The following is a 130330-nucleotide window of genomic DNA, read 5'->3' as shown; positions in this document are numbered from 1 at the left end:
AAGGCGGACAGATTTAAGGAGAGGAGAAAGAAGAACAGAAGTTTTGTTCTTTTCTTATATGGAGGGGTCCAAAGCTACCAACCGGCAAAAAAAAGAGCCCAGTGGCCTGAGAAATAGGGCCACTCATCTGTGCTCAAGTGCTTAAATCCTCAGCCTTTCTCAAGAGGAGATTAGGTGTTAAATAATGGAAATCATATAGAGCACAAAAACAGGTCGGAAGAGAATGTTATACAGCAGAAGCACAACTACCTCTTATAGATTTATGTGTATCTATTTTATCTATGGTTGGGATAAAGGGGAATTTACAGTGTTGAAGATTTAAGCATGAAAATGTATTATGATATTCAAAGTATGAAATTTTGATTTATGGAATGGGCCTCATCGTAAGTGACTGGAATAAGAGTGGACCTTGCCAGGATGGGTAAGGACACCGATCAATGACGCGCGTCTAATGATGGGGATGTTAAAGTGGCCACACAGAGACTTCATCAGCCAAGATACTCCATCAAAAGGCTGGCCACAGTGAAGCTGGAAGGCCAACGTCCATGGAGAGATGCCTTATTGAATTAGCAACTCATTAGCATCCAGGCCCAGCCTCCGTCAGCAACATGTTCGTCCAAGAAAAGAGGCAGCAGGGAGTATCTAATAGTGAACACGCCTAGAGCGGGATGAAATGAATGCCCGACACGTGGGGGGAAAATCAAAAAAAGATGGAGGGATTTATTCAGACTCCAAATGTGAAAGGCATGTTGTTGTGGGAGTGAGAGGAAGTTAAAAAAAAATGTTTAAAAGAGAATAAAAACTATGCCAGACAATATCTGACAGGCTCAAGAGACCAGAGGGGGGGGAGGAGAGGGACAGCGAGGGGCATGGCGGCGATAAAGCCACTGAGGGAGGGCGAGCGAGGACGGGTATCAATGAAAGCAGTAGGAGAGAGGGAAAGTGACAGAGATGGAGGTGGGGAGTTAGAGGAAGACATAAAAAATGAGAGAGGGAGCAATGGAGAGAGGAACGGAGGGGGAGACAGATTAAGGTGGAGGACTGCGTTGGTCTGTGTCTGAACTTTAGATGACTAAATATGGTGCGGCCCGTGTGCAGCCGGGCCTGCTGGGAGAATCTTCCAGGCTCTGGTGCTGTCAGGCGCGTCTGGCAGACGAGCGCGTAGGTTAAACAGAGAGAGACCAGCAACACGGCTGTTTAATTCCACTCTATACACCCCTCCGGAACAGACGCTAGCCTCGCAGCAAGTGTTAGAATTTCCCCCGAGACAGTCTGAGGACACGAAGCTCCAGTAAAAGACGCCGGCATTTATTAAAAACATTATTTTTCTGTATGACTGTAAAAGCAGCAGCAACATCCCTCTGAAGCGAGGATGTCAAACACGATGTTGCACCCAGTTGACGCTGAAATGCAAAGAATCGGTTTCAGTGGGAAAATACTCCCCTCAGGATCAATAGTGTGTTTAACAAGCTGATCTCGGATCTTTGGAATTCTCATCACTGCAAGAGAAAACGTGAATGAATAGACAGGCAAAAATCTGACCAATCAGAAGTGTGCCGCTTCCGCCCTTACCGGAAAAGTGAGTTTTGCGAATAACTACTGAACTAATAATTATATCAACGTGAATCCAATTTCTAAATGCATCTTTTTATGGTTAAGAAATCTAAAAATGTAGATCCACTAAATATAGGACTATTATTTTTTTATGTAAATCACGATATGGGGGGGGGGGGGACTGAGCGGCTTGGCTGAGGTCTCTGCTCCCAGAATGCTTTTCTATTGAATAACTGCAACATTCCCCTCTAGATTAATGGCGAGGAAAACACCAGTTTGCTGCAGCCCCGTGACTAAAATACTATCGCCGTTTATTTGCCCGTTAGTATCATGGCCACACTCTTTGTGGTCTTCTGATTGGAGGTCACCGCATAAAGAGTTGTGCGTCACCTTAAAGCGAAGTCAGATCATTCGTTTTTCAGAACACAGTCAATACTCTTAATCAAAGAGTTGCAGCCCAACAGGAGAGGGTGGACGATGGGAGATATATGGAAGGGATAGATTAAAAAGAGGCGGGTGAAGAATACAGAGCATGATAGAGAGACAAAGAATGCAGACTGAGAGAGAGAAAGAGACAAAGACAGGAAGAGGAAGATGACAGGGTGGTCTGGTGGTTTCACCAACGTTTTTTCAGCTCCTGCCTGTCACCAGGAGATCATCCCATGTTGAGTAGTCTCTCTTTCAAGCGTGGGCGCCTCTGTCAGAGTTCACAGATTAGGAAAACAGAAGTCGCTGAGAGGCTTTATTTGGATTGGGCGGAGAGGAGGGTGCTGCAGGAGGCGAAGATAGGAGAGGCGCAGCTGAGCCACTTTGTATCCCAAGTGGGAGCTTTTCACACGGCTCTCCGGCGTTGGCGTGGCGGCCAAATTAAGACTGGAGAGTGAATGAAGGATCTGCAGGGCTGCTTCTCTCAAGTGACAGTAATCTGGGGCCCAAACCGGTGCCCTGCTGTCCCTCCAGCCGGCTGTACAGTAATCCCTGGTGGGCTTATTAGTGGCTGCCCAGAACCATGAAGGAATTTTTAATTGGGTGACAACAGGGCCATTCTCATTCTCATTATGAGGAGACCCGCGCCACACATGTTTTGGGGCTGAAGTTGACACTCTCCATCTAACTAGCCTGAGCTACTTTCATTCCTAATTAATCTGGTGATATTTTTTGTAACAAGCTGCCTGGAGAAACGTCCGCCACAGCTTCCGTGATGTCGAGGCGACGGCTTTATAATTACAGCCTTACGCCTGATGATGGTGGATATTTATGACATTTATAATGGAGCGCAGGAAAATGTGACGTCTCCAGATTTGAGAAAAAAAATGAAGAAGAAGAAAACAAACAATTAAGTAATCAGAGTTTGTACTCGTGAGAGACGTCTGGAGTGTCACGCAAATGAATTTCGGGATGGACACACACACACACACACATTCATTGAATAGATAAATAAACCTGTCCAGATGAATCAACATGACTGACAGGTCTCAGGTAGCAGCAGTGAGATATTAGTGGCCTAAATTCCACCTGATGATTGACGTCTCTTCAGTGATGATGAGATGATGCTGTCGGAGTGTGTGTGTGTGTGTGTGTGTGTGTGTGTGGGGTGCATGGAGTTCCTCACTGGCATTCATTAGGGAACGAGGGGGAGGGGAGGAGGGGCAGGGAGGGCCGGGGCAGGAGGGGGTCAACGCTCACAGCTGAGGGCGTCATTAGGAGGAGGATCACTGACAAATTTTTAAAGCCCGCTTGAATCTGCTCAGGGGCTTTTGTCTGCGTCTCCCCAGGAGGCTTAATCTGAAATGTTTTTTTTTTGCTTTTTGCTTTCAAACTGTCAAACAATTTTATTAACACACAACAAAACTCCTGCACCTGAAATAGCCAACATACCTGAGCTGCTTCTATCTGCTACTGGGATAACATCAGACGATACATCTCAGGGTCTCCAGTGCTTTTCAGGCCGAGTACAAATCATGACTTTCAAAAGGGGATCATAAAACAAGTGAAATAATCTCGACATCTGGCAGAAAGAGACACGGCAAGGAGAAAGCCAGAACGCCCAGAAGAGGAATGCAGCAGCTTCTGTGGCCCAGCCCACAGGGCTGGACCCGAGTCCGACGGCGGTTCTTTAAATCAACAGAACCTGATCCAGAACCAGGAGGTGGAAAGCGCAAGGTGGAAGATCAGGTCAGGCTCGTTCTCACAGACTCACGGGGAGGATGGCGAGCTAAGCTCCTGCTCTGGAATTGTGCACCCATGCACTTTAATGTGAGCAGGAGAAAAATGCTGATGGCACAAGTTCTGGTGTGTTTTTCTACCAATGAAGTCAGAACTTTTGGTGAGGAAAACAGGAGGGGGAGGCTCATGAGGTGACTCACCAAACTTTATTTTGTGAGAAACACGACATGAAATCATCATACAGATATTTAGACTAGGGTGGGTGTGTGTGTGTGTGTGTGTGTGTGGGGGGGGGGGGGTCATTTGCTTTGTTTTATGCTCCAACACTTAAACATTGTTCTATTTCCAATGCAACATCTAACATTTAACTGCAGCTCTGCTGACTTGTTTGTTTCAGCAATAAAATGTGAGACAAAGTGCGACTGTGACGCTGAACACGAGCCAAGCTAATCCATAACAGTTCAGCAAAGAGGCTATTGAACTTCAAATGGAATTTTAAATCGGATTTACACATGCTCTCTCTGGGTTTTAACAGAAACAAGTTTAGAATGCCAGCAAAAAAAAAAAAAAACAACGTTTGAAGCGGGGGGGGGAAGCTTTGCACTCCATGTTGGAGTTTTAACGTATAGAGCTTTTAGGATTTGGGAGTGAAGAGTTCAGAAAATTTATAGCCTCCCATGTCAAACAGTAATCCACTTTCAAATGCAAGAAATATTTTTTCCTGTACACGTGCGCTCAAGATGCGCACGAGAGATAACATCCTCCATCCTGCGATGGCAGCGCCACGGAGTCTCAAAATTTGTCACTGGATGAAGTCCAGGAAGCTGGTTGACAGAAGCGATAGAGACATCCGAAATGCCGAGGAGGTTAAAGTTCCCACTGTCCCGTTCTTTGTGTGTGTGTGTGGGGGGGGGGGGGGGGGGGGGACATTTCACATGAACACGAGTGCAACCCTGCCCACAGCTCAGCAGCGGTGTGGTTGGATGGCGGCACTAAGGTGAGGCGTTCCCGGCTGTGAGCGGAAGCGTCTCGTTTTGAGGGATGGAGGGCTTTAAGGGAAGGAGAGGTGAGCCCTCCTCCTAACCCCTTTGAAGCGATGGCTGCGGTAGGCAGAGCTTCTTCCCCCCCCCCCCCCCCCCCCCAAAAAAAAACAACACTAACAGGAAAACAGCCTCTTTTTTTCCATTGCACAAGAGCAACCTCTACCCCACAGCCGGAAGCAAAGACCCGCTTTAAACTCACCGGGGGGGGGGGGCTCACAAATCATTTTATTAAGTGCTTGAAATACTCAAACGGTTGCGTACATCACACTTAAACACACACATTGTTCACACACACATGCAGTAGTTTGGATCGCAGCTATGTGCCCACACACACACTCACTGTAAAGGAAGCCAGAGCTTGTGACTCATCAGGCAACTCCCCCTTTGCCCTCATCCGTCATTCCGCTTTCTCTGTCTGTACCTCTGCTCTGTCTTCCTCAACAGCAATGTGAGAACCCACCGGGTGTCCTTTGTCCAAAGGTCAGATGTCAGAGGTCTCCCAGCGAAAAGAGGACAGGACCTAATTGTCTGTATTAATGCTTGACTGATGATAAAACAACTTCCCAGTGACAAATAGATCATTTATTAATGTGTATGTGACCAGAATTAACAATCTTTGATTTAATATGTAGGGATGACGCATGTATTATAGCACAGATTAGGGGAGGGGGGGGGGCACAACATTCAGTGCCAGGATGTGTGAAACCTATTGTGAGGTCATTCAAAAGGGAAGTTCCCACTGGGACCATTTTCAGGGCTCCATTCGAGAAACGTCCAAAAATTATGCCTTCAATTAGAACTGCCATGTTTAATGTTTAATTTAATTTTGTTGAACGAAAGAAAATGTATTGACTATTCTTAATAGTTTGTAATTTTGGTCAGCTCTTGAGCAAAATGTATCAAACATACTGGTTCCATCTCGGTTCCATCTTCTCAAGTTGAACATAAGCTCCTTTTCTTTCTGACATTTCTGTGAGCAAATGAGGAGCCTGTGGGTTTTGGACCGTTTGGACAAATTAGCACTCTGGGAAATGTGATGAGCTTTTTTTCCCACATCTTCTTTGACATTTAACAGCTCAAATGAAGACGAAATTGAGAACATAATCCGCAGATTAATCAACACTAACAATATTTTCCTGGCGGTATTGCTAGCCCGGGTTAAAATAAGTGCTTTATAAGGTTAAGGAAATATTGTGGTTTGACTCCTGGAGCGACTGATGATGCTTAAAAAACACAGACTGTTGGATTGAAACAGGAACAGTGGTCTCCAGTGTTTCGTCAGTCCACACCGACCCACTCCCAGCATTGATGAGCTTTACTGCAGCAACGCCAGCTCCGTTCCTCCTCTGTAGCATTTTGAGGCATGTGCTAAAACGACTGATGTTGTCGTTCTCCTTGAAGGGAACAAGATATGCATGTTCACAACAACAGGAGGGCCAAACACACATTTTGACCTTTGATAATTGAGTAAATTAATGTAATTCCATGGGTTAAAATAAAACCATCATGTCTAATTACATATATATATATATATATATATACACACACCTTTATTTAAATATCTGCTATGATACAGAATACATCTACTGAGTTTATCCAAATGATATACTGACTGAGTGGGCACACACCTACACACACACACACACACACACACACACACACACACGTTCACACACTCGCACACCTCAGCATCAGGAGAAAATGTGCAACTAACACACCAAGCAGGGAGGACTGGGATGAAGTGAAGCATTTGGATCATTGGCCCTCGTGAGAGACGTCCTGATTGTCACGTGAATTAATTATTAATTTCAGGATGAATGACACACACATGCACACAAGCACTTACACACACACACACACACACAGTCCCATGAGTATGTGAACACAATCTGCATGTTGCATTGGATTAGCCTCCACATCATGCGCCTGCCGCAGCTCCCAGCTCGACCTCCCTCACACTGCCATTAATGAAAGCCTGCAGCGATGCAATTAAACGATGACGGTTAATTTACAATAATGAGGGAAGATGAGCAGCTCCTCACTTTGCCAGACAAACACGTCCACACGTCCACCGCCCTCTCTCTCTCTCTCTCTCTCTCTCTCTTAACAGTGCCAGCATGGGGATTCATTCCAGTCACTTGTTCGAGTGCGAAGTGGGTCAAGTGTCTGACACCATCGGTAAGCAATCTGTAAGGACTCTCACTTTGCCTTCAGAGTTTGTATCTATCTGTCAGGCAGAGGGGGGGGGGGGGGGGGGGGGGGGGGCAGATGAGCTTACAAAGGGGTGGAGTCCAAGGTGATTGTTTCCCATGTCACATATTTCCCAAAATGGGTTTCAATGTCAGACAGAGCATTATTTTCAATGACTGAATCAGAGACGTCACGATTCTCTCCCTATTTAAATCCGAGCAGCTGTTCACAGATGCCTTTCCGCGTGCACGTGGCGGCAGCGTCGAAACCAAAAGGGAAAATATTGAAAGTGACAAACGCATTGGGGAGACTTGGCGAGGGCAGCGCCGAGGAAGACGGGAACCGAGAAGCGCGCTGCTTGCTTTGGCATCCGCGCTTGGCTCCGACTCCAAGTCGCTATTAAATCTCAGTGCGCACAGCCAACCTCTTGTACCTCGCATTAAATCCTCTGCTACGGGCCGGTGGCAAACAGCAGAGGCTGACACCTGTCTGCGGTGGCCGCCGCTCACATCCAGCGCGCCCCGCTCATCCAGCGACCCAAACGCCCACTAAAGCAATGTTACATCCATTTAAAACAAACGACAGGTAAAGAAGAGGCCGAGAGAGTCACTCGTTGCATTTCTAAGTGGTGCGTAAAATGTAAATACGCCAAGTGTAGCATAAACAAGTTCTGGACTCACCACAGCGTCAAACGGCGCGCGTTGCTGCTTTGGAATTAAAAACGACGTCCCCCTGATGTCGGTCAGACTTTAGATGCGTCGCGGTTCCGAATGTGTCCTCTCCAAACGCGCGACTCCTTTATGTCTCACACTCGCCTCGTTTAATTGTGACAGGACAAAAGAGAAACGCGCACCATAGTCAGAAGACGGGACACCGAGAGGAGGTGCGCGCTGCGCTGCGTCACGCATCCGCTACCAGGGGCTCACACCAAATGAAAGCTGTCCGGCACTTCCATAGGTTTTACGCGAGGGTTACTCCCCGTTACAATCAAACCCAGACTTCCCAGAGAGGGAGTGAGAGAGAGAGAGCGAGAGAGAGAGATTCCATAAACCCATCAGGTCAATGTTTTGTTAACTTAAGTTTCATTTTACTCGGCGAGGCGTGTAATTTAGCTCTGGAGCCAAAATAACAAACAGACTAAAATAAACAAGTCGCCAAATCGCCACTTAATTCAAGAAAAACACAACAGGTTTGACTTTTACAACAAATACCTCCGCGCCGCTTCGCGGACCCGGACTCGGTCTCGGTCTCAGCGCGCTGCGCATGCAGCCAGTTCTGAACGCGTTCACGGGAAGCCATGTGGAGATCGGAATAAGAGCAAAACGCAGCGGACCTTGCGGGGCCATAACAGCAGCGCATGAACTCGTCCGCATTGGAGCGGCTTCACGTCGCTCTCCGACCGTGTAGGTGAAAGAATGACAGCTGAACGTGCTCGACATGATGAGTGCCAGCAATAACACGGGCCCTGTCAGTGCGCGTAAAAGCGCACCGGAGACGTCGCCAGTTCACTCAATTACAGCAGCAATTTCATCTGTGCTCAATGGCAATGGAGGAAATTGCATTATTCTTAAAGTCAAGCTGCACAATGAGTTAAATGGCATTACAAAGTTACTTCTGCTTCACTCCCATTGTTTTGTTTTTTTTCGTTGCAACTTTCCGTAGAATAACATTTTACATTTTGGCTGGAAAAATCTCAAATAGAGCCGCGAGGAAGGTGAAACCGCGTTATAATTCCCCTTAACTCAGGGGCAACACCCGGTGTGTTGCGTGTTATTGCAGGTGCAGCCTCTGCACCATTGGGTCAAAATCTGAACATCGCAGCCGATCAAATCACGCGCATTTCCCAGCTCCGCTGCAAAACGATCAACATTCCTCTCTGAAGCATCCTCTATAGGGGGAAAGCCCGGTCCGGCTCGGCTCGGTCCGGCTCGGCCTGGCCCGGGATCGAGCTGTGCATGCAATCCAGTGCTTCACCCCCAAATGCGCACCGAGTTTATCATTTAGCATAATAAACTCATTAAACCCAATCCTCCAATTGTGTGTGTGTGCGCGCACGCGTATATGTTCGTGCGTTGCCGACACCAGTACGCATCTGTAACCGAAACAAATTAAGAATGCCAATGATGGGGCAGAATTTTTTTTTAATAAGAAGCAGGGAATTAATGGGCTTAAATACCAGGGGGATGCAGAAATAGGTTAAATCACATCAGTAAGTCGAGCAAAGATAAACGAAGAGCTGTGGAGCAGAATATAAAGAATTACAGCAGATTTGCTCTTTAAAAAGTGTCACATTTCCTCCCGGAAAACTTGTAGCATGTATTTATTGTTTTACTCCCTTTGCTCCTCCGACCTCCTGTCCTAATATTTTATTTGTCTAAACTTTATTTGAAATTCTCCTCTGCTTCTTGACGCTTTTCTCCAAAGATGCCTTTTTTTTTTTTATTGGCTTAACCAAAGTCTAAATTGTTTTTATATCAATATTCAATATTCTGCTCTTTTTGTTCAGTGTTTTTTTATTTTATTGAAATTCTGCTCTTTACTTTGAACCCTCTGAAACTGAAATTGAATTCTTGGGGGTGAAGGGACATGAAACAATATATACAAGGCACTAAATATGGAGAGACTACAACAATCACTGTCCAAATGTTTAAGATTAAAACATCTGTTTCTTACACAGACGTGCAGTCAATCAGATTCGCCCAGTTTTCCATTACAGGGCGCATTTTGGCGCATCTGTGTGAATTAATGGAGCCCCCCCCCCCCCATTCTGAGACTAATCTTGGTAGATTATCCGTCCAATTACAAGTGGAAGAGATTGGACTGCGTTAAACACATGATGAAGGAAAGTAACACCAACAACAGGCATCCGACTCACTTGCTAGATGGAATTTAAGCCGGGGCTCTTCTCGGTCCTGTTGCGCTTGGATAAGGCTGCTGCAGTTTGTCCGCACAACAAGGCTCAGCGGTGCGTCTGTTTAAAGCCCTTGGCTCTCAGCGCCGGGTTCCCTGCGGCGGACACCCGGAAAAAAAATGTCAGCTTCTGTCTGTTTCACAGACTCGTTTATTAAGGCACCCTTATGTTTGAGCGCCCCTGCTGTTAGGCGCAAGGAGAGGCGCGCTTTACTTGACAGGGGGAGCTCCTACCGCGGTTATGGGTGATGACTGAGCGCCCTCTTGTGGCCGATAACTGTGTGACTGTACCTGTACTCTAGCATTCAATCTAATAAATATATTCATCATCATCATCAGCAACAAAACTGTCTTAACTATTTTTCTGTAAATCGCCGGACTTCTGTTAGTATTCATGTTTAAACTTGTAAACTTCGGCATGAATGACGCGCTCAAGTCCTATTCTGACAAACATGTATGGAATGCAGCCACCATTAATGTTATTGGTTGCGTCCCGGCAACCATGAAATCTCTGGACCTGGGTTAGGGTGTGATGGAGTTGAATGTACTTCTGCAGGAAGGTGATATATATTAGCACAAATGCTAACTTTTTCCAAAAGGAAAATGGTAAAATCCTCTCGTTAAAAAAAAAGAACTACAGGAAGGATCAATTTAGATGATTTTGTCAGTTTAAGGGAACATAAATTGTCCGAATTATTCTTGAATTGTTATAGAAACAATGGAAGCCTGGCATGCTTTAATATCTGTCTGCATGGCTGAAATCACCTTTTCTTGGGCCATTGTTCAATTCTCCAGCAGATTCTTTTTGGCGTCCTTCCTTCATCAGTCTCTCTCCAGGATGCTTTGGCAGCTTAATATCTTTCACAGGGGCAACATGGTAATAGAATAGAAATGGCATGACTTGATGCAAAATGGCATTAAATTTATAAAGTTATTGCATTAGCAACAAGACTGATCTATTACCAACAATGCCACTTCAGGACTTTCACCTAAGATCCATTTATTTGATTTCCAAACTGGTGTTCTAATCTAGAGGGTTCCCCAAAGCACCTGTGCACACGGCAGCTCACATTGAATACAAGCACGGCATCAACATGTAACAGACTTTATTTAATCAAACATAAAATATTTGTTTCATAAAAATGCATTTCATTTTAAACATTTCATAATCTTTATAGTCAACATTTATCCACACACAAATCAACACTTTAGTTTAAATGAAGTTACAGGTATGGCGGAGGCCACTGCCAAATAAAGAGAAAGAACCAAAAGGGTATATAAACAAAACACTCAACTTAGGTTACAACAAAACTAGTCAAAGAAAACATGCAAACAAGGCAGTTCTCCCACAATAACCGCTTGAGTACTTTTAATCAATATATATATATATATATACATACAGAACAAAATATAAACTATACAACTAAGAGCTGGTACCTGGGCAGAGAGATAGAGGTGAGCTAAAGGCTAGGCTAAAATACCAAGAGGCAAGGCAATGACTGCTGCAGGTTAGTTGTAGTCAGAGGCCTCCATTAGCAGCGACTATCAGGAAGGGGTCTCACGCAGACCAGCCTTCAAACCTGAGATGACGCTAAAACATCACGCAGCAAATACTCACTCCAACCGGAGAGCGAAATGAAGACAGAGAAGCAGAGAAAGAAACAGCATAGAAGCTTTGCCCCATCAGCGGTAAATGCTCCACAGGTGTGTAGTGTGACTGTCACACCTGCTCCAATCATCCCCCACACAGCAAAACAACCGAGGAAGGTGTGCGTCACATCCGGTTACAAGAACGTTAAGACCATGTTTTAATGGCAACGATCAGCTTCACTTTTTAAATGTTTTCCCTGCTAATCTCGGCCACGTTTTCAATGTGTTTTATTTTGTACTTTTGAAATAATGGACCCACTGGTGATTCAACTGTTGAACGCTTTAACATTTTATAGTATAAAAAAAATATATAAAAAAACATTCTCCAGCGAGGTTTGACCTCTTCTCTCTGTGTGAAATCTCTAAAGCTCTCAGCAGAGCAGCTCCACACAAAGCGCTGGCATGTGGCTGACGTCTCTATCCCGCTGTTCAGCCACTACGTTACCTCGTACTCCTCATTGTGAATGTAAGGAAGCCATTAGCTCCTCCATATGGAAGCAAGCAGCCGGCTTTGAGCTTGCCATCATCTCGACCTCCAAGAAATGTTATCGCTCACAGGACAATTTAGTTCAGAGCAGACGCTTGAAAGCTTTCATTCTCACAGCAAAGATGCCGAACATTTATTCTCTGTGTCTGGATGCCTGTTGTTTGACACCTTCATTAAAAAAATATTATTACATTACAATGCTTATTTAATCTGGAGCCCTTTATAAAATAAATATTATTATCTCATCTTAATTGAATACAAAAGAGCCATACTTCAAATATGTTTTAAATAGTAATGATTAATAATGAAACAGTCATAAGGCACTGATGAGACCAGGAATATTTGCTATTCACAATTATTTAATCGACATTAGCAAACATAAGTGACCTGTAGTAACGAAGATAAAAAAATATTTTCTGTAAATTACAGTCCAGATATTTTGCCGTTTGTACAATCTATCAAACCCACACTTGTTTTTGACTTACAGTATGTATAAAATATTAATTAATAAATATCATTTTTAAATAATCAATAATGTCACTTAAAATAATCGATTTATTAGTATGTGGTGCAGTTTTATTTTAAGAACAAGTTTAACATTTGAAGTCGCTGCATGTCGTGTTCGTTCATTCAAAATCCTAAAAACAAAAAGAGTGCAAAGTCGTGCTGAAGCAAAGGATCATGGGATTTGTATTGTTTTCGCTGATACTCATATAGATTTAGTAGATTCACTGTGCGCGCGCGCATCGGGTTAGGCTCTCCCTTTCTGTGCGTAACGTTGCGTGGGGTGGATGGCGAGAACACGTCAACATAAAGGAAGGAGATCTATCAATCGCCCTTTCGCCAGTGTTATTGTCCCATCCATCATTTTGACATCACGCCGCTGATGGTGGTCTCTCCCGGCCCACGCCGATGACCCCACGGCGCACGGGGATACCTTGAGACCGCAGCGTGGAATCTACCGTAACCCAATCTGCGCTCATGGAGACCCGGCTGCTGGCCTCACAGTGCACGTGTGTTGGCCGTGGATGGAGAGGCATGTACCGTGGATTGTTTTTGGGTTAGATGCTTACATTCGAGGATGCTCATCCCATGCAGGATGACGGTGGGAAATTGGCTTTTCCACTCAGGGTGCAGCACATGTGATTAACCCCTGGAGAAAAAAGAACAAAAAAAAAGACGACTTGGAAGTGTGCGTGTGTTTTTATACACACGTATGCATGTCTGTGCATTGACAAGGGGCTTCAGGTACCTCTGCGGTGGTATTTAGACCCTTCATTTGTGCGGAATCCAGCGTCATTATCCAAAAGTGCTGCCAGCTGGAAGCGCTTGGGAGTTCCCATTTGAACTCAATGTGTGTTCTGAAGATGCAGAGGGAGCAAGAGAGCCGAAACACTCTCATGAAAGCGCACGTTCTGGTTCTCATTCGGCCTTGATATTCATGAGCGTCAGAATCTGGCACTGTCTTGTCGATTAGCAATAAATTGCACGACCACAACAATGCCACCCAAGGACGGAGCCGCTCCATGAATTACTTAAGATCCAGTGAGCTGGAAGAGGATGATGGCGGAGGTTCGATTCAAGCGCACTGAAATAAAGAGCAAATAAAATGTGCAATCATTTAGAAGAAGCCTTTAAAGGGTTTTCGGTATTTGCCTCTTGCCCGAGTCCATCAACTTCAAAGAGGGTAATTATTACCAGTTTTGATTGCTGGGTGATCATTCAGGCCTTGCGCCATGGAAAGAGTGAGCGGGAAGTAGATGGCGCTGGTTCCCATCCCGTCATAATTAACTCCTTTCATGGCACCCAGAAGATGAATGAAAGTCTGTCTGCTGGCGGTGAAAGTAAAACGCGTTTATATAATAATGCTTTAATCCACATTTGACTGATTACAATTCATTTGCGTGCAGAATTCATAATGGTTTTCAATGTCATTCAAATGTAACGATAAAATGAAATTGATGATGGATTAATCGAAATAGAACGTGGATGAGATAACAGACACGCGATTCCTGACGGACCAATCATGTATAGCCGTATTTTTACCCCCACCGAGGCGGATGTTATCGGCGTTGGTTTGTCTCTGTTTAGCAAGATAACGCAAAAATGTTACAGACGGATCTAGAAGAAATTTTCAGGAATGGAACAGATTATTAAATTTCGGCGATGATCCAGAAGAGATCCTGGATTATGGATCACTTCGAAATTTTTAATTTTTATTAACTTTGCAGTAAATGGAGCTTCAACATTTGTTCCTCAATAACTCGGTTGATTATTGACCGATGTTTCTGAAATTTGACAGAATCATGTGGGGGGGGGGGGGGGGGGGGGGATCTCTATTACGAATTTCATTGGGATATGATCTAGAATGAGGTCAGGAAAAAATAGTCAATTTTAACAAGAACATTTTATAACCTTTTGATGATGATCCAGATCACCATGTGGATGGTGTGAATCCAATTATGACGGGAATGAGCTGCTTGGCGGAGGACTGGCGCTCTCTTGAGTGCTTTTCTCGTTTTTAATATACTGTAATTATAAAAGGTTGGCGGCGTCGTTTCACCAGCAGGTGGCAGTGTTGATCCAGGCAACTCTGTTCCTCAGGCAGGTCAACGTGTGACCGGCGACTGAGGCCAAAGTCTCACAGTCAGTGTGGTTTCAATTGAGACCAGGCAAGTCCAGAAAACCTTCATAAAAGCTTTAATGGCATCTCAATTCAGGCCCCTGAAAGATTACATTAGTCAGGGCAGAGATATTTTTCCTCAGACTGACCAGGAGGTTGTTTATTTTAAAATCGTGAACTTGAATATCAAACTTAAGAAGATATATTTGTGGTTTATGAGAAATACGTCTGGGGCAGATTGCATACTGAGCTTTGAAATCCAGCCGCAAGCAGGCGGCAGCTAAATATTGATCATTTCTAAATCAATGCGTCTCAATTTGTTGTCAAATTTTATTTTCAAATGATCTAGAAAGAATTTGTATTTTTTTGTTCCATTCCATTCACAAATGGGTTATTTACTGTCAATGTGGAGGCACAGTGTCAGTCAATGCAATTCATCTTCCCATGAATAGGACGTTTGTTTGTGCCAGCTGAATAACATCAAGCAGGCATGAAGGCTGGCACCTTTAATGGAAAACAATAAAATACATGCAAAACAGCACATTTAAAAATGTTCAGACAGTGTTATTAATGTTCTTATTTAGATAATTCCATTCAAATCAATGAGAATGTCTGATGTTACACATACACAATCAATACAATGGGACGTTTTAGTTCTACTTTAAAATCGCCCCACCAATTACGAGGGGATTACATTGTCTTGCTGGTTGTGGTCTCTGTGTAACACGAACCATTCCTAAATGCCCCGTGTTTCAAACGGGTTCATAGCGGCGTTCCCATGAGCTCAACCCCGGTGCAATCTGAGCTGAATAGCATCCCGTTTGGCTCTCCCTTTACATTCAGATCCTAACGACAAGTGCATGCAGGCAGACATGTAACACACACACACACACACACACACACACACACTAAACATCTACATGTCCATTCTCTAATTGGTGGTTCTTCTTTCAAAGACGTGATTATGTGTTTAGAGCCGTCCTCTCTGTGCAAGGTGTCTCGATTCAGTCCATCTCCGACGCCAGAGGGGACAAAAGAGGCACCCGTTCCTCCTCTTGGGGCGAGGGGCCATTGACACCAATAAATCCCCCACCCCCCCCCCACCCCCCTTCCACTTCCTCCCCGGTGTGTTGGGGTTATGTCAGGAATGTCCTGGGTCCCATTGTCCCCTGGTACTCTGTTTTTGGTTACCCATCACCAGGCATTCTCCGCTTCTCCCAGGGACTTCTCCCTCCCCCTCACACACCAACACGCACACATATGAGCACACACACAAACACACGCCCCCCCTGGGCTGTGTCCCCTGGTCCCTCACTCTGAATAGACCACCTCTGCTGAATACGACAGACAGGCAGGCGTCAGGACGTCAGGTTCAGCAACCCAGTGGGGCAAATACAGGCGGCTATTTTCACCTGTTTGCTTCCCCTCGTCATCTTTGTCTTAGAGGAGAAAGAAGGTTAGACAATGGCCGGAGTGTTTCAGACTCTCCTCATAACGTCTGTTCTGTCCTCCAGCGAATGACACATTAGTGGAAACACTGTACGTCACCATAACGACAGACAGTCTGAGCATATGGAAAAGTACATTGTTCTTTTTTGTTGTTGGCACTAATGCTGTGTGCATTAGCATGAAATTGTCATTTTCAGGTCAAATGGTTAAAGAATGATTCTCTGCATGTCACCCAGATCTTTTTAAGACAGTTCAAGAAATGCCTTTATCAAGGAGATTAAAAAGACACAAAGATAATTGCATAATCTATTTCATTTCTTGTTCAGAAAAAGGCTTATTGCTCAGCAGACGATCTTTTTCACATATTCTCATGCCTGGATTTGACCTTTTTTGACTTGCTGAAGCTGTGATGATGAGACTGGCAACTCAAGGACTGACTTGGACTTCCATAAAAGTCATACGGATCGCCATCGAGCACCTTTTGCAGTTTCTGCCAACGCACCAGCTAGTGCGCACTAGTGCGGCTTCCTTCAAAGTGAAGAACTGGGATGGCAGATTGTGTCGTTACTCCAAGCTTCATCAGTTGTGACAGGATTCCTTTGTAGGAAGTCAAATGAAATTCCACACATGCGGCATTGCTTGCATGCAGCTTAATCTACATCTCCCAGAGGTTTGATTTGTTGATCGGTGCATGTCTCCTGTGCGTGTTTGTGTGTGTGCGAGTGGAGTAATAGGGAGTAGGTGGGTTGTACACATGTTACGAAGTGAGGCGCCATTGCGGCCTAAAAAACTATTAGGCTCTGTAAATACACACTGTGGCGAAAGTAAACATTCCCAGCATGCCATCTAGGCGCACAGAGGGGTACTGGGAGACAGCCGTCGGACAGGCTGTGAGGGGGAGGTGTGTGTGTGTGTGTGTGAATGTGCATGTATATATATTTGTGTGTGTGTGTGTAGAGAGAGAGAGTGTACGGCAGCAATCAGTAAGCTGGGAGGAGATGGATGTGGAAAATGTAGAGTTTTATTAGCAGCAAAACTCAAGTGTCTGTGTATTTAACGGAGGCGGCGCAATCATGATCAAGTTGAGAAAGTAAGTAAGTCAAGTAAACAACTTGAGGATGGTTTGCCTTCTCGCTGCCTCAAAACGGGCTCAGTCCGGCGTCCCATCCGAGAGAAAACCCGGCTCCTCAGTTTAGATTGATGAGGTTAAGACGGCCGCGCCAGTCGTGGTTAATGGAGTATTTGTGTCCGTATAGTTTTGGCCACTAGTGTGACACTTTCACGATTCACAGTCTGTGACACTGCCATGTGCTGGACATGCTCCGGAGACTATCATGGACATTTCCTGATTGGGGGGGGGGCAGGAATAAAAGTAAAATTAGGCAAAGGGACTATTTTCTGAATTTGAGACCCTCGCTGGCAACGGGAGAAAGCACAAGTAACCATGGAAACAGCTCAGAATATGCCCTATTCCCAGCCGTGCTAGTGCTGCCACCCACAGCTCTATATTTAGGCCTTACTTAGGGCTTAATATCTGTTACATCTAACAAGACTTAAACGGAGTAATCAGCAAGCACGACTGCAGAAATGTGACCGTGACACTCTGCATCTGATGAAGTGCTGTGAGCATGAGAGCAGACGAGGCGACCGGGCTCTCACTGCAGGACTTTGACTTTCACGTGTTGTAGAGCTACAGTGACATGGAATGCATTCAGATCACCAGCATGAAGACTTTAATTCTATCGAGGTTAATTCCACAAACTAGTTGTCAAGCGGATCTTGAGCACAAATGCAAAAATAAAAACAAATTGTCACATTCATGCAGGCTTTTTGAACATTGATCTTAAAATGATGGAAGCAGCCTGGACAGTAAAGGTCTTGTACCTTAAATTACTATTTCACTGATCGGATAGGATCTTCACATAAAACTGCAGAGAAGCAGAAGTATTGATTAAAACACCTCCAAAGGTAAAAACCTAACAACCAAAACCAAACCGGACTGGACTGGTTCTGGTTCTGGTGCTGGTTGTGTATGGTGACCAGTTGATTAGGGTACAGCGAAACAGTTTCCCCTTGAGCTGCAGAGCGCCGGCTCGCAGCTCCTTACATGCTTACCAGAAAGACTTTTACACATGTGACAAATAATCCCTTGAACTCCCAGCCAGTGTTGAGTAACTAACGTTAAAGTGATACCGGCCTGTGAGTGATGAACGCACTCATGACTCTTTGAGGCATTGCATGCATTTCCAGTCTGCTTAACTGTCACAAGTGCTGCTTGTTGCTGGTGACTGGAGTCTGATTACAGTCGCCTGTTATTACGCGACAGTCACCTGTTCTTTTCCAGCAAAGACGGCCGCTGTGTTGATGCGACGGCATGTTATGAATTCTGTTCCTTCCGCCACTGACTCCAGGTCAGGCTCGTTGCGGCTCTCGCAGTGATGGATGGTCGACAACAGGGTGATCAGCTGACTCTGAATCAGTCTTGGAAGTGTGGAAGTGTGTCAAAATATGTAAATTCTTAGAACTGACACGCAAAAAAAACTCAGACCTGGATTTAACCAATCAGGGCCTCGTGGTGGTTTCGACTAACCAATGAGCAGAGGTTTACTCAGACACACAATATTTGGATGCATCTTTTATTTCTTATTTATGAACAAATACTTGACACCCAATTGCTTCAAGCTGGGGTTGGTGGGCTGACTGAATGCTGGGTATCATCTGTGGTGACTGTGGTGTGTGTGTGTGTGTGTGTGTGTGTGTGTGTGTGCGTGCCCTCCCCCCCCTCGGTGCCCCATCTAATACCCTGTCATCATCAATAACCTCAGCACTGCTGACTCACTGGCTTTTAAAACGATGGGGTTTGGGTCTTACTTACAGCCACAGACCCTTGTCTCTGTCTCCGTCTGTCAGCCCACCGCACACATGCCGGAGAAATGTGCGTGTGTGTGTGTGTGTGTGTGTGTGTGTGCGTGTCTGTGGCTGATTGCACACAATCTTGCATGATTATTCTTCAGCGTCGACGTGTCCACAGGTACTGATGAATGTCTCAAATATTTGCTTGAATGAAAGTCACCGCAGACCTTTTGCCACCCATCCGCTGGTGCACCCTAATTATTCCCAATCTGACCACAGCCCATCATCATCATCATCATCATCATCATCAGGAGACAGCGCCTCATCATCTTCGCTGCAGCCCCTCCCCCCATCATCCCTATACCCTGATTGTAATCTCCTTCCAAGCACCAGATAAACGTATTTATGAAGCCTCCAAATGCAACAAACCACATTTATTATACGGCTGCTTTTCTGTAACTCAGAGGTCTAGGATGACACGTTGTGATGAATGAAAGTATAGACTGTATGGATGGTGTAAAGCTGTGATAGAGTCAACATGAAGGTGACGACAGATGTTTGATGGTTACTTATTTTAAAACTATTTTCTTTTTCTCGGATGTAACACGGAAAACCACACAGTCTGTATTTAATATACGACCATGTTAGATGTTTCTATATTGGCTGTGTATGCAAAAGATTTCTATTTCTAGGATGGGATTTATTTATGCACAGGTTTGGGGGGGGGGGGAGGGGGGGGGGGGGGTCAGAAGAAAGGTGATCAGAAAACAGTCCAGGGTGACTTCTTCTCCATGGAGCAACTCAAGGATCTCCAATAGATTATATGTGTCTCTGTAAAACATTTAGAATAGTTGAGTTGACGCCCTAAATAGAGGATTCATGTTTAATTTATGACATTGTTTTTGGTGTGTGCTCACTGTCAACATGGGTTTTAGTCGGGTGAATTAAATAGGAATCCAACTTTCCATCATTGTCCAACGATCACCTGCAGATTCCCTTGAGGAAGAGGAAGGACTATACCTGCAGGAAAACCAAGTGATCCGGCTGCCTCTCTCCGGGTCTGTCTCTAAAAGGTGCGCACCTAACTGGTTGGAGCCATGCAGGGCGGCGTATTGCCTTTCACACGCTTCTAAAATACTCTCCGGCCATAGCCTGAAAGGGTTACTGTTTTCCAAAGTGCCTCATTCTGCGCAGTCGAGAGGGGGCGGCTGAGTGGCGCCGTCGAGTCAGAGACGCAGCTTCTAAAAACCCCGAGACATCATCAAGAAAGAAGCTGACAGTAAGGAAAGCACCCCCCTGCTCCTCCTCCTCCTCCTCTTCTCTCTGGCATGCAGCCGTCCGTCTCCTCTGCTTACTAAATCCCCTCAGCGCTTCTGTGACAATAACCGGGCGGCAAGTGTCAAATCCAAATTTGGCCGCAAAAAAAAAAACACAAATCACTTTAACTAACACAAGATGCGCGCGCACAGTGGAGCTACTACACAAGATGCGCGCGCACAGCCTTCAGACAATTAGCCAAGGCTCTGTTTAAGTCGTTGATTGTATTCAAGGAATAATATAAACCCTATAAAAGCTCCTCCTCGCCTCGCTTCGATTCCACAGGACTTGATTTACCTGCGCGTTTTCCAGCGCGTTTAATTGGCCATATCTCTTTAATTTGCAGACAGCGTATCCTCCAGCTCTCCAATTAATAGTCTGCTAACGTCAAAAACAGTTGGCCATTGTTTTATGGGCTTTGTGTTTTTTTGTCTCTCCGGGGCGGTCAGACTTGAATAGGCGCCGGTCTGCTCCAGTCCACCTCTATACAAATACCTCAGTGGAACTTGTGTGGAGCTTCCAGAGGGGGAAAAAAAAAGCGCTGCAGACTCCAGACGCCCCCAGCTCGCGCTTTTACGCGCTCTATTTCATCATGTGACAGTGTTTGAAATGTTGGAATCATATTTTACCCATTATGTTAACACCTAGGAGCCCTGACAGGAGCGTGTGCGTAAACAAGACACATGAATGTGCGCCCCCCTCCCTCCCTCTCTCTCTCTCTCTCTCTCTCTCTCTCTCTCTCTCTCTCTCTCTCTCTCTCTCTCTCTCTCTCTCTCTCTCTCTCTCTCTCTCTCTCTCTCTCTCTCTCTCTCTCTGGTAGAGACAAATGAATGCCAGTTCTATACGGAGGCGTTCGAGGTATGTGTTGCGCATTACGCAGCGTAGTAAATCAGCCCTTTCTAAAATCACTCTGACGGCGTGGAGCGTCAGGCAGTCCACGCGGAATCACCGAGGCTTGGACTTACTGCGCCAGTCAATAAATCCACTCCACGTCTACGCTGCTAAACACAACAGTATCAAAATACATTTTCATAAAAGTTATCTCAACTTCACTTGTTTCCTTACAAAAACAACTTGGCAAATATATTCTGTATCGTTAGTCACAGAACGTTCTCCACATGAAACTCTAATCCCAGTCATCATTAGAATTTAAGACTGAATGAGACACCACGTTCAGGTAATATATATATATATTTACATAGTACACGCCTCTGTGGATATAGACACTCGTAAGCAACATGGTTTGACACTAATGCACGTCGAAAAGATAGACTTTATTGCTAAAACGTGTAAACATAACATGTACACTGGTATGTTTTACTTTTTATTCTTTTTTTTATTTTTCGAAATATTCAAGTAGACATCTGCCATATTTTTTCTGGTATACTCTGCTATTCTCTTTCTTTATGCTCTATACTCACAATCGTTAAAATAATAAATAAAACGTACAGATTTGTTTATTTCTACAATACTATGTATTCCCCAAAAAAGCTGAGTTCACGCCTTTATATATATCTTTAACCTCAACTTTTTTTTTTTTTTACAATTAATTATTAATTATTGATATTAATATTATACAAAAGTTTCTAGGCAGCATTGCAGTGAAATAACAGTCAGCATCAATGTTCAGTTGGAAAAAAAAAGTTCACCTCTTGGAGAAGTGTAGCATATGCGTTCCATCTTCATTGTCTCATAAAAATATCAAGCTCTCTTCCTTATGAAGTGCTCGTGATCCCCCCAAAAAACACGTTTCAGGGTGCAGAATAAAATAGGTCCTGGTTCAATTAGAAAAAATAGCTGCATTTTCTTAAATATGTACAATGTTGGTATTTCACTTAAAATGCTATATATAAAAAAATAGATTTGCTATGGTGCCCACCTCTGTAGAGAGTTAACAGTGCAATAGAAACCGTATTTCCAGTCCACTCCCCCCCCCCCCCCCGACCGCCACTAAATCAGCACGAACACTTGCACTCTGAGATGATTGGGTATTGCACCTGTATCCACGTACAGTATTTCTGTCTTAGAAACCCTTGACAATACCACCGCAGGAAAATCTTGTTGATTGACTTGACGGGTTTGCAAAGACATCCCCTCTGGGAAAGAGCAAGAGCGCTCAGAGAAACAGTTTCCCTCCTTGATGTAACGTGGCCAGAACCTCACGCCCAGATCCTTCCAGGTGTACACCCACCGGCAGTGCGTATAGGTCCACAGCCACTGCAGAAATTTCCTGCGCGCCTTCTTGCCCACTTTTACTTTCTTTCCATAGGGGGTCTCTGTGAGGTCCAGCTTTTTAATCTCGTTGGGCATGGGCCCCTGCAGCTTCACTGTTGTCTGACGCGGAGAGGTTCACCAGCATGGGCGAGCTGATGGACATGAAGTTAGGGTCAAAGTTGCTGCCGAGTTTTTTCCTCAGAGTCCTCTCGGCCAAGTCCTGCTCCCGGGGGTCGTACTCCGGGTCGGGGTTCTCCTTGAGGTCGGGCACCGGGAGGTGATCGCTGGGCGATGGACGGAGGCGAAGGTAATGCTGGGAAACTCCAAGGTGAACGCACAGCAGCACGTAAAAGAGCAGTGCTTGGGAGAGGCCCATTATTCCTCTCGTTTTACGCAGGGATCTTCTCGCGTAATTTCTATTTAATTATTTTCCCACTTACTGTATTCTCGGCAATGGACATAAATAGTAGAAGTTCAGTCACCTTTTAAGGGCTCCTTCAATTGACCCGCTGATGCGACCCTGCAGCGCGCAGCGGTGTCTCTCTCTGCCTTGCAGAGAAGTGTCTATAGCCTAAACTAAAAAAAAAGCGTAAAACCAAAAACGGGGAAACACAATTCACGCTCTCTCCGGCCTCACTCCGCTCCTTGGATTCATTTTGGGGTTCTCTCGGTTGTCATAGTTACCCCAGGGACTCGAAGCCACGAAGAACTGTCTACCCTGGATGACAGCGTCCGAGGGGGGGGGGGGGGGGGGGGGGGGGAGCTGCATGGAATGGAGTGTTTTCTAAAGAGAACGGATAGATCCGGAACGTCCCGTGAGAGTGGGATGCACAAAATAACACTTCACCAACTTTTCAATGTCACGGCAATGAGAGCCGCCTGAGCCGATGTTATTTTTACGCACGGCTTTTACAAACGTGGCTTCTCTCAACGTCGCCTGACGCTTTCAGGTTTCACAAGATCCCAGGGCGCACAATCCATGGACTGAGGGAATTCCTTCTCTCTGCGGCCAGTCCTTTGGGATATTCCAACAGCCGATGTGTGCGCCTCTCTGAAAACGTTCAAAAACTTAGACGAAAATCGCCGCAGTGGGTTGCAATGTCAGCTTATAGTATAAGAGCCATGTGTCTTTCCAGAAGAAACGCCAAAATGACGGAGCAGCGCTTAACATGAAAGTCTCAGTTTATCACGTTCCCATATAAACTCTCCGCTGTGCGCGTAACGCTCAAAAGCGGCGTTGCAGCAAACTGCAGTATCAGCGCATATCAAATGCAAACTGCAGGAAGGCAGGAAAACGTTTTCAGTTCAGAGTTCCTTCCACTGAGAGAGACATCGATGAATCCCTTCACAAAAGCTCCAGGTCCCAAAGTCGCTGCGTGACCAGCCGGTCCATAACCCGGAGTCTCTTTGCGTCTCCTCTCTTTGATAACTGGCGCAGAAGCTCCTACTGAGTCGCTCCTACTTCAGGAGTCGGGGAGGGGGGGGGGGAAGACTTGGCGCCGGAGCGTTCCTCTGCTCAGGCACACTGTGTGTGAGTGCGTCTGCAGCGAGTGGCGCTCAGTCCCAAGTTAAATATCCCCCTCCGACGTTACAGAGTGTCAGAGGGGCCTGCCCACCTCGGCCACTTTCACTATGATTGACAGCCCCCCCCCCCCCCCCCCATCCTCCTCTAAGCCACCCCTCCTATCACAACGTGGAAAAATATCAGCCACAATCACAGCCACGAAGTGCCTCCATGGAGCAGCAGTTTATTCCACATCATAATGTAATAAAAATACAGATGTATATTAAAGAAGTTTGAACTGATCCGGAGACAATGTTCTCACTAATGGCTCCAATACGCGAGACAATATCAGTGGAAGCGTTTAGGAGTTTCCCATGGAATGATGGGAAACGTTTAGCAGCTCGTCTAGGGGAAAGGGGCATCGCATTCCACCTTTGTTCGTCAGCATTTGGGTCAGGAATTGGCCCATTGAACCCAGGGGTCACAAAATAGGCCCGTAATTAACGGCTATAAATGGCTATGGATAACCGAGCAGTACCTTTCCCATGCTAAGTAGTCATTAGGCCATGCTGGATATTTGACTTTTACTTCAACGATGTCGGTCTTCCTGCAAAGCCGCTCGGAAATGATTCAGCCATGCGCGATGGATTCTCTTCCAAGTTAAATAACCCATAATTAACCCATAATATCAAGATGGCATTAAAACCCAGCAAATAACGCAAAGAAAAACGTTGCCTTTAACCTCAAGCCCCCCCGAAAAATGTAATTAAAGTGTTCTTTTTAATTAAAATCACATCAAAAGCTTTTATTTTCATTCTCCTTCTGTAATTAAAGCCACTTGCACAACTTGCTTTTGGCTTGTGTTTACCCAACGAACTTCATCCTGGATTAAGGTTGTTGAATTTGTCCTGCGCGCTTTGGAGACGCTGCACAGTGAGCCTTTGAATATTTCATCTCGTCGGTGCGCTTATCTTTTGTAGCGGTCACTAGAGGGCGTCAATCCAGCGTGGTGCGCGCCGTCATCCAGGTGCAGGCTCTCTCTCTCTCTCTCTCTCTCTCTCTCTCTCTCGCTACTCATGTTTGAGCGCATTTTGGAATAATTTTGGTGCAGTTCATGTGAAAGTTGCTCACCAGCTTTGTGACATAAGATCTTAAAACACTGTTGGAGCAATTAATCCCTGCAGGCCTGAATCTTTTTTCCTGAAATGATGGAATAAGTGATTTGATTTTAACATCTAACGAGAGGAGGAGAGTTTGTCAACTGCCAGTAATTGCTCCAAACTATACATTCTTGCTGACCCCCTTATCATGTATTGAGACACACCAAGTACTAATCTGGTTAATGATTAGTGTGCCAAAGTAGACGGAGCCCAGTGGGCAGTGGGGACAGCAAGGCTTAGCTGGCTACTGTAGATCTGTCCATTTCCATTGTCTTTCTCCGTAGGATTTGGGGTGGTGGGCTGAGCCCCAATGCAAGGAGAGACATTTCCCTTCCTTCTTACTATAATCATTAATACTGTCGAGCAACTATAGCAGCGAGTCCACCCCCATCCCCTGGCTAATTACTGGAGATAAAGGTAAGCAGAGGAGAGAGGAGGGGACCGGTGAGAACAGTGGGGAGGGGGGGTGCTGATAATGTTGAGCAAGTGGTGATGAAGATGACGATGCCTTCAGCAAAGACAAGGGGACAAGGGGGGGGTGCAGTGGTTGTGCCGGATGGCAGTTTGCTGTGGAATGGCTAATTAAATAACACTATAAAAGGACCCTGGCTCGCTTTAACGAAGCCCGTCAACCTCTGATGAGAGGGGCTGGTGTACTGGGATGGGGGGGTGTGGGACGCAGGATGGAGGAGTGAGGGGTTGGTATACTGAAAATTGGGCTTGTATAACAAGGGGACTTAGCTCTTTGGTTTTGCAGTGATTGTTCACGCTCCCTTAGGTCTCAATAGGGCGCATGGTGAGGGTGTGTTGGGGGGCAGCCCTTAGGCACAGATAGGACCCCCTTCTCCCCTTGTGCTGTGAATGCCATACACACACACACACACACGCGAACACCTAACACTTACACAAACACACACACACACACACACACACACCAACACCCCCACGGCTCCATACAAAGGTCTCTATCCAAGGTCCAGCAGAAGCTTATCCAATGCAGGGGCACAGCAAGGGGCAGGCCTGGCCAGACTGGCTGACTGTGCCCACTGGGAAGTGGTAGAATGGCACAGGGGGTGGAAGGAGACGGACACTTGGAGAGGACAGGAGGGAGTAAACGGGAGGGCTTCATCATCGTCATCCTCAAGCAGTTAACAATTAACATTGTTTTTTAGGATATGAGCTTTTTCTTCATGTAATAAATTAGCTAATGTCAGGAGGTAAGGGAGGTCGAGGGATGTAGCATGGTGCTGCGACCATGTGGAAACCGTCTTAAGTGGCAGAGATGGTGCAACTTTAAATCCCCAAACACCCCCCAGCCCCCCCCTCTTCAAATCAACAGCTATGTCTGCAGCACGTCTTCTAATTAATTCTGTGTTGACATGAATCCAGCAAGGATGCTCTTGGATCTTGGCGGTCTGACAGGTTTCAGAAGTCAGCTAGAGCCTTCACACTATTTATATTTCATGTGCTCAACATTTTTTTTTTAGAACATATTACAAAGATCCTGAAATTAGAAGCACAATGCCTTTGTTCCATGTTTTAAGATCCAGCATAATAGCTCGCTTATATTTTAACTTTGCAGTATAGCAAGAGACAAACGTATAGTATATCTGAACTGGCTGTATGTATACCGTGTATTTCTTATCTTGCATTTACTGTACCTACACCAGAATATCACACCAATTGAAAACAGAGAGGTTCACTCTGCAAGTAAATAACGTTTCACATCACATGTCAATTGTGCATTCCCTCTATTCCCTGCTGCCCTCACTATCTTTCCCACTCTCACTCCCTATTCTCTCTCCTCCATATTTGACTCTGTCTCCGCGTCTAACCCAAAGCAGATGGCTTGGGAAGCATGTCAAAAATCTGTCTCCCGTTAACGCTACTTTTGAAGCCCCCCCCCTACATTTTTTTTCTCCTCTCACTTAAAATTCACCATAAAGTTATTTTTGCAAAATATGCAGTAAACAGCATCAAAGTGGTATGTTCTCCCTTTCCTCTGTTGACAAGAAAATAGTAAAGACTGAGTGTAAATCTTTTCCCTGTTATTGAACGAATACTACACCAAACTGATGTGCAATCTGAAATCAATCTGGGCATGGCCCCGCATCCTTTGTTTCTACTGCAGCATTCCAGGCATAATGGAGAAAATGCCGCTAGATGCCTGATCGCACGCTGTGATTAATGGTGATCAGTTCATAGACGGCTCCATGACTCGGTAGTGTGATGACGGGGCCCCGGTTTGAACTCGGAAAATGATGATCTCGAGCGAAGCCAGGAAAAGATCAGACACAAATACTAGGAAAATAAATGTTTTGCTTCAGATTTTGCACCAAGTCAATCACTCGTCATTGAAGTTGTTAAATACTTGGGTTGGCCTTTAATGAAGAGCCTGGAGAAAACCACAAACCACAGATCAGAAGATTCTTAGAATATCCAATACCTAGAAAAAGGATACATGACATATATCAGCCTTGCGGGTCTTGGAAATCTCTATGATGTGTTTTAATCAGAAGTAACACAACTGTACATGTGGCAAGTGTGAGTCTGTCTACTTAGAATAGAGCCAGTGGGGTAATAGTGACCGTAGTTTTCGTAAGCTGGTCCCCCCTTTATGTAATGAACAACTATTATTTTTCTGTATTTATGCCCGGTAACTTTTAATTGGGAGAGTTGGCTTGACCACACTCTAGTCCTGGAGCGATAATCCTCATTCACATCCTACAAAGTTCAAATTAAAAAAAGGACCCCAGCAGCTTGGTTCGTCCCGTGTTCCTCTTCTCTTCTGTTCTTTCATTTCGTTTTACTCCTTGCATCCCATTTTGTGGGATTGAGAGAGCGCCTCATCCTTTTTCTATTCTCTGCATCTCCTCCTCCAATGTCTCTCTTTCAACCCCCAGTCAGGAGCGGGGAGTGATGAGGATGGAATTAAATTGATCACCGCCTTCCGGAAAACAACAGGAAAAAATATCGCATTCCGAACGCCAGGAGGGCGTTCCCCCTGGTCTTCCCTGTGGTACGATGACATCATTGGCCCACTGCCCATTTCCCACCATTCACAATAGGGTCACTGTAGCCTTCTCCATGGTGGTGCAACAGCCAAGAGAGGAAGAGAGACAGAGACATGGAGACAGAAAAGGGAAAAGAAGAAGGATGCCAGCAATGTTAAGACCTAAAGGCCTGCACTTTACACGCTGGAATACACAAAGGAGAGCCACAATAACGTCCAGGATCAGACTTAGAAGACTGAAGATGTGGAAGCTGTGTTTGAAAGGATGCGATGACACGGGTGCTGTTGAAGAGCTGCAACAGCAGAACATACAGCATTGTGTGTTTTCACTGCTCCTGACCTCTCAAAGCTCAATCTGAGATTTTAATAAATCTGTAATATCATCATTGGCATGCAGTTTCAATTGCAAAAAAATAATTATTCCGCTCTTGGTTCAGCCTAATGGAAAATGGAAAAGTGGCAATAATAGAAATAAATCCCTCTGAAAAAACATTGTGATGAAAGGGTGACTTAAAAATCCACAGTGCCACTTAAAAATATTAAATCTTCTTACATCATTTAGAATAGGCTTGAAGTAAAAATGATTGATTGATTTTATTACGACACGATAATACATACGTGATAATTTACATGCCAGAACAACTTTGCGTCTTTTGACAACTGTCCTGAGCAGCAGCAGTAAATCTCTCCATGAAGTCCGGACACTGGTGGTGGCGGTGGCTGATGACTCTGCAGAATATGACAAAGATACATTTGCTGCACCTGTGATGACTGCACAATGATGGGGAGGTGTATTAAAGCAATGTGAATGGACTAGAGTTAAGTAGCGCGTCATATAAACAGGTGCAACAAATGGCATGCTAATGATGAGGGTGTGCCCCCCAGTGGTGTCAGATAGATGTGACTGGCTGATGAGATCAGTTGATGTCTCAATTGATAGCCTCATACCCTGATAGCAGGAAAGTGAGAGCAGTGTGAATAATACATGAATTATGCTTTACACAAAGGTAAAGTCTTCCCAACTGATTGTTCATTAGAACTTCAGTAAAAAGTGACCACATGTCTTTCAGAAGGCTTTTCCCCCCTCGGCTAAATTCTGACCACAAGTACTGGCTATTCGGCCACTCTCCCAACCACCAAGCCATTGTGTTGCCACAGGCCATCTTGGCAAAAAGAAACTGTTTGCCCAAAAGCCACTGACCACAACAGATGTTCCTTTGCCTGCCACTCTCCTCTGCATGTGTGTTCTGTTGAGTCTAGAGCCAGGATACTCTCACTCGTCCCGCGTAAGGAAAACAAAGGGAGGGACCGTCTACGATGGCGTCTTCATTGGTCCGTGACAGGATTCAGATTGAGGTAGCGCTGTTTATACTTGGGAGCCCGTTAAACCGCATTAAAAAGCTTCGGTGCCCTGGATGGAATGCTGTCAAATAATCACTGTAGTTTGCACAGACACGATGGACCGCATCAGTATCGTGACCTGAACAAGTCTCGCCGCCCCTAACTCCAATCAACCATGTAGACAAACGGGCAGCTATGGCCCCCGCTGCCCTTTGGCCCTCTGGTATGTTTGTGGAACACGAAGGAGGGTAAGAAGGTGACAGCCTGCCGAGATGCCAGGAAGACTGGGAAGGCTTTGGGAAATGTCTCGCCGATGTGTGAGCGCACACTGCCGCCCAGGGGGTGCCTGCCTGCTTGGGAACCGGACGGAAAGAGACGGGGGTTTGACAACAGGCTGAGTGTGCGCTCAGAGTGATAGTTTGTCCAAGGGATGTACCAGATGTTGACTCACACTGTTTTGCTAATCGGGAGCCACAAGCCCCTGGAGCCATGAGCAAATAGGAGCGTCTGCCTTCCTCTGTCACCGCAGGGAAATGGAATTGGGCTTTTGGGGGGGAGGGGCGGGGGTGTACATATAAAAAATGAAGGAGAGTAATGAAGTGACAAAGTCATGAGACACTGAAGTGGTGCTGCGGTGAAGAACAGCAGGAGAATAAAGACCTAAAGGAGCCGTAGCCCTCAAACTCAAACTGCTGATGTCTCAATCAAGGATTTTTGTCTAATTGCCAACTCAGCTATCTACAAATATGAGCAATGGCACGGATTCCTGGTGAATCAGAATTCTCAATCATCCCCACCCACCTTTATAGTCAGCCTCCTTTCAGATTGACAGATTATTATAATTTAACAGTTATCAGTTTCCACACGTCGGCAAACAGATTTATGACCCAACTGGAAGCCTCCGACTACTGGCGCAGATAACGATGGAGCAGGAAGCAGGCAAGAGATAGGACTTCTCCATGCACAGAGCAGCAGACAGAAGCTGCTAAACACATTTACACTCCAATAACTTTCACGAGTCAAAGGGCAAGCGGAGAAAAAGGGAGCGGCGGGGAGAGACGGCAAACCGCCTGGCCAAGGAGATCAACAAGGAGCTATTGATACCACAGATTTGTGCTGGTGTCAGTCTGAGAGCCACACAAGATCACAATTGTGGTTTGTGCCATTAACCTTGTTGACCTTATTTAACCTTGGATTTGGCCAGTTTAAAGCTCAGACTACAAGTGTTCATTCACCAGGAGAGTAGAGAAGTCCATTTTTGTGTGAGAGTGCTCTGAATCTGACTGTTGAGGTTTGGTTACGGTTGGAGCTAGTTTTCTGTCTTCCACTTACTGCTGTATAGATGTTTTTGGTGGAGGAAGGAGGCTGAAAAACCAATGAGATAAGTCATGCAGACACGGGAGAGCATAAGTCCAGGAGGGTTTGAATCCTAAACTTTCTTCCTTTGAGCCGATTGCATTACCTACCATGACAACCTTAGATTTAGTTGGCAATAAAAAAAGAAAAAGAAAAAACCCCACAGGACAGTAATTATGACTTACTTACCAACCACAGACAGTGCAGACGTCCCTGCAGTCAGGTATTTCTTTCATTGCTTTCAAATGAGTAGCCTGAAAGGCAAATAGGAGTAGAATGTTGTTAGAGTACTGATGTCCCAATATTTGTGGCTAGTTTGCACAAAGTATTTGTTTTCATCGCAATTGTCTGATTCTCAAATGATGCATTGATGCATAACGCATGTCTGTGTCAGGTTACCTCTGTCAAAAGGATTGTGAAAGTAGTATTGAAGTTGTCCAGGAGTGTGACAGAGGAAATCATTCATTAATTCATTCATCCATTCATCCTTTTTTCCAATGGCAATGTAGTGTAACCAATTCACCGAATTTGCATGTCATTGGTGGCGGGAGGAAGCCGGAGAGCCCAGAGAGAACCCACGCAGACACGGGGAGAACATGCAAACTCCTCACAGAAAGGCCACAAGTCGAAACAGGGAGAGAGAGAGAGAGAGAGAATACAGGAGCCGGACACTTTTCTCAGTCTGTCTGGTAACAGTGTGTGTGTGTGCATGCATGAATGTGTGTCTGATGTAATTACAGCCAGGTCCCGGGCCGGAGCCCAGTAGAAGTATCGTCAGTCTGTCTGTGGCATGCATTGGTGCTGACCTCTCCTCTCCTCTCCTCTCCTCTCTGGTGTGTGCACTGATGATGATTATTTTTGTTCACTAAATATTGATCAATCTGTACAGCACTGCCGCTGTGGGTGGCGATGACGGCTGATGACTCTGTTGAGACTGAATCTGCAACAACAGGAAGATGACAAAGGCATCGCTGCGCCGTTGCTTTTGATGAGAACAGTTGAGATCTCAATTGAACACGTGGGAGAGGATTGCATGAGAAACACACAGCGGTCCATGTGTGCAAAGGTATAGTCCTCTGTCTGAATGCTTGCTAGAGCTTCAACAGACGTCACTGGCCAGAACTGTTTCAACGTGAGCTTTGGAATCATGATATCACAATAGTGTGTTAGTGTGTGTGTGTGTGTGTGTGTGTGTGTGTGTGTGACTTTGTGTGTGAGAGCGAGACTTCAGTGATCCAATCGGCTCCAGACGTTGTTTGCCTGTCTCTGTGCATAATATTTGGTTTGTTGATCCAGCTATCCAGCTCTCACATCTTTATGCTGGGCTGCGGTACTGCAGACACACACGCACACACTCACGCACACACACACACACACACACACACACATACACGCAGCGCATTATAATGAGTGAGCCTGCCATTAATCCGTGAGGATTCGGTCCTCAGCAGGGCGGTGGATGAAGTCAAGATGGACATGTTTAATATAACAACAGAGAAGAAGAAAGGGGGGAGCATGGTGGAAGGTTCATCAAACAATCTGGCTGATGTGAGTCATGAAGATCCCCAGGCAAATCTAAATCCTTTACAACGCCGCTGTCGGTGTGTTTGAGAGAGCGATCATTTATTTGCACGTGTGAGCCTGTTGCAAACAAGTAAAAAAAAAAAAAAAGGGTCTGTACTATTTGGCATGCCTTTGTTTGTGCATGTAGCGTACTTGTCAAATGTCTGCGAGCCTGGAATGTATCACGACATCGCGAACCCTGGTGATCAACATCGTGATCCTGTGCTGCATGTTCAAGGCGTCGCAGCCCAACAGCGAGGGCGACGCCTCTGTGCAACGATGGTCGCTCCTATGTCAGACACATCAAACAATATGTTTTTGCTTGTCTCTTTTCATCTCTGACAGAATCCTTTCTGAGAACTGCAGGTAAAAAGTTTCCCTTTGGTCTAACCCAGCACATACGTCAGCAACGCATCTCAAGAACGTTCAGACAGTATTTTTTCCAGCAAGGCAACAAAGACGCTTTCTGTCATCTTACAACAGCTTAGCTTTGGTATAAAACACTAGGTGTCGTGACACAATTAACATGACCCTGTCTCAACTTATTTTGAAACGTGTTCTGAGCATCAAATTCAAAGTGAGAGTATATTTATTAAAAAAAAGTGATAAAGTAGATCCATTGCAAAACTGTTAAATGGGATGATCAAATGTTTGCATTTTGTTTTTTATTGACAATGTTCCATATATTTCCAGATTGTAAAACTCACACATCGGTGAAGCGCTTCATTGTATTTCTGATCTGAATCTCTTGTTCCGCATTTTATTAAACAAGAGCTTCTGTTTGAACGTTGCAGCTGAAAACCGAAGAAATCAGAAGTGAAGAGCTGAAGATCTTCAGACAAACGAGGTGTGATATAGATTAATTGTGTGTGTGTGTGTGTGTGTGTGTGTGTGTTTTGTGTGCGTGCCCACATGAGCCTGTAACCCCCCTTCTCACTACATCCAGGGGGATTTATTTGACCCCTTATTGCCAGCGGTGATCCTGTGGTGGAGATGAAAGCATGCCTTCCCAGTGTGGCCCCAGTTTCTATAGCTATGGACACAGACCCACACTGGTCAGGGACAATAGGGGGGCCCTGCCACTTGCCCCTGCCAGAACCCTCCCCTCTCTCCACCCCATCCGTCACCGCAATCATATTTTCAAAACAATAACACAGCCAGGGGGGTGGGCATGATTGAAGTGGGTGCGTGTTTGATCTGTTGGCATGCGAGTGTGTGCCTGTGTGTCCTTTGTCTGTGTGTGCATGTGTGTGTCTTTATTTTTAGCCATGTGTTTGTTTCGATCTCAGTGTGAACATGCTTGTTTGACTTGTGTCTATAGGTCCCTACCTGCAGGTTAGAGGCAAATAAGTGCATGCATACTTTTGTGATTGCACTGTGTGTGTGTGTGTGTGTGTGTGTGTGAGGCCTTTAATGGTGTGGTCGGAGCGTGCCTAATGTGACTGCTTGCTGGGGTGGAGTGGGCGGGGGGGTGGCAGCGTTGAGCCTCCTGCCCTCATACTGTCTATCCCTGCCGTGGCCCAAGCTCCCCCTGCAAACTTGAAAGGACCAAAGGAATCCCCCTTAAACCCCCCGACGCCGCCCCCCACATGTTTTCAGAAGGCATGACATCATCTTTTGCACAAAGGAGGCTGGATGTATGTGTGTGTGTGTGTGTGTGTGTGTGTGTAAGCAACCCCATCGGTCACACAGCACGATTTGTCTCTTAGTTCCTCTTGAGTTTTTTTGATTTTTTTGATTCTCACTAACAGTCTGACTATATTGTTCTATTTGCAAATATTTCCTCCTTTATTTTGAGGTGCTGGAATCACGCACGCACGCACGCACACATTCACAGAGTCAAGCTGGTGTTTTTCTCTTTGCGGTTTCCTTTTAAGCCAATTAATAAAATGAGTTAATTCCTAAATTTTGGTTGGGGAAAAAAGGAATTTCTTTTCAGTGTTGACTGAGTTACTTACGTCAGGTAACTCAGTCAACACAAGGGCAAGTTGATGCTCCACTTCCATGTCAGGATGTTTCTATTTTCTGTTTTTAGGACACAGGTCAGTGAAAAGTGTCAGAAAAGCCAACCAGGCAAATGTTTGAGACCCTCCCAACAAATCAGAGAAAGAAGGACCCCCCGAACAGCGAGAACTACTACCCATATTGATCAGCCCCCTGAGTCGAGGATCACCACTGCTAATAACATACTGTCAGTTCCAAGTAGAACCAAATATTCATTGGAAACCCTGTTATATATACTGTATACAGTATATATATACTGTATATATATATATATATTGGCAGCTGTGTACGTGTGCATGCACTTCAGCCAAGGACATTTTTAATATCTGCTGTCTTCCCTGTTTTCTTTGAACAATAATGAATTAAACATATATAAAAAAAAAACCCAGCTGGAATTGATTTAAAAACAAGAGATTGAATCAGAGCTAATCGTTGCCTTTGACTCAAAATGGATTTCCAAACGAGGGCTGGGTGAGTCATGGTGTTTGCCGAAGTAAGACATTTTTCTGTTGATGTCTTTGTTAGAAGGTGAAAGTCAAAGCTTTCATGATGATCTGAAGGGCAAAGGGAGCGCCGGAGCCACCAGCATGGCTAATGTCATGGCTGCTGAGTTTGAAATGTCACTCCCACCCAACACACACACACACACACAGAAATACGGGCTCAGGTTTTGAATTTTACAAACACATTAACAAAAATATGAAGTACATGTTGCACTCCTTACACAGAAACACACCCACGATTACACACACTCTCTCTCTCTGGTCTTGCCCATCGCCCTCGCCTGTTTAATGGGCCGTTCGTTTGCCAACTGTTCCTTTGAGGGGGCCGATGCGTCGGGCGTCAGAGCCGGGATTTGGGAGGGAGGGCCGGTGCCGCTGGATCAGACAGATGGAGGGGGGTCCGGCTCCATTCATTTAGCCCTATGAGAACAACAGAGCTCCACTTCAAACAACAAGGACGCAACCTGCTGGCCCCTCACGTCTGCGTAGACAGGCATACGCAGACACACATGCCGCAACACATGTATGCTTTGTGTTCAAACACACATGTGCTTTTATTAGAACTTCCTTAGCTTGTCTTTGATTTGATGTGTCTTAAGTCTACCTCAAAGGACAGAGGCTCAACACCCAAGGATAAAACCGTCCCTGTTGCTGTCCACGCTGCAGCTGCATCGTGCATGCCAACCTGACACACGCTTGCATGTATTTACACACACACACACACACACACACATATGTACCACACACACTACGCATACATATGAACAGGGGAGGGGGGCAAGAAAAACAAACCATACGCATGGCTCCACAGTGGCCACCCCCGACCCCAGCCCTCTCTTTGCCTGGGACTCCCTCCTCTGCTACCACCCAAGCCCAAGCCCGTCCTCCCTCCCCTCTTGAATTCACTGGCACTTCTAGAAAGCTTCGAGGCGCCAGCGGAGCGGGGCTCATCTCTTGGGAACAATAAAGCCAGATCTTCATAAAAACTTCAAAAAGGCCTCGCCAAGTGTTTTATAGGTACTTTAAAGGTTTATGGGCACCAGGGCGGGAGGGGAGAGAGGATGAGAGAGCGAGAATGAAATGAGTGATGCAGTAGTGGCAGGCATCACTTTTCCCACCCGCTACATACAGTAGACGTCCGTACAGAGACACGCACACGCTAGGATATACATTTATGTTGCTGCTAAGCTGCTAGCGAGTGCCAGGCTGAAACCAGCTGGTAGGTAGGCAGGGTTGGGATGGAGGTATAGTTGTTTGTGTGTGTGTGTGTGTGTGTGTAGATGGGGGGTGGGCCAATCAAACAGGTGTTCAGAAATGGAATTGATGACGAGGAATTACTGAAGTCAGTGTGGGTTAAGTCAAACGATTTGAACTGACTTCTACTTAGACTTGGACTTTCATTATTTTGAATGTGCGAGAAGTGTTTTATGTGCATTGAATGTGTTTCTGATAACACAGCGATAAAGTTTTGGCACCGAGAGGCCCGGGCGGAGTTTGCATGTTCTCCTTGCGTCCTTGTGGGTTCCCGTTGGTTTCTTCCTCCACAGTCCCAAAACATTTCATATAGATGAACGGGTGACTAAATAGCCAGGAGAAGGTGGCAGAGAGTGTGGATGACTGTCTTTCTTTGTGTGGCCCTGTGATGAACTGGCAACCTGTCCAGTGTGCATCTTGTCTATTGCCCAAAGTCAGCGTGTATCCCCCACCCCCACCCCTCTGGCCCATAATCTTAGAAGACCTGAAGAAGGGTCAAGTTGAAGAACTCAGAGATGGATGAGATGGAAAAAGATCTGGTCCAGAGGGCAGCCAGATTTGAAGAGGCAGTGGTTTGTTCTTTATTGACAGCTCAATTTCTTTAGTTTAAATTCCAGCATGGAAGCTCATCAGCCTCCGAAGTGTCCGTCAGGGGAGGTGCTGATGAAATCAATGATCAAAGAAGTCTCCCAGATAGCAGAATTTCACTTTGCTCATCTTGATCATCCAAAGCTCAGTGAGCCTGAGCTCATCCCACTGAACTATGAATCCTTTTCGCCACATGAATAGTCACTATTCAGGATGTTTTGGAATGTTTTTATATATGGTATTCCGAAATAGACCAACGAGCTATATATTTAGCTCCTCCTGGAATCAGGTTTTAAATTACGATGTGTCAGAATTCCAGTGCAATTCTTAAGCTACTATCAATAAACAGTCGAGGTCAGTCAGCAGGTTGTGTATGATTGTAGCATGATATGTGTGTGTGATAAGCTGCTTGATAAAGCGTGTGTGGATTTGCCTTGATGCAAGAGATGCTACACACGCGAATTTAGGCATCTACATATCGAGATTCCCAAATGGATGGTGTTTAAGTGGCCCATGTGTGTTTTAGCTCGTGTTTGTGCGTCCATCTGCACATTAGTGTTTGCAGGATCTGCTGATAGGGAAGCATGCACAATTTTATTTGCTCAAGGGCTGAAAAAACACTTGGAGCTAACAAGGGAGCACTGTGATCCGATCCTGCTGAAAGTAACCTGGCGGCCAGAATCCGGCCCTGGGATTACGATTCACCGACACGTTTTCACAGCGTGTATAATAACACAACTCTGCAGCATAAAGCTTGATTAAAACAATTTTGCACATTTATATTTCCTTAGCCCCTTTAGCATTTCAAAAAAAAAATATTTATTTGTACCAACACCGAGTAAACAGTGAATCATGTGGGTATCTTATCCACTCACATTTTGATAAAACAAAGAATTTTTTTTGAGGCAGTTTCTCTTGAATCAAAAAAGCTCTTTCCTGATAGTTAGAATTTCCCTCTTGTTTGTAGTATTAAAAGCAGAGATGAGGTTTTAAGTCTGCAACTTGAGACTCGAGTCACGATTACACAGCAAACATGGTGACTTGGGACTTACTGCATCTTGGAAATGAGTCGCGATTAAACTGAAGGAAAGGTCCTAGATGCGTTCACGCCATCATTACATCAAATCTGCTGTGTGTGGCCACACAAGACGCCATGGAGACGCATGCAGCTGCTGAGGCAGCCGTCACAACCTTCGATTACCTCAGTGCCTCGCTGATATAAGAGGTTTGACTCGATTTGATTGGCTTTTGTTGATTATTTTTTGGAAAGATGATTGTTTGCTTGGCACATTAGTTCACAGCCTGCTTCCTGTTTTCCAGTGTGACTCAGTCTGTGTTTTGTCAGAGGGATTGCGATCGGATGATTCAGACACGCGTTCGTCCTCCTGTACGTCAGCGCATGACGCCTTTCTCTGTCCTGCGCCTCTGCTGAGTCCTCATCATCTGCTACTCACAGCTGTCTGCATTACGCGTTCCCGGCCTTCATGCCTATTAGAACACATCAAATATTCACATGAAACAGTGACTGGCTATAATTTCATATTGCATTGCACCAGCCTGTTTGTGGTTTGTACACTGAAATAGTTGCGATCGACTTGGACTATGAATCAAATGCCCTGGACATGACTATGACTCGAGCTCAAAGATCGAAGACTTGACTTAAAAAAAAAAATCATGAGCGTTGTCGTTCATCTCCGAGGGGTACGGACGGCACCCTCGGACTCGCGCTGAAACGTTCCGTCTGCAGCTGCCCACCATTCAGTTTTCATCATGCGAATGGAAACTGCTGATGAGGTAATACAGCATCTGTAAGAACAAGTGCCCACTATTTGTATTGCACTCTAATTCATATCAGAAGTATGAGCGGCTCCTGGAAGTATATCATACAAGTGGACGAAACACTAAACCGAAAGCATAAGCTCCAGAGAAACTGTAATTTGCACACACTTGAAATATGAGCTTGTCATAGTCCTTATGGTTGATCATTTTTTTTTGCCTTTGTGAGCACTTAAAAGACGGATTGCAGTGGGTGAGGGTGAGAAACATTCCCCACCTGTGCGCAGAGATCCCTCAAAAGAGAAGAAACCCACATGAACATGTTTGTTTTTTATAATATTAATTTATTGTTCAATAAAAATAGATTTTTAAAAAGTGACGTGATGTTTTCTTCATGACTTCTCTTGATGGATTGGCCAAGAGCTCCTTGTAAACATAGGGCTTTATTTTTTTTTAATTTTTGGATTGGAACAGAGAAATTAAACCCCGCTCTCCCTCATCAGCAGGATGGGTTTGCCTTTATCTTCAGTGACCTTTGACCTGTGCCTTGATGACACCTCGACATCCACTTGCGTTCACATTTAGGGCAGATACAGTACATTCATCTTCTGGCCTCGCTCGTCTTTGTACATAGTTCAGTTTCTAAATGTGCGTTCTTCTCTTAACAGTTGGTCTTTGTAAAAAAAAAAAAAAACACTTTTAACAATATGAATAAAGAAGACATCCAAGAGTTAACACAAGAGATCAAGCAAAACCAGTTACAACTCAGAACAGCAAAGGACACCTTTATACAGTAGTTACATGTCAGCACATTGTTGAAGGTGCAAGTAAACACTTTGAGCGACACGCCGCTGTCAGCTCCTCCATGTGAGCCCCGAATGCTACAGGAGCTGAAGTCAGCTCCGCCGACTTTAACGCTCGACCTTTCTCTTTAGGACTTTCCTCGTGCTACATTACTGTGAAGTCTGGTCCACGTTTTAGAGCAGGAAAAAGAATTCCTCATACGCTTGAGAACAGGATTTGTATAGAAATAAATAAGACAGAGAATCCTGCCGCGTCTGTGAAGCGATTGTGTTGGATGTAAACAACAGGACTGTTTCAGGTTTCAGATGCTGCGGTGTTAAAGTTCCACAGACTGCCTGGCGTGAACGGAGAGAGCTGGAACAGCTTCTCAACGAAAACGGGCTCAGAAGGATGATTTCATTTGTTCAGAGGCACCAACACCGACATCTTCCAAATCACTCCTCATAGCTTTACATTATTGCTAGCATACGGTGTCATTTCAAGCATTGCATTTGTTTCAAACCTCTTTTTCTTTCTATTTTATTATACCGTATTTAAAATTATTATCTGTCACTGCCATTTTAAACCATTTCATTCTATTTGAGCATATTAATAATAATAAAATAATTATTAAAATGAGTCACCAAAATTAGCAGTACAGCCAGTATCAAGCTTAATCTTGCAAGCATGTTTTCTGCAAACTCACAACTCGATGTGAAATAAACCATTCATCCATTTTGGGCCTCTCAACAACTTGAGCCATCGGTTTTGCTCTAAAATCCCTTCAGACCTGCTTCGGGTTGACGGGCACCGGTTTTACGATGCATCTTTGAATACTGAACCAAAACACAACAGAACACTGAACTGGTCAACTTGGGTTCACATGCTCCGCCCCCATATATTAGAAAAACAAAGAGTCATGTATTGCTTGTTTTCTTTTTTTCTTCTGTGTTCTAGAAATCCACACTAGCTGCTTTTATTTCGTGTGACGAGGCGATCGTATTCTTTTTTTAGCTACACTATGACTGAGTCTACGATAGAGAAAATGTCCGTCGGTGCAAAAGACACGAAAAGAGCAAAAGAGAACCCGAGCCAGGTTCTAAAAGACGCAGTCCTCCGTTTTATGATGTTCGCTTTGCTTTGCTGCATGGCTACCTGACAGCACGGTGAGCCGAGAGCCGCTGAGTGACGGGCCGTCGGGCCGAAACTTTGAGCCGACTGCGTCCCCAAGCGGAGACGCCAGCCCTCCTCTGTACTTCTCCCTTCCTTGCTGCCCTCTGGTCCGGGTCCAGCGCCCACATCCTGGGAACATTGGGCCGGCAGCTCTTTGGGGATGACACAATGAGAGAGTTATTGGGAAAAGCCACGTCCACGTGTGGCTTCGGAGAAGATAATGATGTCATTTTGGCAAAATGCGTAACCCGTGGAGTCAACCATGTCAGAAGTCAGGGTGATACTCCATTAATCATTCTCTGCTTCACTGTAGCTTTTCAAGTGATTTTGCCATCACAAAAAAAAAAAAAAAGCTCTTCAATTTCTGATCCATTTTGTTTTGGCCAGTTGGCATCCATGGGACATTCATTTACGAGCCTCCTTGTGTGGCTGAATGTCTTCGATGGGGACAGATGTGGGTTCAGATAACAACAGCACAGCAGCTGTTTGCGCTACGGCCGTAGCGCAAACAGAGAACGTTTAAGATCCTGTTGGTTCCACCGTCACGGCACATTGACCAGAAATGAATCCGCACATGGCAGGAACTCTGCTACCTTTCTCTCGTCTTGTCCATTCTCTCACCTGAAAAGGTTCACACCGTGGTAGCCCGGCTGTGTTTGAGCGCTAGTGGAGAATATTCCTTCATTCGAACGCATAGTTTGCCCCTCAGCCAGGGGTTTTGAAGCTCTAGGGGACAGAAATCATCTTGAAGCCACTTTTCTCTGTTGTCCACAATCAGCACGAGGGCAAAGTGCTTGAGCTGTTCCGGGCTGTAGCACACACACTGCTCCAGTTCACTGCCGCCGCCGCCGCCGCCGCCTCCAAACATGCGGCGAGACACGGCGTTCATCTCCTGCACCACCAGCTGCACCATCTCCCGTGCAGAAGTTGCCGCCGTTGCACACAGCTGAACACAAGAGGAGACGGCATGTCACAAACCTAAGGGCAGTGTGCATGTGAGCTACTTCAGCGTGTGGGAACGCATTCATACCTTAACGCTGGTCTCCTTCGGCAGGCCCGTGCGATACTGTGGGTAAACTCTGAGCGTAGCGTGACAGCTTTCCCTGCCAGCAGCGAGCGACGGGGACGAGAGTCTCTGTGTGCCGCTGTCCTGCGATAACGTCCGCGCCGGTGGACGCTGTGAAAGGCAGCGCTCAGCTGAGCAGCAGCGGTCCACTGATGAGGGCCTGTGCCATCTCCTTTGTGGCGAGGCGGAGGGCGAGGGTAAAGACGTGTGGTAGCAGTAAGGCTGGTGGCGGCTCGAGGTGGAGGAGGGGAACTCCAGGCTGCTGGTCCTCACACAGAAGGCCTGTCTCTTCTCTGTGATGTGCAACAGTTCAATCTGTCTGCTGGGCAGGATGAAGTCGCTGTCGAACAACTCGGGGGCCTCTCTGCGCCTTTCCCCGCCGCACCAAACGCCGCCCCCTCCGCGACATCGCTCGCCTTCCCTCCCGTGCTGTGGCTCCGAGGCCTGGAGGACATCAGGTGTGGAATCCCTGAGTGCCCCCCCTCCACGTCCGACCCCACCAAGAGACACGACCCCTCCTGAATTACTCCCATCACTGCGCAGGAAACCGCGGGGTTCCGCAGAGGAGGAGAGGGGTGAGGGGGGCAGCAGATCCAGCTCACGGGGGCTCTGGGCACGGCTGGAGTCGTAGTCACTGTCAGTGGTGAGGAAGACTTCCGAGGAGCCCTCTTCATCCGATAGTCCAGCAAAATCTGCAGAGCACAGCAAAGCACTTCCTGATAGGGATGCATGAGAAAGTCAAGAAATCTGAACAAAATAGCATCGGAGTGTTGCACCTGAAATCCTTCTCAGGTGTTGTTGTGTTTTTTTTTTTGTTGATTCTCACCTGAATGTTTGCGGCAGGGTTCAGGCGAAGGCATGGGCGAGGGCATGAAGTCCGGCTGAGACGAGGTGGAGGGAGGCTTCTCCGGCATCGCCTCCTTGGAGAAGTCAATTATCCAGCTTACAGAGATGCCCCCGGTTGGCTGCTTGTAACGGGCGTGCTGCAAGGCGTCCGTGATCCACCTGGCATCGCGCCACACCTCCTCCATTTGCTGTTGTGTCGTTGTGTTAAGATCACGACAGTTAAGCTCACTATTCTAACGCGTCAAACGAATATCAGCCCACATACAGTACGTCTGATGTTACAGCAACGCTTCGGTTGACTGAACGACTGTACCTGCACATGCTCCTGCACCCGTTGGTGTTTCTTCTTAGCAACAAGGAGCTCCTCCTCAGAGAAGGCCTCCCTTAGTGCCTGCTGGGACATGAGGGACTCCAGTTCCAGCAAAGCTGATACTCTGCAGTACTGGCCAATGAAACTGGGGCAATAGGCATAAAAGTGGACTGTGGAAGAATTGCAGCACCAAAAGATATATGTAAAATGCTATACCAAACAGTAATAGAATGAAAGCAGTAGATGATTATTTATTGGACATAATAATGAACAGAAATTTGAATGTACTGACCCAGTTCAAAGATCTGCAGTGGCAGGGTAAGGAAGCCAGAGCGGGGGGAGTATGGGTTATTCTGCCCAGGCGCTGTGCACACTTCATCTGAAGGTGGCAAGAGGAGCAGGAAAGACACCGTCTCCCCAAACTCCAACACCTCCTGGCTGTAGATACGGAAATCATGTGCCTAAACACAAGGAGACCGGTGATCTCAGTGTAATGCAGTAGGAGCCTAACCTTAAAGCACAGACCGAATACAGACATCATGTCCACTTAAAATGTATGTATTCAATGTATACAGTGTTATTTAAGTGCTACCATGATTAGTAGCATTTTCAAAATGTATTATTATAATTTAAGGTTTTATTTGATGGATTCAAGACAAAGGAGACTTCCTGGTTGCGCTGGAACTGCGTATGGGAAGCCTGCGTTGTGAATTCAACTTTTAGTCCTTTGATTTTCTCAAACAGAGGAGATACGAGTACGAAAAGGGCAGCTGTGTAGTCATCGTTTGGAGCACATCAAGTATCTCAGTGCTGAAGCCATCATTGTTTTTAAGTTTAAAGCTTTTTTTTTAAATCAATTTCTCCTGGAAAAACTATGGTTCAGTTCTGAAGAAAAGTCGGATCTGTCTCTATAGAGTACATATTATAGAGACATTCATGTTCATATTCATGAAATCTTTAATAGCAATCAACGGTTGTCCTGGAATTCAGGTCATGTTATTTTACAAAAACCACTGAGGATGGATGTTTCATGCACTGAAACGTGTCCGTTACATCGAGCGCTTGCTACTGACCGCCCCTGGAACCCGCCTGGAAATCCAGGCAACCACAAAAAAAAAAGGTTCTTCTATTTAATTTGGTAAAGCATTCGTTGAAAATGTTCCTAAAGAGTGTGATTCTGAATGTTAAACCCAGTTTCAGATTGGCATTGGAACGTCCTCTGACCTGATAGCCCGGGACGTTAATGTGCGCCATCAGGTCCTTGATGGCGCATCGCAGGTCCTGCAGGAAACGATGTGGAGCACTCTGCACATCTTGATCCATCTCTTGTGATTCCTCCAGTGAGCTGAGCGCCTGCAGCCACTGCCACTCCTCTCTGAAACAACACACACACACACACACACAAACACACACACGCACGCTTAGCTGTTGTTTTGGTATGTATATGGTCAAAACTCTGACCTTCATGCTACATGACTCCTACCTGGAAATGTTGCTGTTGTCCCGGATTTTAGTGTGGCAAAGGATGTTAGGAAGCTTCTGGGGCACCAGGACTCTGATCTGCTCCACAGACGTGCACAGCTTCAGGTAGCCCAGGTACAAGCCTGGAGACAAGGTCTTCCTGCAGCGCCTGTGATACGCCAGCTTTTCCTGGAAACAGCAGGTGGACAGAGAATTACAAAAAAGATGGGATGATATTATTGTCTGGGGGGTGCTTGTGTGGTGACACCGCTTCTAATTGTGTTTCTTCCCTGGAATTTGTTTGAACGATTTTGTTTCTATGTTTTGCTGTTGTTTGTCCTCAAAGTACTTCTAAGTTGTTCCAGCATGTTCAAAGAGGAAATAAGCAAGTAAAAATAGCCTCATCAGCAGATATTTAGGGATTTCATCATAAAATCTATCCAGAACTGGCCACAAAACAAATGTTTCAGTGAAATGTGGTTTTATTGTAATGCAGTCGCCGCCATTCTTTCGGAACCACGAGGTTAAACTGACGTCCACTGGAGACAAAGCAGCTTTGCAGCAACGGTATCAGATTTAGTAAGATATATACACAAAATCATCCTGTGGTTTAATTCCAGATTGTGGAGAAAAAAACCAGCATTACTTAAAAAAAACAACAACCCCCAAAAAACAATACAACAATTAGATAAATTATTATTAGCAAGCTATAATGCTAACATTAAAATGTTACGTTGCTCGATAGAGTCGTTCATGAACATTAATGTAGGGCTGAATTAACCTGAAAGCAAGAAATCTCATACGAAGTCTTGCAAAGACGGTGACCGATGAAAGAGGACAGACATGATTACTTTTCGCACAAATAAAAAAGTGTCTACACAAAGAGCCATCTTAATTGGAAGCACATTTCCATTTACGGTCCTATTGTTTCAGCCTTGCGTTTACTGGCTTTCTGTGAAGTTTAAAAACATTTGCGCGATAACCAATAAATAAATGTTTTCCAGTGCTTTTTGGAAACAGTTGTTGTTGACAAAGTGCCGTACACTACAATCTCACTAAAGGCTTCGGGTAACAAAAAAAATGCAAAGAATGAGCCTGAAAAAAAAAAAAATCCCACAACCACAGCTCTCAAACCCTCCTACCCCTTTTTTCAATTCCTGTGGAAGCAGCCTGTCTCCATAACACAACCAACTTTCCCAAACTGAGTCGCCTTCTAGTCGCTGCCAATCTATTCCTGCAAGGACTCACATGGAGTGTAATGAGCAGCGTGTCCAGGGCCGTGGGCTCTTCAGGGGAGGAGATGGACTTGCGTTGGAGCTGGAGTTTGCAAAGCTGCGTCCAGCGAACTCCATCCAGGTTGGGACAGGCATTCATGTCCTTAAGGAGCACGAGCAGGGCATTACCGTGCTTGTCTTTGATTGGCTCGAAATAAACCTGACCGAGGTCCTGGGTCCCCAGCATCCCCTGAGGAAACGTCAATCCATATCATATTTAGCTCTATGGCCACACTTTTGGATTTTGCGGAGGTAGCTTGTGATATCGAGGGTCTTGTGGTACCTGGAGCTGGGAGACGGCCTGCAGCATCCTGAGACGTGTCTGCAGAGTACAGGAGCAAGATGACTGAGACGGATTGAGACACTGCTGGAGCCAGGGAATCTCCTCCCATAGATGTGATACCTAGCAAAATGAATGAGATGCAAAAACGTACAAATATACATGTAATAACAAAACAGGAGCAAATAGTCCATTGATAGAGAGAAACACAATCTGATTCTACCTTGGTAAACCAGAGGAAGTCCTGAATGAGTGAGCTGGAGTAGGAATCTTCAATCTCCACAATAGGAATCTGGTCCTCTGACGTCACCAGTATATTATCATCTCTGTACAATATAGACGTCAAATAGAGACCCCTGGAATGCAACATAAAACATTATTACTATGTTATTATTATGTTTACTACAGCACCGCATTGGTAATCCATTACACCATTCTCCGGTCAAAATGACAACATTATTAAACCTAAAAGCTATTTGCCACCATGAAGGCCAACTTACTTAATGTTGGAGTCTACATTTGCTATAAGCAGAGTGATACAATCAATCCCGTGACAAAAGTCAGCCATTTTTTCTTCATCTGGGAAACAAGGTCTTCTACCTTTTCAAGCTTTTAACAAATTTGCTGGTGGGCTGGAAGAGGTGGCGCAGGCTTTTGGATACGGAGTGCTTCCTCGCCTGTGGCGGCGCTTTACACGGCTCTGTGTGGGTAAGACAGAAAAATAAATAAATAAATAAAGCATTTTGTTATATCTATAGCAACAGAGTGACTGAGATGATCCCTTTGGAAAGACTATCCCGATAGCCTTGATGCGTAGCTTCAGGGAAGTTGCGAGAAACCTCGGCCAGGCTGTGATTGGCTGTCGGATTTGTCTGAACTCCAATGGACACCTCTGTCCTGACAAACTTTAGAAACTTCTCTTTTCATGACAGGCTGTTACCAAATCGACAGCCGAGCTGACACGTCCAACAACACAGCTGGGGTGGAATGTTCCTCGACATTTCATCCACTCCAGCGGTGTGGCACCACTTTGACAGTCATGCTCGCTGCCAACAGCAGACTATGGGCCTTGGGGGAACCGCTAGCTTTCAGATCCCAGAGGGACACTAACCGTGTTTGTGTGTGTGTGTGTGTGTATGTGTGTCTGTATGTTTACTTGCAATGCAATAGCTGCAGAAGCATGGCATGTCTTGAGCAGAGCCATATGAGTGGAGCCGAGGAGCCGTAGTATTCTGTCTATGTGTGTGTGTATGCGTCTTAAACCTTTGCCACTCACTGACAGGGAGGTCAGTTAAGTCTGTGGGGACATGTTTATTTTTAGAGGGCCTGGACGGGGTTGGAGGTGAGAGGGAGGTGTGTGTGTGTGTGTGTATGTATTTGTGTGGGTGCTTATTGGTGAGATAACTCACCTCCCAACTCATTAGAAACCCATGGGTCCCAAACCCTTCACAGATCCCCCCCTCCCTCCCCTCCCAGGTGATCTTACTTCAGCCTCAGGCCACTTAAAGTCAATAAATCCCCCCATTCAGGCTCTGAAAAGAACTAATTTTCTCTTCAGGTGGACGAGTCGAGCTGGAGTAACAAGAAAAAACAGCGCCCCACGACCCCTCTCACCTCCCGAAATTTCTCTTAACTCGAGAGTCCGTTCAGCTCCAGTCCTCCTGGCTTCAGTCCCTGTTTGACACTGAGTAAGACAGACAAGCAGGGCCGACTGCTGAGGTGCCCGTGCAAGTCAAGGCCTCTTTCACAGTTTAATTAATAGTGTTTGGACAAGAGGGAGAATGTGGCGTGGGCTATAATTCGGGCTGCTCTGAGGTGTGCGTACATGGATGTGTGGGAGTTGAAAGAAGGAGCATGTACTTGAATATTTGTGTCTGCTCGTGTACATGTGTATCCATATGTGTGCCTGTCTGTCTATTTGTGTGTACATGTATGAACAGTAGACAGGACGACTGGCGGGTTGTCACGAGAGGAGGGGGGGGGGGGGGGGGGGGGCAGTAGAAGTCAGTGTTAATTTATGCCCTCTCCCGACTTGAGCCCAGGACTCGTCTCTTACAGGAATAACAAACATGACCCCGGGACATGCCACCTTGGCTACCGTGCCTGAACTCTCAAGCTTAATCAGTCGCCGTCTGAAGAACCAAGAGCCACTCAATACTCACTATTATATTGCGTCTCGCCCCATTGCAAATATGGTCTGGACACAGTGGACAATAGTAAGTGGGTGAGCGTTTTTTTGGGCACGTGGGTGTGAGAAGAAAAAAGGGAGACAACTTGCTCAATGCTAACTGCATTTCGCCCTCACTTAAAGGCGTCAGCGTGGACAGCTTTTGACACTTATGGGACCAACTTACTGCCAGCAGTGTTTGGGGATATAAACAGCTTGAGTGTGCGAGGAGTCGATCTGCATTTTGTCACAGAGAGAGAGAGGTATTCAGCAGAAGAAGGGCTGAGTCATGGAAAGACGTTTCAGGGTGGGGGGGGTGGGACCAGAATTATTGCGACAGAGGGGAGGGTATTATTTTTGAGGTGGCACGCTACCTCGGGGTGTAGGGCCCCCAAAGTGCTTGTCGTGCCGGAAATTTTAAGGTGTCTGTCACGGTGAGATGAAACAGTGCAATTGACGAGACGCGTGTTCCACCTGCAAGTCGAACCATCCATGGTTCGTGTTTTTTACACCAAGAATATTTATGAAACGCAAACGAGACGGCGGCTGAGAATCCGACGTGTTTGTCTACAAAGAACAGAAGCTTTGGGTTCAAGTCAGAAGCTCACACTCAGCGCTGGATTCATGTATTTATGCGTGGCGACAGTTTGAGACATCTAGTATTATACGGCATATGCTCATGCAATTCAACGAGTGCATCAAGTCACTTTCACTACCAGGATGGGGAGTTTGGGTTTCACCAGGGGCTCACCATGGAGACCGTTAAAGCTCTTATATTACTGTTCAGTCTTTAAGGTGAACACAGCCATTGAATTTATTAGGAGGAGGTGCTGATACCATGGCAGATGCAGTGGCGGTGAGCTTCTTTAATTTGTCCAAGCAGCTGGTCTAGTGCCTCCTTCTGCCCTCTTTGACGTGGAGCACGGCCATCGATATCCCTCCAACCTGCGGACAGGGATAGAAAATACAAGTGGCCATGCAAGTATAGAATGCATTAATCATAGCAATTATGAAAATTATGAAAATGTTCCTGTTAAAGCCCAATTTGTCAAACCAAATTTTAGCCACGCCGTTTGTTTTGACGTTTTAATTATTTTGTAAAGATTATTATCATTGGACACATAATGAATTTAGCTCATATGTAAACAAGGCCCTTTGAATAGTCCATGTTTTCTTTAGATTCGTGTTACTATAGCGTCATCTCGATTACACTTGGTGAATGCACCACACCATTGTACAAACAATGCAAACACACATCAGTGAAACTCTAAGCGAGTCTTGAGGAGGGGTTTGATAAAATTTTGTTTGGGGCCCCAAAACGTCCTTGCTCCTGAGTCTCCTGCTATAGTGGGAGTGCAAAGTGTGTGAGACGATAGGAAACACACCTCCTGAGTGCGTCTGACTGCTCTGCACATATTTGTGCACACAAACACAGGCACACAGACCCACAAACAAGGTGTTGCAGTGCAGTGACAGAAAGCAATACCGGGGGGGTCGTGGACTTACGGCCACAATTGGTCCCGAGGGTTTTGTCATAAACCGACTTGGTCATAAGTTAAATGCTAAATTGCCATGTGTATATTACGCTGCGTCATGCTACCTTAAATGAGGAGTAGAAAGAGACCATTTTCTCTTGGTAGAGAGGGTGAGATGGCAGAAACTTTCATACACTCGATTCGCTTGCACGTGTGTCCGAAATGTTGTAAAAACACATCTTAAACAGACAGAAGACAACAAACCAATGCGGTCGTAAAGTCGTCCTCTAGGTCGTAGATCAACAACCCCCTGCACAGCACACACATCGTCATCTACCTCCCAGAGAAAAGTTGCTGCAATACACCCTCCGTCTTGGTGTTTTCATTCCTATTCTGCTTATCCCAACAACACACACACACACACACACACACATGCTATCAATCAAAAAAGTTGAATAGTGCCTGTACATTGTGTTACAAACACAACCTCTTCCCTCCCCATAGGTGACCAACCCTGCTGAAAAAGATCCTTCAGCACCTTCAGCCGACTCTGTTGCAGAGCCATCATCCTTGCTTGCTCAGTGGAGGATGTGTCAGCGATAACCCACCCCCTCTGCCACCATCAACCACCACCCAACCCCCCCAACCCAATTCCCTCTCCTGGAGCCCCCCAGAGGGCGCGTGGGGCTGAAACACGGTGAGCTCTATTCCCGGAAAGGTGCCTGTCCCGGCAGGACAAGCGGGTCCTTTAATGGGCGTCCACTGCCCGGCATAAGGCCCCCAGTGTTGGTGCCGCGCCGCGTGCTACAGCACAGACATGCAAATATTTCCAGTGGTAGGCCCAAATGGAAAACACAAACACGCAACATCTAAATTAGCTCTGAGAGAGGGAGGGAGAGAGGTGGACATTAGAAAAAAGAGAGGGAAAGCCCAGTCTCCTATAATGAAGACACACACACACACACACATGCTGAAAAGCAGGGTGTGCTGATGAGGACAAACATGTCCATGTGTGCCCCAGATGTGCCCTCAGCATGCCAACATGCACAAAATCAATGCACCTATGTTCCCTCTCTCACAGTAGCCGAGTACCAGCTATAGCGTCTGCACATGCTGCACACAAACAGCTGCCCTGAAACCAGCCTCATAAATCAATTCACCAAATTGGATAAAGGGATTCATGTTTATGAGTTCATCTACTTGCAAAGCGACTTGTGTAATCTTTTTCTTCTTTTCCAAACATGAGAATCACTCAGAAAACACTGAAAGTTGTAAACATGTTACAACTTATTAGACAGATAGAGATAGATAGATAGATAGATAGATAGATAGATAGATAGATAGATAGATACTGTGGTGAGTCAACACCTCAGCTGTTGTTGCGCATGATTTCTTGGCTGAACCCAGGCAACTTCTCCTGGCAGCCAGGCCCAAAGTCCATCCTGAGGCTATGATTACACACACTGATGTCCACAGTAGGGGTTCCCAAAACCCATTCAGCCTGCTGGCCAACGAGGGTCCAGCTGTCACCCCCCCCCCCCCACTAATAATGTCAAAACAACAGCAGAATGACGTTGGAATAACCAGGAAGGAATGAGTGGATACGACATGGTAAAATATCTAAGAGCCTTTATGTGTGGAACACCTGAAGATATTGCATCATTCAGGTAAGACACACACACACACGCACACACGCAGAGGTTTGCAGCGAGGTGCTAGGCCCTGCTGAAAGCACAAGGTTCTACTTTAATTATGGTTCTTGTTTGCTGATTGGAAGTTCATCCTTTTATTTCATACCAAACATAGACATGAACATTTGTGCATACATCATGGAGACTTACTGGACGGTGCGGCGCAGACAGGGGTGGAGAAAAGTGGAGGCCCCCAACCCTTCATGTTGTAGGCTGACACCTGGACATAGTAGTGTGTCCCCTGTAAGGGCAGGACAGATGATAATCAGGGCAAAAATTCACCGAGCCCACATTGTGTGTGCGTGTGTGTGTGTATCTGTGTGTGTCTCTCCTTTCTCAGTCAGATCAATCAAATGGGCTGCGGACACTTCCCGACCTTGCCTTGACCCCTGTCAGATGACAGGACTGAGCTTTGGTTGGAAGCAGGGGTCTTAAAGGGGGATGTTCTCAAACACGATAACAAACAGCCAGTGGAACATCTGTTTGTCTACATGCCCGCTTAAAAATGGCATCCATGAATCAGATGGCGGGCGACCAAGCTGCTCCTTCTGCCATTCTTGAGGGCTGAACGGTCAACAGCCAACACTTTGAACAAACAGGGTTGTTGTACAGTTGTGTTTTTATCATGGCATCAGTCCCCCCCCCCCCCCCCTCAACATTTGTGACTGACGCTGACTTCAATTTGTGTGTGGGGTTTTATGCATATGTATGCCTCGAGTCTTGAGCTCCAATGAAAGTAATATTAAGGGCCTTCATGTGGGAGAATAAGCTTTTAAATGTTTCAGCGGTCAGCACGAACAGCTGGAGAAGCTGGAGCTTAGCGGTTCTTTGTGTTGCTTTGTCAGCCATAAACTACAGCATAATGGATGATTGTATCCTTTTAATTTTGTCGCCCTAAGAGACTAAAGGGGGGGGTGGGGGGGGAGGACTACGTCTCTGGGTTTATGTGGAAATGGTCATGTCTAATGCAGGGGAGGACAGACACACAGGAGCAGATGTTTGATCCAGGAAACCCTTAAAACACATATAAACTGTATAAACTTTATCATCAGTGGCGCTTATCCCAGAGTTACCAGGGTTGACAGCATCCCATATAAGAGATTTAGTTCTGCGATTTTGGCTTCTTTTTATAGGATTCTTCCTTATTCCCAGCGAATAAGTTATCATGGAGAAGGACGGAGACGCGGATATGACTTACAGAAGTGAGTCCAGTGATGTTGCCCTGTGGCAGAGTGGCGTCCTCAACCACCAGCTCACCCAGTATAGGACTGAGTGACGGGGCAGTGCTCCAGCTCACTGCAGTCGCACACAAAAACATCAAAACACATCACACATTTGGAGAAATAAATAAATTGTGAAGCAATTACAAATGTTTATTGTAAATATATACATTTTGTTACAAATATAAAAGGTTTTTGCACGTCACTTCAGCGCTCTACACATTGTGTACTGGCTCTAAATGAAGCAGCGGGATGGACACCCTGGCTGACCTTTGTACTTAGTAACCACAGCAGAGTTGACACTGAGAGGTTCCTGGAAGTCCACCCTGAGGCTGGTGCTGCTGCCGACAGACAGGGAAACTACACTAGGAGCCTCTGGAGGGTCTGGGAAAGCAGACACACAGAAAGGCGGCAGGTAAACAAGTTGGGAGATACACTGTTCATTCGCACAAGCGAGAAACGTGTCAAGCATCGGATGCGTACGACATTTAAGCAGTTTACAGCCTTGTCTGTAGGATCTCATTCATCCAGGAGAATCAAGAAGAGAAGGAAAAAAAGAACAGCTGGACTTGAATCCAAGAGGCTGAACTGAAGAAGCCTCTTGGATGAGAGGTGAAACGTCTTCCTTAACCCGAAACCGAAGCAAGCCAAGTTGTTCTTTTTTGCTCTTCTTGATTTAAAGTCTCGTGGACGGAAAACACAATGCAGCAGGATTTGTAATCTATTACCGCTTACCCATCACACTACACAAGGATGTTAAATTACAGGGAACTTCACCAAAGAGCAGATTGGTTTGGCTGGAAGAGAGAGTGTGTTTGTGTGTGTGCGTGGGTGTGTGTGTGTGTGTGTGTGTCTGCTTTCACAGGGTGGCTGTCTGCGCTGCCACTGAGCGTGTCATGAAATGTCTATAAAAAAAAAAAACAAGCAGGAATACAGTTGCACACATTGAATCTCGTATACTAGGCGTGGAAGCCGTTAACCCAGCCCCGACATAATGCCAGCAGAGGAATGGGTATAGCAAAACAGAAAAATCGAGACACAACCCCATTTCAATAAGGATGGAAGTGAAGAAGATATCAATAAAGACAGAAGTCAAGGATTTGGAAATATTTTTTTAAATCTAAATGCCCTGAATGGGCATAAATCTAAGTGGGAGCATGTTTTAGAACATTTGAAAAGAGAATGTCCTTTTTCCTCTTCAGCCCAGCGGATGCCTAAAAAAGATTGTACAAATCTCATTTACTTCAATCCTTCGTCTCTTCTGATGGAATTAATGCATTACAGAGTGTCAACATTTTAATATTTTTGGGTAATCATTGATGCAAGCCACAAAAGTCATCCATGAGTCTTACTAGTATGCTCAAAGCCAGCCTGCATCCGTCGGAAGAGCCGGAGCCTCCACTCCCAAGCCTTGAGCTGCCTCTCCTGGTCTGATCCCTCCCGTTCCCCAGGACCCTCACCCCCAACCCGGGCCTGAAGCTCCGACACTCGCTGCTCAGCCTCCTGCACCAAAGTGGCCAAATGAACTGCTCGGCCCTCCAGACTCACAACTAGGAATCACAATGGAGACAAAGGAGAGAGAGAAAACTATTATTTACAAGCGTAATTAAAGGAGTAAATAGTAATGCCTAAAATGTACATACTAATAATTTTTTTTAGCATGCATTAGCTATGCCTTTTTTATTATTTACAGTCTGTATTTTTTATATGAAGTACTTGGTCAAAGCAAATCCTTTGTTGTAAAACTCTCTGAGCTACTTTATTTGGAAGAAAAAGTCCTATAAACATAAAGTTTAATATTATGATTTTATCAAGTGCCTAAACAAAACACAAGGCTTCACTGATACTGTGAAAAACTGCAGAAACCCACAGCCTGCAATGCTGCAAATTACTTTAGCAGGCCGCTCTTTTTTAATGGCTTTGTTTGCCAAAGTGCTGCGGCAGATTCCTCAATAAACTCAACTTAACGAAACAGCCCCTCTTTAGAAATGACATCACCTCGAAAATGACAAGAAAATGTGGCTATCAAAGTGAGACGGGCGAGGGGGGGGGGGGGGGGGGAGTATCGTTCATATGCGGTTATAGCAGAGCGCAGGACGGCGGGAACAGCATCGGCATCCTTTTAAACTGCCGTTGTAAAAGTATTTTGTCTGCAAAACGTGTGGAAAAAATTTGTACGACTGATCTATTTTTATTATATACCGCAGCCTCACGCAGACTTGATGAGAGGAATTTATTCTGGGAGTTATTAAAACAATGAACATTGGCGCTTACTTAAACAAAGAAGACGTCCCTATAGCAGATGAGATACAGTGTAACACCCAATAAAAATATTAAAATCCTCACAGTGCGATTGGTGAAAGCGCTTTATCCTAACACGAGGATCACCAGATTCAAGCCTATTACACTTGAAAATGCCGCCATGCACAAATTGATCTAAAAACAACGACAACAACAGGTAAGTCAAGCTGTTAAGCTCACAAAAGACAGTAGCTGTACTGTACTTCTTCTTTGGTGGCTGGTTTGGGACTCGTGTGTGTGTGTGTGTGTGTGTGTGCGTCTGTGTTTAGTCTGTGTGGTCTGTGTTTGTTCATTGTAGATTCCACTGTTGAGCGTTAGATTCCACTGTTGACAGTACGTTTAAAGCTCCGTGTCAAAATGTTCATCTGGGTGTTTCATTCTGCGGCTGCGAGCTTCTCCTCTGAAGCGCAGCGTCGGTATTCTGTTGGTCTTTTCAGCCACTCCTGGGACGACTTTAAGGCAGTTTTGTCATTTTTAAAACCGGGTCAGGGCTATCGTTTAAGGATAGAGCCACAATTGTTATTGAGGACCCTTGGACTTGGAGTCCTGGACAGATAGAAATAACTGTTGAGGGTCCAATTTTGATTTATGTGTCCAGCTCCAGAAACGCGTCCAGCTGCTGTCACCGCTGTTTATGTCTGTTTTGATTTGTCCTCGTTCACATTAAGACTGGATTCACATTAAAGCGGCCTTGTCGTGCTTGGGAATAATTTATAATGAGAATTGACTCTATAAGTCTTGATCTGACCTTTCTCAGTATCTTCAGGCCAAGCATTGAAATATCAATTCAACGTGAAATGAAACATTTGCAGAATTTTTGAAGTCAATCCTTCAACAAATGCCGTTTGATTTGTTGACATGGCTGCACACACAAAAAAGAGGGGGGGGCTTTTCTCTCCTTATGTGCTGTTCAGTAAACTTCACTAAACATAACTTTCCATTCAAGTGTTTTCAGTTTAACGATACCTTTATAAGACGTCTGGCTCTGTCCTGGAAAAGCGCAAACACAAACAAGTCTAGGAGCCTTACTGGCGAGTTCTAATCATTAACAGAAGGAAAGCGCAGCGCTCTGCAGATCACAGATGACTAATATTACATTATTATTAGTATTATTATTATTATTACAACCCCCTTCATCACATTTAATAGGGTTTCGCTGCCAGCAATCAGTGAGTGTGGACAAATGCATTACTAGTATGCAAGATAAGTCACATGTGTGTTGATGCTATGGGCAGCACATGCGACTGCTTTGGTAGCCCCGGGCGACGCAGCTTCCACTGGGACAGTGTTGATTACCATACAGTGACTATTGGAACGCAAGCAAAAATACCTTTGATGTCACTTCTGAGCTAAAACTTGGAAGCTGCATTGGAAAAAATGACTCAAGATTTCATCAAAGAACTTTCGAGCTCATTCATACCGTAACCATAAAATGGTGAGACTTATGATTCGTGGAGGCAACAGGGGTCACACACACGACGTTATTGGCTACGCTGTGCAATTTGCTCCGAGGGGCGCGTTTAAGTTGACATTCAAACTACCCCGTGAATCGCCACGTATACTTATGCCTGGTGGCTGGGCAGTTTCATCAGGTACGCTTGTGCTCCTCTACTCACAGTGGGGGCTCTCCTTAGCACCAGCTCGCAGCAGCAGCTTGGCCATGGGCACGTTGTTGGTCATGATAGCGATATCGAGGGGCAGGAGGCCCTCGCTGTTTGGGGTGTTCAGATCCAGCTCCTCCAGACTGTACTGGGACAGAAGCAGCTGTACTAAGTCCAATTCTTGGTGCTCCACTGCTTCAAACAAGGCTTCATTACTCTGGAACTGTGACATGAAGAAAGTTAACATGAAGCGCATGTATGAATATGATATTTTTTGTCCTGCTCTACAGAGTCATGTATAAAGTTTCCGCCCGTGGTTATCTTACTAGCCTACATATAGACTACATGCAAGACTGTTTTATGCTAAACGCTGCTGTGTTTATTATTTTTTCACTCTCCTTCACCGTGACTTACTATCGTGGTTTTGCGCGGCCTCTCCTTGTCTCCCCCGCGCCCCGACGCCACACTATCTTCCAGGCCAGGGAGGTTGGTGCCCGCACGAAATTTTCCAGACAAATTTCGGTACAGGCGTCGAGCTGCGCTTGGGGAAGACAGGCTGGCTGGCTTGCGGGTCGTGGCAGACTGGTTAGCATGATCCCCCCTCATGGGCTGTGTCATTTTGGCAGTGTCAGCCCTGGAGTAGAAATGAGGGGCCACGAGACAAACAGGAGATGAGAGACATGAATGGAATATGACAGTTGGTTTAACATTTGGACCACATGAAGCCTGATCTTGAATTGATTAGGTAATAGATAACAGTTTCCCTAATAATAACTATTAGAGCATTCAGTAAACCACATTTCTCCACCAAGGCACAACAGTCCACTTCAAATAAAAACCAAACGAAAGTACCCAAAAACTAAATTATGATTAAATATCTTTATTCAGATCTGGATAGCTTTGTTCTTAGCAAATGCTCTGTGATTTCTCATGTTTATTTATATTTGATAGATATAGGCAAAAGAGTCTTATCTGCCCAACCCCTCAACAAAGATTAGCAAAAATAAATCAAGTCAACGTGATTCTGCTGAAAGTCAGAGAAACAAGGAACCAAAAAACACTGACACAGGTGATACTTATCTCCTTCACAGGAAATGTACGAAATTAATGAAATGAAGCAATACGACAGGAAGTCAGAGTAGTAGAAATAATTTACGAGACATTACATAAAATCTGTGAAAATAACAAAGATGAAAAAAGTGAAGCAAAAAAGTCAAACAAATTCTCAATCTTCAGCTGCGATGAATCGCTTGTGTTTTAACGACACATTATCAAAGAGTCCTAAATCGCTGCTATTGTTTTGTTTTTTCTGACTCTTTACTGCCACCTTGTGGATGCAACAATTCCAAAGACTGGTAAGTGCACGTTGTATAAACAGTTGTATTGATGGCTGCATCTTCTGAAACAAGCATTTGATATGTTTTTTTGGGGGCCAAAAACAACAACAAAATTGTGGACAGTTAATAAAAGAAAATATCCAATCACAACATCTCGTCACAGGCTGCATACATAGAAACGTGAACAGCTGATTTTATACAAAACATAGTTATTTGAGAAATAACGCATTTCCATCATTCTCAATGTTTTTCATTGATACCATATCCCGAACAAATTATATTCAGCCACCTGGGAACGGGGTTCAAAAACCACTGATCTATGGAATGGTGATAAATTGCACTGATCTGCCAGATGGACACCACACTGGCACGACCAGTGCTCACTAACGGGTGCCATCCGGCACGTGTAATGCCTGCCCGGTGGCTGATTCACCAGCGCTGCTTTGAAACATCATCTTTTACGGTATGACGACAGTATCCCCTATCCATTCTTCTGTGTGACTTGTGTTTCTGGGCGGAACCTGGTATGTACTATTCACACACATTAAATGCTGAAAGAAACCTCACGATGAGTCCCATCTTACAAAGAGATAAATTCATTCCTCAAGGATGTATCAAAAGTTTTCTTCCCTTCCGCTTCTTCTTCTCCTCCTTATGACTTTGTATTATATTCTACCCTTTCTTTTATTTATTTAACCCTGGTTATAAACTTAATGCGTCATGTTGATGAAAAATAATACAATAAAAATGGTTGTCATAAACGCCTTACAGATACAGATATTTTTGGAATCCACCAATATCATAATGAAAGAACTTAAGCATCATCATTTCCCTGCAGTAGTCCATGCGTTTGCTCCAGTTCACCGGGAAATGCTAGTTTATTATTCCTCATTGTGGAAAGCATTGTAAGTTGAATACCAGAAATGCAAATGCTGCTGTTAAAATGCAGTGGTTTGAACAGCGTAGCGAGAGAAGCCGACAAACGTAAATAAAGGTTAAGTTACGCTGGACTTTCATGCCATATGCCAAGAAGTATCACACAAGCCAAGAACAGATTTGTCAAGGTGAGAACATCTGTAGGAAAAATATTATTTATACTCCTGCTCTGCCTTGGATGTGGGAGCCCACACTAGCATTCATACACACATATGCACACACACACACACACACACACACAAACCCTCCTCCAACACATGCAGATTGTACAACAGCTGACAGCGGCCTACATAGTAGACTTTAAAGCAGCGTCAAGCCCCCGCAACAAGCCCTTTTTCACAGGGCCGATACACCTAAAATACCCCTGATCCCCGTCCCTTCCCGCTCTGTCCCATCCATCTCCACTCTATCCCGTAATAGAGGCCTTATTTTAGACATCCTCATGTTCCCGGCTGGGCCTAACCTATTCCAGGGTTCCAGATAAAGCGCGACAGGTATTTGGAGTAATTTTTCCATGGGCCTGGCCCGGAAGATAAAACAAGAGATATATTTGTAATGCATGTGCTGGTATCGCATTTCAAAGCGAGAGCCCATTGGAATCCAGGCCCAGGCTTATTGTTATTTGCCTGAGATGGAACAGACAACTTTTTTCTGTCGGCATGGACACTGCCTCATCTCTCTCTGACGACATTAGGGAGTGTATAACGTGGCGGCGCATCTTTATTTTCAGAGATGCTGCGTCCTGATGTGAGATTAGGATACAATTTCCCAATGACATGACCGAGAGAAAGATAAAATACAACATAAGAGAGAAGAGACTCAGGAGCGACTTATAGTCCAAAAAATACGGGTTGTGTATATATTTAGACGGGAACCCTCAAGCTCCCGGGCCTCTGGTAGAGGATCCGAGCTTGAACGAGACACCATACAGCCCGGGTGGGCAAGACGTCGATATAAAATATATATATATATACATACGTATTAGGCTTATTATTGATGTATGTAATATATGTTGTGATGTGTTTATTCTCAGAGAGAGATAAACTGTTTTTCAATTTCCTGTATGCTACGTATAGGAAAATGAACAATCTATAATGTATCTTTAATGGCATTGATTTGATTATTATTTGAGTGTAGAGCAGGAATAGTTGACTCCGAATCTAATGATACATTTTACCATACACAGTGTGAACTGTTGTATATAGTTATACAACAAAATTAAAGAACGTGGCTGACACTTAAAATGCTGCCATTCTGGTTTCAGGAAAATCTTGAAGATTGTAAAGACAAACTTACCCCAACATTTCTTTGGGAATATAAAATTGCATATTTCACCTCAAAAGTGTGTCGAGTATGTAACTGAATGAAAACTGCACATGCAACACGGTTATAGCGGTAATGGGAGTGACACCACACCAGAAACCGCTAAAATATCATCAACACCTTCACCATATTGAAGGCATTTCTTTTGAACTTGAATAATCCGAATAAATGACCAAAGATCAATGCTCAGACACGTCACACACACACACATACCAATAGACTCATGCACACACACAGTCCACATCACACAATTTCCTACACTTTAACCAGGTTTGGCAAATAGGAAGCAGTTGTTCTGGAAAACCAAAGTATCTCGCAAAAAAAACCAGACTCCATGTTTGGCTCCCAATCAATCCCACATCAAATGCACCCGGCCTGCTACAGTGAGACTGCGTCAGTGGGACAAAAAAAAAAAAAATCAACAACCCCAAGCTGCAAACACACCGAAACTCAGCAGTCGCTTTAATTTCAGCTTGTTTACACAAACAGTTTTCGTCCACCAGACAGTGAGTCACATGTGAAAAAAGCCGACTTATAAAAGTCTAGACAATTGCTTAGTGTTTGGCGATAAGTCAAGATGGAAAAGACCTGTGATTGAAGAAAATCGAAAAGAAAATTGTTGGTTCCAGCACTGCAGAATAGCTGAGGTTTTTGCACAATCTGAACGGCAGCCACGGAGCAGTTCACAACAGCGGCGAGCATGGAAATGTCACCCGAACACCCGAGAGCAAAGCTGCTAACTCAAAGCAGAGTGGGAAAATGTCGCTTGGTCTGATGGCTCCCGCTTATTGTTGCAAAATGACATTGCCAGAACTACAACAATGGCTGAATCCATCTGTAGGGCTGAGCGTGATTGACGTTCAGCTACAGGAGGGAGAAGAGTCATAATGACCCACGAGAGGAGAGCCGGGTCCATTGATTGGCACAGCTGGTGCTTGTTGGCTAATTATACCGTACTTCCAACGCAGCAGGATACTGGACCTCAGATATCTGCTGCTCACCAAGGAAAGCTCCCCCCCCCCCCCCCCCCGGGTGTCCCGATTCTCTGGAAATATCACTATTCAGCACACGATGCATGGAGCCCAAGTAGTCCTACTTCTCTATGAACCCCGTCACGCCGCAACCCCATCCGGTGCCATCGCAAGATGCCACAAGGTCACTTGGGTTCAGCTGTGTGCCGACAATATTCCCCCTTTTTACCCCCCCCCCCCCCAAACTGCTCACAAAGACCGACTATCTGCTGCATGTTAGTGTGTGTCTAATCATGTTTATTGCACACAGGCACAAACGGCCATTCGTATTAGTACATTGCATCGGCTGTCTGCGTAGGTCAGGTTCCATAAAACCAGCCGAAAAAAGGAGGGAGACAGATGGAAAAAGAGAGATGCAGAACAGGAAAAGATGACACCAGAAGGATAGTAGGGTGGTGGGGGTCAGGGGCAAGTTGTGAGGGGAGAAAATTATATAAATTCACTCTCTCTCTCTCTCTCTCACACACACACACACACACAGTACGCTGGCTGCTCTAAATGTGGCTTGTAGAAGGAAATTCTGAAATCTGAGTCTTGGCACCAGACAGGCTGGAAGCAGGCAGGCTGCTGGACTCATGCATAGAGAGAGAGAGCGAGAGAGCGAGAGAGGGGGGATTCATACATCCATCTCTTCTGGCTCTTATCAGTTCAGAGGCAAGGTGCCGCTTCGCCAACACTACGCCCTCCAGCCACTGCACCAATGGGACACGCTCGCACATTAGAACGAGCACGTGCACGCACGTAGGCCGTTATAGGGATTTTAAATGATTTTATCGAAAAGAGTGTAAAAACGTTTCAGTGGATTACCCAACCACGTGCGCACTGGAAAACTGGAGCACTGGCCTCGAGCAAAGCTGCTGATTAGTGGAGCTACATAAAAAAAAAAAAAAGTACAGAAATGACCTTGTGATGATGAGAAGTTGTACGAATACAGTAGAAAACCACTGAACCCGCTGCAGCACAGATAGCAGAGGCCATAACTGATACCAGACAGGATAAAGCTGTTTTCCCACTGTGGAGTCATTCAGTTTTGGTAATCAACTGTGCACTGCAGCCTGAACTTCCTCTTCTTGATAAGCTGGGTGTAGTGAGAGGGCGCTCTGCATATCTCGCCATTGTTCAGAGGCGAGATATTTCTGACCTTCTTGTGGCCTCCCCTCGTGCGTTTGTAAAAATTGTAGGTTGATTGTGACGTACTTAAGATTGTGCTGAGGTCAACGGCGTCCGGGTTTGTTCGCTCGCATCATTCTCTGCAGGGGAACTGGGAAATGCATTTTACTTAAAGCTCCAGTCAAAAATGACCACGTTGGAATCAAATTGTGGACACCGTGCACCCTGCATGCTCCCGCAGACTTGATTTTCACAGTCTTCCTCTGTCTCTCCTTTTATCTTGCACTCATCTTCTCTTTCCCTTGAGAGAATGGCGGTGAGAGCGCGAGCGGCCCGCTATATGCTTAACCTTTGAAGCGGGCCTGCTGTGCCGAGCGAGGCCTGCCACCTGTTGGCTCTGTGTCTGCCTGTGTTTTGTGTGCATGAGGAGGTAAATCTCTCTAATTTTGATGAGCAGAGACAACAGTGAAGTCACCATGGGAATATGGTGGCGGGCGGCGGCCGACGTTCTCAGGACATGGGGGTTGGTGCGTCCTAGGTGGATCACATACACACAAACATGCACAGAACCCCTCCTCTGTCAGAGCCTTGGTGACACCATGTCTCCCACGGCGATCGTGGGCCCAGCCTGGGTGGCTCCAGGCCTTCTGCGTGTCTCGCAGTATGTGTGTGTGTGTGTGTGTGTGTGTGTTACACCAAAGGGGTCCCTGCCTGGGCCGCCATATGCCACCCACCCAACCAGGGAGAGGGAAGGGGTGGGGGCAATCCCCGGCCACTGAAGCCACCAGTTGGCCCATTCTCTCAGTCACACGCTGGCCGGGCGCCATGTTTAAAGTCACACGGCTGTTTATCTGAGACAGGAATGGGGCGCGATGGTTGGGTGGGGGTGAGGGGTACCCTCCTAGCTGCGATAAAGGATAAAGTGCATGTTCACGCACAAATACAGTGGAACCTTGGTTATCGAACAACTCGGTGGTCGAACAAAAATGTTTTGTTTAAAATGCCTCGGAAGTTGAAATTATTTTGGAGAGTTTGAACACACGACTGGAGCAACTTTTATTATGCTTTTGTTTTTCATATTATTTACACTTTTCTGTGGTTTAGAGACACATAGTTACATATTAATATAACTGTAGGCCTGTAAATGGCTTTTTATCAGGTGCGTAGGAACGGATTCATCTAGTTTCCATGATTTCTTATGGGAAATATTGCTTCGGTTTTCAAACAGTATTACGGAATGAATTATGTTCGAGGCTCCACTGTACATGTAGGATGAAGGACTGGACTGTAACTGAAAAGGAACACAAAGTCATCTGATATCATGGATGCTCAAACACACTCACACCCCATAACTGAATTTATTGGCTTGAACACCTATCAGTAGAAGAAAACGTACAATAAAAGTCACTGTTGATTAGACACAAATGTAAAATATGTATTTCTCATGAATGGAATCATGAGTTTTCCCCAAGGGGGAATTTACATCTGCATTCGGCGGATCTTCTCCTGAGGTATCTGATTATCCTAGCAGCATTAAATAAAGGCTGTGGCTTAATCTGCCTGGGATATAAAAATGGGGAAATCAAAGTGGAAACACAAAATCGTGACTATAGAGAAAGTGAAAATAATTCCTCCCCTGGATTTTAAAAGTCAAAACTGCGCATTGTGGACTGATTTATGTCCACATTGGTCTATAACGCACTACCTGAGCTTCCTACTTCAGTCTGTAAACTATTTTCCAAAACTAACTTCAAACCGCAAGCCTCCTGGGTTTCCCAGCTGATTTTCTCCTGCCTCTGAACCCGAATGCAACACTCACACATTTCAGAAAGAGGGCAGAGGGGTGCAGTTTGTTTCACTTCGGTTATTAGTTTATAAGCAACACATGGAGCTCTCTGACCCGACCAACTATCTCTGAAACAGAAACAGGAGCAACTTTACAGTCCAATTTTCATCATCTCTTCATTATATTTTCAACTCTACCTCCTCTTTCTCTCCTCCTCCCCGTCTTACCTATTTCACTCTCCCTACCAACTCTCTCCTTCCCCTTGCTTCTCTTTTTTCAGCCTCCCTCCCTCCCTCCCTGTCTATCTGTTTCTGTGTGCTGAGCTGAGGTTTGGAGTGGAAACTAAAGTATCACGATGGAGACACACAGGACAAGAGGGAGCCAGCCTCATAAATCTCCCTCAGTGCAGCAGCATCCAGACTCAAGAACTCCGTGTGAGCGTGTGTGTAAATATCTGAGTGCATGTACTTGTGTGAAGTTGCATGTCTAAAGCGATGCATTCTCATTTTTATACATGCATGTGTGAATGTTTATTTGCTTTATCTATTATTTTTTATTAAAAAATATATATATATATATTTAAAGGTTGATATGTGTTTGTATTTGCTTGTCTGTGCATGCATATGAGTGTGTGTGTGTGTGTGAGTATGTCCAGACTCTGTCCAAAAGGCCTGCTCCTTCATGTGGACTGGAATCTACATTCATCTGGTCAACAACACAAATTAATACTGGAGGCCACGAAACGGTAAAAGCATAAATTATCAAGCATCACATGTTTAATGTTCACTGTTTTCCCCAATGTTTGAAAGACTTCCCAACCATGAAGGCTTCAAAAATATATATATGTATATTATAATAACCTCTGCACCAACATAAGAGAAAGGGAAAAATAGTTATGTTTTAAAAAATAGACACATTTAATTCTATGATGAAAAGAGTAACTGCCACAATCTGCATCCAAAATCACAGATCATGACTCATTTAAGGAGAAAATCCCAAGTGGGATCAATACACTGATTTGCAATATCTTGGTCCGTACCTTTAGTGAAAGGGTGACCAATAGTGCAGCTAGTTCATACTCAGCTATGTTATCTCGCATCATATGTAATTGAATTACTGTTACTTAATATTAGAGGTATAAAATCTTTGTTACAGTTGCAAAGCAAGCGTCAAATATCAGACATTCCAATACAAGCTGAAATCAGTCTTCTTCTGTAGCAATCCCTAACAGTACGGATATTCTGACCAGAATCTCAAAAGAGAAAGAAAAAAAACAAACACACACGGACCCACTTATACATCTGCCTCATTTGAACTGACAGCTTTCAGCCACAGGAGAAAGGAGAAAATATGAAGAGATGAAAAAGAAGCAGTCGGGCTGTATTAAATCAAATCAGAACCAAATGAGGCGAGTGGCATCCTGTCCGAAAGTACTTTTCAACCTGGCCCCTTGAGCATAGCTCCTCTGTTTTTGTACTATAAATTTGGTGATTTTCTTTTTCCAAATTCTTTATTTTTTTTTTCTCCTTATGTGCAGTTCATATGTATTTGCACTCGGTAACCCACAACTCACCCTTAAAACCTCAACTCAATGAAATGCTAACTATTACAACATGTGTTTGCTCATTTATGTGTGTGTGTGTGTGTTTAAGCATGAATATCAAGAAGGGAATCAGATGAGATTGCGCCACTGTGTGTGTGTGTGTGTGTGTGTGTGTTGGTATGGTGGCTACGGTAAAGGGAGGCTGTGTCTATCCTGCCACTGAAGTTGAGACCTCATCCTCGGAGTGCTGTCAGCTGCAAGATGTGCCTGAAGACAGCGTGGCACCGGAGTATGGGGGGGGGCTGGGGAGTGTAGATGGAAGGATTTAAACAGCGACCACTACATTGCCACACACATCACTCTCAAACAATTATGGTATGGTAACAAATGCACTCATTCAAATTCTACTTTTATTTACTAAGTGGATATGGGCTGAAAGGGAGGCCCCAAATTGAGTGCTGATTGATACATTACATTTTGATGTTGAAGTACTTGTGGATTAAGTTTCCTCTCCAAACGTACTGTAGGGGGGATTTGTTATGAGAAATAAAAACTGCTTGGCCGACATGCATGGCTGCATTTCCATTGTACTAAGGGTTCTTTGGCAAAGGGCTTGTGCTCCCTCGATGTCACCATGGAAGATTGAAGAATAAGGAAATAAATAGTTATTGACTGGGTCCATTGTGGATCGGAACCAGTGTGCCTTTGCAAGCACCAGCCATGAATTCAAAGACTCTTCTTGATGTCTCCCATTTCCACATGATGCACAGGAAATATGGCAGCAAATACAAGCCCTTAGATAATGACTTAAGGATACTTACAAAAATAACGGATGAAGGGAAAAAGATATAAAGATATCAAAGGCTTTTAAAGAAACAGAACTAAAAAAAAAAAACATTTTTAAATGAGTATTTGTTATTCTGGAGATATGTGAATCATTTTTCGGCAATGTTGAGAGGCAGCAGTTCCCTTCTTATTTAGCTTTAAACACCCACTGCCTGCACCTTTTTCTGCTCTTTACTCCTCCCATACCCTGGAGTGCATTTACTATCATTACCAATAACAATAACACTGACATTATCTTTTATCACATTTTCCCAAGGCCCTGCCAGCTCCGACAGACGTTGACAAAGCTACAAAACGGCTCCTGTTTCAGACTCGTTTTGGGCTGACAGGCTCTGACTTCTCTTAATAGAGGCAGATTTTCGGGCCGTCTGACACACAGATGAAACAGTCCACTAAACAAATAGCGATTAAGCCACCCGAGACTGCTTTACTTTGAAGAGCTGCTGACAGGTTTCCACCTTGATATTTACAATGATCCTCGTGACACTTTGCTTTTAAGAGTTAAGATTTAAAGAGTGAAAGGAGAGGATGAGCATTGTTAAGAGTTCATTTCCGCATTTAAACTCGGTACAAAGACATAAAAGACTTTCATGTGTACTTTTTGTTTTACAAAAAACAATTTGTTTTTTTACATTTACAGTTCAACAATGTAATATATCTTTGGAAATACCGTGTTGTGATAACCCCTCATAAAGTTAAAAGAAAACAGCAAGATCGATTACTTAAACAGGCAAAAAGAAAAGCTGATACATTGAATTATTCCAAAAATGCAACTGACTCATGAGATGTGTTCCACTTTTTCATCCCGACCGCATTGATGACTGTGCATTCCAGAGGAGCTGTGCTCGTCTGGAGCCGGACCGACCTTGTTTCACCTCCCAGTAGCATGACATGATTCACCCCCCCACACCCAGCCCTGAACCTCTCCCCCTGGGGTCCCTTGTTTATTATGTCACAAAAAAAAAGAAAAACCCAGTCACACTTCTGTAATGGTGCCTCGCCCCAGAGAAAGTCAGAATCCAGTTGTGACGGAGCTCCCCTCATTCCTCTCCTAGACGAGCATGTCCAATCTGCCCACTGTGCTTCATTAAAACCAGACTCCATCAATCAGAGCCTGAACTTTAAAGGCCAGGTCCCCTCCCTTGAACAACATGGGGGTGAAAACGCACAACTGTTGTAGAAGAAGACCTCACATTGCACATTTACTCCACTGATCAGACACTTCACACCACATTTCAGTTGGTGGACCACACATCGTTGCATCAGTCACAGACCACACAGTATGTCTCACAAGGCCGAAAAAAGACCTTGTAAGACTTCACACCAGGTCCGAGCATGTGTGGATGAAACCACAGAGAATCCCACATCTGTAACGCCACAAATCAGAAAGTAACTCTACTGAAGAGCTAGAACCCGTCCCACTCAGAGCCTAGACATCAGGAAATGAATTTGTTTTTAGTAAAGTAAAAAAAAGAAAAAGAAATGAAGTGCATTAACTGTAAGATGCTCTCTAACCCTGGACTATTTTCTCTGTGGTGACAGAAGTATAAGAAAAGAGCCAAAAATACACGTCAAGAACCTCTGGGGGATACCAGATGGAGGAACGGCAGGATAGATGGGTAGATAAATGATTGGAGTCCAGGCAACCAGAGGGGAGACTGGGAAGGATTCCCGTGGGTGGGAAATGGAAGGCGCCCTCATGATGGAAAGCGTTCAAACTCCTTTCATCGTCTGCCTGGGGACTGGAGCTTTACAAGAGCAAGATGAGCCGGCGCCACTGGAACTTCTTGGCGCTCCTCAACAAAACACAGACGTAGACCCGGAGCAGGACGCTAACGCCACCCCACCCAGTCTCTGTCCCCAAGCCATCGACCTCAGGTCTTGACTTTGACACAGCATAACAATGCTCCCTTGCATTTGTCAAAGTGTTGCTCGTGTTAGCTGTAACATTTTTGGAACTTAATAATAAATGATAGATGCTTCTGTGTAAAATAAAATTTTTGATATCAGTTTATAAAGTCTTGTGTCACCTCATCATCATCATCATCATCAAAGCTGCATGCAACTGTGTCATTTCTCATCATTTATGACAGGAAGCAGCGTTGCCTCACCATGCCTTCAGGAATCATCATAGAATGTGATTTGTCGGACTAATAAAATAGTTTTGACCTCACCAGTCCACACTAAGAGATCGTCTCCTGTAGGATGGGGGTCTGTCTGAGGAGTTTTTCTCTGCTTTTGGCACGCGATCTCTGAGAGACAAACGATGGGTCAACTTCGAGATCCCTGACTCTGACCTTGGGGAATAGACAAGAATACATTGATTAGTATTTATGAGTGTTTGCTCATGTAATGTGCAAACAAAGAAATGTGTACCAAAAATGTGCTAAAATATTCAGGCATTCCATATTTCTGGAGAAAACAAATATTTTTTGCTCTTAGGCTAAAGCTCAGCTCAGTTTTACAGAAATCATAGCACTCATTGGTAAAGTTGTCCATGAAATTAATAGAACAGCGTAATAATTTTACAGGTCCCATAGGAAACATTAGGTCTCAGTCTCATGCTTCCTGCCTAATTTTCTTCAAATCATTTCACAGGGAGAAAAAAAAAGTGAAGTCAAGCACATTTTAATCTCCCGTACTGGGCTCAACATGCCCGCATTCAACTTCTAGTTTTAAAACAATGACATATTTATAATTTCATTTCTACCTGTGACGCATCTGATGCTATAGCTCACCGAATAGCACTGCTGAGGCACAAGGCAGAATGGAATGTACAGATCCTCTCGAAGTATTGAACAACTCTTTATACAAATGGATTTTAAAAGAAAATACTGTGTGAAAAAAAATGGTCATGCCATGAACGCAGATAATTATATTATACCAGAAAATTATGCCAAAGCATGGTGCATCATTCTTTGCTCATCTCGGCTCCAGCACATGCTGTTTCCATTTCATTATGACATAATAAAAACATTCCTAATAGTGAGTCATACATCGTTGCACAAATATATAGATCTCGTCTCAATCAGAGCCAAAAAACATTTTAGTCTCCATGGTGAGCTCTGTTAGAGACAAACTGCAGGAGTGGTTAGACTGGGGTGGGGGGGGGGGCACAGAGGACTAAGGTACACCCTGCCACTCAAAAACAAATCTCATGCCATCAAAGTCATTTCTCTAAGACGCTTCAGGAAAAAAGGCAACAGTTCACATCAGGCTTTGATAAAATAGGATTGATTAAATCACACGCACACTAGGTCATGCTGTTACTTTGATTACTGTGCAGTGACATGGATGAACGACAGTGTAGTAATGCATCCAGTTGCACCTAATTCAATTGCCAAATTGGCATAACTGTCACATGCTCATTTCTTGGCATCCTGGCAGAACTGCCTCGCTGGACCTTGTATGAATAATTCATATATTCTTGTCCAAGAGGCTGTTTTTCTTCAGAAAGAAGACGAACGCTCTGACATTGTCCTATCTTGTCCTTGTCTCACGCTTCGCATACGTTTTGGGGGATCAGGTCCCATTAACACACCAGTAGACGTGAATACATGCTTTTGCCTCGGTATGTGTGCAGCTCGGATTCTGCTCCTGTTTCCCTGCGTCATTCTCTGGTTCCGGGCTTCATTTGATAACGCCCGTCCATCCATTAGGCTGTTATATTTATTATTAGTGATGCCTGCCCGTCCTCTGCCGTTTCTTTAGATATTGGGTTTTATTAGAAGTATATTATTTTTATAACTATTATTATATATTATTGGACTGTTTTCCTTTGCCTGGTCCACACGCTCGGCATCAGCAAAATTACTGCTATAACCTTGGACATAATTGTGAATCCCTTTTAAACTTCCAGGTACATGGCTTTGGCTACAGTAGTGATATAAAACTGCATATGTCATTCTACAGAATACATTAAATACTCCTTATAAAAGCATTTCTATCCACCTAAAGTAATTTCTTAATGAAATATTATCTCATGCTCTTGAACCGATTTCTCTTGAGAGCAGCTGCTTCAGGGTAAAGATCAGTTTAAAATATACACATTCTCATTGAAAATGATTTCTGTCCTATTTCAGCAACTCCCCCCCCCCCAGTGCCACTGCCTTCATTCCCACTCCAACACCATTAACTCCCATTTCCTGTCCCAGTGCCAGCTTCTCGAATGTTGGTTGACCTCAAAGACAAAGAGACATATTTTCCTGCATGAATCACAGAAATGGGGTGTAGGATTTTAGTCAAATGGCAGCGCAACCCTTAATTGATGCTTTTAAGTTAGGCTGGGCTTGTGCTCGCAGTAAAACTAGTAGCACTGCCAGCAACTGATGTCACTGCCATTTACATAAAACGAAAACCTTACATTTCACTGGTCTGAGAATGTCTGATTGATAAACAGACCCCAGGAGCAATTGGTTTTGATAATCAATGGCTGTTAATAATTGCTTCGCGTGTAGACTGTTGGCATGTGACCAATCATTAAATTAAAGATTCCCTGGAAAACTTCAAACAATCTTTGGGATCACGCATGACACAACGCGACCAGAGGATAATGACTTTAATGCCATGAAAACACATAGGATCACGACTTCAAAGATGTCGGGGCCAGTGGACATAGAAGAGGACTCGGGGAATCCCTTTGAGGGGTTTAGAGGGGAAAAACGGACATGCGAAGCAGGTGGGTCCCTGTGAAGGGAATCTGCTGGCAACTGGATGCCTCTTGGCTCCCCAAGCGCCTCAAGCCTGGCTCCGCACCACGCAGCTGTCACCGATAACATCATCGCAGCAGACGGACGTTGATGACGCAATCTTCTTGGAGGCCCTTTCAGGATATCCTGCTTGATTATTCCTCTCATCAGAATGATAGTTTTCGCTTTCATTTTTTCCCAGCGTTGATTAATGAAAAATGCGTCATTCTAAAAGGTTGATTTTAGTTTCTAGTACTAAGAATATATATCCAGATGAATTATCTGATATATGGTGGTGTACATACACACACACACACACACACGCCCACTAAGATATTCATCTCTTGCATCAACACAAAGGACCTCGCCCAGAGACAACTGCGTGATCGTGGAGGAAAAATAAATAAAAACTACAGAGCAACTGGACATCCCTTGTCCATTTCTGCCAAAGTATGATGTTAATATGAACTGTTTTCAGTGGAATGGCTGGATTGCTGGATTTCAATGGTGCCAAAAAGACAAATCCTGACCAACCTGGCGGATTGGTATAAATGTCTGAATAGACTATAATAGCTTCGAGACGTTTATTTTTGTTTACATTCATGCCTTTGTGTTAAAAGACTCAACAACTATTGAGCAAACTGCTCAGGTGTGCTTAAATCTTATTTTCCATCATGTCCATTGAGTTATCAGCTGTTCTGGTCAGCTGGTCACATCGCTCCAATAGCACAGTGACACACTTTCATTGTCCATTTTCTTTTTTTTTTTAAACTCCATCCTTCATCATTTCCAGCAGGGTTATCAGCCACCACTACCACGCCTGGATTCCAGCCTTGGATACATATTTGTCTACTTGTCCGGACGGATGCCCTTTGATTTTAATCTCCCTGAAGAGTCTAAGCGCCAGAGGTTTTCCGACACTAAGGCTTTAATTATCATATATCATCTGATGAAATAAACATTCTTATTTTCTTCAACCACAAGTCTGAAATGTGTTTATGACTAAATACTTTGGAAACTAATAACATTCTCGCCCTGTGTGGGTTTTTTAAGTTAAGTACATTTGGCAAAGCCTAGCATGCTAACACACTAAACCAATATGGATCGATGGTAAACATTGTCTAATAAAAATGAGCGTGTTTAACAATGTGAGAATGTTAGAATGCTGACATTACATTCAAATCAAAACACTGCTATTCCAAGTCAAGCCTCAGAGAACTAATATTAACGGCTTTTATTATGTTATTGATTACTTGAAAAAAAAAAGATGGATAGTACATTATTTAGACATACAATCCTGACCTTTTTTTAATCTATAATATTTTGTTATATAAGAGTCTTTCTTTATGGCATCTATAGTCCAGGTGGGTACAACACCAATAATTATTCCCATTGTATCAATCCAGTGCAAGAGGCCAGAGAATAATCAGATTTAGATTCTGCTCTTTACAAGCGTTAATGACTTTCCCCAATGCTGTAGCACAGAAGTGCTTTTGTCAGCAATGAATGGCTCACGCGGTGACACACATAATGTTGACCTACACTTACACAGACACCTCAAACCTTCAGACATGAATGCACACTGTCACTGTGAGGGATTGCTTTCTTGCAAACAACTCGCCGAATGTCACTTTCACTCACTGTTCTGTTTCCATGGCAGCAATTAAATGTTCAGAGTTATTCACGTGCAGAACAAATTCTGCTAAAGAACCGATTGTTCTCGTTCACAGTAAGCAAAGCCATCGTCTGCTCACCCAGACCCCGCTAACATCCTCAGTAACCCCCTACTAAAGATTCTAGCTAGACGATTACCGTACAAAGATATCTGACAGTTAGCTTCTGGCAAAAGTTTATTTATTTATTATTCATGTTTAACCCCATTCCTGGAGATGTTACCATAATATGTATTAACAATAATAATTTACGACATTCAATTGCAGTTTATGAAAATTTAAACCTTTTTACAGCTTAATGTTTTAGTGTTCCTACCCGCCTGTGTGAATATAAATATATAGATGTATATGGTTGAATAACATAGTTGAATAATATATTGCAGTCTCCCAGGTCACACAGAGGATTTTATGTGACACGTGTTTATAAAGGGATCTTACTGAAACCAGCAGAACATTATGCATTACATAATTACGTGGTCTGTCTGAGGTAACCGCAGGTCTCATTTCAGATTACTAAGGCACGGACACTAGAGCAAAGCATGAGCAGCGGCGTCAAATACATGACCCTATTTCAACAATTATGAGCAATGGCTGCCCACCTAAAATAACCATGTTGTAAAACAAAGTACTGTGATTTCTTTCATCTCTGTCTCCTACTCTAGCCACTCCCACCCATTGGCATTCAAAAAAAGAATGTGGGCCCCGGCCCATATACCAGATTCATGCAAATAAAATGGGTGGAAGCACAAATGGACACACACACACACACACACACACACACACACACACATTTTAATTCAAGAACATACCCCTCAATGTGTTTCATTAGGCAAACAAAAAGGCTTTCAGTGGTCCAATCATAAAAGAACACAGCCAAGCTATGAACATTGGTAATTAAAATCCAATCAAAGAAAGCCTTGTTTTTCTGTCGCCAGCTCCATCCAAACCCAAGTCTGTGTGTGTGTGTGTGTGTGTGTCTATGCATGGTGAAGGCAGCTTTTACTTCGCTATGTAAAAAGCAATGTTTCCCTCTTCACTGCTTTATAGTCATCCCTTCATTTTCAGGTTTCCAAGTCATTCTTGATGCATCCTCTCTGTTTCATTTCACCCAGGCAAGACAAGTGAAGGTAGCTGTTTATTAAAGCAGATCATGTATGACGTATCTCAGGTCATTAAGACAGTGCAACTTAGAATCTTAAGGTATATTTTGTTATCGAGGGGCAACTGATAAATACCCACCCTGAAGGCCAAGCAATGGCATTGGGGGGGTAGAGGCTGGTGACTCTGCTGAAAATCATATCTGGAAAATGACAAAATCCAGATGATAGGCAAGCATTGTCGCCACGTCCTGACTGACTAGAGTCTTGTGCGTGCCTTTTAGAACTCTCTTTCTCCCCTGTTCGCTACAGAATCGGACCAGCATTTGTTAAGCAGACAAAAAAAAAAAAAGATTTAGAAATTCAGTGTCTTTTTTCACTTTGGTTGGCTTCCTGCGGTGTTGGGTTTGAAAGCGTTCCCTTTGTATTCCCCTTTGTGTTTGATGATGTACGCCATAAGGCTGACTCAACACATTGAGATATACTGATGATGGATATGTAGTCAAATGAATCCTGATCTTGAGCTGTCAAGCCAGCAAACTATTAGAGAGATGTAGATGTAATAGCATGCCACTAAGACAAATGGGGGGGGGGGGGGGGGGGGGAGCTACACCACAGCGTTCTCTTTCCACATGCTTTAGGTATGGCGAGACAATAAGGCAAATGGGATTTGAAGGAAACTAATGTGAACTACTTTAATGGCTATCATATTGGGGAGCTATAGTAACACCCAGCTATGCATACAGCAGCACTCTTACAGTGCTGGAGGCCAAAGCGATCACGTCCCTGAGGACAAGGTGCGTTAGTGGCGCCGACTCTTCTGTTAGCATTAGCATGCCGCATGCCAGACGAGCCGTCTCGTAACACAATGCTGTTTGCAAGTGGCCTCCTCTGATCAAGCGTCATCGCTATAGTCAAGCTGGCACAAACCTGAAGTCAAGCTCTACACCGCATGGCATGCCTTCGGAACCCGCAAATAATTCCTCAAAGAACGTCAAGTCATAAGGGTCTCTGACACATGACAGAGAAAGACGATGCCGAAGTTCATAGGCTTTGTAGGGCCAGGAACTCAGCCCCCCCAAGTATTTACACACATTGCTGTGCTTCTGCAGAACTGAAAGGGTTGCATGCATTCCAGAGCTGCACATCTCTTTGCAATTTGCAGTAAATATGCTATCATTTAAGTGAACGAGTCTGCACAGCTTATGTGAGTCCATGCTTGTTGATCTGTTTGCCAGCCTTCACTCTAAACTGATGGTTTTAGGACGCCTGGCTTGACGGAGATGGACTCCCCTCTGGTATTACGGTCTTGAAACAGTTTTATATATGGACACACACCCACACACACACACAGAGACCCCATTCCCCCCCCACATCAACCCACAATTGAACGCGGCGTCAAGATTCCAATCAGGGTTTAGCCAGCAGACTGAAGGGATTATTTATGCTGGAAAGGAGACGGAAACCTTGAGGAGGGAGCGAGACGTGTGTTTTGTATTTCCATACTTGTGAAAAACCAAAGGTCTATCGTAAGGATAGTTTAGCAGAATCCTCCAAATCCGGCATCTTCACAGGAACTATTTGAAGGTCTAATTCACAGTGAAATCTTAAATTACAGTTTCAGATACCAATATGAGGTTGAGTTGTGAGAATCCTGATGAATATTGTTAACTCTATGTTGACCATCTCATTTGTGAGGAGAGGTAGAAGTACTGTATATCATGCTATTCTCTCTTAGTTGCTGTTCTCCAATGGAGGAGGTTCTCGTCATGGGAATTTAACAATACAATCCACTGAACTGGACACATGATGGTTTCAAATAAGAAGCCCCAGTATTAAAATTCAAGCGGAAGATAGTGATGTAAGATTTACCTGGTGAGAAAAGCGGCGCATGCAGTTGCAAGGCTGAGCTGCCTTGTTTGTGCTGAATGAAATTCAATCCTGAAATTGTATTTGTACAATGGTCGGCCAGTTAGCGTCCAACCTCTTGAGATGTTTTTGGTAAAGCTGATCACATTTTGATGAGCGGTTATAAACTGGAAAGAAATATTTGGTAAAGGTGGTCATTGGGCAACATACCGGTAATAGAAATAAATCTTTCACCCAATGTGGTCAGAGGATTGTTTCGAGTGTTTCTATGTGACGTTGTTATGTGTGAGTGTGTGTGATTGTGTCCATGGATGCTTTGTGTTTATGTGCACGCACAGCCACCAGATCAAATGCCCAAATAGTCCCACGGTCAGATAGTAAGCCAGCGGCAGCCTCCTGCAGCCCGCTTGCTTAGCTCTCTCTCTCCCACCACCATTACCACTTCTCAATATGTAGTTACACTAGGATTTCAAAACCCTGGGGGAAAACAAGGTTAAAAGGTTATATATATATATGTAACAAAAAAGAAAGAAAAGAAAATGCTGGAAAAATGAAGGACTGTTTTTCATGTTGGTCAGACATTGGGAACCTTCAGTCCTGATTAGCCTTCTGCTAGACTTTGCCTTGGATTGCTCTACTGAGGAATGAGCTTGAGTCGTGCGGTGGGTCTCTACTTTATATGTCAATTTCTGTTCTCTTCTTCCTGCTTTGTTCCAAGTGATTAATTAAGCAAGGATAGAAAAACACGAGGTCAACTTAACCCATTACATTCTGGGTGCTCTCACAAGTGGAGTTTGACGTAGTTGGTGCGGTGTTGCACTTTATTTCGAGACTGGTTCTTGTTCACTCTGACCTTGAAATGAAATTAAACTGTCCCTGTGTCATCAGTGCGTCACATTAAAAAAGAAATACTATAAAAGTTCTGTGAAGTCTTAAATAGATCCTGAACAAACAACTGATTCTATCATTAGGAAATTAAACTATTATTCATGTTAGCAATAATGACTAACAGGTAAAGACAGGAAGAAAATGAGTCTTGTGCAGAGAAGATTCAGGCTACATTAGTATTACTGCGTGATGAAAGAAAACACAGTAAAAAAAAGGCACCAAAACAAGAAATTATTTATTGCCCAGTAAGTACTTATTGGCAGTTCATCCATTCCTCCTTGTTAGGGAATACAGCGTTCACTTGAATCCCAGACTTTGGTGAGTAAAATAATATAGGTATAGCATGAGGCCTACTTGCACACCATAATAAACCTTGCAGAGGTTAAAAATAATCCAGTGGTTACTTACTAAAGCATGCAAAAAAAAGAAATTGGTCCAAGATAAAGGATTGGAAGATCACTTCCATCTGGAGTAATGACGAGCCAGAGTTCAGAAGTAATTTATCATAAGAAATAAGATAAACAAGTTAATTCCTAATACAAGAACAAAAGAGAGAATGAATGAAATATAGGAAATTATTTATAACATGGCAGTAAGACAAACACACTAATTATTTATTTTGTATTGTACTGGCAGAATGAGCAGAAAACGCTTCTACTTCCATCCATGTTTATATGGCAAACGCCTGTCGCTGTAAATCCGTGCACAGACGGTTAAAACGCACCGCCGAGAAACTGTTTTATTTGAGGAAACACATTTTGACACCTGAGCCCGCTTGTACAAAGATAAACACTAAATCGTTTCAGAAAAAAAACAAGCTGCCCAAGACAGCTTTACGACGCTGGACACTTTTATAAGCATGCACAATAAAAAGTAGACACGGGGACACAAACAAAGGTTAGGTTCCAATCGGCTTCAAACCTCAAGGAGTTGATGGGAGTAATGAGTTCATTGCCTGATTGGCCTAAATTTTCAAACGTCTGTGGAGAAAAACATCTTCACGTCTATTTCAAGGAACAAGTACAACTCACTTGGAGACAGTTCAGACGCGCTGAAGCTGCCATTTTGAACGGAAGGAAAAGATGGTGTTGGTGTGTTCGTGGCCTCAGTCGCCAGGAAACTACAATATACTGCTAATTTAGCTTGATCAGTGTTACGGTTGCAAAACGCAGTGACGACCAAGATGAATGGTAAAAGGCCTGCAAATATATTGGAATATAAATCCTCTCCTAATGTTAAACTCATCCAGCAATATTGATCTGATTATGTTGTTACCTGCTCAAACAACAGACCTGTGGTTTGCAGTATGACAACGTGTGTCTCATTGCTATGGGGAATGTTGTAATGCGTCACGACAAGAATGAGAACGGAAGTGAAGTCTCTGGGACTTACTTTTTTTGCTGATTCTCCTTCCGGTCAGCTGAGCCCAGACTCTAGAAATAAAAGACAAATAGCAAATTAAAAACCACCATCCAACAGTTAAGACTATCTACACCATCATAACCTCCAGGGAACACCAATCAAATAAACAATACCATCCTGCAGCAGCCAATGACATTGAAGAATAAGTGTCCGAGTCCTCGGCGTATGTAATTGCAGCCAGGGAGGTATACTGTAGGTGTGTGTGTGTGTGTGTGTGCATGTCTAACAAAAACCAAAGTGAGCGTGACAGGAGGAGAGATCAGAAAAAAATAAAAATAAAGAAAGCAATGTTCTTCTCAATAGTGTTCAGAAACTTTAAGTCTAAAAGCCTTCCTTCCCGCCAGCTGTTTAAATACATTACTCTGACAGAGCCGACCTATTACATGGTACATGTACACAGCAGGACGAGAGTCCAAAATACACCCAAAGACAAAGGTGAGGACACCCACAGAGACTCCTGCTGCTGTCTACCCCTTCTAGAGCTTTATAGCCCTCAGTGGTGACACATGCTGAGACAGACAGACACACAGACTGAGATACAGACACTCGACACAAACACATATAATTGGCCTTAGGCTGGAGACATTTTTGGAGTGAAATCCTGTTGCTGCTTTGCATTTTCATCTTAGGCAAGGAGGCTCATTTGGGCTCGGAGGAAAGGGCGAAGCAAATTTCAAGGTCGGGGAAATATCAGACAATAGGAATTACACGCAATACACACTGCAACTACAGTTCATGCCATGCAGTGCGATTTCTCACCACTTAAGTCAAGTTGTTTTATGCAAAGTCTTTGACAGACAATACAAAGTCATGTTAAGTAATGTTCTTAGGGAGATGAAAGTTCCCACTAAATTAAAAGAGCTTAAAAAAAAACTTTTCTTTTCCCCAGTTAGCATGTTGAATACACTCCATGGTATTCACAAAGAACCTCAAAGGGAAATGTAGTTTTTCATAATGTAGTCTGTGCGTGTCTGCGCACACATGTGCTGACTTTCATCTGAGCTGCGCAGTGACATTTTGCCCAGCGATTGACTTCTCTCTGCATCTGCATGAGTTGCATCCTCCCAGTGAGGACCAGCATGGGCCGTGCCGACTGGCTGACCTTTCACCTTGCAGATTCCCCACAGTGCCCTCAGGTTGGGGGGCGCTGCCATGGGGATGAGGGCTGTGGAGGTGTAGTATTTGGAGAACCACCATTCTGGTTGGATTGTTGCATCTGAGCATGAATGAGTAGGTTGACAACGGCATTCTCATTACAGACCATTGTTCATGCTATCCGCCAGCACAATGAGCGCTTCTCTTTGGTACGAGCACACAACGGTGTGAAACTCAATAACTGTGTCGTGCATGGAGGTGTGATTAAAACAGCGAGTGGGTGTATGAACACACATGACAAAGGTTATTGTTTCCTGTCCAGATCAAATTAAAAATCACCGACAACATTTACTTTATCTGCATCAACAACTGAAGTTGATTAAAAAAACAACAAGAAATACATCACATGTAAGCTAGAAGGGTTTTCCTGAGTTGGACATGATACCGGTACCGTCTGACCTCTGCCCACCTGCACCCGGAGAAAGCGTCACTAACAATCAGCCAGAAAACAGAGCCAGTTCTGGCAGTTTGTGTGAAATCGCTGCTAATACGAACCCTCGATGCACTTTTAGTCACTGTGGTACAGAAAAAAAAAATGTTTAAAAATGTTTCCAAAGATGATGATGATAACAGGAGACTTCAGAGCTACGCTACATCAGTTTTAAAATCATTATTCTTTATGGCTGCACTGATTTTATGTACACACACGCACACACACTGTGTAACAAACAAACTTGGCGTTCCCTCACAGCTGTGAATTCACACTGCCAGTATGTGTTGCATTCCTTCCAAATGCCTCAGAAGCCTAATCTGCTTAATACGGCTTTCTTCACATGCTGACTAATCAGTTAAAAACAACAACAAAAACAGAAACAAGCAGTAAAAACAACACAAGACAACATCATTCTGGCAGAATACCGTCAGTTTGCATCCACAGATTCCGGCACACACATACCTGCCGAGTCCTACAAGTAAACCCAGAGAACGTTCCTCTCTGTCCTCTCGCTGTCCTCGCTGTGGCGTCCAGTGGTGGCTGTGATTGCTGTTCACCTGTCCAACTTCTCCTCTCCTCTTCTGTCTCCCTCTCTCTCTTCCTCTTTCTGTCTAAAGACGTTATTCATACGCAGGGTTTGCAAAGCTCGCAACGATGCCGGCTGCTACCTCCACTGACTTGTTGTACTTTAATTGTGGTTGCTAGGCAATAAGCTTCTCCGATTCTGCACACAGTGCGAAGGGGAGGACAAGAAAGGGTGGGGGTCGGGGAGGAAACGTTCATTATAGACAGTAGCCTGAGGAGAATGATCGACAGGGAGGAAGGGACTTTTTAGAGGAGGGAGAGAAGTTGTGCAGATGAGCGACGTGGATGGATAGAGAACATGCAGCCCTCCTCGTTTTTAATCACAAACAACCTGCAGCTCTTAAGTCAGAGAAACAGCATACTTGAACGATTTGACATAGTACTTAAGATAGATAAGTATTTAGAGATTTTTTTGACCTACATTTATTTTGGGGGTTTTCTTCCTTTGCATCAAAAGCCTCTTTTTTTTATTATATAGCTCCTTAAATAGAGGAAAACTGAGAGTACAGCACTGTTTTCCACTTAGCTTAGGACAACTCACTGGTAAATAAACAATCAGCAAATAGCACTTTGCTACAACTTCCTGGTACTAATTATTGCCTCTCGTGTCTGACGCTGACAACCACAGTCCAAATAAATAAGGTTGCTCTGACATGAGCAAGTACAAAATATAACGTAAAGTGATTTTTATTTTTTGATAATGCATTCTCTACACTTGATAAGAAAGACAAATGAAGCAGTTCCAGCTTCATTTGTCTTTCTTACCTCCTTTGCAGCATGAGTAATATCCCTGCATCATGTTGCATGCATCTGACTACCTCATTATTGCTTACGCCTTGAACTGATGTTTGTCACACAGGACCAACCGGTCTGTGATACCCAAAGAAAAGACCTGCACGTAATTTGAGAAGGCACTTCAAACCATGGATTGAGCAATCGTTGATTTTCTGTCACCATCTATAATGCAACGAAGCTGAAACTAATGAGCCTGATCACACGCACGACACTTCGGGACGTCTTTGTCACGACAGACAGAAGCATTCATCTCCCTGCAATGGATGCATGCATTATTAAGAGATGATGAGAGCATAACACAAAATGATTATATACAAACGCCTTTTAAAAGGTGGGACTAGCGCGCATTTATCCGAATAATGTTAGGAAAAAAATATTAAATTAAACATTGAAAACCTCATTTATGGATTCAAAAATCCACTCCACTTCACTTTTACTTTTCATGGTTGGTGTAAAACGATACCAAGAACAATTTAGAACCTTTTGATGATGATCCAGATCACCATGTGGACGGTGTAAATCCAATTAAGAGGGAAATGAGCTGCTTGGCTGAATTCATCCTGCATGTACCCAAATTGAAATTAACCTGCATGTCACAATAATGTTCTAGGTCACTGTGTCTATATACTGGTCTGTTCTAATACATTAGCAATGTAGTATGGATGATTTACTACAAATGTCTCATTTAATTATGACACGGTTATGGACTATGTAATGAGCCTCCTCTATCTTGTCGTAACTTCTAGCACCTGTACACAGACAATATCCGGGAGCTGGTCCTTCATGTGATGGGAAGGAACTGCAATATTTGAGTATTTGTTTAAAAGAACTATTGGGCACCTGAAAACAAAGAAAACTAAATGTAAATAACAATTACATCATATCATTTTACAGTGACAGACCGCCTCCTTGAACTTTTAGCTCATGCTGGCCAGCCAAGCTTGAGGGCTTGCGGTGATGCGAGCACCCAGAATGCACCACAGAGGGTCCACAGCTGGAAGTCCCAACAGCTGTCAGTCAGGAAGCAATGTTCTAATTATAACACACACACACACACACACACACACACACTCACACACACCTCTCATTCTCATACATGCACACATCCAGTAAACTTCCCTAAAGGGCTCTCAATGGGTTCCGGATGGCCTTTCAGTGCATCCTTCCTTTAAATGCTCCTGGGAAGACAGAGGGACAGATGGCTGCAATCCCAAACCCGCCAACAGCATTGTAATAATAGCTGCATCTTATATAGGTTTAATTATATATATATATATATATATATATGTAAGTATTACTCTTGTGGGTGTGGGTGATTATTCTGAAACATTCCACTAACTGACAGCAATGAAAGGCTTTAAAAACAGAAACAAAATGTATTAATAATTAATTCAAAGCTCATCAGCAGAAAGATTTAAGCTGAGGGAACCATTGTATTGCCATGGTAACAAAGGACAGGCCAATTAACAATAGATTGTAAAAAAAATAAAAACAAGCAAATACATTTAAAATATGTGTTCATGTTTTTTGGATTATGGATTGTCAGTGGTGATATATGTATTAAAGTAAATGTAAAATACATGTCATGTATGGAATTTTGTCTTTTATATTAAATTGATGAGAATTTTAAAAATGTGGCAACTTTTGGGATAAAATGTTTCAAAGAATTGATACAACGTATTTCAAAATTCTAAGAGTTCAAATATCTTACTGTGTCATCTTAAAAAAAAAAAAACTGAAATATACCCTACAAACTGTAAAGGTGGTGTTTCTTTCTTTCTTTTGCAACAGAGTGTGTGTGAAAGGAAGTGAGAGGAGAGAGTATCGTCTTTGTGCTATTTGCATTCCACTTTTTGTTTTGCATGTTTAGTCTTACCTTAGTTTAATCACAGTCACACTTAAAAGTTTTGGTTGGCCTCCTGCACATCTGCAGCAGCATCCAGTGTTGAAGACCCGGCCTCATGACTCTTGGCTGGTGTTACAACTTGAATGGATGAGTGAGTGAGTGAGTGAGTGAGTGAATGAAATACTGAGCCCAGTGGGAAATTCAGGCACATGCACACTAATAGGCTGCTGTGCGTCTTTAGGATCGGCTAAGGATAAGTTGTAGTTAGTCATTATTAGTCATGGTTGCAAACACAGAAGAAAAAAAAAAAGGAGTGGCAGACTTCAAACTTCCTTCTGGGTCAGATAAAAACTGTAGCTCGAAGGTTTTGGGGGAAAAAAAGGAAAAAAGTTCAACCAAGAACTAAAATTTAATCAAATTATTCCAGAACAACAAATGACTTGGAAACGTTGAAGAACTTGTGCTGATCTGTAAATTGGATTTTCTGTAAAATCCCTAAACATACTTTTTAAAAATCAATCTTATCTTTCTTTATTTCATGTATACCAATCAATTTTACACTGTGGTGCTGAACAGAATTAATAGGGCTCTTAAAAACCCTGGCGGAGCGACAATACTGCTGGGACAAGGACAAAAGAAGGAATAATTAAAAAAGAGGAGAGCAGAGCATGATGATGGCTTGCAAAACAGGTACGCATGCAGTCATAATACATTTGCATATATCCATGAATGTAATGAGTGACAGCTAACTGCTGAATGTTTTAGTCAGACAGTTTAGAGTGTATTTAAGTTGGCATCACATGTCCATGTACTTCCTGATTTCACTGACCAATCAGAACTTGTCAGCAGCTATGGATAATAAACTGACAGGGCGGGTCTTCTCTCCCTCTGTCTCACTGCTTCCACTTTAACAATGTCATTATTTGTACAGGATTTCTCCTCCCAAATCGTGTGGTTTGGGGACCAATGGGATTAAAACATGGCTCATAAATCAACCCAGCAGAGAGAGGCTATGGATATTTACCCATAAATCACTGCAGCGGAGCCACCTACAATCAGACTAATAGGACTGGAAGACGTGCTGTCATCCAAGCCATGATGTCACCGAGCCCGAGCCTGTGGGTGTTGATGTTGGTGGTGGGTCGCTGGATCTGTGTGTGTGTGAGCGCAAGTGTGTTTATATGGGTGTGTAAAGACCAATGCAACATGTACATAAATGCAAAGACATGATGAAAGTACTGACAGATATACACACACACACACGCACACACACACACACACACACACACGCTCGCTGGCCAGCCTCGTGCATACAAACCCATATAAACAGACATCCCGCCTCCCACATACACCGCACACACACATACTCACCACAGACACTTACACAAGCACAGCCGTAGACGTAGGGTACCATCACATAGCCAGACACCCCCAACAGACACGCACACACACACGGGGACTCTGGACTGGACTTAACACGCATGTGAAGCTCACACACAGTCAGAAACAGACACATCCACACACACAAACACACACATTGGTCTTGTGGTTAGCGCTGGCTTACAATGGGTGTGGGATTCCATAGAGAAAATCTAAACAAGTCGAGCGGTTAGCATGGGTCTGCCACGTTTCCACACAATGGCGCTCATTGACATAAATCACTGGGGACTTTGTGAAATTGGACACCCATTAACTTCTCCTGCACAGATAATTGCCCATTAGATCTTGGAAGAGCATCGGATTGAGAAATAACTCAACTATGACACTAAATACAACTTATAATAATAATAAAAAAAGTCACGTTGTAAGAGGGGCCTGGGATCTGTTAAGATGGGTTGGCTATTCACGCTATCATCCAGCCAAGCGCTTGGATTATCAACAAAGAAAACCATGGCCTGTTGTAGGAGATCTGAGCGTCTGAGCCTTTGCCCAAGCTGTGCTTTGAACATGGAAAAGATGATGACGAGAAGGGAAAAAGAAGTCGGAGACAAAAACAAATGCAAATGAGAGAAAGCCACGAATAGAATACTGGAGAAGAATCTGAAACCGAGTTGTAAAAGAAAACAGGCGGTGAAAAGTATATCAAATAGATTTCTTGAGGAAAAGATGAGTGAAAATATGATGACGAATTAACACCTACAATACCTCAAGTACTGATGCCACCCGTGACGTACACGGTCTAATTAGAGACAATACTAATGACTACCTTTATCTTGGCACCAGACGCGCAGCTCCGTCATCAGCCCCTCACATTCCTTGCTGAATTGACACGCTCACGGCAGCGCCTCTATTTTCCAGCTACTGCCACCCCTGCCTTCACCTTATTCATGTATGTTCCTGTTTGTATGTGTCACAGTTACACGAGGAAAGGACAAACGATCCAACGGGACGTTAGTCATTCGTAAAACCACCACAAATCCTTCAACATGATACACAGTCATGACAATTACACAGAATGAATCGACTTTGAAGAACTATGATGAAAGTAATCATCGGCATGCAGAACGCGGATCAGTCCAGGGGTTAAGAATAGACCTGAAAGGTATTGACACATCACTCGGGAAGTGTCCCACAAAGTCTGACGCCTCTCCCTTTCGTTTGTCGAGGCTCTGAGCCGGTCGTGACAGCAGTCACAAAGAGACACAGACACTCCACCTACATATGCTAGTGTTAATGCTGCATTTATTGTCCACATTTACTTTGAAATGGCTCATGCGTTCCCTGCTTTTAATCATTGGCGAGAGCTCAGCTCAGTCCTGGCTTCATCCTTCTCTGATGTCCACAGTCAGTCGACAGGGAACAGGGCTTTCCTGTCTTCTCTTCCTGCTACTGCAAAAAGGCTGCTTCGCTTTGCAAGGTCTTATTAGACTGAGGCACGCATCCAACAAAATGATAATGTAGCAAGTGCTCAGATTTCTGTTAAATTGCAGGCGCATCAATGAAAGAGGCCAGAAATAGTCCCAGAAATGTGCACGATAAAGACTACGGCTGTGGGGGAGATTTTGACATTAATATTTAACCTGAAACGCTTTTGTTAACATGCAGGTGGAAGAGAAAAATGACTTAACCCAAGCACCCAGCTTGGCAAATCTCTTGACAGGGAAAGTGAAAGGTTGTACAGTATTTGAGATTCCATACGTTATTTTGCACGCTAAAGCCCATGGATGCGCTTCAAGAGTTTAGAGAATAATAAAGAAAGGCTGCTGTTGGCTTCTCGTGGATGAACACCAGCTTCTCATCGAGGACATCTGCTTTATCAGTTGCTCAACTCTCAGTTGCTTTCAGCAATCATATATTTGGGACTTGAGCTCTGCAACAATCATGTCAAACTATAAGCATTGAGTTTTAGAGTCAATGCAGAAGAGGTTGAGACTTCATACAGCAGCGTTTATTCAGTGATGTTATTCACAGCTATTTAATTGTACAGAAAGAAGACAATTATTAGAAACGTATAGAAATTATATGGTGTGTTAGGTTCTTTTTCTTGTCGGCACATATTTGTGCCATCACAAAGTAAATTAATGAGACAACACAGGCTAGATTTTATGTGTTGCATTGAGAGGAAATTATATAATTTTGTTTGATTGACAGCTATTTTAATTTGAGGATCATATTTGGGTGGCCCAGAGGACTGGCTTGTCCCAGAAGTGACAGCCATGATGCGCAAAAATGTGAGCCTACTTCTGAATATGTTCCCAAAAAGTATAGCTTCTTGACTATCCTTATGTTGCAGGTGAGAAAAAAAAGAAGTGCATGTTTTTGAAAGTCAGCAAAACCTACTCTAATAAGTCTGGACTTGATGGGATTGGTTCAAGAAATTCCAACTCCCATCCAAGAGGCTCCTGTTGGAGCAGAAAACAAAGAAAGGGCCAAAACCACAAACCTTTTTGCTCTTTGTGATTTACGTCGACCTGTACGACACAAACATACTCAAATGAGATTTGCACACAATGGGGGTTTTTTTTGTCCACTTTATAAATACTGATCCAAAACTACCTAGGCCCACACTTCATTATGGTGCATGCTGGGCCCATGCCGCTATTCATTGCAAACATGTAATAAAGAGAAACAACTGGTGACTGATGGCCAGTTACAGTCAAAATGGCCTAAAAAATAAAGTAACGGTTTATTTAAATCTAGCTTTATGTCATCACCACATTTATTTTATTCCTAACGTTTACAGAGAAAAGGAAAATATTATTCTTAAAGCGCCTAAGTAATGTTCGACCTGTCTTTTCAAATCAGGTGTCGAGAAATATAGGGTTGAGGGGCCGGCTTGAGACAGCAGAGACGTTCGCAGGGACGCTGCCGGGCCGTGCAGTGTTGGAGCATAGAGTGTGTGTTCTCTCCTCATCCCAGACTGATTTATTTCATTTTAATACGGCATGTTTGCTTTGGAGCTTGATATGTATTTGGTCATAAGACATTAAGAATGATTGCGCTGATGCATGTTTGGATGCTGTGTGTGCTTGATTGTGTGTGGACTGCGTATGTGTGTGGAGTCTTGAGGCCCATGCTGTCACTCAGCCCAGCTCACAGGGTGGTCTAAACACTGAGCCCTCTTTACTCAGTTGCGCGTGTACACACACACACACACACATACACACACACACAAACAAACAAGCACTCACTAGTGTACATGTAATGACATACGTAACAAAGTATACATAAATATATGGCCATATATATGTCCATAATGAAGCAATCAAATAACCTCAGCGCTTCCCCTCTTCCTGTCCCAAACCGTACTCCTAAATACGCCGCCACAGACTCCATAGCAGGGCAACAAAATGGAGAGGCTGGAGGAAGAAGACAGTGCAACAGAGCAACCCTTTCACCCTTCACACTTGGTGCATTTTCACGTGAAAGATGCTGAGCTTGACATCAGTGAGTATTAGCCATTTAATGGCACTGTCACTTTGCAGCTTTCTGCCAAGTCTGTAAAGGAAACTAGTCGCAGTAAACACAGAGGTAAAGGGACATTTACTGGCCGGCCAAATTTCATTATTGCCAATTTAAGATCTACACAAACTGCTCCATGAAGGGAGCCTGATGTATTCTGCCTTGTGCATATTTAAGGATACGGCTTCTAGTTCAGGCAAGTGGAAGAAATCAATCTCCAAACCCAATGGTAACCAATTTCCAAAAAGCCACACACTTTGCCTGTTTTTGTTCCCCAGTTAATTGGACCAGAGTGAAATTGACTTTGGCCGGCTCGTTCTAATATGGGCAGCCAAAGTAGTCCCTTGAAGCCAGATATTCCACATTTGATTATTCAGCATTTTTTTCGGTGTAAAGTATTTTGCACATTTTACTATCTAAGATGACACGTTTTTTGTTCAAATCGCATACAGCCGCATCCATGAAATACTGCTCTTATGTACCCTTGCCACTCACCACTACAAAGACATGCATCAATGTGATTGCTAACAGCATCACTGCGCTAAGCAGGAGTCAAAGGGCCGATTTCACCATGTGTGTTACATTTCATCAAAGGAACATGGAATATTAAGCTGTGCCAAAGGAATGTGACGCAAAAGCTGATGACATGGTGTTTGTTGACATGTCAAGAACAGAACCTCGATTCGTGCCATTGCCCCTCAGAATCAAATGTTGTATGTCTATTTAGATTATACGCTTTGCACAACAAAGGGATGGTGAGGAGAAGTTGAAACATAAAAAATATATATATATTGGTTTCGTGAGTGCCAAACCAGGGAAAACATTTCCATATCTGCTCCTCCATTAGACAAGGAGCCAGAAAGTGAGCTCTTAGGGGCTTTATTTGGGCTATTAGCGCTAATGCATCCGAATTAGCAGCCCTTTTCGTCTTCCAGTTGAGGGAAATGAGTCATTAAAATCTGTGCTACGCTACACTTCTCCTGCAGCATCACAGCTTGCACAGCAGGAAGAACAAGGCTCCCTTCCCCCCCCCCCTCCCACTTTTAGACGATCGCTGAACAAATGCCGCAAATGAGCCCCGCTTCTCATACAAAATGGTAATAAGATATAATTGCCTGTAATATGAATACATTAGTCTGAAGAGGGTCCCGTTGCTTTTGTGTGCAATCGTGGCAGAGCTTTGGGAGTGAAACATGATGAAAAGACAGGGGTTTGACTCGCTTCGAGCAGCGGAGGATCTGTCTTCGGCTTTGCTGGTGGATTATAGGTGAAATATTGCCGTGTTTAAAACAAGCACAAGCATTTACGATCCAGATTCTCAGTTGTCGTTCTCATACCCAACAAGGTCTCCTGTCACAAATGAGAAAAATGACTTAACTGACAGCTAAAAGCAATGAAACATCAAACATAAAAATAGCATTAACTTCGGGCCTACTGGTTACCGCAGAGCCCCTTGCACAACATCCATCGTGAATAATACTTGTGCAGTACAACTTCACTTTGTCTTGCCTTTATTTGCAGAGTGTGTTCTCCTCATCATCATGTCAGTCTGGAGGGATGCATGCCTTATTTCTCTCACTCTTTTCCTCAGTTCCTATTTTCTAATTGCAACAACTTCTTTCTTTCTCTGCAGTTTTAGGCGCCATTGTGTGATTGCGGCTCGTTTATGAGGAATCCTGTGCCGGCCAGTGAGGTTTTGGCTTGCTCATACAAGGAGGGAGAGAAATATGAATGAATTTGCAACACTCCGACAACCCCCCCCCCCCCACTTCCCTCTTCTATTCCAAAATTCTCCCAACATCTTTCCTCCTCTCTACACGCTCGTCGGCCATCTCCAGTCACTTTTCCACTCGTGTGTGTGTGTGTGTGTGTGTGTGTGTGAGAGTGAGATTTGTATTTGTGTACAGCCAGAGGGGTAGCCAACACTGGCCAGAGGCTCATTTTTGTGGCTAGGCCAGTGTGTGTTCCGACGGCTTATAGGCGTCTCGGAGGCCAGCTCCTCCTTCCAGCTCCTTTCCCTCACCCTGGGGCCTCTCCAGAGAGGCTTTGCAAAAAGCCATTGCTTAGTCATTTCTTGACCCCCCCCCCCCCCAGGACAAAAACCAGTGCTTATTTTCAGGCATTTATTAAAAATGACACACTGTGTTTGTGAGACCTGTCGGAGAGAGGAGGACAAGGCAGGGGAAAGGACATATCCAAAACTGGAAAGAACATTGAGAGTGGGTTTCATAGGTGGGTTGGCAATGGGACGTTCTGGACTAACTAGTAAGGGTATCTATTCAAAATTGTCAAGGCTAAAACTGTCTGCCTGCTTATAGCTGCTGTTGCCCATGTTCTCTATCTCTTGTATGCAAAGCCTGTGGTTGCCATAGATACAGCAATATTGCATTTTCTGGAACATTGGTTTATTGTTTAAACCCTAGCTGAATCTAGCAAACTCAAATATGCTGCGCTGAGCACAGAAATCATATTTGCCCTAAATGGAGCTAAAAACAAAAACCCAACAACTTTGGGGCACATTTCGGAAAGGAGAGTTGGCTATCAATATCCATGCATCATTAGGAATGGCAGGAAGGAATTAGGTGTTTCTGTGAGGTTCACGTGCCCTTGGGTCAGTTTGAGAGTCTCTTTCATGCGTGAGGAGCTGAACTTCAGGGGTGGTATTTGATTTCTTGCTGACGTTAGAGGAAAAAGTTAAGGGGTTGATGAGCAGACAGGAGAGGGAGAGCGGGAGAGACAGGGGCATGGAGACAGCAGCATCTTCACACCTCATCCTTCCCACGGTATTTGGTTTGTTTACAAGCAGTGCAGGCAGTGACAGGTTCGCTACTTGTATCCAGGCTCCAAACGGTGCCAGGTAGAAGGCAGCCGGGCTCTGAGGCCTTCCTGTCACTCTTACGCACCGCACAGGCCAATATGACCAATAGGCCGGGGTTTCTATGTCACAACATACCCCAACTGACGCCAAGGCGTTCTCCGCTTTGCCGTCTCATCCATTCATTCCACATTGTCATGTCTTCATCTCTCCAGGGGGCTACAGTAGCCGTGAAACAGCGTGACCCCCCCCCACTGGAGGTCAATCCACCTCTCGCTTTCATCTAATCGCTTCTCCAGTTTGTGGCCGTTTTGGCGTCAGTATCCGGATGCTGATACCCAAGACAGCAAACCTGACCCCTGCTGACTCCACACTGTCTTACACTCCCCAGAAACAACACCCCAACCCACATAGTCTCAGATCCAGTCAACTCTCTCCTTCCCAACTGCAGTGCCCCCCCCCCCCCCCCCAACCCGTTCCCTTCTCAAACCATTTTGCCACATGCAGGCCTCTAATTTACAGTGTTTGTTCGTACTGACATATCCGTGAACGGCCTGCTATTCTGGGCATGTGGAACATGGCATCAATGCCAGAATTGGATCCTTACTATCTGACCCAGCTTGCTATCCTCTGCAGAAGCATTTATTCAGGCTGGCTCAGATGTCTTGCCCAGTGGCAGTCGCAGAGTCTGGAGAACATTTTGCTTTGTCATAAAAAAAAAGGCAGAGAAGTGATACCAGGACGTTTGGGAGCCCTGGCGGTCAACGGGGGTATCCCTCCATCCATCATTGGGCTGATATGTTTCAGGGAAGCAGGAATGTATTAAATTACAGAAAGTGCAATGTCTTCCTGCACCAATCGTGCCTATTTGATCCAAGAAAAGAAGAAGCAAATATATTTAGTTGTGTGCAAATGTGTGTAAATGTGCATAAATGCAAAGTTTAAACATTGTCTGCAACAAGCCAGACTCAGAGAGTCGGTGTGGATCTGTATTTCCCATAACATGCCTTTCTATCCAAGGCATCTGAAAGAAGAAATACCACAGTCTGTACAGCGCTACAGCTCCTGTAAATAATCCGAGTCTGGGCGCCACCTCAGAATCCCCAGCCTGGTCCCCGACCCGGTGGGTGCCATGTCAATTCAAAAGAGTGGCTTGGGTGGGTTAGGGATTGTTGAGACAGGAAAGAGTGAGGCGAGGAAAATAATGGGAGAAGGGAGGGAAGGGAAGGTGCATCCAAGCTCACTCATCACTTTTATTTCATAATGCCCGAGTGGGAAGGCTGAGGTAAAGAAGAATCAAAAGAACGCCTCTCTTCTTACCCCTATTAGCATTCATACTTTCTTCATCATTCACAGCCCAAATAAATTCATGTCTTAAAGAAATACACAAACCCGTGTTTTAATGCCAACAACTTAACATCACCTTTCTTACAGACTTGCTCAGCTAATATTTTGGAGTTTATGAAAGAATTTCCAGACCTGACTATAAGAGCAGGGATCTTTCACACAGGATCCAATCACTTTCATTTATTCATGTTTCGCCCATGACTTCCAAATCAAAGAATGTTTATGGGCGAGACATGGGCCTAGCTGTCTATGACTATGAAAATGCATAACAGCACAATGGAAAGAAAGAGAAGAGAGAGAGAGATTCATGCTATTCTGCACTGCAAAAATAATAATAATGCTGTTTTTAGACTTTAGTACTTCCAAAATTCCAGCACATAACGTGACACTGATTGTGAATGAGAGGAGCATTATAGCATTTTAAACAACCTATGTAAATAAACCACCAATGAATTTCCGTTGACGCCCTCCTCATCAATGATTAGACAGTTTATCCTTTCGGCAAATCAGAGACCAATATATTAGACGTACAGCCGTGCCAGAAATTGATTCATAGAAAGAAATAAAATCTTATGTTCCCCTGGTGAAATCTTGCTTGCAGCTGGAGATGGCTTGCTTATAGTATAGTGCACGACAATTATTGATGCATATCTATTATCTGACTGTGATTGATTTGGGTGGCACTAGTGCACAGTTGTCAGTCGCTACGGCTGGACACAGCAATCTGTCAGCCTCTAGTGGATAATTGTAGAATTAGCAAACCCTTTTTTTTGGAAAGTGGCACTGCTTCTATCACCTCTCATAGAGGTCCGCCTCTATGGCACGCTGTGCAGTAACACTTTCCAAGTGAGGAAAAGTACTCCAGAAATGATAAGTCAAAGTATTGCTGGTTAGACCATTGGTTCTGCACGTTTTATAAAACGCTGCAGTGGGGAAGTTTTTATTGTTACTATGAGGCTATGTAATCACCGGCATTGGTTTGTCTGTCTGTCTGTTTTGACTTTTAGCAAGATAACTCAAAGCGTTAACTAACGAATCTTGATTATATTATCAGGAAATGCTGGGAATGTTATCAGGAACGGTTGATGGTGACGATCCAGACGAGATCATGGATTATGAATCACTGATGTTTTTGTTAATGGCACTTCAAAATTTGTTCCTCAATTTCTCAGTTGATTATTTACCGATGTCAATGGAATTTGACATCGGTAAATAACATTGACTCTATCTTACCAGCAAATTTCATTCAGATCGGATCCGGATTGCGGATTCTGTCGTGATACAAGAATAATCCGGAAAGGAGGCTTTTTCCCCCAAAAAATCTTGAAAAATATTCAATTCACTCCCCAAAAATCACAGTCATAAAGGGATCGATATGCACCACCATGCAAAATGTCTTCTAGATCTGATCCAGAATGAGGTCAGGAAAAAATATTAAACTCTAACATTTTTTCAATGGATGCACCAATAAGCGTGAAGTACCTGACGGTCACGACGCGGATGGCGTTCAGCGACATTCTTTCCTGACACCTATTTCTCTAAGTGAAAATGTGTTATCAATTAACACAATGCTCACCGAGGCACATGAAATTTGAGTCCTGCATAATGCATGATGAAAGGCTGAAATGGCGAGATGCTGCTGCAGCGGACGTTGTTTCATACATCACCTTCCATTCATCAAGCCATTCATCTTTCACACTCATCCCTCCTTCTGTTTCATATTCCTATATCACTGTCCCCAGTGGGTTTGTGTCTCGAAGTTCCATCTGTCAGCGCCATCCGGGGGGGGGGGGGACAGAGACGGCCCTGGGGAGAGACATCAAAAGTGGGATGCTGGCCTTGGTTCCCATCTCTCCTTGAATTGCTGGCCCCTCCATCTGTCTGCACGTGATTTGGTGCTGGCTGTCACAGGACAGAAAGAAAGGCCCTCCACCAATGACAAATGACAATCTCAGAATAAGCACACATGAGAGGGAGGGGAGGAGAAAAAGAGCTGCATCACTCTTTCATCATCCATCAGCCACTGTTCTTCACATTAACCTGTGGTCTCCAACCCTACACCTCTGTCCTTCTATCCTATTTATTGTCACTGCTTTCACTCGTCCTTCAAGCTAGATCTGACAGATCTTCTCAAGCCTGAATGAGAGCTACCAGATTGAAGCTTTTGTTGTAAAGAGCAATTCAATGATCCATAAAATAAGGTCACCGACCGCTTGATCACACATTTGAGGTAAAAACGCTGCTCATGGCGATTCTGACCTGCAATTTTAAGCCACAACATGCATGCATGTTAATGCTGGAGCCGCGGGGATACTACAAACGGCGCAAACTGCAAGCACATACCAAAAGTGCGGCGACTCATTCTCTACTCTAGCTCTCAGCACCAGCTAAAACCTGCAGCCAACATGCCGAGCCCCCCTGATCCCAGTGCCGACCCGAACAAACACACACATGACAGATGCCTACTCTGCTGCAGCGTAGGCATTCAGAGCATCTCCTCCACCACCAAAGGCATATTCCTTTTATAACCAGCAGGGATTAGGGCCCATTGGAGGAAGCGAGCATGTGCGCTGGCCTTAGGTGGCTTGCAGATAGAAAAGCATCTCAAATTGAATCAATAACCACCAGCCGCCAACTAATCCCGGATAGCCCCCATAAACACTGCTACAGCAGCCCCCCCCGCCACACACACACACAAGACCCTGCCAATACCATAGTCCAGCCCAACCAGACCCGAGCTCCAGATCCCTTCATCTTTTTATAACTGCACCCCAGAGCCATGCAGGGGTGCTCAGGTGAAGGCTTTCAGGATGGGCCGTCGGAGCTGTATATTCAGAGCGAAAGGGGATGAAGGGGTACGCTCTTTTTTTCTCAGGTAATCCATCAGCAGACAGGCCAGCTTTGGACTGCATGGCAACTGGCAGCTGGAGAAAAGTGGACAGCTGACGTGGGTCGAGCCCAGCCACAGCACGCCAGACGGGATAAAAAGCTCAGTGCTCCCCCTCGTCCTCCATCCATAGGCCCATGTCATCCCAAAGCTCTTTCATCTTCTAACCCAGTGGGTGCTAAAGCAAACTTTCCACTTTGGCTCTCTAGGGGCTGAGCTTTGTGGAATTGCAGAGAGCACTGCTCCCTTTGCCCGGTACCTCAAAGGAGGGATGCCACACCTCTTGACTCATTGGTGGATTCAGGGACCACTGGCGGCTTTGAAGCATCGGGAGGCTGGGCGCTCCAGCCTATGATGACTGTAGAATAGCCATTGGGATAAATTATACCCATCTAATTTAAAACGGTGCCATGGTAGAGTGGCGTTACAATGAAAATGGTTCAAATTAAGTTAACCGTTAACCAAAAGTTCATCTTCAGCTTTTTCAAATGTATCAGTTATGAATGTGTTTTTGTTTTTTTTACAGATAAGTTGTCAGATGTTCTCACGGTCTCCATGTCCTTGACATCCCACACTCAAATTTCTCACAGCTCTAAATTAATATAATTTTGAATCTGTCAATTTTGGTTTGGGACAGGAGATGCAAGCTGAGATGAGGATCAAGCCACGGAGTGGTGGGATATCCAAGCTGTGACAAAAACTGAACAAATCCTGTCCCCAGGCCTCTGGCTCCACACTGGAATGTACGGCGTCCATTTTTAATTGTGCTTCTCTCTCCTGGGCCACATCGAAAAAAAAACAACACATTTCTCTTTTCCCCACTTGTGGATTCCGTGAAGAATTTTCGAGAAACATCTTTGAACGCAGCAACTCCAGGCCACATGTGAAAGTCTCAGTGTAGATGGTTAGACAAATGAACGCTTCAAAGTCTAGAGCAGGCATCCAGACAGTAAATCAGGATGACATTTCAAAGACAGATAGACGAAAAGCAAAGACAGACACGATTTCTAAATTCAGATAAAAGGACAAATTCATGATGGTAGACAAAACATTCTCACATCACCATACAAGGACAAAACTGACCTACAATAAGCTATGTAAACAAACTGTCGAAGTAGGCAAAATATGACCAATGGTCACAGACACACACACACACACACACACACACACACACAGACCCAGGCACACACAGCTGCTGTTCATAGCCAGTCACGCAGGCTGACGGAAAGGCAGACAGACAAATAGAGTGAGAGATCCCCGTGTGAAAGACAAAGGAGGGTACAGTAGTGGGTAGCAGCAGCCAAGGGAGACTTCATTAGTGAGGTCAGTGCCCCAGGGTACTTAGTGTAACACTGGAGGCCTATGCGCCCCTCACTCCACCCCCCCGGCCCTACGCCGAGGTGGATATTGCATCTTTGCGATAACATCTCCCTACATTGGAGGGGGGCCCCCATAGCATCACAGCATAAAGACCCCTGTTTTCGGCAAGTTTGAAATAAGGCTTTGTTCCCCCAAGGCCTCGGTCCCCCTTCCCCACCCACCGCCTCCTCCTCTTTCCTCTTGGGTGGGCCAGAGACCTTCCAAAAAACTGAGCAACTTGTGTCTGGGGATAGACCCCCCCCCCCGTATATATACACACACATGCACGTAAACAGGCACGCGCACACTGACACACACACATGCATAGGCACACATATCATCTACGAGCCTCAACCCCTGATCCCAACAGTGGCGTCCCCTGGCTTTTGGCCACGTCTGTGTGGAGCGGTTTGTAAGCAAGGTGGAGATGCAGGGCTGCGAGGGGAACAGCTCCAGGAGGGGCCTCGGCGGGCTCATCTCACCCCAGGGAGAGTGGGGGGGGGGGGGGGGGGGGGGGGGCAAGAGAGGCGAGTGTGTGTGTGTGTCTGTGTGTGTGAAGGCCTGAGGGGGCCTAGTCCTGGTCAAAGGTGCTTGGCTGCCTGGGCACTCCAGGGAGCTCCAGAGACAGGCAACCTTTACATGGAGCCTCCCTCGGTACAGACTCTCCACAGTCAGTTACATACAGTTTACTGTAAAAGCACTAACCTCTCATCAATAGCAATACTCAGTCAAAAGCACAGCCAATAATAGAAACATTCATGGATCAGAACTACTTTTTTTTTTTTTACCAACAAGCGTCCTGGAATTAACTGTCCTCACGAAGGTGGGGGGGAAAGCAATATCGGTTAATTTCCTTATGCACGGCTGACATGTGAGGGAATTGTCAAGGTCCTGCGTCAGGATGGACAGTATAAATATCCCTGTTGTGATGCTGAAATGGGTTGCCAGGTAGGAAAGATATGCATGCCTCCATTTATAGCTGCATCAGATGGTGGATTTATAGGACCCTTAAAACGGATCAATCATTTTCCACTCCAGGGTCTCGGCACCTCTCATCCCCTCTCTCCACACTTTCATTTCTGATGCGACACTTAAGAGTGTTTATGCAAAAGGTTGAGTGGGATTACACGTGTGTATTCTGCGCATGTTGCCTGTGCGCAAGGGTGCACCTGTGCAACACATTGTGCGCACGTATACCTTTCATGTGTCAATGTGTGCGCACTTACATGTAGCACAGTTTGCATATGCGTGGAGCCACATGGCTGCATGTGCTTAGCGGCTCAGTCAACTACCAGCGCTGGGTGCTTTCATGTTCATTATCACTTGTTTTATAGTGGAATATTTAAGTCGGGGGGCCTTGGCACGGCTGCGGCTATAGTTAGAGAACAAAGCAGAGCGCGGGGGGGGGGGTGTCGGGAGGGTGTGGCATGCTGGAGCGCAGCACGGAGCTTTTCAGTAAGTGTTGCGCCCCACACTTCATGGAAAGCCAGGGGGGCTGGCCAGGCCAGTCATGCAGGCAGACAAGGCTAAATTCAACTCATTCCTGTATTAATGGGAGCTTATGTGCCATTCCAACTCACTGAAGAGGGCATTAGCCAGAGCCAGACAGCCACGATACGCCTCAAAATATCTCTCTCCGGCCTTCTTTGTCTCTTTTTCTTTGTGCATTTTCTTTCTTAGATGTGTGTTTAAAGGTACGTGTGGCTGGACTCAGGATCGGTCTGAGCAGAGAAGCTATCAAGTCGACTGCTTGGTTAAAAAAATTCTGCTATTTATTTACCAGTACTAGAAAAGGACTCAGAGAGCGCAGACCTCCGCCGAGCAGCTCATTCCCCTCCTAACTGGATTTACACCGTCCACATGGTGATCTGGATCATCATGAATCATATTTAAACCAGATCCGTCTAGAACAATTTGAGTTATCTTGCTAACAGACGGACGGGCAGACGCCGGCGATAACATAACCTCCCGCCTCGTCTCGGCGGAGTAAAGCATGAAATGTTAAGTTCAACCAGCAAATTAAGAAATTGGTATGGAAATGGTTTGGTGGAAAATTAAATGCAAGCAGATGCATCCCACTCTACACCAGACCGGAGGGGTAGCTTTTATCCAGTGAAGTGGAGCATAGCTACATTTCTACTAGGCTTTTCCACCCGCTTATCAAATGAATAACACCCGTCAGGAAGCTCTGCATTGTGCTTCTCTCCCCAACATGAGCTGACATGAGGTTCGAGAGGAAACTCAGTCAAGCCACAGAAAATTGACACTGCTGGTTGTGGCTAAAACCAATCTGACACCAGTGACCCCTGCGCTCACGAGCCCTGACTCTGATCTATTGTTCCTGGGAACATTATAGCAGACTTCCTGATCCACGTGGGGGTCACTGTCACATACAATGTCAGTGAGCAGCAGTTAGTAATTGAAGTAACGAGGAATAATTAGTTGAGTCGCACCGACCTGTGTTCTCAGTGTCGTTCCAGTGAGACACACAATGTGAGGTCATTTATTGGGTCACGTCAATGTCACAAGTTTAATTTGGCGGATGCTATCTGTGCTTCCCATAGTAAGATAAGCAGTGTGTTCTATAGACTTGTAGCAACTCTATGTTCGTGGGTTAAAGGAGATGGAATAATGTGCACACAGAAGCACAGCCATCGTATAACAGGGAATTTTGTACGCGTGTGTGTATGCGTGCGTGCGTGTGTGCATGTGTATGTATGTGTGTGTATGCGTGTGTATGCGTGCGTGTGTGCAATGGAATGGTTTGAGCAGTTATTAGCTGGCAGGGATAATTGGACTCTATGTAGGTGGCATGACCCAGCTGTCTGCAGCAGGAAGGCCCAGAGCTGAGCGTGACCTCAACCGCTGACCTTACAAATGCAATACAGTGACCTTTGACCCTGCCCACATTAAAGAGACAGTGTTGTCTTTCTGCAGTCAGCCAGCAAATGAGAGCACAAGGGGCCAAAGAATCTTCACCTAATCTGTTTTGTTCAGATCTGTGCTGTCGAATCATGATGAGAAATATCACGAGGATCCCGACTTCTGGCAGGAACCCGGGAGGGTTTATTTTTAGATTCACCTTGCACCTCCATCCTCCTTCATAACTTCAAAATGGGGCCAGCTCTTTTCCAGGGATTTCTCATTCTGATTTTGTCTGAAGTCAACAAATTAATTGTTTGTGGACATAATATATCCGCAAACAAATCTGTCAAAAGACCACTTTGTGGTATTTTCTGTGTAGCTTTTCACTCTATTACATTTCCTAAAAAGTGATTAATAATATCTTCAGATAATGGAATGCCGCAAAAGAAAAGAAAATGCCATTATGTCATCAGCTGTTATCCTACTTCACTTAATGAGATCCCAGAAAATGACTTTAAAGGAAAAACCGCATCATTTACTGATGCTCTAGATTGTGTTTGTTTTCGTTTTTGTTTTATTCAGAGAAATATTTAATGTCCTCCATCAACCAGTCATTACAACCAGCATTCAGCGTTACAGAATTTCATGACGTCACCAGAAGCCAAAGAAGAAAACTTCTCATGAATCGAGGGTGGTTTCAATAAAAGTGCGACCACTGTGGAACGCATTCACCAAAAGCAGATAGATAAAGCAAGGGCATCTCACATTTGTGCTCCTATCTTCAAGCAGATCCTCGTCCCTGTCGTCTACTCCAGTATCCCAGTCACTGAGGGGGCAGGTAGGTCTCTTGGGGGGGCATCAGAGTGGAGATATCTGTCAAGATGGAAGCAGCGCTCCCCTCAGGCTGCCACTGGGTGACAAACAAGTCCCTTTGCCTGCTTTCTTGTTTCACAATCCTGCTGTTGAGTGACTGAAAATCTTAATGTATGCAGCAGTGACCCAGTTTGATTGGTAGTAGTTAACCAATCAATTTAGACTTTAATAAGATTATATTAAAGATCTCATTTCAGAACATACTATAAACTGTAGCACATTTAATTACAATACAGCCGTTCTATGGGCTTGCCTTATAAATGAAGTCCATGCGCTGCTTACTTTTTAGTCAACGTGTCATGGAATCCCTGGGATCACTAGCGGTTCTTAGGTTGAGGCACGAAAACGGCGTGCCTCAAGGTAGGAACGTTTTATTACCACAGCACAAGAAACATGTGACACATATACATTTGTTGAAAAAATAAAAAACCCACTACATTATATACATCAGCAGAACTATGGTAGTTAAGTTAATTCAGCTATAGTGACATAAAGCGAGACACCAATGTGCAATCACAGTTAGCCCAGTGATTGTGCAATCCATGGTGAGGCACAACTGGTTGCTGCCTCACCGCACATCTCGTCTCAGTAATTGAACAATAAACATGAAAAATAATCTAAAACTGTTGAAGATAAATGGAAAATTACTTTTTGGTACAAATCACTGGATAAATAGAACTATTTAATGTATTTTGTAAATTTCCTTGTGTGGCTCCCCTGATTACGTGTCACTGATAAACCAACCTTCTTTTTTTCTGGGAAAATCAAGGATATGTGTGTGTGTTTTTTTTTTCTTTTTTTGTGTGTGTGCATGTGTTTCGATAAAGGACCTTAGATGGTGAGCTACACCTGATTTACTCGGTGTAAAAAAAACATAATGAGGATATGCGAGGACATGAGTTTGGAGAAAAGAGAAAGTTTTGCGCACACGTAAGTAAATACAGGTGTGTGTGTTGTTAAGTGCGGGAACACTATCACACACTTCGATGTGTGTGTCAGGTCATTAGTACAGCTTTAAAGGCTCAGCATTCCCGCTGAAACCTGCAATAAACCACAAAGTCATCAGCGGGAAGGAGTTTACCAGAAAATCCACCTTCAAGATGAGTGTTTCTCATTCTGTTTTGCATGCAACATCCCACCCCCCCCCCCCCCCAAAAAAAAAAAACCACACACACACACAGAGAAAGAGGAATTTTAACAACAAAGCATGGATCTGGTTTATCTCAAATATTTTGCATACTTAAATATGCAAACAGATGCCTCTAAGAAATGACATCTTCGACTGATTAATATCTAAAACATTAGAATAGTTTCTGTCTGAAATGAGTAAAGAGAAACTATGAGAGATGGCTGAGGAATTCAAAAGGTGCCAGTGAAGGTGGAGAGGTTCCAAACTGGAGCGCGAGGAAGAAAAGGTGGAAAGAAAAAGTCGTAGAGCAACGAGGAGAAATGAACGATTGCAGACAGAGGCAGGGTGAGAGGCTCGGCCCTATTGTTTTAAACTAATTTCATGGGATCAAACCAAAGCAAGGCCCCAGACACAGGCAAAGCTGCAGCAATGTGTTGGGGAAATCTCCCCTCTAATTGGCCTCACAGAAAAGGCCACCACCAGTGCACCGCCGCGCGCTCCTGATTGCTTTACCTCCCCACATAAAAGCCATACTTGCAGCTTGGCCTGCCAATCAATCACCACGGCGACAGCTTGCTGCGCCTAACAGAAACGCACATCGGGTTATAAGTAAGTGATTATTTTATGGTGCTGGAACAGCGAGTGTCACTGTAAAAAGAAAAAAAAAGCAATAAACGGTTCTTTCAATGTCAATCAGTCAGCCAGACAGCCTGTCTGAGGGGTGAGGACACTGCACAGGAGGAGGAAAGGCAGACTGTGTGTGTGTGTGTGTGTGTGTGTGTGTGTGTGTGTGTGTGTGTGTGAGAGAGAGAGTCGAGGCTTTGTGTTGAAATGCTTCACAATGAGCAGCAGCTAATGAGTAACTCGGTAAAAAGGGGTTTCGGATCATCTTCTGTTTTTGTCCAACAGCCACAGTGTCACCGCCACATGCATACACACACACACACACACACACACACACATAAACAAACTGCACACAAATCTCTGTCAGCATCCCGTGTGATGAGGTCATGGCTGGAGTATCTCTCTAGTGGGGACGCCAAAGAACAGCCAATGATTGAATGGTTATCCAAAGATTAGGGAGATCAATGTGCTTGTGCAGCGTGCCTAGAAACGGCCAGACAGTCTTCTTGTGTGTGTGTGTGTGTGTGTGCGAGCAAAATATACACTCTCGCAATCCTGTGTTGCCTCGTGTTGTCTGTTGTATTTGACACAGGAGCGCTGTGAGTCCAAGAGGCAACAGAGGGACGACAAAGTCACTCCATCATGTTGGGGGGGGGGGGGGATGTGTCAGTAGCAAAATGACAAGCGCCGACATCGTCGTCCTCTGCAGAGAAAGCCTGCTCCGGCCTGACAGAGGCGACAGTCCCGTTGAGCTGTGACTCATTGTTTCCAAGGCCTCACGTGTATTGCATTAGGAGGAGACGTCAGACAACGCGGAGCTGTCCCCTCGTCTCCTCCTTCCACACTCCTCTTTTCTAGTCTAATAATCTGTCACCTCTCCTGCTGTCGTTTTGCTTTTTTTCCACGTTGAGTCTGCACGTCTGTCGTCTCCTCTTTCGTCAGCAGTGCCTCCCTCCCCATGGTCACCGTCTTGATTTTGTTGATTTGTCAGTAGTTGTTTTTCCTCCTTTTAACCCTTTATTTACACGCCTTCACCTCTGCCGCAAGAGGACAGGAGGTGATAATTGTTATTTTCTTTGCATCATTGTATTATTACTGTTTTGGCAGCAAATAGATTTTTGAGCAATGAGCAATAAAAATAGTTATATTCTGGTAAAGTTACCTAAAATAAAAGGTTTACTAAATATGAGGATCATTAGCATGTCAAATACCTACAAATAATGTCCATGTAACAAGTAAAAACATCATCATTTGGGTTAAAAAAGTGAAGAACGAGGAGTAAAGATGGAAAATGGCGAGTAAGAAAGAGAAAAGCAACTTAAGAGTATGCGCATGTTTGTGCAACGAGAGTTTATGGAAGATGGTAGGAGACGGAGATTTAAATCCCTCTAAATATGCATCTTAATGGCCACTCTGTTCCCACCATTCACACTGAGTGATGGAGAGAGTGAGGGCATGGGGAGCGAAGGAGGGGACGGGGAGAGGTGGTGCCGCGTGTTTTTTCGAGAGGGCAGCTGAGACCGGGACGCAGACGGAGACGGAGACGGTGAGCTGAAGAGACGGAATGGTGCAAACGTCAACAAGAGAAAAGCTACGTAAGGAGACGCCATAGCTGACAGACAGACTCACACACACACACGCACACACACACACACACACACACAGAAGGCTCAGCAGCAGTTGCATTGAGGAGCAGGGTAGAGAACTAGCCTCCTCAGGCAGTAGCTGTTTGTTGCTAAATGAAGGCCAGCATTCTTTGGTTTCCCAGGGAGCTGGGTGCCTGCCAGTCCCCCAGCCACTGAGTGCCATTTTATTAAGAACAAAATGGAGCCCCTATGAAAGGAGCTCAGCACTGAGCCTGCACAGGTCTCGCTGAGCCGGGCCGAGCCGAGGCATAAACAAACACCACCTTAAAGAGACAGGCTGGCAGAAAGTGAGGGACGGCCGGGCCCCTGCACCGCTTTAGAAACGGCTGGGTGCTGATGAGCGAGAATCACCTTGCAGAGGTTAGGTAGAGGCGTGAGCTGCAGTGATATCAACGACAGACCCCCCCCCCCATCAGACTCGATCATGTTGAGGCACCTTAGAAGGCGCTGCAACTGGCGCAACTATTTTCACAACACCTTGCAGCAGTCTAGAATCGAGACGTCATCCCCAGATAGTGGAGGGACTGACGGGGAAAAAAACCCTCCATCCCTCCGATTCTGCCCCCCCCCCTCCTCCATAATGAACACCATAATTCACTGGCAGTGGGTTTGGACTTTGGCATCTCGTTAGAGGAGATATTTATTAGAGATTACTGTAAATATACATGTGGTGTGCCAAACGTCCAACAGCGCATCCAGGAGGGGTCAGAATTATAAAGTATGGACTGAGGCAAACTGTCAACCTTTGTGTACATGGGCGAGAGAGAGAGCGAGAGAGAGAGAGAGGTGAAGGGTGTGAGAGACAGCATGTACATGGATGTATATGTGTGTGTTTGTATGCATGAATATGAATGAGCGTGCTGTTGATGTCCTTCTCATAAAACATCCATCCATCCGTTTGCCTGCAGATGAGACGACCGTCTCGTCTGCAGCCGCTTCGCAATCATCTGTAGCTTCTTTAAATAAATAAATAATAAAAATCTATCTATCTTCTTTCCAGTCCGGTCTCTAAAGCATCAACACATTGTGATATGATTTTTACTGAGCCCAAAGGGGATTTCTTCACATTGTACCTTTGGCCCAAAAGCTTTCGCTGTCTAACATGACGGCAAAAGTAACAAAACGCCACGAGGAAAAAGAAGAACTCGTCGACTGATTCTTTGTTTCATCTTCAACCAAAGGTAGACACTACGGATATGCAAGCGTTGCATCTAGCTTTACAGCCATTTTCTCGTAGACGACGCAATCATCTCGCCGACAACCACTTACCCATCTTGCGGGTCACGAGTGTTGCTAGAGCCTAGAGCCCCCCCCCCCGAGATGAGACGCCGGCTCATTGCGGGGCCACACGGAAGACAAACACACACACTCACAATCACACCTGCACATAAATTTTAGAGGCCAATTCACTTAAGCCGCATGCTTGCGGAGGTCGGAGGAAGCCGGAGAATCCGGAGAGAACCCACGCAGACACAGGGAGAACATGTAAACTCCCATAGCATTACAATATTTATTATTTTAGGTATTTAACTTATTAGAATATCCTCTGGAAAATAAACATGTTAACAGTTTGTTTCCTTACTATATTATTTTTATTTGTTCAAGTATTTCAGGAGATGCTCTATAGCACGATGCTAAAGTGACGGACCTTATTTATTTCGATATTCAAGAATGTTAGCTAAATGCTAAAGGTAACAACTGTTTGTGACTTCCATGCATTTTCAAAGGACTAACAATGTACACACACACACACAGACACACACTCCCCTTTCCCCCCACTCATGCACACAGACACAGTGTGTATGATGGGACTGCAGCCAACATCTGTCTTTGATATTATTCAACTAACCGCTTATTGTGGAAGCCCACCAACACCACGGATGGCGTCTAGCACTGTGTGCGTGTGTGTGCGTGTGTGTGTCGGTCTGCGAGTGCGCTTCGGCGTCCACTCAGACACTTTGGCAAGCTGCTGTTGTGTTGTTACATCCTTTTGGGATTGGGCTCCATGTGTGCATGCGTGTGTTCAAGTATGTGCGTCGGCATTTCTGAAAATGTGACTGCATACCAACGTGCGATGTGTGTTTCCACAGACATGTGAGAACAGTGCGAGTGTGTGTGTGTGTGTGTGTGTGTGTGTGGTGGCTATACCCCTCCACAGTGAAAGCCGCAGCCTCAAACCACATGAGAGAGTGTGTGGGAGACAGAATGACAAGGCCAGGAACCAGCCAGCGTCTGCCTGCAGCCACACACAGACACAGACATACGCTCACACAGTGACACACACACACACACACACACACACAGACACACACACAGTCATACTTGCAAACACATTTATCACACTTACCCATGTACTTATTGACACGCGCTGTCACTTATGCTCTCCCACTGTCACTCTCTCTCCCGGCCCACACACACACACACACACACACACACACATTTAACACCGACCGTCATCACACCACAAGTGCTATCCAGTGGTCACCGTTTAGGCCAAGGATGCAGTCATCAGCAGGGAGATGTTTGTGTTTGCCCATGTTCTCACAGACAGACATCGACTGTTCAGAGGGTAAAATGGGCTTTCTCCTGCGCATTTGCTTTAGCATTTTTGACGTGGTGCGACTGTCATTCATCGTGTGTGGGATAAATGAAAATGAAAATATTTGAATTATTTATTTCTGGTCACCCCAACTGTGCACGGAAATAAATGGCACACAACCAATGAATGGGCTAACAAAAGCTCTGACAACAAGATAATTACACCAACACCCAACTTAACAAGTACACACAGTATGCGCACCTTCATTGTGACACACACACACTGATAAACGCACACTGTATTAGCGGCAGAGAGTGATAATTATGCACGCTTGCCTTCTTGCAAACACTCACATACCGAAACATGCCACTATTGGCGAGACCATTCATAGAATTTCTCACGCTGACACAAGCGCGCGCACACACAAGGCAAAGTCACAGTGTCGATCATCCATTGGTCAGTGGCAGCTAGAAGCTGTGTTTTTCCTTGCGGTGTACACACATCAATTTCAAGGAAATTGCTCGCCCCATTATTGGAAAGTGTTACCGGAATGTCAATTAAGGGGGAAGTTTTTAACCTCGCACCACACAAATAAACAGTGGACCCCACTCCCCCTTATTAAAGGTGGTGTCAATGCAGACAGAGAGTCTGGAGGGGGTAGACGGGAGGGGAAAGAGGATGGAGGGAGGTAAGGACGGAGGAAGGGGAGGCCCGGGCGAAGGGAGAAGAGGAGATTCGGTGCTCTCAAAGAAATGCTTTTGGCCTTTCTTTTGTGCCCGAGGCCCTAGACCCTGAGAACCACTCAAATCCCGGTCTCTGGCCCTGACTCAGGCCCACTTAAGGTTAACCTCAACAGGCAGGAATCTGTTTGACAGCTGCTTGGATCCCATAGGTGAACTGCAGCAGACCAATTAAGGGAAGGTCAGCAGAGAGAAAGAGGGGCTGCAGAGATAGAGGCGGGAGAAGGGAGGGAGGATGGAGGACCAATGCCAATGGAGGTAAAGGAGCGTGGTGGAAATGATGTGTGTGGGATGGGTTGACAAAGGGGAGAGGAAGGATATAAAGGAGGGAAGAAGTGAAGAAAGGACAGATGGGGGGTGGGGGGCTGGAGATATTGATAGTGTTTGCTTAGTGCTGGCTTACTTGAAAAACACAGTGGGCACGGAGGCAAATAAACACTGTGGGGGAAAGCAGGAAGATATAGATAGACTAAAAGCAAGCAAACATGAACAGAGAAATAGCTGACCTTTAAAAATAGCATCAAAGAGAGAAAACCAGTGGCAGAGACAGATGCAATGCGATTATACAAAGGAGTACCTTAGTAATAGACCGAGAATCAGACAAATGAAATAAACTGCAGCATTAAAAAATGAAGGCTTTATATTGCAACCATATTTGCATGTAATCGTCGTGGGTAAAATCTGTAGAAGTGTCTTCAGTATTGGGATGTTAGAAATAAACTGTAGCACTCTATACACATAAGTAACTCAGACAATAAGGACTGTGTGGCCCAAGAAGTGGGGAGTGTGCACTGGTGACTGGAGAGGTGCTGGTTTGCTGCTGATGTGCCCTTGAGAAAGGCACCGAACCCCACAAGTTGCTGCCCAGGCGCCCTTCACTCTGCCTCCCTTCGCTTACATGTTTGCAGGCCCTTTCTGTGCATGTGCTCAGGGCCCTTTGTGTGTAAAACAATGTCATGTGACAAAAGAAAGGGAACTTTCTTTCTAAATATGGGCGGTACATTAATAGAGGATACACTAACACACCTAACCACTAGGGGGCGACTCCACCCACAAGTGACACCTGACCTAATAAAGATCACACATCTGACATAAACACCCCAAAGAATAAGGTGAACTTCAAACATATGTTGTGTATTTCATATATATGTGACATGTTGAATATTTACTGACAAACTGAATGTATGTTAAGAGTAATGGATCATTAATATAATTAATAAAGTTCTATCTATCTATCTATAGGCATGTGAAATGCCTTTACAGAGCCCATGTGTGAGCCTCTGTTTTGAACAAGGCTTGCAAGGAGCCCTAACAGTCAAACAGCTGCTTAGTGGTTGCTTATGCTCTATAACTCGCTTTAGCACGCGCAGACCTGTTGCTATTTCCATAATCATTCTGGCGTGAATTTCAAAGGAGGAAAAGCTGAAATCACACGTGGTGTCTTGAATTACCTCATACAATATGGGCATAATAGATGAGTATAAATATCATATATTGTGTATAAGAGTGCATAGACAGCGCTGATTAGTCAGACGATGTACCGCCTCACACTGCGTGACGCATTTAAGCAGAGAACAATCAACAACCAGGAATGTGGTGAGAAGACAGATCTCACTCCCAGCATCCAGGATATCATCATCTGAACCAAAGGCATGGAGTTACGCATTATGAAGTTCATCATTCAATGCCTCAGTCCACTGATAAGGCGCTATGGGGAGTATGCGGATCCCAGAAAAAAAACGAGCACGGATAGCCAAGAATGTTGGTGTAAATTTCAGGCCTCGTCTCTTTAGGGAATGCGGTCAAGTCTGTACAGTCTGTAACAGAGAGAAGCCAGTGTAAACAGAACAAGAGAATACAGCCAGTGAGTACTGCGTGCATGTGGTCAAGGAGTCTGATTTCTTCATTAAAACAGCCAATGTGGAGGGTAGGAGCAGAGGAGAGGAGATTACGATGCATCATTAGTAAACTATTGATTCCATAGCAATGCTCTGAAAGAGTTCCCAAGTCGGTAAAATCCAAGGCTCAACTGCTGGGAGAACAAGATGCTGAAAAACGGATGAAAGAATTTGCTTCAGGAATTTCACTTTGGGATTAATAAAGTATTGTGAATAAAGAAAAGGAAAGGCAGGCAGAATACAGAGAGAGAGAGAGAGCGAGCGAGAGAAAGGGGGGTACAAAGTGAGGGCAGGATTTCTGAATCAACATAGTTAATGAACACCATTTCACTGGTTACCATCAGCAACCAAAGTGGCAGCAGAAAGCATTCCCATGCCATTCTTGGTGTGTGTGTGTGTGTGTGTGTGTGTGTGCGTGCGCGTTTGAGCGAGAGCATTCAAATGAATGGTATTTTTCTCCCCGTTTTCTACCTGAAATGATCAGGTTGTGTTTCTTCCTTTGTCCAAAGTTACACCAGAGCTGCAGGCCTTTCGGGACTCAGGAAAGCACAGGCGGAACAGAGCGACTGGAATGCATGGAAAACAGTGGACACGTTGACGAATTATGTGTCATGATGTGAGTTGTACACGAGTATTCAAGTTTATCAACCATAACAAACCAAACCGTAATTGTGCCTTACCAAGCCAGAGCATTAGGCGGACATTGCTCTGAACTCTTAATAACTTTAACCACTACCTTTGGTGCCCTGAACTAAATTTCACCACTGATGGGATTAATGAAATGTACGAGAGACACTTTGCAAACTCAAATATTAGTAATGTTGCCCTTGTATGTTTATTTAGATTATTTAATTTTTTACAGTGTCATCTGTATTGCAGAGGAGCGCGGCGCCAGACTTTCTGGGTATTAGCCCGCTCAGCCAGCGGCTCAAAACTCTGATCGGTGTGCAGCATCGCAGCGCTTAGCGAACTTCACATCGCCGCTGATTTTCACGAAGATGCCAAAGGGTCTGACGTCTCTCCTGTACATTCCAATAAAGGTCTCCGCAGATGATAAATGTTAGGAGGCCGTCCGAGCCAAACGGGGCATTGATGGCAGTTATGACTGTCCACTGCGGTGTCTGAATGCTCGTCATCTCAGGATGAATGAGTCACCAAACAGAAACCTCAAGCACCACCCAGTTTAACAGTTCAGCCACACACACACACACACACATTCGCACACACCACGCAAGAGTGAGGAAGGACTGAGTGGCAATGTCTCGTACCGTGTGGCGTCCTGCTGCCATCATGTGGTGAGCAGAAGAATGAACCGAGAGGGCAGAGGGAAGAAGCAAAGCAGAAAGCACTGAGTTAAGAATAGTACCCGCAAATCTGCATTCACACCAAACTTACAGATGTGTGTGCAGGTCAATCAGCCGCTATGCTGAAATGCACATTATCGTTAACTCTCATACACCTACAGGTGCCTATAGAATTATTAGAACGATATGACTCTGGACTGGGCCTTGCGACTTGTCCAGGGTGTACCCCGCCTCCCGCCCGGTCAGCTGGCACAGGCTTCAGCAGAACCCGTGACCCAGATTCAGATAAGCATCTGAAGACGAGACAATCGTCATTGTCTCAACAAGAAGATGAATGATGCACGAGTCCAAACCGTTACTCCTCTCTCCATGTTGGGCAGGGACAGTCTCCGCCTTTAGCAAGTGTATCCTGCACGCAATGTGGCGACATTCCACATCTTCATCTGAGCCCTTAGCTAATTAGCTCGAATGAGAAAAAAACATCTGTGTGCGTTTAGCAGATTAAAGTCTTTAAAGGAAGGCTGTTTTTTTCCCCTTTTTTTTATAAAAAAAAACTACACAAACATAGCTACACGATACAAACATGAACTGCAATAAAAGATAGCTGATGAATAAAACATTAGATAAAGATCATCCAGGACTTTCACACACCAGCATTAAAAAAAAAAGAATCTACATTTTCAATGTGAGGTTATTGACTCTAGTTGTAGCTGTAATTTCTAATTAAATGACCGACATGGCATGCTAGCAGGAGAATAAGTAAAAAAAATATAAAGCTTTATTCTCATTACCCTCTTATAATGCACTTTGGTGGTGGCATTTTGTGGAGTCGGCCCATCGAGCTAATTAAGAGTGATGAGACCACAGACCGATCCAACACCAAAACAGTTGCTGTTGCACTGAAAGATGCTGCGATCGCAGGCAGAGAGTTAATGAATGGGAGAGACCGAGAAAAGGGGCGACGACATAAATAAAGATGGTAAGGATGATATCGCAGGAAGGAAAACAGCTTGGGTATGTTCCCATCAGCATCGCCATCCCCTGATTTCACTTGGGCCACATCATTAGGCTAATTACCCCAGTATTTACCATGCTAATGCTGTTAAGGCCTTCATGCATCCTGTTTTGATTGAGGCCAATGGAAGTCAGGCTGCCAAAGGGAACGGCGGAGCGCTCACACTGCCTCCAGTGTCTCATTAGACATCCGTCACCCCGTGCTCAACTTGGACAAGGGGCATCGGATACTTGATGGTGGCGGAGAGGTGGATACTAAAGAAAGCAATTTCATCACAATGGTCACAATCACCCTGTAGAAATAATTTATTATCATGTGAAATAATACGTATTAAAGTGCCCATAATGCACCAGGAGTTTCAGTGTCACTCACTAGCTGGGACAAGTACGCCTAATTTAAGAAAAGAAACAGAAGCAACTGAGTTGAAGTAAACAAAGATTTCTATCCTGTGTACTGCAAGATATAAATATCAATATGACGTACTTCTAGCCACTCGGTGCCCTCTGGTGGATAAAAAAGCAGCTTCGGTGCTATCTGATTTAATCATATTCCACTTAATAAGAAGGCTCATTCAGCTCCAGTTAGCTGATTGGACGGACTCTGTACTGAAAGAGGCCATAATAATTTAATGCACCTTCCACCCATCCTTTCAGATATTCTCATTGAAGTGCTGTGCATTTTAAACACAGGAAACGAGCTCGACTGGCTCTGACGTCCATTAGGCTTAAATGCTATTTGACAAAGCCAGGAAAAAAAACATGATTCGCTGTGCTAAAAGGAGCTTAGTCGTGAGCACAGAAGCGGCTGAAACAGATGGGAAATAAATAGCTTCACTGCTGTCAGGCACCAAACTGTAAAGATGCCTCGCTTTTTTTTTTTTTTTTTTAAAGGGGCACAATGGAGTCTGCATTCTCTGGTTTCAGAATTGTCGAAGACATTTTGTGAGCAGATGGTGAGGCTGTGTAGAAATGGTTATTATCCTTTTTTTTAACCATAAAGCAATCGAGTTGCGTAAGCCTTAGTGCAGTTGATGAAAATCTCTGAAGAGCTCCCCACAGTCCTTTCCTCAGGTTAAACGCTTTCTGTTGCAGAGGCAAGAATGTGCCGATTTAAAAAACAGACGTGGCAAGCTAGTTCCCAGCATTCCCATCTTAAGCTTCCTATTAAAACCTGGCCAGTGCCATTTCAATATCTGATATCTTGTGCACGGTGTTCTCCGGCTGGCTTTTGTGCATGTGTTTATGAATGATAATGCGAGAGAGCGCACTCTGTGCCCGCTTCTCCACGACATTAGCGATTCTGAAGAGAGACACAGGCCTGATCACAGGGAACACATCTGCCTAACCGATCCAGACAACCAAGAGCCTTTTGACCAAATCAACACGTTATTGAACAGCGTGGGAATCACCGAGTGTCCTGCCAGCGCTGGGTAATGAGACCTGCATGGGCGCCAGTACATATTCATGCACCAGATCGTCTTTGAAATGTGTCTTGTGGTGCTTCCTGTGGGTTTCTAGTGAGTCAGGAAAAAAAGATGGAAAAACAACTATCCGTATCCCAACTTTGCAAATAAATGGAAGAAAATTGACTCCTCCTGATTCCTAGAGGAAATCGGTGAGTCATCTTGCAAAGAGGGAGTGTGTCAGAGGAAAGAGACGTAAACAAGCACCGGCAAAGCATGATGTGGCTACATCAGTTCAATCAACAGGAATTATACGGTATGTCCTTTCATTATGTGGTGACTCAGTTTGCTGCTGTTGATCTTTGCTCGCAGTCCGACTGGTTTACCCAGAAGCAAAGGTCACACACAGGACCGGCGGGATCGAGCTGAATCCCATCAGGATATTATGACGAAAACAATAAACTGCAAATGTATTCTGGCTGCATATTAATAGCATTACGTCAGAAAAGGCTCCCCGAGGTCTGTGCCAACAACAGTCAAGACTTCCTTCCTGTTTAATCTGTGATCATCACGTCAAGCCTCCGGAGACGTGGCGATGACCTCAGACGAGTACCCAGGAGTCTAACCGGAAGCATCTTACACATCAGGAATGAGGCCAAAGTCTGGCTGTTTTGCAGGCCGTATTGTTCGCAGCATCACAACGGTCGACTGTGGAACTGTTAGAGGACGGAGACACACAATTTCATCGGCTATGAAGTGAATTTCCGGGGGTCACCGGCTGCTTCTTCTTATCTGTTTGACAGAGATTGCTATTTTCACAATTACAAGATGTAAAGGGGAAAAAAACTTTCAGTCGGGAACAAATACGGTTTTCCCCATATTTTCGAACGGGAAAATCAGACTTTTGAGCTGTACGGCGTACCGTGGAAATTAGTACGGGGTAATCTGAAAATACACTTTACACTTCCGCTGTGGTCGGCAACACTTGCCACTTTTCAACTGCGATTCTACCCCTCCCCCGGTCCAACATACTGGCACCGGTTGATTTGTACGGTTTTAAAGGGTCCAGAGTACGGCTGGCAGCGAAAAGAGGTTGACACAAGTATGCAATTCGGTGAGTTTGATGGCTGCATTAAGAGGTAAAGTTCGTGGAAACAAGACGATACTGCTACGGGAGATATTAGCTCTCACAGTAATGCACACTTTGGCAGCCACGCAACATGAGGTTCCATTCCTTTGACATCCTCTCTCTCTGTAGCCGTTTACTCACAAATAATCCCACAGGCACTTTATACCTCCGTCTGCCCTTTCCATACCAAGATCATCATTTTTCACTTCTATTTTTTCGCACACAACGGCCGAAAATATATCACAAACCTATACACATTCATACAACCATATTATATAATTTGATGCATTTGATTCATATTGAAATAGCGTCTTTGTAAAATACAGGATTCATTTTTTAACACAATTGGTTACTGTCACGATCGCTGTTATGGGAACCAGCCAGTCAAGCCCGCCGTTGGTTTTGTCACTGCAATTTTCACGAGTGTATAAGTGAAGAGCCGACTGATGTTTTTTGCTCGGATGAAGGACAAAGAATAGAAACTCAGAAATGACAGTGATAAATGAATTACCTGGAAGACATTAAAAAAAAAAGAAATTCCCTACACTGGAAATGACTCTTAGTACATAGATAGAGATAAAACAAAAGGATTACAGGAAACAGAAACCTGCTTTATTCCAGATGGCCACATGGCAGCGCTAAATAAAACTGTTCACAACATAGTGTAAGAGAATGAAGCATCTTCGATCGCAGCACCAGAACAATGCATCAGTAAAGCTTCTTACATTAACGTCATTACGATATTCAATTGTGTGACACCTCACCCTAAAACACAAGCAGCAGGTCATCAGATCCAGAGCTGTCCCCATTGTGCAAGCAAGATGACCTTGACTGTTTGGGTCAAGATGCTGAACTTGTTATAAAACAGGCTTCTTCAGCGGAGTCATGGATCACCAGGTCTGCCTTAATTCTTTGATTCTAAGTGCTCCAACTCCACACAGTGAGGACTAGTAGACGGTGGCCATCCACGTCCAGTGCTAAACTATGGCGGAACCCGTCTCCCACCATGCGCCTGCTGGCGTTGTATTACTTCTGTGACATCGGAGAATCAATTACAAAGCTCAGGCTGGTAATGAGGTCTCCGGTTACTGGCTCCAGTAACCAAGAGACAAAAGAGAAATCTTCAAATTTTAATGCACATTCAACAAACCTGCTCTCCGTGCGTTGCATCGCTGCCCGAAGAGAGCCAAAGCAGCAGTTAAACGGAGCCAATCGTTTAACCTGTAAACGAGCCAATGGCTTTAAGTCGCAGGCTTTATTGATGATGTTAATCATATCAGTCTGATACATAAGACAGACACACGCAGTAAGTAGCTTAAACCTATATACAGACAGACAGACTGACAGACAGACAGACAGACAGGCAGACACACCTAATCTCCACCCACCCTTTCTGTCAAAAGTTGAACGCAGCGGTTGCGTAATGACACATGAAGTTTAGCCACTTTTTATTAGTAGAGGCAACGCAAGAATGATTTAAAAATACAAAAGTAGGAATAAAACGTACAAACTTTCTCTTCAGCTTGCCCTTACTGCCATGACTCGGTTTGTCCTCCACCGTGGCGCTGGCACTGTAATCCGAGTCCACGTCCAGGTGGTCGTCCGCTGAGATGCTTTTGCGTAGGTACGCTGCTCTCACCCGGAAGTGAGAAAAGGGCGACTGGGAGCGTGGGCGCGCTTCAGCGCAGCCACCATGACCGGGCTCATCCTCGCCCTCCATATCATCCTCCAAACGCCACAGCTCCCCTGGAGGGGAGTAGGTGGGAGCAACAAATAGGACAAAAGATGGGATTAGTCTTTAAGGGAGAGAGCAGAAGAGCGAAAGCATTGCATGTGTAGGAGAGCAAGAAAGACTGGATGAATAATGAATGACTGTTTCTGCAACACAAACATTGCAAAGTCACTGCCGCAACTGTCAGTTGTCGTCCATTAGGGATAAATAATTTCCGGTTGACGAATGTGTCCAGGATGTAATCAAGCTTCACTCTGAAGGGGAAATACTTAGCATCTCAAAATGACTCTCAGCCGGCCTCCTCAGCAGCTTCATTATGATCCCATATGCCCAGAAGAATTGATGGCTCATGCAAAATGCAGAATAAGGAGCAAATTGCGGCGACGATTTCATGGCAAATCCGGCTCTGACACGATGGATGAGTTTTCACAGTCGCAGAAAATAGATGGATGTGCGCAGTCAGAGTTCGGCTCAGCTGCGCTAATCACGGCCGACTTCCACCGCTCCACATTAGAGGCTCGTCAGACGTCCTGTCAACTTCCAACGCCCAACCCACAGCAATGGATTTGTCCTCCTTACCAGTCTGGGTTTATATTTGCAGTTCAGATAACCTGTACGCAGTTTATTGTCGTATTCGTAATATTTTTCCTTCTGAGCTCAATTTGACTCTGAATGCTTTTAAAGTTTTAAAAAGCAAGCTGATGTAAACAAAGCATTAAGATAAAAACACATAAAGAATTGAATGTAGTTCCTGCTGAATATAAATACTTCTATTAAAGGAGCTGTCAATCAATTTTCAAACTGGAGGATGAGAAACAACCCAAACAGCCCAACATGTTCGCTGGACAGGTTGCAACCGCTCCACAAACTTTCGTGGTTTAACAGCCAAGGGGAAAACAAAAGTTCTAAAAATTCCCTGAATCCAAAACCCAATCTTGAATCTTCATAAAAATTTCCCGCATCTTTCTCCCGACAAGAAAGACGTGTAATTGTCTGGAAGTCTGTCTCACTAGCAAACTAAACGTACTCAGCTCGTTTCTGAATTTTAACGTTGTACACTTTATGCTCAATTGAAACCGTCTATTTCATGAAATCATTTCAGCAGCAGGTTGTTTTGGTAATGGCAACGCATTAATGGGTGCGCATGAAAAGATACTCGGACGTAGGTTCAAGGGCATTCCTGAAGAAGAGCGAGGATGAGTTTCATTTTGCTCTATACTGTCCTCTCTATTCTGATCTAAGAGAAATCCTATTCAGACATGTCCATAATGTGAACCCAGAGGTGTTCTGGATGTCTAGTCATGATGAAATGGTTCGCTGGTTTTTGAAAAAACATGTTTTTTGCCTTTTTTTTTTGGAGCATATTTAAAAACCTGGGACCGAAGACAAAAGGTGTTACATCCTGCTTGATCTGGATTTAGTAGTGATTTGTGTTTTGTTTATATTTGTGTAAACTGTGAGCCATTGCAACCATGCTGGATATTGTTTTGTAGTGTGTCTTATAAGCGCATGCGGGGCTGGGCATTCAGACGCAATAATAAACTAATCAAATCAAATCAACATGAACAATTTACAGAGCAAAATATCCAACTATCGGTTTCACTGTCTAAGCAGCGACCAAGGCAGACACTAATGCGGGATATTGCTTAAATGACGTCTAATGGAGTTATCTGACCATTTGAATTAAAAAAAAAGAAACAAAAGTTGTCTCAACACTACTGTACTGATAAAGAGAGGTGAAAAGAAAGAGGCAGCATCATGGGCGATGACAGCGGTTGCTAAGCAACAAGGGGCCATGTGAGACGAGAGTCGCTCTCAATTTGATATCTGTAAGAGAGGGGAAACAGACAAACAGCCTCAGATAGGTAAAGTCAGGTCATAAAATGGAAGCACCTGGACTAAATAAGCAGATCACGGCCGATGCTGTGGAGTCGAGGATCATTAGAAAGAGCGGTAACAGTAAAAAGGGATTGGATTAAATCAGCAATGAGGATCAGTCCTCTCAAGGTGGGTCTATTGAGGACATCACAGTCGTCTCCTTGACAGAGACGGGTAGAGAAAGCTGGTGGGAGGGAGACAGAGAAAGACGCCCTTCTTTTGTGTTTCCCTTTTTAGCAGCTCGTCGTTATCTTGAATAGGCTGCGAGAAAAGGGGCCAAATAACAAGTAAGTATTTAATATTAATTGAATCTGAACAAAAAGGCAAATGGCCACAAATCTTTGGCCCAACACGACATGGAAACGCTTCAGAATGAGCCTCCCAAGGTGAATCAGTTCTTGATTTCTCTTTGTCTGCTGGAGCCAAAGAGTTTGCTTTGACTTCAGGACCCTGTACAGGGGGGGCGCTCGGGCTCAACATTAAACTGTATTTTAATGTCCTTATCTGTCGTATTGCTGCTTGGCTTTCTGAGAAGTGGAGGACTACGCCGGATTTCAATAAGTTCCCTTTCTTTGATGCGTGCCTCTCTTTTCTGTCTTCGCAGAGCGAAGCACTTCCCCTCTCAAAAGCTTCACAAAGGCCAGAGTGCTGTTCCAGGCGTGTGAATAAAGGACGCTTAACCTGAATCGCATCCTGCTCTGAATCGACAGCTTGGCATCACAATGAGATGGATGCCGCCTGGCTGGCAGCTGCGCATTCCTCTCTCGGATGTGATGCTTCAACCAAACCGTGAGAGCTATTATGCTGAGGCCAGTTGTAGGATTTCATTTCATATGAAATCTGAAACAAATACAAATGTTTTCCACCTTAAAGTACTCCTCATTCATTCGTAAAATGAGCCATCTGCCAAGTGGTAAGAGGATTCTCTGTGATCGTTGCCCTCCTTCGCCTTCCCTCTGTTGAGGGACCAGCGTTTGATCGCCACTGTTGTGCGTGCTCCAAGAGGCGGTGTAAATATCAAAGAAGCGATGCATTTATGGAAGCTACAAAGGAAAAGGAAACCGAGTTCCTCCGTATCTAAACCTATTCTAATGGCATCATTCCTCTTATATAAGCGACCTGACACAGTTCTGTGATCAGTAGTTCCAGAGGGACGTACCTCATCCAATCAAAGGTCAGAGAAGCAGCAGATTGTCTTCCTGATGAAAGGACTGTCAATCAGTGCTTGTAAAAAAGCAATCTAATCTGGTCAGGAGAGTTTGGTTATGACCAATTCCAAGAGTGACTCCAAAGGTTCGTCAGTTTGTTTGTGGTTTTGTTTCATTCAGATTTTTCATATTCAGTGCTCAGTATTCCAAAGGTTTGTCTTTCTTTGTTAATATAATGAGAGACTTTCTATACATGATGAGATTATTGGAGGACGTTCACTCAAGCATCACTGCGAACTGTGACTGTGGCTTTATCACGGTGACTGTTATGAGGACGACACAATCAAATGAACTCAGGAGATGGAGGAGATTGCATAAACCCGCCTGATTGTAAACAAACATTCCCTCTGCAAAGAAAATGGGGGAAAATAAACACGTTTCAGCTTCCTTGTTTCCTTTACCTGCAGGTGGCAGGGTGCAGGCTGTTGGTTGGCTGGTTGCAGTGGGCGCGTTCTTCCTGCGAGGAGGACTTCCTCCAATGAGATCAGAGTGATGGACCCTGGAGACTGTGGGAGACTGGGGGATGCTGGGGAGGGTACGGGATTTAGCCAGCAGGGGTCTCTGCAGCTTCCTCTCCAGCGACCTGATGGAACAGCGCAGGCAAAAAAATTATTGATTCCAGTTTTCCCCTTCTCCAGTTTACTAAGCCAACCATCTCCTGCTTGCAATTTCACATTTCACAGTTTTAGACATCCCCTTTTATTTTTGTGCACATCCACAAAAACATCCTGGGACAAACGCTGCCCTACTGGTAGTAAGCGACAGGAGAACAGCTGTAAGCTGTATCGATCAAATGACTCCTGCCTCAGCATAATAAAGCGGGAGGCCATTTGGAACACAACCAGTTTAAACCGTTTTGCTGACGCTACAGACTCCGGTCGATACACAATCGCAGGATCAGCTCAATGACAAATTTGTGACAAGCAGGGCTACAAGAAAGACGACACAGCCGAATGGCCAGCATGCATAGCAGTGACGGGAAGCCAAGTACGACTTAGACAGTGATCTCGTTTTAGATTTATTGTATTGCTGTGCTTGTGTGAGGTGTTTCTGTATGAGAATGTGTTTTTTAAAGGATGCAGATGGGGACTTTTTTTTTTTTAACCATTAGTGTGAATATAAACAGAAGTGGCATTCCCTTTTCCCCTCACAGAGTCACCTTACGCAGAAGAAAATCTATTATTTAAACCTTTTATTTGAGAAGCTGAGGAACGGCAACTCCGATCAGCTTCATGTGCTGAAATGAAATGGAACGCGGCCAGCAGTCCAGACATCCGCCAGCCTGGCAGGAGTGGACGACGTCTCTCGGCCCTGGCTGAGATGTGAGACGAACAGGTCTGGGTACAGAAACCGTAATTCCCAGCTGAGTAGATACTAACGTGTCCTGATGAGTTCTAGCTGATGATAAGTGATGCCTTCGCACCTTTATTTTCACAATGGATACGAGTGTGGCCGTATCTTTCCTAACAGAAACATGAACAAATGTGCTCCTTCAAGGTTCATTTTTAGACACACTGCATCCAGTTTTGCTGCTGTTACAATGCAAAGACAATATTGTGTCTGAATGCATTAACTGGGCCCCAACGGACCAACGTTAGCGGCTGCAAATCAGTCATCAGTTGATTTGATTTAGGCACGGTGTCATATCTAATCTATTAAATGTTTGACTTTGTGACTTAATCTTATTAACCATAAATTATTTAAAGAAGGGATTAAATTCGACAGCATCCATGGGTTTCAGTGAAATACTTCAGCTCTCTTTCAGCTCCTTTGAATGTCTGGCTCAGGGTGTATTTCCAAGCTTCGGGGGTATTTATCGCCGCGCTGTTATCAGGTGAAATGGAAGCCACTTCTAAGTCAGCACATCCGCAGTCTTGACAAATAAAGCTCTGACATACAGTACGCCCGCTCTCAGCATCTCAACGACCCCCCTGACGGTGAAGGTGGGTGCTGCAGTGCTGAATATTTGACCTGGGATCAGTAAAATCCCTGAATGAGATTAGATGCGTGGCCCAGTCTTTAGACCGATTCACCTAAGCAGCATGTTGTTGGCGGTTGGAGGAAGCCGGATGAAAACCCACGCAGACACGGGGAGAACACACAAACTCCACACGGAAAGGAATCGAACCCGAAACCTTCTTGCTGGGAGGCAACAGCGCTACCCACTGCTCCACCGTGCCGCCACACACACAGTCAAATGCACATATTCACATGTACCAACACAGTTGGTGGCATTCCAGTAGCGCATCATGCTGATAACACACTGGGCCGAGCAGCCGGCCCAGGCCACTCGATTTGGGCCTCACTCATCCTACGAACCTGTTGCTAAGCGACTCTGTCTACAAAAAAAAGAGAGGCTAATTTTTCACAAAAACAAATGTCTTGCCCTGAGTTGTAACCATCAAACATATCGAATGTCTTCCCGTTCCAAATTTGCTGCAGTAAACTGGCAAAAAACAACAACAAAAACTCTTCTTCATTGGTATTTGTGTCTGCAGAAACATTGTGTGAGAGATTAATAAAATATGAACGACAGACAATGAGGTACTTAGGAGGAGGACGAGGGGAGATATAGCAGTAGAACTATGGGAAATTGGTGTCACGTGAAAAATAATCGAGAACGCATTTATTCCGGCAAGCCGTGTTTAAACAAACGCACACATTTAAGCGCTCACCCTCTGGCTCTCTGGTTTCTTTTATCCTTTTGTGTATTTAATTAACAACAAATAGAGCTCAGAAGATGAGAAAAACAGATAACGCTGGCACCTCCTTCCACAGCTCTTAACTGTGGTCTTCATGCCGGAGCCGGGAAGCGGTCGACTTATTGGAAGGAGGCGGTGAAACTGGTCTCTGAACAGTTGAGTGCAGTGCCACATGGCAAGTCGAATTCCTTAACCTTCGCTCGAGCAGCTGTACAGGTCGTCATAAAGACAGGGACCGAATGAGAATCTGTTTCCCAGCAGCTCGCGCTGAATGGAATGACTGGCGAACGCAGCTGTAGCGATAACTATCCATGGTGCTGAATCAACCCCCATGCGCACGCACACACACGCACACACACACACAGATTTCAGCTGCGATGAAATAACTTTAAAGATGAACGGAGACTTACAGAATCTAGAGTAATGACTGTCATAAACCTTTTTCTTAACTGTTGTCTCTGATCATAATAATTATCTTACTGCTGCATAAGCACTAATTACTGTTCATTTTATTAAACAACAATAAGTTGTAATTGGAGGCAATTACATTTTACATGCCTATCTGCTAATAATTTCTCCACCCCTTTACATCCTTTTTGTTTCTGTCTTTATCTCCATCTTCTTTTGTCTTAACTCCAGAATGCCTTCCAGTCTCTTCTCGTCTTCAGTATTCTTTCCAGGTCCTAACCTTCCTGGCACCAGAGTCTTCATCTTAGTCTTAGTCTTCATCGCAGAATGTCGGATATTAACGTGTCGACCACTTGACCGACTCGTCATCACTCCTCATCCATTATCGCCCGACCGACTTGTCAAAATTCATTATAAATGTATCCGAGACATAGTGTATAGTTAGTTAGCGCACCTTTAGTTAGGCATCTCTTTCAGAAGGAAAACAAGCAAGTCCTAAAACTGATGCTTTGCACCAAAACTGAAATGCCAACAATTTAGATGCGAACAAATGAAAACATTAATTCGGCTGCAATAATGAAATCAAAATACGGAACAAATGACTTATTTTTAACTAGAAAAAAATGAATGACACAACTAGCATTCAAAGGCATTTTCGGTGGAATTCACTGTCATAAATAAGAATAAAGGTTAACATAAGCTCAAGTTCTAATTAAAATGGTAATAAAAAATATCTGACAGCAATGGTAATGCGATCGCTTAAAAGGCCAAAGGGAGTGAGCGCTCATGGCAAAACTAAATTTAGAAGAAAGGTCAGTAATTATTTTCCCGAAAGTGGAACACTTTGAGGAACACTGGAACATTACAGACAGGTGATTACTCAGGAAACTGCTTTCCTGTCAGTGACTCTCTGTGATTCTATGCCAACATATGAAAAACACAAGACCCTGAACTGATGAGCATGCAAGAAGTGGTGAAATGTTGTGCACTTCCTGCTCCCGCTCAGCCAAGATGGAAAAACAGCTACAAGCGTTTACAAGGAGACGCTTCACAGCTCCTTCTGACTCCTGAGTGCAGAAAGATCAGACATGAAGGGAAAGGAATAATACGGTCCAAACAAGACAGAGCTGAAGGCGGGTGCATGAGCTTGGAAGAGATGCAGAGGCGTAGGACGAGGGTGTCTTGAGAAAAAACAGACAGTGAGTGGGACAGAGACAAAGGCGCTGTGGGGATGAGAGGGATGGATTTATAATGGCTGGGACTCTGAGGGCATTTTTAGCTCCACATGTCCACCCACACGGAAACGAGTTCTGAGCGAACGCTATGAGGTTTGATGGACATCACTTAAAAGTTCGCGTCGAGGCGGCAGTGGGAGTTCAGCACGCTGGCTAGAAGCAATGTATTTCCAGCTTGAAGTATCTGAAGGTCAATTTAAGGACACAGTTTCCAGTGATTTACTTTAATCAAAGGCAGTTGCAATTCCTTTTTTCCCTTTCTGAAACTGGGACATTGATTATAGCGTTGTGTTATGAAATGAGAAGATTTTTTTTAGAACAAGCAAACCCAGAGTGTTTAAATTTTCAGGGCAAAAACAAAAACAAAATCTAAATCCACCCGACAAAGAACAATCAGACACGGTGAGAATATTCACCAACCTCGAGCTCCGCATCTTAAAATCTGCAGACTGTCTGAGGGTAACACCCGGGAGATTAACGTTTCCGACTCTCTAACACCTATAGCATCAATCTGCCCTTGAGCAAGGCACTTACAGAGACCAATGCGTATACCCTGCTGCTCGGTAAGAGGCGCGGTTGACAAGAGGCTCCCGGCTTGAATGTGTGGGACAATCTGATACATGTCAGACATGATGCTGCAGCAGGAGACTGTGCGCATGGTAGAGGAGCGACTTCGCCTCCTTTCCCAGCTCCCCTTCTCCTCGAGGAGGAGAATATCGACTTGATCCTCTCCAGTTCTATCTATAGAAGCTTCTGTGTTCACGCATCAGAGGGAAGAATCCATAGGAGCAAGCAGCATGCCTGACAGCGCACAACGACACTCCACACTTATGCAACACAATGCTTGCAGACACATGCTTCGCTACACACACACCTACACACACACACACACACACACACACACAAAACATGTGTGGCTGACTTGCTGTGCACAGAAACACACTAATGGAACCACTGGTTCAAATACAATTAAATAATTCGATGCAGCATTTTCAATCCAGACCGACTTTGATTGATCAGTCCGCTCAGCTGAGACAGTGTGTGTGTGCGTGTGCGTGTGTGTGTGTGTGTCATACGACGAGGAATGATCACAACCTTATCAAGACACAGCAAATGAACCGATTTGTTTTGTTGCACGGACACACACGCATTTTGGGATGTGTGACAACGTGTTCACATGCGTACAGACCAATGCACCATATGGCATGCGCCCGTGCATCCCGACATATCTGTGCACACACACACACACACACACAGGTTACCTGGCCTCTGCCACAGTGCAGCAGTAGCTGCCGCTGCGCTGCGAGCTCCTGCCCACCCGCAGCTCCTCCTGAGACTTGCGGCGATTAAAGTAGTCTGTGAGTTTCCCGAAACTCGCCATCCTTCGCTCCCGGCTGACCCCCAGCTCCCCGTCTCTCCGTCGAGCTTCTCTCTCCCTTAGATCTGTTTTAAAAAAATAAGATGCTCCTGGTTCTTCCCTACAAATCTCCTCCTCAGCTCCCGACTCACTGTCTCGCCTTCTACCTGGAATCTCCGGCGCGTCCGTGCCCGTCGTCTCTCCGAGTCTTCCCGCGCTCCCTCATCCCTGTTGTGCACGGAATGCGATGAGGTGTCTTTTCGCTGCCTCTCTTCTCGCTCTTTGACCAGTCGCCACTGCGCGTAGAACAGGCAGACGCTGATCCTCTCAAAATAGCAGCGTTTGTAACGGACTGCCGCTCGACACCGTGGGAGGAGAGCCCCCTCGCCGGAGCGCAAGCGAGAAGGAGGAGGGAGAGAGAGAGAGATTGAGCATCGGTCTACTTGTAGGCTGGAAGGAAGCGGAGCCGGTGGGAGAATATGAGCTGCTATGATGCTTGTACACCACCCCCCCTCTCTCTCTCTCACATGCATGAATTCTTTCACACGACCGTTCTACTGGTGGCGAGCGCGCATGCAAGCTTCGCTCAAAGCTGGAGAGCAGGTGACGGGGGTTGAGCTTTGTGTGTGCATCAATCTGTCTTGGTTCTCTCTTTCTCACACACACACACACACAAGCAAACGACCGTGGGAAGTTTAGAAGACCAGGTGCGGTCCAGTCTGCGTGTGGGTGTAGGTGTGTGTGTGTGTTTTGATACAGCTCTGTATCAAACTCCAATTTGATCAACAATGAAATATCAGAATTGAACTTGGGACCATACCGACTGGCGGCTCCACAAAGAAGACAATCCAGTCGAAAGAATCCAAAAGGATGCTGGGAGGAGGACGGCGGCAGCAAAGGAGAGAGTGCAGGACGGAGGGGAAGGAGCTATAAAGGGAGGGCTCTGGGTGAAGCGCTCATTAGTGAGTTTGAGTGTGTGGCTCCCTCCTACACACCCAGACAGATATATCCATACGTTACATTCCTCTGCTGCCTGTCCCGACTCTGTCTTATCTATTTTAGAAGGACGCATCCATGTCTCCTGTTTTCTTCTTACCGCTTCTTCCCCCTCCAGCTGCCTACTTCTCCTCTCTTTTAACCACATCCCTCCCTTCATTTTTTTTTTTACATGCCGTCTCTCCACTTTTGTGCTCTATCCAAACAGCAGCAGCTTTTAAATCGGGATTAAGGACTAACCTGGGATACATTGCGAGACTTGATTACGATTGATCACACAAAATTCAATTACTAACACATTGAGTATACAGTATCTGTCCTCAGTTACTACCATGCGTGGAACAATCATACAAATCTATGACCAAGCTCGAATGATGCGTTTTTAGCAGATCTGTGATTTTTGTGCAAAACGAGTAAAAAGGAGTAAAATATCTCTTAATGAAAAACTAAGAATCATAAAATGTTTGACACGTCTGCTTGAAAAACAATTTAAGTTTCTATTATTATATTTATTTAGGACTTCAAAATACTCTATAGGTTCCAATGAATTTTATTCTCACGCACTATTTAATCAGTAACTTTCAGGTAGTGAGAACTGTGGATAAAACATTACGGAAATTAAAGTGGACAAATTTAGTTAGACGTCATTGCTCTTAACTTTGAGGACAGGATGAGGGGAAGGACATTTTGACAAAAAAAGAAACCACACACCCTAAAATTGCTGCAATTGGTCTCTGACATTGATAGAGGTTGCAAAGTGAGCAAGGCAGACCACTTCGTGCCACAGACAGCTTCAGTGGTCAAAAGCGCAGGTCATAAGAAACGCATCTGGGGATCTGACCCAACGAATGAGGATGCATGAGAAATGGTGCAATGAGGCCTCTGGGCGTGTCCAGCGTTACGACTGGTACAGCTACACTGCACTGATTATTGAGATGGCAAACACTGAAAAATACAATTAATAAATACAACCATCCATCCATCCATCGTCTTCCGCTTATCCCCGCAACCTAATGCAGATTAAGTGTAAAGGCCTGTATTTGTGCACTGCATCTGTTGTGTGAAAGGTCTGGATTGTGTGAGCTTCACATGTTTCCTGTGCTGTAAGAGTTCAGCTTATTGATCAGTCACTCCCTCCTTCATGAACACAATTATCTTCGTTTCCTGACATGATTAACCACGATACCATCCACCGACTGCCGAATGCTCTGAGAGAGACAGAGAGAGAGAATAAACAGATATTTCTTACACATCACAGAGCAATATTAATGTCTCTTAAAGCTGCTACGCTTTTTTCCCCCTAGCTGACACTGCAATACTACTATTCTTCAATAAATCTGCAGCGTTACAGGCGCCGGGCTTTTGGAAGTCCGATTCATCAAGATTAAGTATGCGTCCTCTGAGTGCTGCCGCACTTTCACACTCACTGTTATAGCAGAACTAATGCATTCCAGATTTATTAAAAAAATAATTCAGAGACTGCATCAACAGCACAAATGTTTTTGCTTCTTTCAGCTGTATGGGAAACATGATAAATGCTTGAAATATTGTAATTATCTACGCCAAAGTTGTGTTTTGGTCCAGTCCATTTGTCTGGTTGTCATCGGGACTAAATATAATCTACAGTACTGGAACATTTGACTCACGTACTGAACGATACAGTAAAAGTGGTGAACTTTGTCGTAAGGACAAAGAATTCATGCCTTTTTATTTATTTCTACTCATGCAACAAAATGGCCAGTGACCATTGAACAAAATGATTACCTCCTGTCTGTTAGCAAGATAACTCGAAACCTTCAGGGTGGATCTTGATGAAATTTCCAGGAAATGTTGGGAATCTCACCAAGAATACTTGATTACATTTTGGTGATGACCCACAAGACATCATGGATTTTGAATCACTTTGAAATTTTAGATAACACTGCAGTCAATGGAGCTTCAAAAATGTGTTCCTCATTATCTCGGGATGACACGGTGAACGGGAGAGCCTGAAAATACTGAGAGAACCGAGAGGACGTTCTGGCAGAGAACTGTCCAGAGAGTCGGGTCCAAAGCTGAGCAGGTGAGATGTGTAACAGGTGCGTCTCGTTCAGTTCAACGATGCCTCCGCAGCTGTGCAGGGGCAGAAATCAACCTGCAGCAATAGTTACCATAGCAACCCTAACAAATGGGGTTTTAATGCCAAGACATTTTGCATGATAGTGCATATTGGAGTCCTTTATGATTAATTTTTGGTGAATTAAATGAATGCATATTTTACAAGATAGGATTTTTTATTTTTAAAGCCCATATTATGAGTAAATGGGAAAATCTGGAATGTGACAGTATCCAATCCAAATAAAATGTAATCATCTGTTCCTGGTAACATTTCCAACATTTTCTGAAAATGTCATCCAAATACATCCAGAACATTTTGAGTTATCTTCCTAACAGACGGATGGACAGACAGACAGACAGACAAACACCGGCGATTACATAACCTCCGCCTCGCCTCGGCGGAGGTCAATATGTGACCCTTATTTTGAAATGCTGTGTTTAATGCTTTATCTTTCACTCTACACAGGCAGATAAATGAAGTGAGCCGTTTAAACAGGAGAAAGCATGGTGGAGCAGTTAACGTCGGGGCAGAAGCAGGAGTCCGGAGGACTGAGAAAGAGACTGAATCTTGAAAAAGCAAAAATAAAAGTGCAAAAAAGCCTCTGAGGGGAATTTACCACTGCAGAGAGAGGAGCTGCCCAAATTAATGACAGGCTGAACCTCACTTAGCCGTTACTCTGCATTTGGCTTCCAAATGGCTTTGGCAGATAAATAAATCATATACTGCTATTTTTTAGGGCTATTTTCATTCAAACACAAAAGCATCCTCACATCGGCAGCGGGGAGATGAGGTCGTCGTTATACGGCCACCGAGAACCGTTCATGTTGAATAAGTCGGTCAGGATAGATTATTATTTATGTATTCTGTATGTTGTATCAAGTCAGTTTGTGCCATTCAGGTTTTAGGTCGCCTGATTGTTACAGACATAAGAAGGATTTTCTAACAATAAATGATCATAGACGACATGGAAGATTTGTTTTGGACAGTCTTAAAAAAAGACTCGATGACAAAGCTATTGAAACGCTTTCTATGAAACGGGAGTCCTCGCTCGCCCAACGATAACATTCAACCATTCATTATGTTGTGTATGATCGATTCTGACGTCGTAGGAGACAAAGTTGAAGCCAGAAGATGATTTTGACTGAATAAATATTGTAATGGGGGGGGGGTTTCCCGAGCAAGTCACCAGGATGTTGGAATAGATGAGTACAGAACGTTGTGTTGTCTCTCAGAATTTCCTTTTCCTTTGACAGTGAAGATTTTGCTGCCCAGCTCTAATGTGCACATGGCACATGCACGTATTCACAAAATCAATTATGACTTGTGGCAACTGCTAAGGAAAAGAAATATTAACCAAATGCTGCGTCTCATTTGACAGAAGAAAATCAAAACTGCTGTGGAGAAAGCGAGAGCCAGTTTAAGAAAGCGTCGCCTTTAATTACTGCGGCAACACTCAGCAGCCTTCCCCCGATGGGATCAGGCAGACGGGACCGTTCACAACATCAGACACACACACATGCACAGAACCTGAAAAGATTCCCGGTAAAATGAGCACCGTCAGTTTAGAGCGTTTATATCCTTGTTGCACCCTCCGTATGCAACCCTCCACAGCCCCCCCCCCCCCCCCCACACACACACTGAATATGAATGCTGCGACCGTCTTCATGAGTCATCAGTAAAGGCCTCAGGATAATCTCTCTCTCTACGCAGATCTGTGTGCCTGCCCTAATATTCCTCTCTCTGCTCCTGCCTGTGACCATCATCACCTCTTTACTGTCTTTTAATCCTAATCTCACTTGTTCTTTCAGCTTCACATGTCTTTTCTCTGTCCTCTTTACCCTCAGCACCATAATCCTATTAAAACTTTCCGGAGTCCGACATCAGTGAGGAGGTCGGATACATTCAGAACAGCCGCTGACCTTGCTGGAATGAATTTCGATATCACACCATGTCTTTTGCCATGGCCCCCTTTTTGATAGCTGCAGCAGAAGACACAACCTTGAAACTAAAAAGAAAATCACAGCATTAGAAGATGAACATAAAATCGTGGTTGAAATGGCCAGACACGTATCAAGTGCTGGTGGAGTCCTGTGCAAAGCTTACAGCCGATGGAAAATATATTTCCTTTGATACCTTTCGCCTTATCTATAAAGAAATTCCTCGCAAAGGCCCTAGACTCAGCAGGGGCCACCCGTCGCCGCAATCCAGTCCGGATAGGTTGAATTTTCAAATGTCATGAATCTCTTTATGTGAATTTTATTCCATCAATAAAAAAATGGAAAACTCAAAGCAGTCCTGAGACACACTCGAGGGCAATGCTTCCCTCCAAAAATGACTGACAATCAGTGTGTTCACATAAATATATTAGATTATTTTAGCCCACTCCATTATTTTAGCTCTCCTCACATAAACACACACCCACGCACACCCTGTTCCGTGTCTCAGTCTGTTGTCCACCCGACAAGCCCACACTGATTCATTTAGGGGCGGTTCATGCAGATTCGAGTCACACTGCGAGTCATTTGTCATTGTCATCACTGTCTGGAGTGTGATTGGACTGCTGCTGCTGCTCTACGTATTTGTGTGCGCGTGCACGTGCAGATGATGTGTTCAGAACGAGATGAGCGCTCGCCAAAATGGTGTTGGCAATGCCCCCGTGCAACCAGAAGCTCTTCTTGGGTGAATGAATCATGGATTGGAAGCAAAGCTTCATGATGTCAAGAGGAAGATGGAAGATTCAGAAATGACACCTTCCCCATAAACGCTGCTTAATGGATGGATTTGGGGTTCCCAGCAGATTTTGTGGTGCAGTGTCATTTCATGAACTCTCTCTAAAGAGTCCTCATCGATCATGAGGTTTCAAAAAGACCATCAATTTCGTTTTTTTTGTTTCAATTCAAAGCCAATACCGGTAATAAGATTTTAAACTGCAGTCACTGTTGCTGTGTATTTATCAGGACAGGTCAGTATTTGTCAATCTCACCAGAGAGACGATTGAGCTATTAACACGTCAACTGTGTCCTGTTACAACACGAGGACAATGCACACAATTCCACAAATAACACTGGGTATATACTTTATCCTATTCACACTGGATGCACGTTGGACAAACCCAGTAGCGTGCTCTACGATCGCCGTCTTTACCTTCTCCTCAAACATTCAGTAACTCTAAATGGAAGCATGTGTTACTGTTTCAATGTGCCACCCTCCTGTGCATTATGTCACATTAGGGTCGAATTTTCTGCCTCTGGCTGCTTCCCTGATAAACTGTATTATAATTATATTAGTGTAATATAACTCTACCTCCATCAGTCCTCTTCAAATAGCAAAGGCCTCAATTTTCCAACACTGATTTCTAACACCCTCCACGTCTCATTCCTGCAAGCTCGGTGGAAGTTATTCAATCCTAACCTTTGGCCCACAAATAAATGCTGAGGATTTGAAAGATTCTAATACTAAATGTATAAATGTATATAAATCTAATACTAAAGGCGCCAGTAGATCCATCGACCCGGGCTTCGGATGACGTAGTGAATGAATGAATATATATCATTCAATTCATGACTCAACCTTTGGTTTAACAAACTAACGGGTATATCTCCCTCTAGTGGCTCAAAAACACCCTGAACCCAATTTACCAAAAACACCAGGCCTGTCTTCATTATCCTACTCGCCCTTACCTTACGGAGACGCTGTCAACAGAACAGTAATTG

At 44.5% G+C, this 130330-nt stretch overlaps 2 protein-coding genes across 2 annotated transcripts; both read right to left on the bottom strand.

Annotated features, from left to right (window-relative positions):
* Nucleotides 1–22197: 22197 nt before the first annotated feature.
* Nucleotides 22198–22832, bottom strand: nog2 (noggin 2). Its single transcript, XM_068754645.1, is given in 3 exon segments — nucleotides 22198–22326; nucleotides 22328–22571; nucleotides 22573–22832. Coding segments are annotated over 3 exon segments (633 nt in total).
* Nucleotides 22833–41105: 18273 nt separating this feature from the next.
* On the bottom strand, nucleotides 41106–123547 carry ankfn1b (ankyrin repeat and fibronectin type III domain containing 1b). Its single transcript, XM_068754654.1, has 23 exons — nucleotides 123429–123547; nucleotides 118223–118404; nucleotides 114511–114749; nucleotides 77686–77726; nucleotides 68253–68375; nucleotides 56581–56800; nucleotides 56182–56389; nucleotides 53617–53814; nucleotides 52535–52648; nucleotides 52243–52340; nucleotides 51195–51285; nucleotides 48716–48823; nucleotides 46312–46411; nucleotides 45935–46067; nucleotides 45715–45834; nucleotides 45406–45621; nucleotides 44180–44346; nucleotides 43921–44071; nucleotides 42989–43157; nucleotides 42700–42866; nucleotides 42367–42574; nucleotides 41505–42232; nucleotides 41106–41420 (listed from the first exon to the last, which is right to left on the bottom strand). The coding sequence occupies exons 1-23, from the start codon at nucleotides 123545–123547 to the stop codon at nucleotides 41106–41108; spliced, it is 4215 nt and encodes a 1404-aa protein (XP_068610755.1).
* Nucleotides 123548–130330: the final 6783 nt, after the last annotated feature.

Source organism: Brachionichthys hirsutus, chromosome 21, assembly GCF_040956055.1.
Source record: "Brachionichthys hirsutus isolate HB-005 chromosome 21, CSIRO-AGI_Bhir_v1, whole genome shotgun sequence".
Lineage (NCBI taxonomy): Eukaryota > Metazoa > Chordata > Actinopteri > Lophiiformes > Brachionichthyidae > Brachionichthys > Brachionichthys hirsutus.
The sequence above is the reverse complement of the archived record's forward strand: the minus strand, read 5'-3'. Positions and strand labels throughout refer to the sequence as shown.

What these genes read in the sequence shown, in the direction of transcription:
- ankfn1b (XM_068754654.1), bottom strand. Translation starts at nt 123,547, where the DNA reads ATGGCGAGTTTCGGGAAACTCACAGACTACTTTAATCGCCGCAAGTCT. An exon ending in CTGCACCCTGCCACCTGCAG is followed by an intron (nt 114,750 to 118,222) that starts GTAAAGGAAACA and finishes ACTCCCCTCCAG; the next exon opens with GGGAGCTGTGGCGTTTGGAG. An exon ending in GACAACAGCAACATTTCCAG is followed by an intron (nt 44,072 to 44,179) that starts GTAGGAGTCATG and finishes GTGTTGTTTCAG; the next exon opens with AGAGGAGTGGCAGTGGCTGC.